At 42.1% G+C, this 144,179-nt stretch overlaps 2 protein-coding genes across 5 annotated transcripts in view; both read left to right on the forward strand.

Moving 5' to 3' along the window:
• Positions 1-29,189, forward strand: part of pacrg (parkin coregulated) — a 134,213-nt gene extending 105,024 nt beyond the window's left edge. The window contains exon 5 of the mRNA XM_022751027.1: positions 28,740-29,189. Coding sequence (XP_022606748.1) covers positions 28,740-28,900 — 161 coding nt within the window. The 3' untranslated portion in view covers positions 28,901-29,189. The remainder of the gene's footprint in view (positions 1-28,739) is intronic.
• A 10,230-nt stretch (positions 29,190-39,419) lies between these two features.
• Positions 39,420-112,231, forward strand: LOC111226201 (protein quaking-A). 4 transcript variants are annotated; one of them, XM_022751315.1, is made up of 8 exons: positions 39,420-39,820; positions 64,958-65,100; positions 78,178-78,294; positions 85,925-86,068; positions 106,340-106,427; positions 107,895-108,335; positions 110,388-110,462; positions 111,746-112,231. In XM_022751315.1, exons 1-8 carry the CDS (start codon positions 39,676-39,678, stop codon positions 111,760-111,762), a joined length of 1,170 nt encoding a protein of 389 aa, XP_022607036.1. In that variant the 5' UTR covers positions 39,420-39,675; the 3' UTR covers positions 111,763-112,231. The 4 variants fall into 4 exon arrangements, with proteins under 4 accessions (XP_022607036.1, XP_022607038.1, XP_022607035.1 ...); XM_022751317.1 differs by lacking the exon at positions 110,388-110,462; XM_022751314.1 differs by lacking the exon at positions 111,746-112,231 and having other exon boundaries at positions 110,388-111,160.
• The last annotated feature ends 31,948 nt before the right edge of the window (positions 112,232-144,179 follow it).

Genomic DNA, 144,179 nt, shown 5'->3' on the forward strand with positions numbered 1-144,179 from the left:
GCTTTCTGCGTATCGCTGCAACTTTCCCAGAACTAATTGCGGAGATATTTAATGGAGATAGGTGCTGTCTGGCTGCCTCACCGCGTCCACTGCAGCACACTGTGATGTTTTTTCCACTTTTAATAAGCCAGAGACTCCTCCCTTTCCACACCATGACCGGGGTTACTTTAAAGTTACTTTATTTTTCTTCACATGCTTGTGGTCACTGTGTGCATATGTGTTTAAGCACACATGTACACGCATGCTTGTTTACTGGCCTCTGTCTGACATCCCTCTCTCCAGATAACTTATCCCCCTCCAGCTACTTGTTCATTTAGCACAATGACAGCCTTACATATTACTGCTGTTGCCTTTTTTGTTGTTGTTGCCACTCACATTAATAATTCGCTTTTTTGTTAACTGACTGATGTAAAGTGGGCTAATCCCTTTATGAGAGGAGAGGGTGAGGCTGAATTTGTCAGCGAGTGTTTGTTAATGAATCGAGCTTGTATCATCGGTATGCACAATGTGTCATTGTGTAATGTGTGTGCGGGTGTGTGTGTGTGTTTTGTCTGGGAGGGAGCGGGGCTAATTTCCACCCTGCTAGGGTCCTAGAGGACTAAGCTGCTTTTGACCTGATAAGCTCATTAGAATTCCACACTAATTACAACAGGCCCTGTTTGGCTGTCACCAGATGAGAACAACAGGTCCCGACCACATCAGCCTACCTAGGGAGAGTAAAGTAAGGGAATAGAGGAAAGGATGGGTAGGTGCTTATGAGAAGGAGAAAGTGAGAACGGGGGAGTAAGAAGAAAAGGTGGGATGGAATGAGTTATTCAGATGCACAGGTGATCTGAAAATTATTATTCTTGGTTCAATGAAAAGTAGGAACTACAGACAATCCGAAAACTTTGATTCAGTGAAAGGAAGACAATGACAATAGAAATAGAGAAAGACAGATGCAGGCGGGAACGAGAGGGAGAGATTGTAAATTAGCCGGGCCGCTGCAGAGTGTTTTCTCTGACTTGTCGAGGCTAAACTGGGGGCAGCAGGGAGTGGGGCCCGATATGTCAGAATCTCCCTGGCAACCAATCCTTCAGCCGCCCACACACACACACTCACACACACATACACTCACGCACACACTTCACATGCAGCACCCTGTTGAGGCTGGGCCGGCGTGTTGTTTGCATCCCGGCCCTGATTAAATGTAAGGCAGGCCTGGAAAATTTATAACAGGGTCTCTGCCTTTTTCACATGTTGAAAACCAGACCAGCTCTCTCTTCACATTCTTACTCTCTCATTCTTTTTTTTCTCGCTCTTTCATCCTCTATTTCCCTCCATCCCCCTCCTCTCTTTCTGTCTCTCTCACTCTGCCTTTCATATGTACTCGTCTCGCTTCTCTCTGTGTTTTTTTTCCCCGTAACTCAGACTGCAGTGCCCGCACAGTCAAAAGGATCACTTGTTTCCATTCAGTGCATGTGTGTTGTGTCTGTCTGTGTGTATGTGTGCACGTTCGTGTGTACAAATGTGTGCATTAACGTGTTTGTGTGTGTGAGCGTGGGCTATGGTGTCTGGGGGGTAAAAGCACTCACAAGGGACCCATCTGCCTCGACCTCTATTATTCCCTTCCATTTGCTATTTCCTCTCACTCTGCCGCAGAATGTGAAAGGGAATTATTAGAGTATGTCGATTTGTTCTCTGTGTCAATATGAAGCATCCGTCTAATCCCGCTGTAGTGCAATAGTCAGTCATACAGTCACTCTTCTCGGCTGTAGTCCAAAGCCACTAGAGCCAGAGGCCTCACTCATTATCCAGGCTTTTCTAAGAGACAGTGAACCACCCCCTAAGGCCACATCGTGTGTGTGGAACATGGGTTGGACTGTTTATGTGTGTGTTTTTGTGTGCCTATGTGCTTCTTTTGCATGGAGACATGACAAGTGTGTTTGTATTTCATGTGTAGCTCACTCCAGGGCAGTGTGTGTGTTGCCCCTGGGCAGCAGCTGGTGGGTGGGCAGAGCAGAACAGAGCAGAGATGAGTGGGTTAGCTCCTGGCACACATCTGCACCTTGGGACCACTAGCTGTTGGCGCCAGCCATCTTTGGCTGCAATTCATCCCCGGGTCCTCCAAAGGCTGAGCCCCTCAGGAGATGTGCACGATTGCAGATGTGTGTGCTCAAATGTCCATTTGTGTGGCAAGTCTGTTAAGATGTTACTCGTGTGTTTTTGTGCTCTAATGAAATTGTTTAACCATGTATGTGGTAGTGCCTGTATTGAATGTGTGATGAGTTTTGTGTGTGTTTTGCGCCACGTGAGCAGTATGTCCTTGGAAGCTGAGGCCATGTAGTCCTGGCAGAAGAGGATGGGGACGGTTCCCTCCACTGGGATGACACTTAATTGGACTCCTGTCAGCGTTTGGCTGTCTTTCACCCTACTCACTACCCTCACTTTCTGCTGCAGTATCTCCATCTTTCTCTCTCTCTTTCTCTCTCTCTTTTTCTCTTCCTCTCTCTCCTCTCTGTCCGTCCCTCACACTCAACCCTCCCTCTTAATTTGAGAAACAGCAGAGAGATTGATTGGTGGTCGCAGCCTCTCATCTCCCCGCCCTCCTCGAATTTATTATTCTCTTGAACACTCACACACTGATGGTCCCCTGGAGGACTGGGCTGTGCAGCCACTAACACACACACACACACACACACACACACACACACACACACACACACACACACACACACACATATATGACACAGATGTCAGATGTTGATGCATTATCACCCCACAGTAGAAGAACACACAAGCCAGGGTGCACATACACACAATAACATGCATAGTGTCAACTCATACATTATGGATATGCACAGACCGGAGCAAGATGTATTCACACATGCTCATTAATTTAAGCAAACACAGACACTCTCTGACACAGGAATCAGAATGAGCTGGGGGACTCTGGTCTGACTCAGCATTTCACATGTACTGGTAACATTTCAGCTTCATCTAGATCAGCAGTGATAATAAAGTAAGCATACTGACAGTTGCTGTCAGAGGAAGAAATGTTGGAGCTCACAAGAAGGACACCTTTCAGGAATTTGTTCCTCCTGGTCATTGAATTAAGTGCCGTGACTGAATACAGAGTAACTGTAAAGATTCAAGTTGTTGAGGCTTCCACTTCAATCCTGAATGTCAGGAAGAAAATTTGAGTGCGCAAGAAATTTGTTTGTTTTTGAAATGGGAAATAATAACCTGAACTGTAGCACGAGGTTACACCACACACACAATGTCGTAAATGTTGTTTGCTAGCTTGCACTATTGTCTGCAGTGTCTGTACTTCACCTGTTTGTTGCAAACACACACAGACAACAAAAATACTTCAACCCTGAAATTCCCAAAATTGTAGGAGAAGAATAATTTTGCATTCAGGCTGAATCCACGTTAAGACCTCTGAAGCCATGACCTTTGAACCTATTGTTTTTGGTTGCATATTGTTAGTTATTTGGGAACTGAAGGTTGTTGTACCGTTGGACTTACTGCTATTCACCCTGGGTAAATAAGCAGAATGCTAGAATTCAAAAACAATAAATATTATTTTCAAGGGTTATTTTATATATTCAACACATAAATGACCCCAGCAAATGATTTGGAATGAAAAAATACAAAAGGCAGAATTTAAAATCATGAGGTTTTCGTTAACAACAGTAATAAGCACCATGTTGAGTCCTTCACAATAGTGCTGCAACCACACCCATATCCATATCTTCAACTATCTGTCCATCTGCCTCAGTCCTCCTTGTTGACTCCTCCCTTGGTTATTTTACACTGTGACGAGATAGTTATAAAGAATATGTATGTCATCTATATGAGGCTGCTGGCCTCTATGAGCCCCCCCACCCCCCAAAAAAAAAAAATCTGGCAGAGAGCTGTCCTCCCTCCTATTTATGACTCTGCTTTCACTCAAACCGCAACTTTCAATTTACACACTACCACAAATCTCCCACACTAACTTTGGGAAGCTGAGTTGTCTACATTGTAAGAAGGTTTGATGGTGCGAGCTTGGCTAATAGGCTGGAAGTAAAAGATGCAGTGAGAGTGCAGGTATAGGTTTGCTTGATACATAGTGCTGAGGAACTTGTTTTCAAAGGATTGGATGATGATACCACAAGCTAAAGCCAGACGGGTAGAGGATGCAGTTATATCACTTTAATCTCCCTGATGGATTTTAGTATTCAGCCAGAGAAGACACTATTCTTTGTCATATTATACCATAGTGTCCTCTCAGTATTTGTGTCCATCTGTACTGGAAGGCAAAGCCAAATAATATTGAGGAGTCTAGGGCCATCCTCCCCCTGAAAGAAAAATTAAGTCTGAAAATCGCTGCTTTACAACAGACTCAAAATGTTTCATTTGTTGTTTAAATTGCTCAAGCCAAGTAATTTCCCTTAAATTTAACACTGACCACCTTGACTATACTTAAAGTCTAGATCCCGATAGCTACCTTTCATCAACTTAAGTTTCCCTCAGATGTTGGCTTTTCAGATGTTCAGTCTGATTGAGGTACTGAGGTGAATTTAAGATGATAGAGAAATGTGCTGCAACTTGATACATGCAAGATTTAACATTCTGGAGTATCTCACCTGCCTGATAATCTAAGGAGGCAAGCTTGAGTGAGACCTGGCCATGTGTGTACAGAGCAAAGAGGCCAGATTAGTAATGCGAATGTATCAAAGCTGATGTTTTTTAAACCTTTAGGCCACAGAATTACCTCCAACTGTTATGCCTACACTGTGGTTTGTAGTTTTTTAAAATAATCATAAACATTACAATCTCGTTTTTGCACAAACATCTTATCATAAAACCACAGCAAACATAAAACATCATTAAAGCACTGAACATAAAAGCAACATAAAAGAAGTCAAATAAAACAATGATTAGGAGACTTTTTTAAACTCAAGCATAAACAGGCATGTAAAAAGGGATTTATTTAAAGGGAAAGATTATGCTTATTTTGCCAAATTGCACAAATTCATGTGCATGGCTGCACATGACAATGACCCATCCACTGTTAATTTTCTAGACTCTTGGCTGGGTCTTGGTTGTGGAAAGCGAATCTGCATCTCCCTAACAAAGAGAAGCCGACTTGATTTCTTATCTCCATCTTTAATTTTTCAGATGTTGGCTCTCTAAAAGTGAGGACATGCCTTTGTTTATTCAAAGCTGCCTTTGAAAGGTAGCATGAGAAGAAGATGAGAAGAAGAGATTTGTTTGATAGCAGCGCACACATGCACCCTCATGCGCACACGTACGCACACCCCTGCACAACACAAGCCCATACCACGCAGCGGCCAAGGATGGCAGGCTTTCACTTTTAAAAGACTGTTATGGAAAGCCCCATTACAGTGCAGAAGGTTTCAACCTCAATTATATGGAGAATATATAGTAGTCAGGCCGCTAATGAAAATGGAGGAGAGTGTCTACTCTAGCAAACAGCTTTCTGTGAAAGATGGGGAAGTAATCTATTCTCTTTACGAGGAGCAGTACTTTTTTCCCCTCTGATTGCCACAACTTTAATGAAGAGCTTACATACCTGAGGGGAATGATTCAGGAGCAAAGCATTGGGCAACATATTGGATGTGGCTCGAAAATGGAAGTCAGGAAAGCAGGTCTTTACATTATATATATATGTGTGTGTGTGTGTGTCTTCTTTCCTGACCACTGATGGCCAAACATACCTACACACACACACTAGATATGCAAGCAAATCCAAAGACGTGATGGAACACAGGAAGGTGAAAACATACAGAACATTCCGCATGAATGCCTTTGTGTCTTGACACCTTGTGTGTGTGTGTGTGTGTGTGTGTGTGTGTGCGCGCGTGTGTGTGTGCGCGCGCGCACACATGTGTGCTTGTTCATGTGCGTGCGTGTAGCCAGCCAAGTGAAACCAAAGACACACAACATGAACACACACTTGTCAACATGTTGACGTCCTCTATGTCATCCTGCAACTCTCAGGCCAAACTCTTCTTGTCTTCAGGCTTATAGAAGATAAAAGATCACCATTCTTTAACAGAACAAACAAGCTGGTCTTTACATTCACACTTGTACACAGTGAAAACTCTGCACTACATGTGTACGTATAAGTCTGGGGAGGATTTGCTTTTAAAAAGTGGGTGAAACCAATAAAATGGTTAAACAGTTTTTTTAATGTCTGTACCAATCCAACCCTTCATGAAGGTGATGCCTGTTTAAAATTGTATGTTTCTTTAGAATTTAAACAGGAAGTTGTAACAGAAATGAGGCCAACAGTCTGTGGGCACTTCAATCATTTATGACTAGATGTATATTATGTGGTGACAAGCAGTAATCTGTCACCGCTGATTACTGCCACACTGTTTGGGAACCTTTTCGATATGATAACAGAGTGCTGAGTTGAAAACTTGGAGCACTTAAAATGAGTAACTACAGTCAATTGATTACGTACAATAAAATGAATGTAAAATTGGCAAGGTAACTTGTTTATATGAAAAATTCATAACCCTCTTTGTCAGTAAAAAATATTCTTGGCAGCAGATGTGTTTATTTATTTGATTTTCTGATTTTTATTGTTTACCAGCACTTGGAGGGGGATACAGACCCTAATCTTGGACACTAAGTAAGAGTTCCTGTAGACAATCTGCAATCAGTGTTGTTTACACTACAGCTATCCTGCAATCGAATCCAATCAAGGGAACTATACCTGCTTGTCTGTGTTACCTGTGGTCAAAAGAACAGCTTGTTTTGTTAATCATTTATCATAAATATTGGTCTTGGTAATATCGACTGAGGCACAAAATTCTGTCTAGACTAATGTCTGCTATTACAAAAAACTCAAGCAACGCTCAGAATAAAGAGCGAGAACTCCAGTAAGTCAGGTCTGAGCTGCAAAAGATCACGCCCGGGTTAATACACCAAGCCAGAGGGAGATAAAGACAAAGAGAGAGACAGGAAGAGGGAGAGGAAGAAATAAGATTTCATTTAAGAGTGCGTGCTGCTGCCTCAGAGACCGTGCAGTGATGTGAGGCTGACCTCTGGAAGGAAAGCAGCAGCAGGGGTCACTGAGGTTGATCCAATTCTGGGCAGTCAGTGCCAACACTCTGATTAAGAGGTGATGAAGAGGGCAGGCTGACCATCATCTCTGCAGGCAGATTCACTCTCGGCTGCATGTGGGGTGGGAGCGACGAGGGACGAAGAAAGTTCAAGCAAAATAGCTTGACAGATCATGAGTAAAGGCACTAAGATTACAGTTCTTGCATACTTTTTGTCTGTTTCGATACTTTGTCATCACAGTAAATTAGTGAGATCAGTGTGATTTTCTTTTGTGGTGACTGATCATTAATTCTGCTTGTCCAATTAATTAAAGTAAGTTTAGAAAGAAGAAAGAATTTATGAACAGAAAAAAAAGCTTAATCCGGTTACACTAATAGCTGATTTTAGCTAATGGTAGCTACCAATTAGCAAACTTTACATGAAACTTTACATACATGCTTCTCTGTTGTTGCTGCTGGTGCACTGCATCTTTAGAATATCACAGATGAAACTTTCATTGTTTTATCCCAACAATAACACAAGAAGTAAACAACACCATAGCTCACCAGCAGACTCTCAGTCACGTCATTTCATTATGGATGTCTTTGAAGCAATTACCTCAAGAGAATCTTGGGAAATGGAGAGAAATTCAGTGCGCCATCATACTGTGAATACCACTTGCGGCCACAGCTGGTGCTGTTCAGCAAAGTCTTGCTTAATTGCCATAGTTACTGTGAGACATGCAGTACAGACGCATGCCCATGAGGAAGTAATGTATTCTGTTCATAGTAGTTTAAAGTGAAACGTTTAAGCAGCACAGTTCGCCCTAGTGTTAAAATGAGTGTCCTGAGGATATATCTATAACCTTATTAGGTGTGACTATAAATACATAATTAGGGGCGTGATGGCGTAGTGGTTAAGATGGCATTTAATTGGAACGTCCTTGATTTGATTCAAGGAGGAGACCACTGTTGCCTGTCATCACCATCTTACTACCCATGTTGTCTGTGTGTCTGTAATATCGCAAAAAAAAAATAATTTAATTGAAATGGACTGAAATGGACTGTAACAATGTAGACAAAAAGAAACAAGAGATAGCAGGTAATGATAAGCAAGAAAAACACAGATGGCAGTTTGCTCCTACACAGAGACAAGGAAAACACTGAGGTCAGCTGAAGTGAGTTAAGTGTCTTCTCCCAGCTAGTGAGCCAGCTAGTGAGCCAGTGTATCACCAAGTATTTATCAGTGTGTGAGTGTGCGCGTGTGTAGTGGTGGGGAGTAATGCACACACAGTGGTGGTGTGGAGTTCCCCTGCTGGGCCAAAAGCTGGGCGACTGCTCAACTCTAATTAGGCCTGTCTCAGCAGCCTTTCCCCGCCCTGGGTTCCCACACCTCTTTCTACCTGTCTGCCAGCCTGCCCATGCTGGGCCAGACCTCAACACACACACACACACACACACACACACACAAATACATCCAGCCCCCAACACACGCACGCACGCACACACAGAGTGACAGCTGTAACACACAAAGATAGAGGGGAGGCCTGCAGAGAGATGTGAGAGAGTGCGTCAATCCACACACCGTAGCATTTCCTCTGTGGATCTGTGTGCGTTTGAACTTTTCAAGGGGAGGATGGCAAGAAGCGATCGGCCACTCTGTAAATGTCAGTGGATCTGAACAGCCCGAGCCCAGACAGCCTTGCACCGTCGCCTGCCACTCACACTCTTCCCGTCTTTATCCAACCTTCTCTTTTTTTTTTTCTTTTTTTTTTTTTTGTCTCTGTCTGGGTGCTGTTTATTTTCTCCTCTCCTCCCCATCCTCCATCTCCTGCCCTCGCCCATACTTTTATTATTTTCTTTTACCTCTGCCTTGCCATTGCCTGCAGGAAAATAGCACATCCTGTAATATACAAGGCTGTTTTTTGTTTCTGTGTTTTTCTCTCCTTCCTCCCCCTTTCTCCATTGCACCTTTCCTCAGTAGCAACCTCTCTGTCTCACATTACTCAGTTTCATAGACCATATAGGATTCTGGCTACTCGACTTTATTTCTTCCTAATTTATTGGCCTACCTTTATTATGCTCTGCTGGTAATTAGATTTTTTTTTTCTCTTGTAGAGGGAGTTGTTGTTTTATTTCATTCTTCAAAACCATCTTCAATTTCCTAGAGAATTACCAAGGGAGAGTTCCTTCATTTAATTTGTACGGAAATTAATTTGTCAATGTGAGAAATAGGATACTTGCTAATCTGGTTAGGCCAGCGTTTGCCCCCCCTCCAGCCCCCACCAACCCACATTAAGCCTACTCTAACTCTCGTTCCAGTGTTGAGGACTACGTGAGTAAAAAGACAGAAGACGTGCAGCGGGAGAATTCAAAGACAAATGAAAAGAATATATAGAGCTTCTTGTGACAAAAGAAACACAGAGAGGGGAAATGAGAAAGACAGAGGGAAAGAGGTAGAGAGAGGGAGAGTATTAAAATCAAAATGCCGAGAGGCGGGGTCATAAAATGGCTGCCTTTATTGAGCAGGGCACAGTGGGGCAGTTGCTGCCTACAGGCCTTTTCTAGTCTATCTACTTGTACTGCACTCTCTCTGTCTTGCTCTCACTTCAGTTCAACACAGTGAACCTTTATTGTCATGCCATTTTGATTGCAAAAGAAATTTGCGTGACAGGATTAGGTAAGTGAATTCAATGTACTTGTTGCCCAACATCAGAGCCTGACCTCACTAATACTCTTGCGGTCGATTGGGAGCAAAACTCGGCGGCCAGGATCTAAGAAGAGTGCAGCAAATTAAGCAGTTCTTATACAGATTGGGAAATAAACTTATTCACTTCCTTGGTGACTCTCATGTCTGTGCGATACATAAGGCTATAATAAGGGCAGTTAGCTTTAGCATGACATAAAGGAAAACAGCTAGCCTGACTCTGTGTAAAGGTAACAAAAACTGCCTACCAGCGCCTCTAAAGCTCCATAACTGACACATTATATCTTGTTTGTTCACACACAATGTAATTTCTGCTTTACACGGGGCTTATGTGTTGGTTTTTGTACAGATTAAACAAACAAGATACACTATGAGGTGCAGATTTTTTCTTATCCTGGGACAGAACCAGACTAGCTGCTCTCCTTAAGTCATTTAGCTAACCATCTCGACAGTGTGTCTGTCAAATTGTCAAATTTACATACTTCCACATGCATCTGTAGGACATAGAGTGAAACAAGTAGTTAAAATGTATGAAGTCTGAATGAAGTCGGTGGTACTCATTGATTAAAGAAATATGGAAGTTTATGTGCATTGCAATATCTATCAAAACCTATGAATAAGCGAAAGAAGGAAAGGAAGAAAAGGAGCTAAATAAAAAATATGTGTGTATATGTGTGTATGTGTGTGTGACAGTGTGTCCCTCTTCTCAGTCTCATCCCTCCTGGCCATCTCTTTTCTAGACTCAGGCAGACTCTTTGGCTGTTGTGTGTTTGTCTGAGATATGGACTTGGATGCGCACTGAGCGACCGCCCACTCCACACATTCCTCTGTAGTCCGCCTGCTTCTCTTGGACGTTGAACAAATTGATTTGGGCGTTGATTATTCAAGGGGCATATTTCATAACTTTTGACTGGCTTCTCTCCACCTCCTACTCTTACTTTTCTCTGTGCATCTGCCTCTCTCTCTAATTCACACTCATATCCAGCTGCTGCTCTGCAGGATACAGCTGAAGGAGGCCCGTGGGCCATGTAGTTCAAGGCTCTGTCTCAAGTCTGATTGCACTGTAGCAGATCAGCGGTGTAACCTTTCTCCTTAGGGAGCCACGCAAAGTGCCCGGGCACAGCTGAGAGTCAGAGATAGGGAGACAGAGAGGATCCATAAGAAACTAAATCACTATCTTTGTTTGGAACAGAGACAAACCTTCATATCAGGCTGTTAATTTCTCAGATTGCAGTGGATGTAGTTCAAAGAAAGTTTGTGTATGCAAGTTTTGTCTGTTGCTGTTTTTCAGCACAGTGTGTTCTGACACACAAGAGCCAAATTCTTGCAGCAACATTTTACACATGTGTGTAACCTCACATAAATATGTCAACTTTTCAGGCCATTTAATTATTTTGTACCACTCCCATATAGATTAAAGGGAATTGCAATATGGAATGAAACCCATGACTGCATAAAACCTATCTACTGATAATGAATATTCAAGAAAGATTGGACACCAACCAATAAAGCATTCATCATAGGGACATGAGCTAAGGCACGGCTGCAAGCACGCTCCCGCTTGTTATTAATATAAATGATCTTCACCACAAATGACTAATCGACTCTACTCCATCCCTCTCTCTTGGGCAAGGAAGTCAAATTCTTTTTCCCTGAAGATTAGTCCTTTAAAAATAAAGTGATAATCTTAACAAAGGACAAAATCCTGAGATCATAACTTAAAAAGCATCGATTTACAATGCACTGTGACTTATATTTGTACATCCGGTCAAGGTAAAGATTCAAGAAGAACGGGAACAGTTGGAAATGGGGCTACAGCTGTGGATTATTTTCATTATTGATTAATCTGCATATTATTTTCCTGAATAATTTATTCATTTTTTAATCTGTAAAATGTCTGCCAACATTTCCCAGAGCCAAGTTGACATCTTCAAATTACTTGTTTTGTCCAAAACCCAAACATGTTTAATTTTTAATGACATAAACAGGGAAAAGCAGAAAGTGTTCACATTTGAGAGGATGGCATCAGAGAGTGTTTGAAATTTTTGCTTGACAAAAAGAGTCAAACAATTTGTCAATTATTTTCTGTCAATCGACTAATGAATTAAAAGACAAATTGCTGTCGACACAGAAAGAAAAACTTCTAGGTGCAGCTCAAACTTTCAAATCAATCGTTGAACCACAGAGTGCCGGTGGAAGATCACAAACAAAACCTGATTCTTCAAGATAACAGAATATCTGCTCTCTCAAATTGACAAACCATCCAGCTGAGACGCATTTTGCAGACTCAGATCCACAACTTGAGGCATAAAGTTCAGTTCATTCAGGGCTGAATGGGCATGACAGGCACTTGTAAGAGTTAACAGAAAGTAAGCCATCAGCTATTAGAAAACCAGCAACAATCCCCGCTACTGTCATCAAACTCCATATAGCCAGATAGATTAGCAATGAGAAAAGACAGCGAGGGAAGAGTGACGCACAAAAATGAGCCACAGAGTAAATGAGGGTGTTATAGAGAGAAAATGAGACACTAGTGATTAATTAACTACTCTCTCCTCCTCGTCCTCATAAGGCCAGGATAATTTTGTGACTTTATACGAGTGCTGCAGTGCTGTGTGCTCCAACTTGGTCTCCTACATCCCAGTCAAGGCATGAAACATAGATCAAGAGGAAAGTTTGAGCAAGGAGAGAGTACGTATTATATGAGCCTATGGTTGATTGCTCTGAAACCAGAGGAGAGTGAGGGGGAGGAATACCTCTGGTGAACTCACTAGTACGTCTGATGTATTTCTTCCTCTTGAAACACACCTTATATAATACAAAAGTACTTGTAGATATAAAGAGTCCACCCCGATGTCCCAATCCATCCTGAAAAGCAAGTTGCAGCCGCTGCTTCCCATTGGACCGTCAGCTCCTCAATGTGTGTAGATTTTGTGTTTCTGTTCATGCCAATTCATATGCATACGTATTTTTTATTGTCCCCCAGCACTGTGCTGTAATCAGGTAAGCGCAGCGGCAGGGTAATCTCATTCAGATACTATGAACCACTACCTGACTCCTCCACTGCTCCCCTCACGTGTTTCATCTCTCTTCTTACTTTTCTTCCTCCCTCTCCTCCTCAGCAGCCTCCAGGCGCTCTAATCTGCCTTTCCCCCACTGGCCCACCTTCCTCTCCTCCCTCATCTAGTCCCCCCCCCCTCGGGCGCTCTCTATCGCCACATCACCAGCACTTAGCTTGGGTTTGTTTCTCTCTTTCGTCCGGATTTCCTGGGAAGACAGATCTGTGTCGTCTCATATTGTGTGTACGTAAGTTCATGTGTGCGTCGGGTGGTTGGGTGGAGTGGCATGTTCCTTGGGTTTGGATGCAGCATTAATTCACCCTATGGTTTGTGTGGTGATTTGAGTGTGGGATGAAAGTGATCATGTGCACAATGGACACACATGTACCAACAGAGCAGGAGCTTGGACACAACTGGGGGATTTACACATCATCAATCAATGATGTTAGATATTAAAAAAGATTGCACCACACAAACAAGTAATAACTAAATATATTGCTACTAAATATTTACACCCAGTAACCGCAAGGTGTATCTGCTTCATTGCTAACCAAGCTAACTGTGAAAAATTGGTGAAATTAAATATGGTTGACATCTGACCTGAGAATTAATCAAAATCATAAAACTGGATGTGTAAAAAAAAATATTCCACAAAGAAACACAAATTATAAAACTGAAATTCTTTACAAGCTAAAACATTTCTTTTACTGGTGAAACCTTATTTTATTAGTTTGAAACTGGCTAGCAGTTGCTGAGAACTCAACAAGCACTTTACACACAAACGTTTGAGTAGATGGTGCAACGCAATCCAGGTCTGCACATATAGCTGTCTTCAATTTATTAAAAAACACAAGCAAGTGCGTTGGTGGTCATATACACTGACAAAACAGGAATGCCTCTTTTCCAATTCTTCCCCAAATACACACAACACACATCTGTGTTCACACCCTCCGACCTGTGTGTGTTTGGATTGGAAATGAAAGCTCCCAGTAAGAGTGTTTGCCAAGGCGTCTGTTTCGCGGATAGATGATTTAGTGGGTGATTCTATGAGGAGATTCCTCTGTGGTCTCAGCTGGGATGGAGCAAAAGAGATAGTGAAGAGACACGAGTGGAGGACACTGCCCTAGTCGTTTGATGGAGAGGTGGAGTGGGATAGGAGCCTGGGTAATAAGGCTTTGCTTGTGTTCATATGCACACACGCACTCACATGCACACACACGCACACACATGCACACAAACCTGAACATACACACAGAATTATCCAGATTAAATGCACTGCAGGTTGTATGAGACCAGAGAGTAAAAAGAGAGACAGGGAGAGGGTGTTGAGTCAGTGTGTAAGCCGCAGGGCAGCAAAGTCTTCCTCTACCACTAAGTCAGCTACTGATCTCATTTCTCCACAGATGGACTCCTAACACACTCTCATCAGGGGACAAATATATATTCCCTCTATTTCTTTTCCTTACACATTCCTGCACCAATGACCTCTCTTTATTCGTCTCCCACTCTCTCTTTCTTTTTCTTTCTCCTGGTTCCTTACTCTTTGCGTTTCCTCTCCCCTGTCTCTTCTTCACTCTGTCTTTATTATCCTCCTCCACCTCAATATCCCTCTCATTCTCTCATGCACTCTATTTTTCTCTATGTCTCTGGTTTTAACCCTCTCCTCTATCCCATCACTTCATCCCGTGTCAGACTACACACCATTACCCTCTCCTCTATTCCTTTGATCAATCACAGCCAACAGGTGCTGTAAATTGTGCCTACTGGCGAACCGGCTGCCGCAGTGTCTCCCGTTTGCGTTCATTCCCTGCCCTGCCTCCACCCCTGCTCCTTCTCTTCGTTCCCCTTGCCACATCCCTCCAGCTCTTGCCCCAGTTTGTCAGCGAAGCAAAACTGGCCGTGTCTTGGAGCCCATCATTCATCTCCCCCCATCCTGTCATGTTGGCGGCTTGGCTGGTCTCAGACAAATAGCTTCACAGCAGATAATACAGCCACAGCCAGAAAAGAGCCAAATAAATGGCCCCGGCTCTGCCGACCTAATGGTCTTGCTCTCCACTTGGCCAGGGGACAGCGCTCAGCCCAGGGACTACATGGACATAAACATCCTCATCTAATGACGAAAACCTATAAGCTTGCACTAGCCATGACATACACGCATCACCTATACACACCATATGAATAAAACCTGTCGACCGTCAACACAACCAGTCTTGCAGTGACAAACGTTTTATTTGCCTGGGGATATGGTTATTGTGTAGAAATCGCATGGTGATGTACAGCTGTGATGTGAAGGCTTCTGTTGCGGGAGTACACAACACTGAATTAATTCACATCTCAAAGCCCTAATCAAATGACACGATATCCTGTACATACACACACACACATACATACATACCAATGAAGCCCTCTACAATCTGTAGGGGTATTTTTCATATGTCAGGAAATTACAAAATCTGTGTTTTTGTTCAAATGTTCAGCAAATTTTAAGCCATTTTCCAAAAAGGTGGCAAAGGGAAATGCTAATCACTGTGTGTTTCTGTCATTTAGTGCTGCAGCATGTGAATATTCTCAGCAGAGTGTAATAAGATTGCATAATTAAATGAATGCGAGTAACTTGTCTGTAAATTCGGCACATCGTGGTGTTTCATTTTTGCTTCCTACCTGAGATGGTGTTTGTTATGGCGTATGTTAAAATTTGTCTCTCTGTCAGCACACCAGGTGGTGATTTCTTTTTTAGCAATCATGAATATTTGGGTTCCCTGGTAGAGTAGAGGCTGTTGCAGAAAGAAATACCAATATGCAATCTTCTTGTCTGTAGAAAAAGAAGTGGAAGCAGTTTCGATTGTTCAATCGTTGCTACAATTACATTTTTTTTAGGATACCAATTTTTCAACGTTAGCCAAGATTACACAAATTTAAAATGTTTGTTAAAAACAGGTAGATTGTAAAGTATTCATTAAGCATATATATTTCTGTTTTTAAGAATAAGTAAAATAATTCAACTGAATGAATTTCCAGAATTTTTTGACACTAGACTTTTATGGTCTGACAACAGCATCATAAGCTAATTATCTAAACCAGCACAGTGAAGGTTTTCATTTAGGTGTGTCAATTCAGGCCTTCAAACAAGCCGGTCTGAAAGGTTTTTATCTTCCCACATCCTAACAAGGGAATTTAGTGAATTTCACTTCAACACTTGTTTAACACACAACTACAAAACATATAAGGTTTATTTTTTTTCTAACCCTGTTGGAAAGAACATGAAGAACCCTAAGTAAACAACATCTTTAAATTTAATGAGAAAATTTGTTATTTATAATTACCCCTAAGCGCTTTCTGATCTGAGCCAAGGTTAAGGTTTCTGTAAGGTTTAGGTGTAAAAACAACTTGGTTAAGGTTAGGGAAAGATTATGGTCTATTAACTGTATATTGTCATTGGCTATTAACTGGAAAGGGACGTGGACGGTGGTCTTCTGTGTCAAAAGTTCGACATTTGCTCGACTTGTCCATCCACCCTGACCTCTTTCTTTGCCCCTGACAGGAAAGAGTCATCATCCCTATGGCCGTAGTGAACTTTGTCACTTCAACATTAGTATATTCTCTGTTTAAACTGCATTAATTTCATCATTAATCACTTATGAAGAAAAAAAGGAACAGAGAGCTTTAAATGAAAATATTCAGTCTGCTGTGGGTGTATTTATAAGCATCTGAAAGTTTTTGTGCCATTATCAGTGTAGGACTGAGAGAAGTGCCACCACCATAATTGCTGACTGCATCGTCTCTGTCTGCCTCTCACTGATGCGCCTCTGCTATTCCCCTTGATCATGGCTACTGTTGTCATCTCCTCTCCTCCAGTGTAATGAGTCAGTGTGTGATGTTGGATGGCTGCTGACAGTGTGTCCTATGACTCACATTGGGGTGGTACTGCTGTCCCTGCACATCTCAATACAGCCCCCCCACCCCCTCCTCTGTCCTCCCATCCCTGCTCTTCTCTCTCTCCCTCAGCTTCTGTTTGGACTGTACCTCCCCCAGTGGGTAGCGACATCTGCTAATAATAAGCAAACATACTGTAAATGTGACACACACAAACATGAACCCCCCCCAACACACACACACTTACATACGTGCGTGGTCCAGTTGGGCAGTTGTGCAGCTAAGCCATGGTGTTTAGTGTGTTTTCATCAGTCACATACCTTTTTCTCTGTGGAGTAAGAGAAGCAAAAAAATAGATAAATAAACTGGGGAAAAAGGGAAAGAGCTGGCAGAAGGCACAAAGTGTTGGCCAGTGGAAAGTCCAATGATGATAGGGGCCAAATTGACTTTGGAACTGAGTGGGACTGTGTGGGTTTAATTGCATGTGCACGTGCTATGAAGGTTTGTGGCACAGTTTATACTTTGAGGGCTATTAGCTTTTGAGATGTAATACACGTACCACTGCTAAGGTGTAAAACATAACATAACATACTTTATACTTGCCCTTGTCTTTATGACATTATTTCAATCTTCATACCACAACAGTATTTTTTCCAAGTAGGATTTCTTTATTATTTAGATCCACAAACACAGAAAGATATTATTATTACTGGTCGTGTCAGTGTCATTTTGTCAATGTGTGGCAAACATAACACAATTCTGTACTGGTGTGAGGTCTGCTTAAGAAAGACAGCTTTGCCTGCTTTATGTAAATACCACACTTAAACACCCTAGCTTTAAAAGGCCTGTGCACACGTAAACCTTGACGGGGGGCCTCAGGCCGTGCCGCTGCCTGTAAAACACTAACTGTTTATGGGCGCCTGTACCTGCATCCTTCCTCCCATAAACACTTTGCTTTGTCCTCCTGAGATGAATGGGTGAGGAGGAGAGAAAGAGGAAGAGATTATGTTTTGTGTTAGGCCATGTCTGTACTAATTTCAAAACTACAGACAATCTGGTGATGGGATCACACCAGCTGCGGCGCCCTCGTCATTACTACATCACCAGTACTCAGTACTCCTACATCAGAGAACTTAGTCTTAACTTGGTCTTTGTTTTGATCTCAATTACACACCTGTAAAGTTTTGTCACTGTGTTGTGACGCTAACACTAAAATCTATGCAGAGACATATTAACACCTGCAAAATTACTCAACACCTCTGTTGTAGTTGCTGCTAAAATAGATAACTCCAGGACCACATTTTGCCATGACAACAGACTCACACATACACAGACTGACAAAGTGAAAACAAAAGCAGCCTTGCTGTTACGGCTGGTAACAATCTTATACTGCAGTTTCTTGGCCAAAAGTTTTCTGTCCGTTTTTTTTAGGTAGTTTGTAGACCACATTAAAACACCAAAACAATGCAAAGGCACGTATATCTCTTCAAGTGAAAGGACATTTATTTTTTATTTTTCAAGCATTTCTGGCTGTTTTCAAAACATTGTTTGTAACCTGAGCAAGCGTGAAGAACTGAGTGTGCCAGCAGGTCACAGCTCTCAAATCGCTTTCACTTCACAGTTAACACTTGTCACGTGACAGTCATATGTTAGCATATATCAGTATTCTTAGAAGTTCTCTTTCACTTCTTGTTTATCCACTTAGGTGAGAGTCCCTTTTCTGTGGTTGAAAAGCTTGATTTTGTTTGCATGGAAGGACTTACTAGAGAAAAACAATGCATTTTCAAATTTATTTGGATTTGTATGGACGTGTTTTTATTCTCCCTTGTCCATGACCCTTGGAAACTGCTGCCCTCAGACTTCCCGTTGCCTCTCCCATGTTCGTTCCTGCTCTGAATGCAGACAGACTTTGTACTGTCCGCTTGGTGCCATTGTCATTGTTGAACCAAAGTTCTTTTTATCACACTGCTGCCCCCAACCCACTGTGATTTACTAGCTCTCTTCATCCATAGGCATCCACTCCAGCCAATCGCATTAAAGAGATAAATAACCAGACCAATAAAAGTGTTGTGAGGGGGCCGAATGGGCCCTGGAATGCTCATCGTCCATTTGGTGCAGTAAGCAATGGGGGGTGAGCCGGGGGAGGGTGGGGCTTTTAGTGGAAGGTTTTTTAGGGGTGATATCGTGATTGGTGGTGGAGGTGATGTCATGTCATCCATCTTAGGGAGCCACTTCATTAGGCTAATGGAAGGGCTGGACCGCTCACCGTTCATTACTGTACGTGAATGTGTGTGTGTGTGTGTGTGTGTGTGTGTGTGTGTGAGTGGTTGTCCTTCCATTGATGGCAGCTTCCAAGGCTAAAGTGGTTATGAAGACTAAAGTGATTTTATTAGCCAGGCACATAGCCCATCCCTGCGTATGGACATAACTGTGTGTGTGTGCGCACATAATCGTGTGTAGGCAAGTGTGTGTGTGTGTGTGTGTGTGTGTGTGTGTGTGTGTGTGCGTGTGTGTGTGTGTGTGTGTGCCAGTATTTCCACCCAGTGCAGTAATGACACTGTTTTTGGTGAGAGGAGATAATACAGTGCGCCTGAGGAGCTAAAGCACACCTTATTCCTTTGATGTTTAAACTACAATCACGTTCATTCAGTGACTTGCAAAAATGTGAAGTGCAGAGAGGATACTCACCACGCTTTAGGGTAATATCAGTGATAGACTTTGATTTGTCACTGACTTAAATTAGTATGTCACTTCAAATGTTCATTTTGTGACGAGTAAAGAGGACAAATGGAATCGCTCTTTGAATTTACTACACTGCTCGACCTCCCTTCTCTCTCTGTCACTCTTCCTCTCTCTTTCCGTCTCTCCCTCTTTGTCAATTTTTCCACCTGAAGCCCACATGATTTTCTGTCTGGACATGTGCTGTCTTTACGAGAATGATTGCTCTGATTCCATTCCTCCTTTTGTTGTCCAAGTCACTCCACCTTCAGCAGCGTGTTTTATCCATTTCTTTATATTTTGTAGATGTCATATGGGGCTTGACTCTGACGCGTTTTGTAACACCTTGTTGTGATCAGTGTTCTGTCCTTTACTATCCCTGTCTCTCAATTGTCCAGCAGTAAACCCTTTGTCATGTTCTCTGTTTATTGATCAAACTATAATGAAATGGGTTGACGTTTGAGCTCTCATGGTGCTGATAACAGGCTCGCATTTATCTCTCATTCAAGTCTCTGTTTATTCTAACTGTCATGTAAATACCTTAACAACGATAGTGGAATTAAGGTCGACATCAGACAAAGCATAATTTAAATCGCAAACCTGGATTATTGGATTTCAAATTAAATTACTTCTACACCTTCATTTGAATTAAACCCTTTATCTTGATTTTGTACACGAGAGATCAGGAAGTGAACCAGATGCAAAGTGTTCTTTCTATTCACAAACATCAAATTAAATTCATCACAGGCAACATCAGGAGAACCCCTCCATTGGCAAACTCTTTCAGTTTCCCTTCTCTTATTTTATGTCACCTATAAGATGTCTCCACAGGACATTAACCTGATATTCCTTTAATCTTTTTATTCACCTTATTTAGACTATACTTTCAGCGTAAGTGTACTATTTGTGCATCCAGACTTGCACTGCGGAGGTGTTAATGAAACAGAATAGCCACACTGTGCCCAAGCTGTGCTTTAATGTTTTATTCAAAAGCCTCCATTTCTCGTGGAAAGTAAATCTCAAAAAACAACAACAATGAAAAAGAAACGGAGTAGTTTCCTTGTAGCAACTTAAACATATGCTCTGTGTTGCCATTAAGATGTGTAAATGAGAGGAAGGGGTGGCCGGTAGCCTTAGCAAAGCCACCGGTATCCCCCATTCATGGAGACATCTGTTACCAAAGCAAAGGTACACCAGATAAGCTGTTTCCTATGAATATTAATTCCTTCACTTTTAGCTTTTGTTACTGAAGGTTGCAAACCACTCCGAGTAGAAATAAAAATATTCCTTGCTTTTCACTTATTATTTGCGGCAGCCATCAATTTGACGTGACGAGATCTGAGGAATGAACTGTGTTGTGACATTGTCAGGCGAACATATGTAGCCGTGGACGTTTTCTTTGTACTCTGAGATAAACTTTGATGGTCTGATGGATTGAAGAACGCAAAAATCTGTCAATGCTTATTGGATTCCTGTCTAACATTTTAGACATGCGAAGACAGTCTTTCTGCTGACAGCTCTGAGTAAATATTCGTTAGCTTTTTATATAACAAGGGACAACATTATCCGAGGACTTGGGGATGTTGTTGTCGTAACCTGACGTAACCTGTAGCCCGCAGGTTACGTAAGGCTAGGCGTAGAACAGATATGTATGAAGTGATATATTTGTACAGGTTTTTACCCAAGGTATTTCACCACCTGTTTTCAAGTGATAGCACTGAAGAAGATAAAGAGTCTTCCATTATCTGTATGAAGCAAAAACAGATAAGACAAAGCCTTTTGACCACTGACTAGATATGGTTCCTGGTGGCATGTTTGCTGAATTCTTCTTGCGTTGGTAAGTGCAATGTGTTAATATGTTAATCTGCAGTCATTTCGCATGGCGTCTGACTCTATAGTGTGCTTTCATAGCTTTGTGTACATATGTTACGTGCCTATGCCTGTATTAGTTGGCTTTTGCATTCCAGTTTGGCTCGTGTGCGCATTTACACACCACGGTGGCCTTTAACGCCTGTCCCTGGTGCAGATCGATTTTGTGCCTAGCCAGCAGCCCGCTGCTAACCTTGAGGTAAGCTGGCGTAATGAGATCGCATCTGACGACATTGACTCACACCTGACAGCACTGACACTCTCCTCCCAGCCAGGGAGAGACACAGGCAGGCAGCGGGAAAAGCTACATCCTCAGTGGTAGACTGTACTGCTAAATGCTTTGATTGTTTTTTCTCTTAATATCACTTTATTATATGTTTCTGCTTTTTTCCTTTTGAATGCATAAATGGGTGACAAAATGACAGAAAAATATTATTACAATAAAATTTCTTGTCACAGCAGATTTTAATCACATTCTCCTTAATATGTTTAACTTGCAAGTGACAGAGCCAGTGTGTGTTGCACCACTGCAGACTTCTTTTGATAGCCCATAATCCCTAACTTATCCAAAACATCTCTCGGGAGAGAAAGTGGTATGTTTGGCATGTTTGCTCTGTGAGAACACCAAGATTTCAGCGTGAACCTCGCTGTTGTTCTTGAGACCTCAGCAGCTGCAGCTTCTTTGCGTGCAGCACAGTCGAATTCAGTCGTGTAGATTTGCTGTTGCATTGTGTGCGATCTGTAGGCACTGCTGGGTAATGCATGGCCCTCTGTCTGGCCAAAGCTGCGATAAGAAGTTCTCTGTCTGTATTTTCTGACCCAGATGAAAACCTTGCTACAGCAGACCACAGAGATCATTCGTCACCAGCCAACACACACGCATTTGTGCACCCTGAACAATGTGGAATCTAATTTGAAAATAATTCAAAAGTTGCTGCCTGTCTGAGCCATCAGTGTAATATACTTGTGACCATAACATGCGATGACTCTTTCCTTTAGACCTGTGACAAGCATACTGAAACTGACTCACACATGCATGTATCAGGCTACAATTGGATGAGATGGGACTGGCATAACCATTATCTGAGTGGTGGTAATTGAAACAATAATAGACATGGTAACAGCTTGGAAAATAGCATTGATCCATCATCTCAGATGAGCCCTCTTTGTGCATTAATGCCATGACTAAATGGTGCAAACCGATATTGCTCTCGGTCATGGCTAGGTCTAGTTTGCTAATTGAAAAAGAAATGAGCAAGAGGAGGGGTTTGTGAGGTGTGGCAGAGTGATTCTCCCACCTTGCCTCAGCAGGGTTTTGAATCCCTCCCACAGCTGTTTTCTAAGGAAAAGATTAGTCAAAGCCGTGGCACGATTTTGGCGGAAGTGTGGAATTGGAATTCAATTCCTGTATACCTACGCACAGATGTAAATGAGTAAGCCAGTGGGAACCAGATCGATAGGAATCTAACAACTCAGGAGCATGTTCAGTAGGTTACATCTTCTTCTCAACCTCGTCTACACGTTCCTCCTGTCTTGCTTTCTGCTGTGCAATCTGACCTTGACACATTTTCCTCTTCCTGGCCTACTGCTTTGCTGATGTCCAACTTTCTCCGGGTTGAAATGGCACTGAACTGCAGCTAGCCTATAGACTGAGCACTGCTGGGCTGGATGAACACATGGAAAATGAGATCACTGACCTACAGCAAAGGTTAGACTTCAGTAAGCATGAGCAGTCAGATGATGGCTGGTATAGGGGTTGGGGGTTTAATAAACTACTGCTGGCCATAAGCCTATTGTTTTACTTCTCTGCTTGCAACCTCATGTGGATATGTGTGTGTTGTGTTGTGTGTATTGTGATGTGACTAAAGTTGCAGCTCTCATTGTGGCTAGCTGTATTAAGCTGAAATGCTGTTATTGATTACGCACAAAGGTTGAGATGGAAAAGCAACAGAGTGGGAATGGGCCCAGCTCCAGGTGCGTGTGTGTTTGTGTGTGTGTGTGTGTTAGTGTGATTGTGTATGTGAGCCACAGCTGTGCCATCCGTCAGCCTCTGGCTTATCCATTAGGGGAAAAGGGGGCTGGGGAGTTTGGCAGAGGGAAAAACCAGTGTGAGGGAAAGAATAGTGTTTGAGGCAGAACTGTAAAGTAACAAAGGAATTGTACTTTACTCATGTCCTTTTCTGAAGTACTGATACTTTTCTTGAGTATCTCTATCTGGTTAATATTTCTACTCTATAACTATAATTAGCTAAATCTATTTCTTATGCAGATTTGCATGTAAAATATATGATCAGCTTAAAATTAAGAGCACTGCTGCAGTTTAAACTACCACCTGGACCAAATGCAACACCATAACAGTTTCTGCATCAGTCATTTAACAGGGACCATTCTTATGAATCAGTGCATTTTGCTGTTAAATCTTTTGTTTATTTTCTTTGTAGTTTTGTTTTAGGCCGTTACTATTTTAACTAAATGAAGGATCAAAATACTTTTTCCTCTGCACTAAGTCCTCGTGCGTCTCTCCCTCTCTCTCTTGTTCCACTCACTCTCTAACCCTCTCTGTCCTTGTCACATGTAATTACTCACAAGCACACACATTCTCTCTCCACATGTGTGCAAATCTCCACATCTATGTGTTTGTGTGTTTACACATATGCAGTATACACACAAAAATACATGGAGTAATTAAGTCTACACACACACACACACACACACACACACACACACACACACACACACACACACACACACACAAACCCCAACACACACACTGTTCGGCTGTTAGGATACTTTCTGTCTTCCTTTCTTCCCTTTACAGACACCTGTGGTTAGGTACGCACATGTACAAACACGCGCACACAGACACACGCGCGCGCACACACACACACACACACACACACACACCCACACACACACACACACACACACACCTGGAGATAGCCACCTCTGTGCCAGAGTGTGAGTCTCTTTATGAGAGGCCTGTCTGCACCCAACTGTGAGGCCCTTTTAATTAGAGCCCTGCTGTTAAGCACAGGCCTCCTCCAGTGGTCTCATCCACTCCCCACCACCTCCTCACACCTACACTACCTCTATGACACACACACACACATGCGCACATGCGCACACACGCACACGCACACACACACACAGACACACCACCACTATGCTTCTCTTCCTCTCCCTGTCCATATGCCCTGGTTCACACATAGTATCCACATACATAGAGATTGTATATACTGTAGCTCAAATTGGAATTCATACCACACCTTCAGAATTCATGTCAAGAATCAGTTTATTATCAGATTTTAGTCTCCATCTTCAGTTTGGTTTTATTTTTTAAAAACTTCAACCAGTTATAAAGAAAAAAAATGCATATTTGAGTTTGGCCATATATTTATAAAAGACCTTTGCAGTGGTTGCTTGAATTCTGTGTGAAATTCACAAAAAGTCTAAGCAAGACATTGTAGTTTTGGTATATTTATCTACCAAATGTCATCGGGATATTAGAGAGTATAATATTTTGTTAAAGCCTTTTTTAAAATGGAATCATATGAATTAAGTAAATTTAAGCTTGAGGGAAACATTTGTAAACCATGGTTCTCTTTACAGACGCAGAAGAAAAGGGAACTAGTTAGACTTTTATGATTAAGATTAATAGTATTAACAATTCAATATATAACCTAATTTATTCCCAATGGAAAATAGAGAGTTTTTGCATCAGGAAAAGTTAGTGTACACCTGTATGTAAAAAGAGTATATTGATGTAAAAGACAATGTGTATTCCTTAGTCTTGAAGTCTTGAACAAATGGGTTGGGAATGAAGGATCTCTCAGTGTGTGAATCGGTAATAGGACACAATGACAACACATGCACTCATATAACACCCTCAGCTGTGCAGCCACGGTCAACTTCACCACAAAGTATTCCTGGAACTCAAGCTGTTCCATCGCACTCATAACCTACATTCCTCCATTTCCCTTTTCGAGCAAGGCCAAACCTCTATGAAAAAAAAGAAAGAAAGAAAAACATGTCTCCCTCATTCATTGATTCTCTTCTGCATGTGGTTGCTATGATCAAAGAGCTGTTGTGTTTGGGAGGGGGACCTCCCTCTCTAAGCCGCTTTCATAAGGAACCTCCACAATCAGGGGTAAGTTGATTAGAAACAATGGCAGGTGGGTTGATATTATGTTAATCAGCTCTGGAATTTTCAGCTAAACTTCCTTAAGCTGCTGCAGTGTGTGTGTCACCCGGTTCCTGGCAGGAGGAGAGATTATAACCATACAACATACACATAATGCGTGCTAACCTCGGTCAGAAGTCTTACGATGGGGTAACAGCACAGCTTTGTTTGAGGTTTAGAGAAAAAAAAAACAGTAAGGAGATCTGATAAATAAAATTAGTTTGGAGGAAACGCCGAGCACTTCCTGCATCTGTGACTGCTTGTCTTCAGCTTGATGTGGGAAGACAGGTTGTTTAGGACCGTGGGGAATGAGGGATGGAGAAAGAGCAGGGTGGAGGAGGAGGAGGAGGAGGAGGAGGAGGAAGGCTGCAGCTGTTGTTGTGTGTAGTTTGTGGTTTGCCAGAAAACACAGCAGAGCCCAAGAGAGGCACAGCCCAGGTTGCCTTAATGAAAGAATAAGATAGATAGATAGATAGATAGATAGATAGATAGATAGATAGATAGATAGATAGATAGATAGATAGATAGATAGATTGATCTACCTCTTTTCTCCTCGCCTCCCCTGTCTATGAGCTAAACACCCCTCCAATCCCAGGGATTTAGCATGAAAGGCAGAAACAAAGCACCTTTTCGGTGCCACCTTCCTTTTCTTCCTCCACCTTCTGTGTAGTAAATGTCGCTGTGCTGAGAATCCTCCCCTGTCTCTATCTGTATCGACCCTTCCTCTTCCTCAGAGGAACAGACAGCTAGCTCCTGCTAGGGCCCTTTTCCTTCTGTTCACAGGGCGGACGTTTTTATTATGATTGTTTTTAAAGATTTTTTTTTTTTTACTCTCTCTCTCTGTCTCTCTCTCTCTCTGCCCAGGGTTGCAGATATTGCCGAAAGCAGAGAGAGAAAAAAAAAGACAGGGAGGGGAGAGAGGAAGAGCGAGAAAGAAAGTTATTTTGCTGAAGGACATTTGCAGAGGCAGCTTTTAACACCCCCCCCTTCCTTTTCCCTCCATCCCTCCTTAAACACACTTCTCCCTTTTCTGCTTTTGAAATATTGAGAATCATTGCAAATTCCTCTGCCCTCTTCCTTTTCGATGCTACTGTCCTCCCCACAGCTCAGCGATGGAAATGCACTTGGAAAGGGCTGAGCAGCAACAATTCCCCCCCTTGCAGGACCTCCTCGCTCCCCCCTCCAGGCCCCAGTAAACGGGTCTGAGCTTTGTTGGTTCCCAAGCCGCACCTCTTCTCCGGCTCCCCGTGCTCTTTGCCTGAAGGCCAAGCTCTCCCTCTGGGCTGGCTTTGGCTGCTCATTTCTACTAACAAGGGGTGGCTCTCCGAGGGCTTGCCTTTTTAACCTACACCAACATGCATGCACACAAACACACACACGCGCACACACTCAGCTGAAACAGATTGTAAGAGTGACCCGGCTGACTCCTGTCACTTTATTCCTTACTTTTCACCACTCTCCCAGCGTACACACATCACAGCAGACTGTTGTCCTCATTTCTCCCTGATTGCTTTGCCGTTTTTCTTTTAGTGCACAGATGGATGCATTTTAGATGCTATTTAGGTTTTCGCTAACTAGTAGGGTGCAGATGCCTGTGTTGTGGGTAGCTCAAGAATAAGCAGCCTGAGCTTAGATATGAACAAGAGCTTTTCTTTTCTTAAAGGCTGCATTCTTTAAAGCTATTGCTGTTGGTTCTCCAAAAGGAAAACAGTAAATAGCTGCTAAATAAAGCCAACGCTGTTAAAGTTGCACTGCGCAGAGGCTAACCAACGGTCAAACCACGGCTGGAGAATTCTCCCCCGTCGCTTTCATGTAAAACAGGAGAGCGGATCTTGACGATGGAGCGAGTGCAGCAGACTGAGATCATAGACGTGTTACTGCTTAACAGCCCGCTTTATGGGACTGGCTCTCTTTGTGTTTTAATGAGGAGGCCATGGATGGGTGGAAAGGCGAGGAGAGAGAGAAAGAGAGAGAAGGGGGAAGCTTGAGTCTGTCAGGGAAGATGAGAGATTAGAAAAGATTGAGAAAGTATAAAGGATTGAGTGTTAGAAGAAGTGAGAGATAAGTTTTATGTCCCTTTCTCTTTTCTGGTGTAATCAGGAGTGAGAGATGAGGCTGAGGGGTCCTCCTTAAAGTGCTGCTGTTAATTTTTCACATCACAGGTACACTTGACAATACTCTTCTCTTCTCTTCTCTTCTCTTCTCTTCTCTTCTCTTCTTGTCAAATGATTCATTTTGTGGTTTGTTTCTCTCCAGGATTTTCGAGTTGAACGGGACTTTTTTTTGCAAATAAATGTAGACACCTGTGTGCGCGTGCTCAATTCCTCTCTATATTTACCTCCCTCTGAAAAGTGTTTTGAGCCCCAAGTGCATTGGCATGAGATTGGCAGTTTGCTGTGTGCTGATAAAATCACGATCCGTGTGTGTGTGCGTGTGTGTCTGTGTGTGTGTGTGTTTAAGTGTGCCTGCTGGTTAAAGGGAGGAAGAAGGGGGGAGTGAAGGCTGGACACCTCAGGAATCTTTTTTCGATAACAAGTTCCCCCAGCACGCTCGAGCTCTGTTGTACAATTTTGTGTGTTTTACTGCACTGTCTGTGTGTGTTTGTATGTGTCCTCTGGGGAGGGGTGGTTCTGCAGGATTGTTGCTGTATTGTTATTGGCCACAAGTGAATTATTTTTCATTTGCCATTGGTCACACACAAACACAAACACCTGGAAAATGCAAAAACATACTCACAGCAAATCAAAATTGACATTTTGATAGTGGTATGGTTTTTGTCCCATATTTTTTATACTAGTAGAAAATTCACACACTCAAACAAACAAACAAGCACACACACATTCCCTCCTGTGGAGCGTGACTCCAGGTCACTGCTCATGCCTCGTGTGCACCAATGCAGGGTTTTGCAACAGCAGAGCCGTCACTGACTCATCTGTCCTTTACTCTGCTCTCCACTCTGCAGGCTGCCTCATTAAACTTTCAGCTGAACAGTTAAAAACTCTTCTGCTGTTCGGTCCCAACTGGCCCCAGCATAAGAGGGGTAAATTAAATTCAGTCTGTCCATTGGGTTTGAACTCAGATGGAAGGATGGCATTTGCCAAGTCAGTCTGCAGCAAAGCAATGCAGCGTGGCCACAGGTGGTGCTTTGTGAGCCCTGACATCAACCTCACAGTCTGTGATGACCCAGACTGGGCTGTAATATAACTTATCTTTGTTTTGTTTTTTTTTCTTTTTTCTTTTTTCTTTTCTTATTATTCTATCTTTCTCTCTCTCTGATTCCGTGTCCCTAGTCAACTCTGGAGATGGAATCGACTACAGCCAGCAGAAGAGAGAGAACATCGGTGACCTGATCCAGGAGACTCTGGAGGTGTTTGAGCGCTACGGAGGAGAGGACGCCTTCATAAATATCAAATACATGGTGCCCACCTACGAGTCCTGCATGATCAGCTGAGGAGGGCTGTCACCTTTGACGTTACACAGACTCTTGACTTTACTTCTTTTCCACTCTTTTTTATCTGCCCCCCCCGACCATCACCTCTACATGAAACCCTTATCTTATCCCTTTTTTATCCTTGCTTTCCCCTAATCTCAACCCGACTCCACTTGTTCTCTCTTTCTTTCTGAACCCAGCACTACGTCCTCTGCTCGGTTTTGCTCCACTCCATGAGCTCCAACCCACTGCTCCTACCTGTCTACCTCCCCCCGGCTCTTTAGCATCCTTTTTAAATTCTTATTAAATTCACAAGTCTTGAAGTATTTTCTGTCTGACTATATTTATTACTATAACTTAATACCAATATAAGTTTGACAGAACAAATTTTCCTCATTAAAATATGCCAGTATGTTATGATATATTATCCTTTTATTGTTATTTTTTTATTACTTTTATTTAGCTAGCCGATAAGGAATCCATGATGCATAGTGATGTATATTTCAAACAGAGTTATGCATCACACACTCTTTCAAAATGTATGAAAACATATTGATTTTAGAGTAAAACTTCACCCAGAATTTATCTTTTGACTATCAAACGCTCATCCCCTGAAGACTTGAATGTTGACTGTAAAAAGTTTGCTACTTGCTCCTTCTCAGAGAATAGCAGCTGCGGCCAGCTTAAATTTATGTCAGCATCAGTAGATTCCTCTGCATGGTGACAAGATTTCAAGGCAGAAAAAGTGTCAACAGGTCCATAGAAACTTCTCCAACCACTCCTGCAGCATTTTTTGTTTTGTTTTTTTACAGCCACCCTTTACAGTAAGTATGCAGGGTATGAGTACTACTATAAAGACAGGGTCACTTAGATAGATATGATATTTTGGAATATAAATATTAAGTACTTCATTTTCCTGTGCTGAAACAGTAAACAAATGAAAACTGTTATCTCTACACTGCAGAGCTTTGAATTAAAAAGGCGCTAATGCAGTTCTGAGAGGTAGAAAAAAAGAGTGATTTTAGTTATGCAGGTCTGTCTTTCCCGTGTCAGATCATAACGTCCTGTTGCACTGTGTTTTGTCCTGCTCTACAACTGCCTCTATTCACAACTGCAGTGATGTTTTGTATTGTATTGTAACACTGTACCCATTCTGTCACAAACCCAGCTGGAGACAGAGCCTGTCTAAACACGCAATGCAAGACGCATAGGAATGACGGCCGACAGCATTCCTCTAGACAAACACACACTGGTATGCGCACACGTTTGGGTACCATCCTTTGAACTCACAAACCCCACAGTGATCTTAGCAAACACTTGGTGTGTATGCAGGCTTATTGGTTGAGTGTTTGTGTATGACATCATATGTGCGCTCTTTGTTTATCAAGACCAGCCAGTAACTCAGTCGGCATCTTTAACCAAGTTTGTGTTCTCACGCTGTGCAACTGAAGGTGCTCTCTCCCTTTATCCTGTCATCCTCTACTGCATTAAAGGCACAGTGGAAACTTCTTCCCAGACACAATGGAAGTTTAGCGACAGTACACAACCCCCCCCCCCCCACACACACACACACACACACACACAAACACACATACACGTACATGTACACACACACACACACATACACACTCACACAAGGACACACACTTGCGCATATACATATACAATCCTGCGACCCACAGGGGAAACATGGTGTAATTGATTTCTGACACTCACAAGGACACTTGCACCGTCTCTTATTGTAAGTCATGTCTCCAGCAAAAGCAACTTTACAGGCCTGCGGAGGAATCTATTCTCAAGCAGAAGACAGGTTCATAATGCTCATATTTCAACCTCAGAACATCTTGAAAAGAATGTTACTGAATAGGTGTTCCACACTACTGAACCCGGCCAAGCGGCTCTCTGCCTGCTGCTTGATCTGTGCAGTGAAAGACGAAAAGGAGTGCAGAGTGGTCCCCTTTCAACACAAAAAACACTTTTCACCTTAATAACTGAGGCTGCATAACAAAACAAATATAGCAACAGTGGAGGCGCATGAACTGCTTTTAAAGGGGGTACAATTTCACCTCTGTTCTCACTTGATGAACGGATCGAACTCTGAATAGCCTGTGGTTCTGTCGAACTGTATCAGTGACGCCCCGCTGTCCCGCTTCACCTGTCCAATTTTACTGAGCCACAGGCTAGCAGCTAGCCAGTCACGGAAGGAGAGCTTAGAGATACAGAGGACAACTACAAAACAGGATCAAGTGAAACATGGCAAACATTTTTGCCAAGCTTTTTTTTTCTTTTTTTTCTTTTTCATAGAGCGCTTCCAATATTTTTCTTCAGAACAAGACTCGACAGACATTTTACTCGCACCTCCCATCTGTTCATCGCAGCCCTTCGCTTCAAGCTAGCATACAGTGTCACACAGCCCATAATATACAGAAATTTCCTAGAGTTCACATCTTCACACTTAGAGGGCTGGGGCAATCTGATTGCTTTGGCTCAATTAGGTCACATCACAGGAGCTAATGAGCATTAAATGTTAAATGGCATCCGTTTCGACCTCTTCAGGAACCCACTGAAGCTCATTAAGAAAGGTGACGGAAAGGAACATCAGAGTATATGGTCTCGAATCTAGAGCTGCACACACATACACACGCACAGAGCTAACCACACGTGACGTACGCATACACAGTAATGGCAAACAATACCAAATAACAACACCAAGCTGTAATTGCTCATGCAAGTAATAGAGTCAACTGTGAAATGAACAGGAATGGAGGCAGCCAATGAGGTTATTTGGTCTATCAAAGGCATCAATGCGTGACTGGTCCAGACCTACAGGCCCGGAAGGACCATGCATGACATTATTTGAATTTCTCCCATATCTCGTCCTGTTGACATGAAAAAAACAGAAAAAATAAATGAATTTAGCATAGAGCAGAAATTGTCCTGATAATCATATTCTGACCCTTTCCCCTTAGTCATAATGAGCAATTGATCATTTTGTGACTATGGGTACCCTAGCATACACAAGGAAATAAATAGCTCCCCGTTCAGTATATTTCCTCCAGTCATAGAACACAGGTTATAACATCATGCTCTACTTCCCTACAACAGATACTATCTATCGCAGATAAAGTCACATTATTATTTTCAGTTGAGAGCATTTCTGAATTGTTTTTTTTTTTTTTGTTTTTTTTTTTATTCCTTGTCTATTGTGAAAGATCTGGCTGATGGCATCTGGGTGATGTTATTGACCTTACATGTTACTCAGCCATTTTGCAACATCTCTAGGCTCTTTGTTAAAGATGTATGCTGAAGAGATTAAGGCAATTCTGTCTTTGAAAAAAAAAAAACCCCAGCAGCTTCAAATTCAAGGTAAAAAAAAAAAACACTTGCTGATACTGTTCCAATGTTTCACTGCTCCTGTGTGTCTATTCAAATTTCTTTGTAGTCTAGGGGAAAATCACATGGTTATCACATGGTTCACGTGCATGTTTTCCACAGGTTCCAAGGTGGTGCGTTCAGTGTGCTATGACCTCGCTGTTAACCACTGAGCGTGTAGCATTCTTGCACACCTGCCTTTGTCCTTACAAGGGTGAAATGGCGTTCTCTAATCCACAACCTGGCCTAATCCTCGCTCTCCATTGCAACTGGACTCCGGGGGTCAACCCTAGACGATGAGGGGCCCGTGGGCACTCGCTCAGCTCCGGGGTTATTATTAGCCTAGCTAGCTCAGCCCTTCACAACAGCTGCCACTGCCCTGCAGCAAGCAATAACTCCCACCGAGGAACACATGCAAGCCATTTCACTGATGGAAACCCTAAGCATTACACCGACATGGGACGATTTATACACAGAATTCATACAGCCACAGAGATCAACACATTCGACCGCGCAGACAAGTGTTTACATGTGTGTCTGGCTCGCACCCCGTAAGCTACTCCAGCCTTCAGGTTGAGCCGTTATCTCAGAGTTAACAGTGAGCTGGCTCCACGGAGCTCAAGTTTGTCCTTGTGCATCTCCGTCTCACCACATCACAGTGGTGGCAGGCCAACAAAGGCTTTTGTATTGCAGTGAGCTGCGCAACAAAAGCTACACAAACACGCAGATAGCGTTCTGTTGACGGAGGGGAAAAAAGAGATTGAGAAAAGTAGAGAAACGGCTGAGACTGAGGAAGGAAGAAAAAGACAATTATGGAAGAGGAACGTCAGCTTGAAATATGTGTATGAGTGTGTGTGTGTGTACACGCTTGCGAGAGAAACCGCGTTGAATAAAGAGGAAGACAGGGAGATATGTTGTGCCTGAGCTTGGAGTCGGACCGGCAGTCCAAGATGAATCCAGCGTGGAGAGAAATGATGGGAAGGATAGACTGTGTGGGCCGTGTGGAGATGGATGGATGGAAGGAAGTGGGATGTTGTGTCACCTGGTAGAGAGAGCTGTCTAGATCCGGCCAGACCCGAGATTTAGGAGCAGTCAGCTGCAGAGAGAGGAATAAGAGACCAGGGAGGAGGTGGAGAGGGTGGAGGTTTTTCCATCAAAAGTGAAAAACAGAAGAAGACTGAGGGGACAGCTGGCACTCAACGATGTCACCATGCTCACTTATCCAGACAAACTAGCTGAATGCGAATGCCCTGCTTTGCGTTGAAATTATAATAATTGATCCATAAGGGTCATATTTATGATCAAAGTTGGATTATGTGTTGCATGTTGGAGAATTTGTTAAGCATTCAAGAAGTCTTCATTTGTCTTCTCCTTTATCACAAACTTCCTTTTTTCCTCTGTTCCCTTCTTCTGCCGTGCTGTCTCTCTTATTCCAATGTTATAGTCTCAAAAGGCAGATTGTTAGGACCAGCAATGAGGGGATTGTGCTGTGCAACAGAAATAAATGCCCCCCTGGGAATGATTCGTCTTGTTCGTGTCTGCCTGGCGGACTCCGGGGACCGACTGAGCATGTGCGAGACAGGACAGCACAATGGAGATTTATCTATCTGCCTCTCCATATGCCAGGTGTCTGATTCACAGGCTTAATTCAAGAGTGGTGGAATAATGTAAACATTTTGAAAGAGGAGCTCATATTCTTTTTTGCTTGTGCAGTCCTCTGTAAAGCTCCCCTTAAATATTAATAATGTCTGCTAAAATCTCACATCCTGGTTTACTGGTTTAGGTTTGTATCTGTGCTTATGTGTGTGGCTGCCAGCGTGTTTAGATCCCAGAGCAGGCCACACCACAGGATCAATCGTTCTCTGAACAGATGTGATCAATCGGGATTCTCTTCGTCAATCTCCTTCTCCCACTTTCTCTGTTCTTCTTCCTCCTCTTCCTCTCCTACAGGTCTTATCACTCACAAACACTCATTTCTTTCCCTGCCATGGGCTGGCAGGCGCATACAAACAGGCGAACGAGCAAGTAAACAAATACAGTGGGAGCAGGAATGGACCCACACTGTTAACAAGTGGCGGGGACAGACGCAGCATCGGCTGGACTTCTTTAAGCTGTATTGACACCAGTGTGTTCTCCGCAAGAGACGGAATGAGGAAGGAGGAGTGGGTGAAACTTGTTTATCCTCAGCCTGTGTGAGTGTTTCTCACTGCAAAATAGTAACTTGTGCTTTTGTGTGTCATTTCCTCCTGTTGATTGATGATCAGCAGGTTCGAGGTGGGAATTTGGAGGTGATGTTTTCCCATCACAGCCTTCTATCACAAATGGCTCCAGCTGCGCCGACCCCCCCTCCCCTACCAATCACCCCTCTCCCCGCCCGTCTGTGCGACAACAGGCAGGCCAACAGGCATTTCCATCACCAGATTGCCAAACCACTGGAGCATCTAGAATACAACACCCAAGGTGACCTTTAACAAAATAGAGAATGGTGAATGGCTGTGGCAATGAAGAAGAGCTGGAATGTTTGAGCTTCAGCATGAATTGTGATATATTTTTCCTCATGCCACTCCACAGCGTAACACTCCAGCTGATACTTCTTCCCTATAGTATAACCTGTAGTTTTTCAATAGTACTCACACTTTAATCATGCGTAGTGTAATTTGTGAATGATAAAAACAAGCCTATTACAATTACATTCTTGTCCCTCTTCTTGAAAGTACTGGCTGTACGACATGCGTACATCTTTTCTTCATCCACTTTTAATATCCACTTTCCATGTTTCCACAACCACAAATAGGCCAAAGACCTGTGGAAAAATACTGGTTTAAACATACTAGTGTAGCTCAAGTGAGGTCCAAGTTAAATTTGAAAATGGATCTTTTTGTATCCCTTCTTTAATCCTGTAATCCAGTCAACAGGTAGGTGTCAAATAAAACATGAACAATACGATTATTGCGTAATGATATCATTCAGTTTTACAGAAACAACACAATTATGCATAACGACCAACATTTGGCAAGGAGTGCTCTCCATGGTCACCTATTAAGTGTGTTAGTAGAGCCGAGCTCACAGTTTTGTTGTTCTAATTTAGGTATTTTTTTATTTTGTGTTGTTAGACACCTGAGTGAGCATGAAACTGTGATTTGATCTCGACTCATAAACTTGTTAACCGTGTGAGCTGCCTGTGTGCTGCTGCACCGGGATGTTGATCAATTGTTGAATTTCATAATTGCGAGGTCTGACAAAGTAAACATTTAAGAGACACAGCCAAATGGCAACACAGTTGAATGTCAGTGTAGCAATATAGCTATAGTGACATTTAAACTGAGTGCTCTCAAAGACGTGTAGAGGTCCTTAAATTTACTGATTTTTAAAGATTTGATATTCATCACCAAAAAGATAAAACTAGGGGCATTATCCCACCATGATCCACTATCACTCACTTACACATCCTTTGATTGTCTACAAATCTTACTTCAGGTGGTTTTTAGACAAATACATAATGTTCAGTGACTGACATTAACAAATGCATACATACTATTCAATACAAGCGCACACAAGCAAGTACGAATGCAACAGTGCATGAACACGTTCACGGGAGCACTAGCAGGGCATTTGTCATGTCATGCTTATGATACGAGTTAAAATGAATAATAGGGACATTATGTATTTCTCTGTATATGCTCTCTATATGCTGTGGTTGCTAGAAGGACATTTATTTCCGTTCCCACCTTCCTCAAAATGTAAATGACCCAGATTCTGCCAGCACTTTTTTTCCCCACAGTCCCCAAACTAGTAATTCTAAAGAAAAAAGGAAAGATGTTGTTCTTGTTTGTATGTATGTGTGTTATCAGAGCCTGTGGGCCTCTGTTTGCCTCCTCCAGAGCCACAGCCGTTATCGCAGACAGCCTTGCCTCGACAGAGTCACCAGCTCCCACTCAATTTCCTGCGGCTCTGGCCCCTGAGGCGGGCTGCAACCAGCTACAGGGCCCCTACCGAGGGCCGCATTGTTTCCATTAGCATACTTTCAGTTGTAAACCCAGGGCGCTCTCCAAGCTCATTGTGAGTGAGCTAACAGCCTCTCTTCAAAAGGGGCTAAATGCATGTTCATTAATTATCTGGATCCTTGTTAATTGGATTAATTGTTGAATGGAAACCGTGTTATTAAAAATGACGAAAACACAAGGGCAGGGGGAGCAAAAGGGGGGATTAATATCGTTTTCTGTTTACTCTTGGGCTGTGAGAAGCCACAAGCATGCACACACACACACACACACACACACATTTAGGTTTGCTCTTCCTGTCTATTACTATGTCTCTAACTCTGTGTTGCTATTTCGCACACATATCAACACACACACCGAAGCCGTATGTGACCCAACCCAGAAGAATGAGCGCTAGGCAAGGTGCAAATTACCATGCGCACCGTTGGAGATAAGAACTAAACCCATTTTCAAAGCTCAGAATAAATGCCAGATCCTTTTTGATGCAAGAAGACTGTGACTTTTTCCATCGCTTATATTCAAAGAATAAGGGAGGAGGAAAAAAAGAGAAACATAAAATCAACACCATGAACAATTTAGCTATCTCCAAGTCACATGAAAAATGGGGTTCTCATTCCCTCTGCCTATCTCCTTACGCTTATCCACCAAAATCACTTATCAGTGTTTGACTTCAAGGGATGTGTTATCATTCTGGCTTCAAGATACTACAGATACTGCAAACCATGTGGACAACAGGACTAATATGACATGTCCTGTGTAATTGGTGGCGGTGCAAATGACAAGCCATTATGCAAAAACTGTCCTATCTGTGTTTTCCTGTGGTCACAGGTTAGAATTATGGCCATCAAATGGTGAATACCAGACACTCCAGAAGACAACAGATAATCTAACAGGGCATTTGAGATATTAGGCTGTTAAATCCAACCAAACAAAATCATTTTCATCTTGAAATGCAGTGCACGGTTACAATCACAAGCGCAAATTGACATAAAAGTTTAAAAAAAAATTATTTCTGCTCAATCTTTACTGAATTACCACTTCTTAAATTTTTGAAATCAGTTCAATTCAATTTTATTTGTATAGCGCCAAATTACAACAAATATTATCTTAAGGCACTTTACAATTTTTGAAAGAAGTGACTTGATTCCAACATAGATGAGGACAATAATTTATAAACTATATTTTTTTCCAGATACCAGTGTTACTGCAGCCTTTCCCAGTAATCTAGCTCCATTGATAATATAATAAGGCCCATCAGAACTGAAGAAGCCTATGTAAAATCTTTCAAGATTAATGATTTCATTTTTTTGAAGATTTTGTCTCATCTGAACCAGACTTTGTTTTGTCTAAGACTCAACTGAACCTCAACAAGATATATAGTAATAATATACTGTAGCTATATGTAGACGCAAGCTGAAGGGCAAAGAGGAATCATCCAGTAAATGCATTGCATTGGTTGTTAAGGCAACTGTATCTGTCTTCTTCCTTTGATGTGGAAGCTCCTGTCACCTGCTGCACTCCCAAATGCTATTATCTGGGGCTGGAGGACTGATTGCACATGTTTTTGTGGGAATACATGAGATTTTTTGTGTGTGTGTGTATTAGCAGCTTTAAAGTTTGTTTGGGTTTTGTAAGTGCATGGCATGTGTCTCATATGTTAATGATACTGCAGCACTATTTCAGTCTAATTAAACTTGTCCAAAGGCATCACCAGATGTCGTTGATCAATTTATTGGACATGTTGCACAAATTTTTTAAGAGCTTGGACTTAATTTTCTATCCTCCATACCAACACAGTGGCAACAAACTGAAGCCAGAAGGTCATGGTGCAGCTGTTTGAGCATTCATGTACCCAGTGTGGGGACTACTTTTACAAAGACATGAGTGGGTGAGCAGTAAGCGGACAAACTGAACGAGGGCCAAGGTCAGGACTCAGATTTTGCTGGGCCCCTCTTAGCCAACAGCTGTTAAAATCAAAACGGACCAGTTGCGGTTTATTTTCACACTAAGCAGGAAACCGGAGGTAGCTGGTTTGTGTGTGTTCCATTGATCAGGGATGTTAATCTTCTGAGGATATGTAGAAAGGTCCTCCCAAGGACAGGACAATGAAAAGGCTCTATTGATTACTGGAGCGTTGATCAATCGGTCCCAAGACAGATAACAAGATGTACAAGTCTTGAGTAACAATAGGCATTTTGTAGGATAAGGACTGCACCAGTTGATCTTTTTTTTCATATTTCAGCACGTTAAAGTGAAGCCTACATATGAAAGCCACGATTAGTCTGACTTGTAGGTTGGTCTTGGCAAGTATGCAACCTCTGTCACACACGAACCTTGTGCATGAAGTGGGAGAGTGAGCCCATATTCAGGCCACATGACTATGCAAACCAGATTAGTAGACCCATACACGTCATTGTGACACCAGACCTCGTAAAATGTAAGTGACAAATAAATGGCAGTGCTGTGCTTTCAGGTAGCCACTGTAAGTTAATGCAAGTTGATGCATGGCTGGGTAACTATAAGATTTTTAATCCTTCTACAGCATTTTTAGTATGCTAACTCTGTTTCAACCCAGATCCGTGGAAAAACCAACTGAATCTGACAAAAGTTATTTGCTGGGTTTGTTTTCTTTGCTGTCTAAAACAAAGAAAATTAGAAACCAAAGCCTCAGGTGGGTCCACTCCACTTTTGCACCAGGCTGCCCTTTGGTTTTCACTCTTTCAAATCAAAGCTGAGTAATATTAGACCTACAACCAAGATTTAAGGTGGATCCACTGACACACAGTTAAAGTTATGAGACCTCTGACGACAGTGCCATACTCTTAAGGAACAAAAAGACTGTTTAAGAGTCAAATTTTTAGATGATATGATGTTGCCGTTAGTGAGGAAAGAGAGAAAGAAGTAAACGTGTGCTGGTCGGTGTTGACAACACTTCAGGGGCATTATGTGCATTCCTGCGCACTGCGCACCATTGGCCCGAATTCCTGTCCTTCATTCCACCAACCGCTCCGCCCCACCCTTGTTGCTCGGATCTGAGCGCTCATTGGCTCTCCCATTAGACCCCGAAAGCCCCACTGGCCAATAGGTGTTAGGGAGGATGGACCCTTTCCGGTGGAACAGTCTCTCGCGCCTACAGTGGTGGAATCGAACGTCCCCGAGCGCACACGGCGTAGAGGAGAGTACGGCGCACGAGTCTCTGGAAGGGAGATAACGGTTTGTGTTTTTGCCCCCTCTCCACTCAAACAACAAGAACAAACCAAACCTGAATTTTTAGGGGGGTTTACAGAGTCTTCTACTCACTAGGAGGAGGGACGCGAGGGATTGGAGCCGCAGGTTTTTTTTCTTTTTTCGTTTTTTTCTCTCTTTTTCCTAAAAGAGGATTCTGTGTTTCGCGGTGGTTTGTTCTTCGCTCTCGCCGCAAAGATGATGGTCGGAGAGGTCGAAGTGAAGGAGCGACCGAGGCCGAGTCCCGACTATTTGATGCAATTATTAAACGAGAAGAAGCTCATGACCAGTTTGCCAAATCTCTGCGGCATCTTCACACACCTGGAGAGGCTTCTCGATGAAGGTAAGCGGACAGTCTGGGGCGAAGGGGGAGACACTGGGGAAGGGGAAGCGTGACCACGGCGCAGTCCGGTGTCGGCTCGGCTTCGCTGGGCGTCCCTGCTGTGTAACGTTAGCGAGACCCAGACGCACACACTATTATCCGGTTCCCCGATATTGCTGACTGTGGCAGGCATAGTAACGCTCACAACTTACACTGAGCAATACCTCACACCCAAAACAAGACATCCAGTAGTATCCTGGGTGAGTTTGTTTTACCCAAGAGCTCAGCGAGATGTGGATTTGAGAGTTGTGCTGCTAGCGTTAGGCTTCCCCGGAGTTTGTTACTGCACTCTTGACTTTGAGGCTACAAGACGAAAACTTTCTCACACTCACTCAGAAAAAGGAGAACTACATATCACTGTCAAAGTATTAACGAAAAGTGTTCACAGAGAAGTTTTGAAGCCCACTTTTGGTTAATCAAATGTCTGTATCAATCTATTTAGATGGGGCCCTGATTCCACATGTTCCACAGCAATTTAGCTCGGGTTAGCCACATTTTAAGCTAGCGAGACTGGGTGTCTGCGCTCCGTTGAACTCTTCTGGAACCAAAACGGTCTCGTTAATGGAGCTACGTCTTAAAATAAAGACTTTACCAGTCTATGCTGCGTCTCAGACATAAGCAAAGAAGTGTTACAAGGGTTCACTTTCGCTTCCCTTGTTTTTCTGCTTCGAGGGTTGTATTAGTTGTTGCCCAGCGGCCGAGCTTAAAAGCACGGAGGAATGTGTCTGCTTGTTGCCTAAACAATAGCCAGTGAGTTGCTGTTGGGAGGGGGAGTGCACGAAGATTATTTCAACCGTCTAACTTTTTCATTAAAAGGGACACCGTTTTATTTGTATCCCTCCTCTTAGCTGCTACAATATTTGTCTTAAAACGAGGGTATGCTTCTCTCGATTAAATTTCCTTCCCTTGCTGCAGCAGCCGTCGTGTTTTTTTTTTTAAAACCAGTCAAGCTTGCCCTACCAAAACTGCGTCGCCTTTTGTCGGCGGCGCCATCCCGACGGGATTTGTCTGTCTACGTTTATTTTCTACCCGTTGTCACTGATTTTGGCACAAGCAGCGGCACAGATAAACGCAGCTTATTTGCTGTTTATGTTGATGGTATCAATAACATAAGCTGGTCTAAGCGGAGGTTGGACCTATGGTTTATGTAACTGATCTGGGGACACTAGAGAGCGCCACAGCCCCCTAGCAGACTGTCCCCATGCTGTGTGTAGTATCGTGTTGGACACCGTGACACTGATGAATAAAAATAATAGGCATTCAGTCTACTTTACGGGATAAATGTCTTCATAGACAGCATAGTAGGTCAAGGCCGTGCATACTTAATAGTTTCGGCTGCATGTCTCGATGAGTAGGTTCTTTAGTATGTAGTTGCTAAACCGGTCTGCAAAGATTTTCTTGTTTTCTTGATGGGTGATAAACAAGACAGTTCAGGCGTAAAGTGGACTGTTTCCTCCCTATCCCGCTAGGAAACCACAATAATGCAAAACGCACAACACTGAATAAAATACCTTTACTCAAATTAAGTTTTAACCTGAGTGTAATGTCGGGGCACTAGATGGTAAGGTCCCTCTAGTCTGCTCATTAAAGGCCACAGACACAGTTTTATTAACTAGAATAATGTTATAGTGCTATACATCTGGAGAAATGGACACTTGAGTTTCAGGTTGAGGCTTGCAGAAATTTTAAGCAGTTAAGCAACAAAACACTGCTTGTTTAGTTTGTTTAGAAAGGAGAATGACGGTGTTTAAGGGGTGTGATGAAAGCATTGTCCCCACATTAGAAGCATCAAGTTTTACTCTCCACACCCCATAAATGCCTTACAAAAGAAGCACTATTAAGTTTTTTTTTTTTTTTTTTTTTTTTTTTTTTTTTTTTAGAAAAGCCAATTGCTTTATTGTACTCAATTGGGACTGATGGGTGTGTTGATATTTTCATTGAGGGGAGAGTCAGGAAGCAGACTTGTTTTCTTTTTCATTCCCGTTCCCTTTTGCTGTTACCCAGCCCCCATGGTCGTAGACCCTTACAGCCTTCTGAACAGTAAAGAAGAGGGACCATGCACACAGTCTGTGTACCGCTCATTTACTCTAACAACTCAGCTGTGCTGCTGTTGGCACACTATATGGGCTTACCCACTAGAAGCAATAAACTTTGTTTTAGATTCTGTGTGGTCAACAGATTTTTTTAACTTAAATTCATTATTTAACACATTCAACATGCAATTACTTTCTCAGTGACTTCCTAAATCCTCTGTTGATCATGGGGTGCAGAAAATTTCTAGTATTTTTATTCAATACTATTCAAGTATTAAGCTATTTAATTTTTTTTTTTGGTTAAATTGCCTTACATTTTGAATATACAGTCACAGCTCTTTGCATTTTGTCCGTGTTACCTGCTCATATATACCATCAAAGCTAAGCAATTACAGCCAGACTAAAGTAGGAGAGGAAATACCCTGCACTCAGCAGAGATGTGGTTTTAATGTGGCATAAGCAGTAAGTGCTTATAAGTAAACTCGACACATCTGAATTCAGATTTTAACTTTTTTTTTTGAATCTTTACTTTGTAAACCCTGTCTTTGGATATTGTAAATGCTGTTTTGAAATCTACTTTTGACCTATAAATTTAAGCTTTGCGTTATTTGCAAAGTTTAAGTAAAAGGCTGATGTGAGAAATAAAATGAAGGAAATGATTTGCATATAATTTTTTCTTAAAAAGAAAAGCTTTTCCAACATATAGTTTGATGTCTTGCACCATATGGTTTTGTAGCTTAAGGGAAACTGGGCTGTTAGAAGTTCAGAAATTGATCCTGTAATGCTGAACTGGGCCGAAGCTTCTGTGCAGTGCTTGGCAGATAGAAAACGGATAAAACGTTGGTCTGGTGTTTAAGAAATCATGGCTGAAACACTTGCTACTCCCCAGCCTAAGGTTTACAAGGGTTTCCACAGCACCAGCCCAAACTTTACCACGCCGCCAAAAATTGCGTGTGTGTGTGATGAAAGCCACCCCAGTGCAGAAGAGGCCCGTCTGACTGTCTGGTTCCTGTTAGGGGCTGTTAGGTTTGCTTTCTGATTTTGGATAGGGCTGAAGCTCTGATGTGATATTTGGGGCCAACCTCCTCCCACTCCCTGTTTGTACTGGTGTAAGCTGACCCCACCCAGGACTAACCAAATGCACAATCCAGTGTGTGCAGTTTTTGAAAAAGAGAAAAATAACAGTGTTATTTTAAACACAGTAACAGTGTTTAAAATAACCTTTCCCTTTGGCCTAGTCCTCTTACAATTTTGTCAAGTGTGTGTGTGTGTTATTTTTGATGTGCTGTGTTAGGTGCCCTGTGCTGTCAGATTGCTTTATTCCAGTTCTGAAAAGTAATTTTAAATTGTTAAATGTTTTTTTATTTGTAATTTGTGGTTGATAGTTGTGTGATGATGGATCTAGCACATTTTGTGACTATGGTCTTTGCCAACGGTAAAGATAAACACTACACTCGACTTCTAGACTGCGACTTTCAGTCGGACAGGAAAAACTCCAGAAGAGAATCTTTAAATTGTGGTGATAATTACATTTGATCTAACAAGTTATTTTGTTTCCTATGTGTAGTTTTCTCCTCAGAGCATTTTGTAAAATTTTTGAGTCGGTTCTGTTTCATTGAAAGGAGGTGGCTTTTCAAGGTGACAAGAAGAAAGCAGATTTGACTTGAAAACCTATTGATGTTCAAGCAGAGTTAACAATCTCTCAGCAACACGTCAGTCGTCTTGTCTGCTGAGGGACAAAGGTTTTTGTATCGTCGATTTAAAACACCATTTCTTTTCTGAGTCAGTACTATTTCGTAGGCTTAAATGTGATTGAACAGCTTAAATACCTTCCTTTGTCAGATGTAATTGCGCCTAATATGAGAAACACGGTAACCAGTTACAGTTAAACACTTTAAACTGTTTTCCGAATCGTCCGTCTCTCAAAGAGTATAGTCTTCCGACAGCTGCACATCTCTCCCTCACCCACCCAACATTTTGTGCATGTCTACACAGCTGTTTCCACGGCGGAAGAAAGCTGACACCACCCTTGTGTGTGATGACTGCTCCAAACTTTAGTGGTATGTGTGCATAGACGTTCATGTAATGTTGCCAATATGTATCTAGTCCCTCAAGGTCACTCTGGCCGATTGACAGGCCCCTTTTGAAATCCCCTTGCGTTGCAGTTGTTCATCTCCCAGAGGTGACACCTGCTATGGAGGGTTTTTTTATGTCTCTTTACGATCTGCCAGCCAACAAGCTGCTTCAAATTGCTATATTTTCTCTTGGCAGGAGGAGACAGCCCGTATAACATCTAGAGATGTAGCCTACTAGTGAAGTGCTGGCGTTGTTGTAAGGTAGCGGAGCATAGGAGAAAGGGAGGATTTTTATTTTTTTGTTGTCATGAAGCGTAGTGTATGTTTCTATGGGGAACAGAATAGTCATATTGACTGAAAAAATATATTCCAAGCTCCCCTTACCTTTCCTTACAGACTCATTTTGAGTTTTATTTGTATAATAGATTAAATGGCCATTGTTCCATTACACGCTGTGTGGTGGAGCTACACGGTGCATCGTACCATATTCGTTCATGCCACAGCATCACCCTTTGCAAATACAGTTTTGTGTCTGCTTGTTTATCTCTGTGTGCTGTGATTTAACAGGACATTCCCGGGAGAGCTGTCAGCATTTGGAGGACAAACTGTCTGCTGTCCACTGTGGTGCGTTTGAAGGGAACTGGTCCTTTGGGAACAGCTGTTTAGAGAACAGATTTTGATAAATGGGAGAACGCTAGAAGTCTGGGGTTGGTTTTCTACCTGATGTCTCATATTTCTATCAGTCCGTCTCTGCGGTTCTGCCACTTATATATTTCTCTGTCTGCATCTGTGTTGCAGTCTGTACTTTCCCGCTGTAGCTTGACCCTTGGCATTCCTCAACTCAGGGCTAGACCTGCACTCACCTCTGACATACAATCAATTTATCAGCTAACAAGATTGAGCACGGCTCGCAAAGTAAGATACAGCTTAGAGCCGCGAGAGAGCACAGATAGAGACTGACAGGAAGAGAGAATTAGGGGTGTTAGGCCAGGACTGTTGTTGCAAGCAGAAACCTGTTATAACCCCCCACCCCAGCCCTTTCTTTTCTCCCCACATTCTATCCCAAAGCGCCACTTATAAGCTGGAATTTAATTAACTGAGAGCCATTCTGTGAGCTAGTTTACTGAGCCGTCGCCACCAGTGAGAAAGCAGAGTTGGAGGCTTTGTGCTGTCTTTCTCTGGCTGCCTCTCTCTTGCCCTCATGCGATCCCTCTTTCCCAGTCTCTCCTCCCTGGTTATAAATTAGGTGGTGGCATTAGTCTGACAGGGTGAGGTGTAGGGGTTGTGGCAGGACCCAGCGTTGCCTAGCCTGTCTTCCTTCTGACTTGCCTCTGCATCCTATCCAGTAGCCCCACCACAGTGTACCCCCCACCTGTGTGAGCTTCAATCCCTGTTTTAACTCAAACACCGGACCTAACTTGCTCCCCTGGCCCTGCTCCAGCACCAGCAATGCCACCCCCCACCCCCACCCCCAGCGGGTGCTGTATGATAAAGTCATCCAACGGCAGCTCGGGCTCTTATCTCAGGCCTCAATCCCGTGAGTGCTGGGGCCTCCTTATCACTGCTGCCTCTGCCTGGCCCCCTGTCTCCGTGCCCTACCCTGACTGCCTGGCTGACTATCTAGCTCACTGTCGCCAAAACCAAGTGTCTTTCCCTCTATTACTGCCGGCTGTTAGACAACACATTGCTAGAGGCAGTTTATCTCCTTCTTTTTTTCTTTTTTTTTATTCCTCAAGCCTTAAAACAGAGCAATCCTGTTAAAATTAACAGTGAATAAGGTAACTAGATGCACAGTGAATTTCCCTGAAAGAATTTTAATGTGTGGTTTCTGTCAAAGCGAGAATCATGGCTCTGTGTTTGAGTGGCAACCAAATGAAGAAAAGTGGTGTTAAAGAGGAAGATGTAGCAGGGATGTTGTAATCAGTATGTTACAATAGCTCGCTGACACTGACTTGTACATTAAATTGTGTTGCTTATTCCTTTTTTCTTAAACCATGGTTCCTCCCATTGCACTTGACCCAACTTAAGTCAGCTTTTACTGTTTTTTTTTTTTTTTTTTTTTTTTTAATTTTTTTTTGTGTCTCATCTAACAACATTTACGGGAAGTAACGCCCGTTTCAGACTGGAAAGGACGATGGAGAAGGCGAGTCAGTGGTTTGTTTTTCCTTCAGACAGACAGGGAGAATGAGGGGGAGCTGTTTTCTTGCTGTGGTGACAAGAGAACCCTGCTCCTCTTTTGCTCTCTCCCACAGAGGTGGGTCTATCTCTCAGCTTTCTTTTGACTAATTTAGATTACATCATGAATCATTTCTCATCTCGTCCCTCCTCCACACATTTGTGCGGATATGCAACACAGGAGAAGTATGGGCCCCACCCTGTTACATTCTTTGAGTGCTTCAAATAGCACTCCCACCCCCCCTCACTCATAGTAGTCCCCCTTATTCAGTCGCCCTTTATCCGTCTGTCTTCGTTTTTTAAGATTCTTAACTGTCACTGTCAACAGTTAGGTTTCTCAGGGATCATACCAGCAACATTTGTCACCGATTTCCTGTTTCCTTCCCCATTTTTATCATAGAAAGGAGGTGAAAAAATGAGCTGAATGCTCACTCTGTTCCTCTCACTCGCCCACCCCTCTGCATTCATTTTCTCTCTCCTTTCAGAGGAGGAATGGTAAGCGAGCGTTGGCAGCCAGCTCAGGAATTTTACCGGGAGCACAGTCAGAGCACTTAACCTCCAGCCTGGTGTTTGTTTTCCCCACACACTCTCTCATACTGTGTTTTAGCTCAGATGAATGTGAATGCCATCCATAGTGAGGCATAAGAACTTTTACTTTGCTTTAAAAATCTAGAAATGTTGAGTGCATAATTTGGCTGTAATTTGATAGTTTTGTGTCACAACTGGCAATACCACGCTCCAAATATCAAAGTCCAGTGCTGTTTTCCTAAACCGTTTAATTTTGTGACACACTCACTCCTATTTCACTTAATGTTTATCTTTGCAACAGTTCCCTCATTCTCGTCTAGTCTGAGAAGTTCACAAGCACCACCCTCCTTCACAACACCCCAATGGATCAGTGTGCTTGTGCTTTGCAGCCTTTGCCTTGGTGTCTCACTAGTTGCAGGCTGGCCGATAAATCAAAGAGGAATAATGTACCTGTCCCTCAGGAAACCGTGTTGTTTCTGTGAGGCTTGGCAAGAGCAGGCGGTGCTGCCATAACCTTCCCTAAGGGCCACAGAAAGTGAGGTGGCAAGGTGGTGAGATTCCTCCGTAGTGTTTTTCCACCAAATACCAAGCACTAGGAACTCCTACCATACCTCGGCTGCTTCCTTGAATCTATTCTCTGCAGCTTCTACACATTTTCAGTCCTTACATGTCAAAATCCATGTTATATTCACAGCACTCCCTGTTCTCTTCTGCTTTGTTGGTGCTACACTGTATTGATTCTACAGTTTCTACAGTTTTATTATTAATCAAAAGCACAACATATTTTTGTCAAATGTTTTTTGCCTAAATTTTATAATGTTCATTTCTGCACCATCCAAATTTTTACTGTGGCATTTCCCCCCCAATATGTTTGGCTGTAGTTTTTATTCACTGTTACATTAACCTCTGATGCAGCTGTCTACTCACACAAATTCTCCAACTGCAGCTGTATCATTGTCTTTGATACATCTGTAGACAAGCTTTCCAGCAGCCAGTCTTCACTAGAGAAAATGTGATATTTAGACTTGTTTTTGGTACTCTCACAGTAATGCTGCAGTTTGCCAATCACATTTTGTATTTTTACCTAGAGCAGTCATTGTTCAACTGGCTTTGTATTTTGAATGCAGAGGGTGTCTTGTAAAGATGTTTGCTGCACTGTTTTCTTTTGTTTTTTTAGATGATGGCGTCCCTTTAGATTTCTCTGGTCTTTTCTTTGAATGAAATTGACATTGTGTGAAAATCTTTCTAGCATGTGTTGGACTGCCACCTTGGGATAGCTTTTCAGCGCTGACAAGAACAAACCGGTACCAAAATAAGTGTTGTCAATGTTGTTTCAAACAACTGTAAATATTGTTCAGATGTTGTTTGAGCTTAAGGTACTAGCAATAGTGATAATAACCATTTTATTTTTTTGTCTTTTATGGCTCCTGCTTAATGTGTTTTTGAGAAAAAAATCCCTATACGAATTTATTTTGATACATTGAGAAACATTTGATTGTAGACAAGGACGTTTGGGCACCACTCCATATCCGTATGTCAAATGAATGTTGTATTTTTATGAGAATTGACTTTGTGCAGGCAGTTTTACAAATTGTATTTTGAAGACAGTGAAACAAGTTTGATCACACCTCCTTCCTCCTACGGCCTAGAGTAGCCTCTAAGCATTCATGCTGCAAGGCTTTCTGTAAGCACAATGTACTCTGTTTTATTGTGCAACTTTGAGGGCCCATTCCAAACTGCAGTTATTCAAGTTTGTGTTTCTACCACCTTATCCTCAGTCACCCATGTCGCTCTGTACGTGCTTGCAATTGGATGCCATTGTTTAAGTTATCAGATTAGGGGGGGGGTGCAAGTTAGCAGCATATTGCTCAACTTGTTTTTTGCTCCCTGCTTGTAGTGATGGAATTTATGCTGGTGTCGAGGAGGAAGTTTGCACAGATTTCTTGAGGCAATGTCACACAGCATTCACTTTTTTTAAACCACTGCCCCCTTAACCTATTCAGCATTGTTTCAATTGCTTGAACAGGGTCTTTTCTCTCTCACTGACACAGTCACACGTAGTGACTTTCTAGCCTAACCAGAATTACATGTGTTGCACAGTTGTCTTTTACAGTGGTTGTCTGCCCTGAAGTCTTGTAATGTAAAACATGATTTGCTTAGCATAATTTATGTCCATGTGCAATGCGTCCAACCAAAAGTGACGGTAGCAGCGCATGAATGAAGTCGCAGTTGTACAAGCACAAGTGAAACAGTTTTGTGTCTGTTCTGTTTGTTTAGCGTTTGTCGTCACTTGTCTGTTTGTGGTGAGGCTTAAGTCTGCCTGTCCTTATCAGTGCAGTGGTTGGGAGGAGATTACCGAGCAGGAACAATGGGTGGTTTTGTATGATTAGTTTTTAATTGGTGAAACAAAGAGCCTCTTTAGCACTGTTTGTAACATAGGAAAGACTGGCATAAAAAAACTCACGATAACTGGTAGGAAAGAATGTGCTGTCTGTATGAAAGGGTTAGTGAGCGTGCACCTCGTCCCTGCTCAGTAGATTGATTGTGTTCGCTGAAAGGAAAAAGACGAGCAAGGCTGCCTAGAGCGAGGGGAGGATGGTGAGTGTGATAAAGAATAGTGGGGGGAGACAGAGGATTCCTATGTGCTGTGAATGAGGTCATCTGGTTGGTTATGAGGAAGGTCGCTGACCCCTCCCTCAGCTCCACACGCCACCCCTGTGTCTCTCCCTTCCTCCCCCACAGCTAATGATACACAATGGCTTTTTGTGCTTTAATGGGCCAGACACACACACTGGGTCATGCCTACCAGTTCACATAGAAGTATGCACACAAGTGCTGTCTGTCAAACAAGGCCACTACATTGCAATTTTTATGCATAAGCATTTAGCACTTGGTTTATTAGCTGCACATACCCTCCCATCTTCAGTGTCGCTCTAACAGTTGAACAGTGATAGCTGAGACAATCTGGAGTATGTTGAAGGAAGGATCTGAATCTTTTTCTTATATTTTTGCTAGCTTGAAAAGCAATTTCCAGTGTATACCTTCTTGACAGAAACATTGCTTTGTATCACAAAATGAACAGCTGAATGTTAACATGATTACACACGATAGTGTGTGGATTTTTAATCACATCCTTTTGTATTTTGTGATCCAGCAAAGCCAATTCCAGGCAGCCGTTTTCTTGCAGTTGTTGAGTATAGTGAATGAAACAATGTAAATATAAAAATATTGAATATATGATCAATGCTAATTCCTAACCCATAAAATAACTTCTTTGCTAGAGGCGTCTAGGATGGGATCGGAAAAACACTTCTGCGACAAATACAGTTTTACCGGACTTTGAATTTTTATTGTTGGCAAGGAGTGTTTATTAAGTGCAGCATAAATTGATAGTGCTCATGGACACTACAGGAATGTATTGTACTTTTTGATAACAGGCGTACAAAATGAATGATTGTGCTTGCAGATCAAAACAGCCATCACCTGATTCCATTCAATAACATCCCTAACCTCACATTACTTGGACACTTTTCCCCCTTGACCCCAAACATGATCCTAATTACTGGGGCTTGATTTCTAGATGCACCTCTGACCCAAGACCTAATAGTCTTATCAATGACTAATACACTGTATACTAGCTTACCCTTGGTTACGTTGCTCACACGTAGTTAACAGACCACGGATGTAACAGTATTTGATAGGTCACTTAAATCCTAATTGAGCTTAAAAAAGTTACCATAGAGTTTGATGTTTTAAAAAGGCAAAGCCAGCTGGCACAATTTAACAGTTTCTTTCTACCATCTACATGCTGCTCCAGTACACTGTGGCCTTAACTTCTACCATCTCGGCTCAGTGTAATTACACAGGAATGTTGCCCATAAAAGACTTACAAGGTGTTTCTTTATTGTTGTCTTGGATAAGATTGCAGCTGCCCCTGTCTGTCTACTGTATATATTTTCTTGCAGAAGGTGCCAAGATGAACCCACTGACATGGAGCGCAGTGATTTCAGAGTGATTTGTCTCAAATTGCTGTAAAAGTTTAAATTTTAAATCGGATATATGTTTGTGGTCATGTGCATTGTGTGGGTAAATTATGTATTTTATTGTTAACGTTATTGGTCCTCTAGGGAAGGTTAAAGGCAGCTGGGGATGGACGGTGTGTAGACACAGCAGGTGAGACAGGTGTGGCCATGAGCAAGGTGCCAAGGTGCCAGCTGTTGTTGACACCTTAAGGTGAAGAATAGTCTGCCAGGAGATGGACTTGTCTCTCTCTGTCCCATCTAATCCTTCTCTCCCCTCCCTTCGTCCACCTTTCCTCTCCTCTCCCCTACTCTGCTTTCCTGGAGAGTATTTGTCTGACGTGAGTTTAGGCTGTTTGTGATGGGAGCTCTTCCTGCAACCTTATTTTTATTGAACGTCTGACACTTTCGATGAACCAGACCTCTGTTGTGTCTCCACTCCTCCCTCATCACCATGTATAACATCCTACTCTCTGTCAGCATCCCAGACACACATATACAGTTTGCTTTGCTTTCTCCCTCTTATCTTTTCCTTTTTAGTCTTAAACATGTACATGCATCACTCTCATCTGTTTATGTTATATTGCCTTTTATTTTGTAGAATAAATGATAGATATTGTGGTGCTTGGCATGAGGAGTGTTCCATCGTTTTTTATACATTCTCCAAAGAAAAAATCAGTATCTGTTCTCCCAAGGGAGTGACTCATTTTTCCTGGCTATGTCTTTTTACCTATTTATTTTAGCAGAGTGACTGTAGTTCTCGTCACCCTCTTTTCCACTCTGTCTTTCTGTTCTCTTCTCTCATCTCCTGTTTCTCCAGATTTTTCTTCAGCCGCTCTCTTCTTCCATTTGTTTCCTCCTTTGTAGCTTCCCTCTCTACTTGAATGTGAGCATGTGTGGCAAAAATCCAGCCTTGGGGCTACATTGCCTCTTTCATGTGAGGACCAGTGGTGACATTAAAGGCCCGCAAGGTGGTCCGTCTGTTTGCATCAGCCCAGCTCTCACTGTCTGCACTCAAGACCTTAGTATGCGCTCGGCTCTCCACTCACTCACTCCCAGGCTCAAACATCGGGTGGTAGAGAACAACATGCCTGCGCCCGCTGGCTGTAATTGTGCACATGTATATGCATTTGCAGATTTGTTAAGCCCTCACACCCAAGCGCTTTGAGACAGATCGATGTTTAAAGGCTTAAGCCTAGTGGAAGCTTGGTTAATGACAGATGAATCAGCTAGAAGGCTTCCCTCTCCTTTTCTCTTTATCTCTCTCCCTTTATGACATTGTGGCCCAGTTGTTACGTCCCCTTCAACATCTTTGTTTTTTAAATGCTCTAAATGGTACATTCAACAAGACTTGGCAGACAAAACAGATCAACCAGATGATCTCCAGGACCAGACAACCAGACCAAACAAATGTACAGCTAAAGAGCAGCTCTTCTTATGATCTGCAGACAGCCGGGAATGAGGGAGAGCCATTTCCTCTTCTTTTCCATATCTGTCCTTGAAGACAAGCAATCTTAATATCTGGAAGTGCATCAGGCAGAGTTTTTCAGCATCTCTTAACAATGCCAAGCCCGTTTGTTCTTCATAGAGATTCAGTACCAGTTTGACTTACGACTACCAACACTTGTACACAATCCATCCCTGAATACTTGGCTCGTAACAGTTGAAGTTCTGGCAGAGGACCATGCATATCTATCCTGATATTTCTTACAGTGTGGCTAATTTGTAATGTACAAAAGAAGGCGTTTGAAGTGGCAAGATTCAGATCCTGGAAAAATGGTATGTCAGGCGGTGAAGACAATAAAGAGCTAGCACAAAGACACAACAACAGCTGTGATGTGAGTCTGTGTGTTGTCACACCCAGGGACAGCGACTAAGTGGCTGTTGGACTGGAACTTAAGATGGTAGCTACAAGCCCCAGCAGGCCCTGTTCCTGGGGATGAAACAACAGCTGACGCGCACACATACATACACTTTGTGATGTAACCTGTTTGTCTTCCTGTGTTCATAACTCGTGTCTTTCCAGGGTTCCAGAATCAAAACCTAAATTGCTCAAATTCTGCGTCACATTAACTACATCGCTGTCACCTATAATTGCAGCTGCTAAATCACTTCAGGGTGGGTGAGAAGCTAACATTACAGGATGAAACATTAGCTAATTAGCAGCAGCAAGTAAAATTTTTGCAATTTACTAAGAAAAAACAGAATACAGGACAAGTACTGGTGTCATCAGTATCAGCTGTTAACTGGTGACTTGAATCACCTGAATGTGTCATTTGTATTATACAAGTATTTAAATATGTTGTCCGGGGAGAACATAAACCCTGCAAAGCAACCATGGAGTTGAAAGAGTCTTTGGCACACTCTTATCAACAGCTGAATATGATAAGATTCATAAAGGTAGGAGTTATTACAGGGTTGTTGGATTTAATTGCATCAGATTGAAACAGTATTTATTGATAACAGAGGCCATTTATTTAAATTGAGTCATATTTCAATAGTAAATCAGTGACAGTGTTTAATATTATTGAATGATAGCCATGCACATCTGCATTTTTACATTCATTGTCCCTTTGAATAAATCAAGTTTCAGTATGTGCTGTGCTGTTTGAGGTACTACTTTTTTCCCCTTTCATCCAAGAAAAACCCACCTTCTCTTGCTATACAGAGAATTAAAGCTGAACGTCCCTTGGTATACCAAGAGAAGTTCAGCTTTAATTTTGCCCTGTCTGTCACAGAAAACAGGATTGAAAATAAATTGCTACTGAAACACACTTGAAGGCAGTTGTCCCTCTTTTGGCTTCCGTCTCTGTTTCATGGCATCAGATCTTTCCTGATGTAATCAAGTGACCTTGTTCACTGATAATGAGAGAGCGAAAAGAATGTGGTTGTTCCTCATTCTGGCAATCCCCACCTACCAAACATGAATTAAATAAAGAGATTTTTTTTTTTCAATCTGTTTGTTGACATTCTCAATACTGCACTTCTGGCAGGCTCCTGCTGCTCCCATCTGTTCCTCACCAAAAATCACTTGAGTCACAGTTGATGTAAGGATTTGTCTAAGATCTACAGTTAAAATGCAACCCCTGCCTTATCCTCCCCCTGTGTTGCCATTTGGCAGTGTTTAACTGTGATGAAAATGACCAACCGAATGACCTCAGCCTTAACCTGAATTCCTAGTTTGTTCCCCACGCATTAACCTTTACAACTACACCAAAAACATTGTAACTCAGTATGTCCACATTATTTTGGAAGCATGGGTAAAATATCCCTTTGAACAAAACCAGAGATTATGTCACAAAGAGACACAAAGTCAAAAATGTTTTTTGAACTGATGGTGGAGAGTATTAGAAATTATCTTTTCTCCCTCCCATCTTCCCCATTGGTTGTGAGCCCTGTGGTCTCCTTAGTTACAGGGGTGGGGACAGGAAGCACAGTGCATGTTATCGTCTCCAGTCACATTGACAGTCAGAGCCTTTCCTTCCTTCCTCTCTTGTTTCCTCTTCTGACAGCGGGACCTTTCCTGGCATTGTTGCATGACGGAAGGGGCAGCTGTGTGTACGGATAGACACAGTTGAAATGTGTTTAGTAGATGAATTGTGGTCAGTTCTTTGGTCACCCCTTTGAGGCATATTGTTTGTTTATATCTTAACAAGAGTGGGTGTCTACTGACAGGAAATGTCCATTTTCTTGAGCTCCTCCGGGCAGTGGACAAAGGAAAGGGATACCCCTTTTTTCACAGGCCAGAGTATATGGTTCCAGGGCAACAGTGAGCACAAATCGGGGCCAAGGACTGCTCTTCCAGTCCACAACGCAGGGTAACACACATCCCATCAGCATGCATCCTGACTCTTCATCCTGTTATTCTTCCCATACCTTATCTCATAGTCTCACATCTTGTTGAACTCGCAGCATGTATCCTGTGCTTCACTTTTACATTGTGTGTGTGTGTGTGTGTGTGTGTGTGTGTGTGTGTGTGTGTGTGTGTGTGTGTGTGTGTGTGCGCAAGTGTCTGTAAAAAGTATGCCTGAGGCCCCAGTGGATAAAATTGTTGTGCTACTGGAAGCATATGTAGTGTGTACACATTGACCGAAACACTGAAAGTGGCATTAAATGGGTTAAAACAAAGAGAGAGAGTGATTCTTGAATAGCACCGTGCAGCACAGCACAGGTCTCACTTTTGTTTGTTTGCCTGATTTCTCTGGCAGGTAAAGTCTGAAATGAGTTCCCATGAGATGCAGAAAAATCAACAATCTGTTTGGCAGTACACGCATGCTTTGTTCATGCTTTGAATGTGCATTTGTGTTCATACTAATTAATCCACCAGTTTTGACTGCTGCATATATCCTTTTTAGTATGCAGAGAACCACAAAGGTTCAAGATATATCTATGGAAGCAGAAGGGTGGACTTCCTCCTGATATTATAGCTTAGTTAAGTCAGGCTGTTTCCTTTTTTTCACCAAGTGTATCCTTTCAAATTTGTGAAACCATTTTCAGTTCATGAGGCTTCTCTCTTAAAGCCAGCCTGTTAACTGACTATTGCTGTGTGGCTTCCAATTTAACGCTACATATTGCTCCCCCTTAAGATGGCAAAAGCAGCAGTAAAATAGCCCATCTTTGCTTGGTATTTCAGAAGGATCCTGAGTCTGCATTTGTGTGCATTAGGTTGTCTGTTTCAGCTGAGCTAGGGTATTGGGCTACTTTATAAGGTGAACCGAGGAGAGAGGAAGTATAAGCACTGCTTCTACTGTGCTGCAATTGCTGAATAATTAGCAATATTACAAAACTACTCTGGGAAAGAGCTTATCCCATTCTGTTACCTACCACACTAACATTCCCCAGTGCTTCCTGAAAGAGAACTCTATCTGTGTGAGTGTATAAAGGAAAGAAAACCGTTTCAGTAGCTCAGCACCTTGTGCATGTGTGCGCACACACACACAAGTTTCACCTCAGGATCCTGTCGAAAGTCCCCCACGCAGAGAGTAATGAACGTTGGCCCCTTGCGGCAGCCATTAAGAGTAAGCCATTATGGTTCAGTATTGAGCCAGCCCTCCCTGCCCGTTTCACCTCATTCTATGGTAGACCCCACTGAGTGCACAAAACTGGCACTCCTATGGCTCATTGAGCTGCCAGCATGCCCCCCACCAGCACACAGCCCCATAAAGCAGTTCCACATCATCAAATGTGATGATCCCTTGTTCTAATTTTAGTCTGAGGTCTTAATAGCTCTGCAGATACTGTCTGAAACACTAATTTCACTGTTAAGCTGGGGCTGGGATAGCATGGTGATGTGAGTGAGAAGAATAAAATGGGTTTTCGCTACAACTTTGAGGAATCCTGGATCCTGGAAAGATTTACCTAATTTAACCAAATGTGAAATCTTTCTATCAAAACATATTTTTTGCAAAATAGAAAGTGATGCTACTTTTAGTTTAGTCTTTTTTCCCATTTGATTGTCAATTGTGATTCAATTCAGACAAAAATGCAAAAAATGGGCCTGCTAATCTTTTACTTCCAGTTTGCCATCCCCCAGTGAAGCGCCAGTGGATGAATTGTTTTGGCAACTTGAAACTTCACTAGTATTTGCCATTTTGTCATTTAATTTCTAACACTTGGAATTTGCCAGTTTTGGGGCCACAACAAGATTTTCTTTGACTTTTAGCATTTTAAAGACTGTCTTTGTGGTCAGGCCATTTCAGGATATTCTGTAACACTGTATTTCTTGGCCACTTGACAGTTATTTAATGACTTTGCCTCACTGTTTATCATGAGCTCAAATTTGACATAACGCCTTCTTAAGCCTCAGTTAACTTGGCGCACTTGTTTCCAGGACAATCACTGCACCTGTTCATCTGTCACTGCTGGAGCTGGAGTTGTTAAGTGACAGTAGTTGCTCTAGTCAAATGGTAACTTATATTTGTTGTTGAGTGGTGGTAAACACATATTGTCAAATGCAAGACATCCCAGGTTTTTCAAATATAATTTCCAATTCAGGCTGATGTAATATTTTTTTCTACTATGCATTTCACTTCCTAGCATATTCAGTCCCTTTTGTCCCACTCCATCGCTATTTCTGCTTCTGTCTTATCTCCCCCTCTGTTCCGTCTTAGCTTTGGTCCCTCTCTCCTTGTCTACTCTGTCGTTTGCTTTGTTTAATCGCCAAACTAACGTGCTATGACACGTTCTTATAGCACACCGTCACCACTGCTGCCAGGAGCCACAGAAAGCCACATTCAGCTTGGCACTTCTTCCCCTTCCTGCATGCAGCCACAGTGACGGCCCCAGAAAACATTGCATTTGTCACCGGTTATGATTAATGGCTTTGCTGATTGCTGTTCGTGGCCATCACCACACCTACACATTCTGCTTTTAGCATACATATTCTCAGGGGTTCAGCCAGAGTAGAGGAAGATATAAATTGTGCCTTCAATTTGTTAATGTTTCTGACATAATTAAGGTGTTTAACTCATGGTTTGATTTGATGGACTATGGACATAATTTTTTGTAAATATTTTGAGTAAAAGAAAATGACAGAAACCAAATTTAGACCAAACATGACTTTAACGGGTTGCAAAAACAAGTCATGCTCTTTATGTTTTACCTGTGCAATACATGTAATTCCATTTTCCAATAAAATATATGTCTGTAGTTGTAATAATCCTGATGAGTTTGCTCTATTCTGCTATTAAAGGTAGAAGAAGCAATATTGTAAAATAATGTAAGCGTTCAGGGAGAGTATGGGGTTGATGCATGACAAATAACAGCTGTGTGTCTCGGTAATCTGTGTTTTTACTCTTTGTCACTAGACTAAATATGAAGCAATGGCTATTAAGGCAAGATGGAGGAGAGGTGCAGCGCTATTTCCTTCTTGTTTCCTGCTGTATTTGTTTAGCAGATTTTCCTCTAAGGCAATTTCCCTCCTCCTTCTGTGAGGAGTGTTATTTTTGTGGGTTCACTCTCTCAGGGGAGCCTTGCCTACAAACACACAAAAGCTTATTAGCTCATGCGTGTGTGGGTGTTTTTAATGTTTAGCTGGGTGTTTGTTTTTATATAAATGATATGTACTTGAGTTTATGTGAGGGCACACATATTCCTGTCCATTGTTGGACCATAACTAAATGTTGTGTGAATTGTTACCTATGTGTGTGTTTTCAGGCGGCTTCAGCTCATTATTGAGATCAGAGAGCGGAACGTGCTGCTTTCAGAGAGGTAGTTGGCTCAGATGTAAACGTGAACGTGAACTCTCACACACCCCAGATATATATACTTTCTGCAATGTTTGTACCATAGTGTATACCTCAGACGGATATTGTGTTGCTGAGAGTGTGTGGAAGCACTTTTCCGTTTTACAATGCATCAACTGTCCATTCCCAATTTGGAATGGATAGTCTTGGCTTTGCGCTTACCCATGAAATAGCTGAGAAAGTGTGTATGTGTATGTGACCATTTTTCTATATTTTATTATGTTTTTTTACCTGGCCCAGAGAAGAGAAGATCCAGAAACCTTGTTATGCCAGTCGTTTATTTAGTGGCCTATCTACTTAAAGACCTGACGCTGGAGCTTTTTACCCAGCCTGCCTTAGGAGAATCCCTGACACACAACATAAATCTCTTCTGGCTCCCAGCAAACCGCACCGTCATTTCTGTCTAGAGCCATTTAGACCCCTCAGCCTGTGGGGGCCAGCACTTATATCCACATCATGTCAGGGTTCAGGAACTATGTGGATGACTCACTGCAAAGTAAAACTGAAATGTGTTTCTCAGTACCATTTTGAATTTGACAGTTAAGATGCATTGTGAAACCATTAACAAAGACCTGGTGGTAAATTCAAAATGCGACATACATGTTAATACTGTACTTTCCAAGTCTGATTCACAATACTCTCAAGCCATATTTACATTAAAAAAAGTTGTTGGTTGCTGTAATGATGTACTTCTCTGAAGTGATCTCTTGCAGAGAGATGGATGACAAATTTCTTTGTTACTATTCTGTTCCAAAATGCCAAAATCCCATCCTGTGCCAAAAGGTCAGCCAAAGCTAATATGATGCTTCAGCAAGCAGAGTTAGTCAAATCTAATGTGTATCTTGCAAAGTTTTTTTCAGTCAAAATTTGTGCGACTGTTCCTCCGCTATAGCTCAGCAAGGAAACACAAGTGCAAGTGGCAAGGTGAAACTGGAGGAACATTATCAGGGGTGGGACGGGACTACTAACGACAAAGTGTAGTCACATATCCACAGCAATGCACTCCTGCGCTATTCGTTATTACCCTTTCTCTCTCTGAATCTGTGGAAAGAGGATGATTGGATGCCATGGGGAGAACGACTTGCACCCCAGTGTGTTTTAGACTACTGCAAGTAATAGACACAGTTGGGTAATGCTGTCGCAAATGAGTTGGTGCGTTTGATGTAGCCATTTCCACAGACATAACATTACCTTAATTGGGTTGAACAATGGTGATCCACAGTTGTCGTCTGATCGACTCCTGCATGTCCAGTGTTGCTATTATTTACTGGGAAACGATAATGGCCCATGCCCCATCATTTCTTGGTTCATGAGGCTACAAAACCAAAATAAGATGATACATGTACTGTCACACTCCTACTATCCATTATATTTATTGTACAGTCTTGCAAATTGTAAACAATGACAAATGAAATAGAAACCCTCTGGCTACAGGATGTTAACATTAATGTTCACTGAGGCACATGTTCCCCAATGCAAACTCTTAGAACAAGATATATCAAACCTAAACCTGGTATGTTCCTAGTAGGAACTGAAATGCATGTGCTGTTTTTAGCTATGATAGTACAGCATACTCATTAACAGCACAAGAATAGTTTGTGCGTGAACATCAAAGGATTGTGCACTACAGGCCTACTGTTAAATCAAAGATTAGGAAGTAAAAATAAGACAGAAGCATGAGGAAACTTCTTTTTTCCTTCACAAAGAAGGAGGGCGAGAGAGAGAGGCAGCTGTGAGTTGATGATAAGACCCAGAAATGCATACGTTTTCATGGCTCGGTCACCCCCACCAATGCACACTATACTTCGGCTCTCTGCTTTAAAAGAAACCTCCGTCTTTCATATGCTTGGCCTGCCAAACCCCTAAACTGTTGAAGTGGAGTGTCGTCTTGGATAAAGTTGTCTGTGCTGTGAATAAAGGGCAGGAATGCATTAAACGCCCAAATCCTTTCGCTTGCAACGGGTACCCAGGCTTTGTGATTGCTAAAGTGCACAGCTTTAAAGTGAAAAGGCTTGTTCCTCGTCTGAGTCTTGTTTCACTCAGCACCAGCACATTTAGGTCTATCTGTGATTGCTGTAGTTTTTTAGACACAACCTCCACATTTCTTGTGCCTATATTTACCTCAGCTTCCAAGCCATTTCTTCACCTGTTTAAATCATTAATTGAGCTTGCATCCATGTGCAAGCAGGAAAAGATGAAATGTAGGAATCATTCCATCTTTCCCTACTCTATAGGTTTTTGATCTTAAATCAACCTAAACAGGAAAGACCCATTCAGTCTCTCTGCAGAGTTGAACATTTGATCATTTTGGCTTTAAGATTAATTGGTGTTAGACTCAATCTGTCTCAGGTGCCAGATATTATCAGCCTAATACCAGGCATCACAAGGCATCTAAAGCTGCTTTCCTCAGGCAAAGCTGATCATACACTGATTACTCACCCATTACATTATTTTCTTTTGCTCTCTTCTCTCTCTCTCTTCTCGTCTCTCTCTCTCTCTCTCTCTCTCTCTCTCTCTCTCTCTCTCTCCCTCTCTCTCTCTCTCTCTCTCTCTCTCTCTTTCTCTTTCTCTTTCTCTTGCTCTTTCTTTTGCGCTCACAGAATGTGTATGAACAGATTTGCTCTGCATGGTCAGAGGACGTTTTGCTGTGAGCTACAGGGTGAGGACAAAGCAGTTATGGAGCAGGTCTATTTTTGGGCCCTTAATGGACTTGTTCCCATTCTCTAGTGAAGCAGGTCTAGCTGAATGATCTTCACCAGTCTTAAACCTGATTACAGTATCTCCTTCTGGACTTCTCCATTGTTTTTTAATTTGACTCTGCTCTCTTTCTTTCTCTCTCCCTCTGGCTTGTCTCTTTGCTCCGTCTTTGATCTTTCCTTTTCACTCCATTCCCCCAAATTTGTCCTCATGCTGTGTTTACATTCATTAGATCACGTTAGATCAGAGGAGCTGCAACATTAGAAAATATTCCTACCTCATTTGGTTATTTTTCCGTCTTCTACTCTTTCTCTCCTCATCTCAACCACTCCTGAACCGTTCCTCTTGATTCTGCCAGTGCTGCCACTATGTGGTCAGTGTTTTTTGGCATCAGGCTGGGTGAATAGATTAAAAGCTTCTCTATCCCATGGTGCTGAGCTCCTGGTGGCTGACTCTGTCAAATATCACTCATTCAGATGAGTGGATAGACTTAATGGAATTTCTTTTCTCTGTTCCATCTATCTTTTCCTTCCTTGTGCATGTGAATCTCTGGCCTAGGCATAGTTCAACTGTGCTCTGTCAAGGGGTAATGGTTTGGCAATGGTTGGTGTGGCAGCAATAGTAAGCCTACTGAAGAACCAATTATGGCAGTGGTAGCAAAAGTGCAAAGTGTGCAGATTCTCTCTTGAGCATACTGCTTTTAAGCTTGAAAAATGTATATTATACTTGTACATTTCATGTTGCTTACCAGTAAATCAATTTTTTTAAACGTAAGATTAAGTTAAATGTTGTGCTTGGAAACTTAAATTATTAATCATGGCTATCTTTTACCTTTGAAGTGATTTTTTTTTTTTTTTTTTTTTATAAACTTTTCCCAAGGTCAAGAATGAACATTCACATCCAACATCCTCCCAACAGGCCTCACTTTGATTCTCTTAACTCAGTCCACTGCCACTCAAACCCCTCTACCTGACATTCACCCCTCCAGCCTCCTGTCCCTTATGTGTTTATCTCTCTGCACTTCCAAGATCACTGAGAACATGAGGAGAAATCTTCTTTTCAATTGAACTCACAAAGGGCAGATGCATATGCAGCTACAGCCTGTGCCATTTTATTGTTTCACTGCAGATTTAAGAAGAAAGGACATAAATTGAGAGAAACAAAAAAAAAGAGAGAGAAGGATAAAATGAAACATGTTTTAACTTACACTGAGGCAGAAAAGAGTAGCATGAGTCAAGAGGAATACAACTGCACTCTGCTTGCTCAGCACTGTGGTTATAATTCTTCCTCATTCCCCTGGCTTTGTCTCATTGTCATTGTCTTCCACTTTGCCCTCCAACTACTCTCAAGGTCGATTTTTGTTTCTTCCTGACACATGTCTCGGTAAAACTAGAGATATTATTATCTCTTCCATTGTGTGTGTGTGTGTGTGTGTGTGTGTGTGTGTGTGTGTGTGTGTGTGTGTGTGTGTGTGTGTGTGTGTGTGTGTGTGTGTGTGAAGCCACTCCCCCACCCCCCACAGGTACACAGACAGATCCGACAGGAAAGTGCTGTGTGAGTGTGTGTGTGGTTTGCTAAGTCAGATTGTGGATGACACACTGGCACGGAGCTGAGAGAAGGCTGAAGGGGAGTAAGAGGGGATCTGTTACTACTCCTCATATAGCTGTTAAACACATCCGTAATCCAGATTTTTGCCATCTAATGCCAGAGTTGAAGAAAAGTTCTCATTTGATAGCCTACCCTTCTCTTACAGTTGATTTTTTTTTTTTCCTCTTTTGTCTTTTCTTTCCAAGATAGTGATCCTCAGTCTCCCTCCCTTGTGTGTCTCTTACAAAATCAGCCTTTTCTGCTGGGGTGGACAGCTAGACAAATGATTTTGTCGGTCGTGCAAGGCAGGGGGTAATTTTTAGGTGAGCACAGCGCTTCAGAAAAGACTTGCCGCGCTTAAATTAGAGGTTGTCAAATGCTGCACGTCTCCACTGATGGCCCAGCACGGCCCCCTTATGTTAATGTGGCATTTCAGCAAGAGGAAATAGAATTAGAAGGAGGAGGGCTGCTACTGGTGGTTGCTGGGTTGCATTGTCACATGTGCACACTTCTTTTTATTTTCTCTTGTCATCTGAAGGACTAATGCTCTAAGATACATTAGACTTTGCATATATATTTATATATAACCTACAGAATGCTGGCTCCTCTTTACTCGTCATTGATGGCTCCTACACACATGCTTAGCCCACCAGTGGTGTGCTAAATCACTCTTCTCTGTTATAAATGTTGGCTTTAAGAAATAGACGAAGCAAAGAAGATACTGAGATTTACAGCTAGTAGCTGCCATTTTTTGCAGTATACCTTTTAAGAGAGAAGAGCAACAAGAGAAGCTAGCAACAAATAACCAGGCTGCATATCAACAGTTTTGGACATTAAAACTATAACATGGTAAAAATACTGTCTTTAACCAGCAGGCCATCGTGTTTAAGTTTTATGGACTTGAGGGTTCTTTTGGATAGACAGCACACATTCATTTGCTATTAACTTTTGTGTTTTCCAGTTAGTCCCTGTGTTAGACTGTCCTGATCTCCTCCCTGTTTGATGTGTCACTGCCAAGCCCCTCTGTTCCTACACACGGCCTGAATGTGGCCTAAAGCTGCTGGTGTCGGTTAGGACTGATGTAATCTATCCACCGGGCTAGATACCATGATGATGAATTCATGTTTAGGGAGGACTGGGAGTATCTATGTGGACTTCAGAGTGGTGAAGTCATGTGGTTTGGGAAGGAGGCGCTCTGGGCCAAGTCTCTCCTGGCTTGTTCCCCTGGTGTTGTCCACACAGCTGCAGGCCAGATGTGTATGCTTGTCAGTGTCCGTGAGCCTATCAAACACACCTCAGGCTGTCATCGATGGTATCCAGTGAAAATACATTTTCACCTAAACAGGAAATCCCTGCAAAGTAATTTCATTGCTAAGATCCACAAGTGTCTTATCATTTGTCATTTGTAAAAATGTTTAAATATTCTACCTTAAAACAAAGACAAAAACTTCACTGAAATCGTATTATGTCAGTTTGACCCCCCTTTAATATTGGCATGAATGTAAGGATAAGACTTGGAGGTCAAGCATGCTTTGCTAAGGGCATCTATAGTTGAGTGTCAAGTTCCCCTGCTTGAGTTTAATATAGATCTCCCAACTGCCTGAAAGTGTCAGAGAGAGAGATGGAAATAGTGCCTAACAGCTGTCCCAACCCCACCCCAGACAAATCATTCCTTGAAATGAAATGGTAGGCCTCACCAGGCCTACCATTTTGTTTCAACTTTGTCACCCTCAAACTTAAAAACTCGTCTTTGTAGATGCCTCCTTTGATTGGGTTTTCTCCTACCCTGTACTGCTGATTAGCTTTTTGGTTTAGCAATGGCATGACTGTTTCATATGATGATGGAAAACGTGGGAAGTTAGAAAGTGTGACCAGTGTGTGTCCTTTATTAACGGGTGTTACAACCACAGCTGTCAATCCTCATACAACTGTGACACACTCAACATGAACATTACACAGACACACAGGATGAATGAAGACATTTTCTCAACTGGCAGAGCACAGCTTTCCTTTTGGTGTGTGAATTTGTGTGTGTTACAGAACAAGTCAAAGTGGGGTGCATGTGAATGGGGGGGGGGGGGGGGGGGGGGGGGGGGGGGGAGAGGGAGAGAGGGAGAGAGGGAGAGGTCCATTAGTTTTATCTGACAGGGGGATCAGATCTGAAGGCATATACCTGAGCCTGAGCAATTCTCTGTGCCTCATCTCCCCACCTTCGCAGCTGTTCGCATAGGCTGCTCTATTAAAGAACAGCCGCTGGGGAGTAGCAGGCAGAAAGGAAAGACGGTGGCCTTAACCCTTCAATAATGCAATGCTTAACTTCTGTTTCTGTCATATAGAATAACTTGCATACATTCAAACAGTTTTTATTCAGAGGAGTTCATTTTTGAAAAAATGGCTATTTCCTGCAGGTATGAGGAGGCATCCCTGTTCAACTGTCATATATTTTTACACTTACAGCTGAGTGTAAATGACAATAAAGGTTTTGTGACATACTCTCCAAAAACAAAGTTAAACAGCTGCTTTTCCTATGAAATACATAAAGTATTCAAGGCAATTGACAAATTTCTGTTGTTTTTCTTTACTCTTTTTACAGCAAAGATTTATATGCTACATTAAGCCTTTGCCCAGAAGTCAAAATCAATATGACGGTGATATATTAAATACAAAATTAAAAAAAAGTGCAATTGTAATTTAGTTATTCAGTTGCTTACTGCAATGTACATATTTTTGTGTGTTTCAGAGATCAACAGAGTGCGTAAAGACATGTACAGTGACACAGTGAATGGCCTTGTGGACAGACACCCGCTGGAGCTGCCTGAGCCTATGGGGCCCATCGTCCACCTGCAGGAAAAACTGTTTGTGCCTGTCAAAGAGTACCCTGATGTAAGTAGCTGGTTTACACATCTCACACTGTGTCGGCTGCCCCACTGTACCAATAATATCAGTGCATTTGCCTTAATTGTTTCAGGACTAATATTTACACTGCAACCGACAGACTAATAATTTGTCTTAAGAAAAATACAATAGAGAAAATAATTGTGGGGTACATAAAATTGATCATATGGTATGTCTATAGGAATGTTTGTTGTCTTAGCAGCAGCTAAATGAGCCACTCTAATAGATCCACAGTTCTTATATTTGTGGACACGCACTCCCACACACACACACCCACACACACATACAACACACATTCATTTACAGACAGCTGCCAATAGCAATCTGCCAGCGCTGCGGATATAACCATTGCTTCTCTTTTTCATTTTTTCTGTTTCATAGTTTTACTCTCGGTAGTGCTTTCCTCATGCACTCCACTCTTACCTCTGTCTTCTTTACTCTCTCTTTTCCCTCCTATTTTTCATTTATGGTTGGTAAAGACACAATTGTTGACCAGCTTGACTGTTTTAGTTTGTTAAGCAAAAGTTGGTGAACTCATTGCACGTGTGCCAAGTTGCTAATGAACTACCTTTAAAGCTATATCAGATGGCAGTGTAAGTCGGTCCTGGTCTCAGGAAAAGCCAACATGCTGAGGTGTTTATGAGCTACCTCAGCGGTAGATTAGTGCTGAGAAGGAGAGAAGGAGGGGAATGAGAGGAGGAGCATCATGAAAGGTAAATCACAATCACATTCCATAAATATTCAATTGAAAGAGACTCATATTGGTTTGAGTGTTTTTTTTTTTGTTGTTTTTTTTACATGCACACACTCAGCTGGGTAAAGAATAGTACATGGTGGAGCTGTCATACTGGTTGTAGAGACAAGGAGGATGGTGGCAAAACTGAAGAGGCCAGTCAGTAAAAGCCTTGTCTGAGGAATGACAGATGTGTTTGCTTGTATGTGTGTACTATGTGTGGAGCCATGTAGTGTCTGTTTAAGGTTTTGACCACGGTCAGTCAGCCACCGTCCTGACCCCGCGGTAGTCTCTGGCACACACATGAATGGTTGCATCATGTCTTGTGGAGCAACGTTTCTCTTCGTAATCCCAACAGCTTGCAGTGAGGAAATGAATGGAGGGAGGTGACAAAGGATAAGAGACACCGTAGAGCAGGGCAAGGCCCAGCCAGGCGTGGATTGCATTTTCCCCCTGACAGAATTGATAAAGGGCACCAGGGACTGGATGGGATAAGCTGAGTTCCAGCTGACCCTCAGACCAAACCCAGCCTCTGAGCTCACAAGCTAAATCAGCCAACCAAATCCCAGTCTTTCACCTTTCGTCTGTAGTGACAGGACTTCAGGTCCTTGAACGGTTCCCTAATTAGCTGTGAGAATCATATTTGCACTTGGTGCTTCTTTAGTGTGCTAATTGCTTTATTTTTGTTATAATTATTATACTAATTATAATTATTAAAATTATTATTATCCTTGGTGTTTGTACAGAAAATCATGATTGGTGTAATATATCATATAAAACAAGTTTAAGTTCAGTTAAGTTTAAGCTATGCCACTATACCTTTGTGACATTATGAATACATTCATTATGTTTCCTTACATAGTGTAGATCATGAGAAAACAAGAATAATACACATAACCATCTACTTTGAAAGGAAAGTGTAAATGTGGTTGGACTGACCCTGTATGGGTGATGAATCAGTTAAGTGATTTGCAGTTGTCTGTTCAGAATTTCATTGGTCCACAACATTACTGTTTTGATGTTTTAGCCTTACTTTATTACTTTATTTTGAAGGGCATGTCTGATACTGTGGTCTGTATCTTAAATCATCCCTCTCTGTAGAACATGCTTCTTAACGATTCACTGTTCAGTCACAACCACATTAAAAGCTGTAACTGGTTTAAATGTTGTGGCTGATCGGTGAATGTGATTTATAGAAGAGTGAAGGAGGGCTGTGAAAATGTGTGAAACAGTGGGTGCCACCTGTGGCTGAAAAGAATATTAATGGAATGATTCTCTCTCTCGCTCTCTCTCTCTCTCTCTCGCACGTACGCACGCACGCACGCATGCACGCACACACGCACTATTAAAAGTGTGGCATCCTAGGATGACCCCTGTGTTCCCTTTGCTGGATGTGCTATGCTGCTCCGAATAGAGCGCGACGGTAACTCAGTTTTGTGTTTACGAGCTGCCGGGAAAGCTACTAAATTAATTAGGCTTCCCCCTGGTGGCTGAGATGACTCACTGATGACCTTAGTAGACACAAATTTATACACACACTAACATGAACACAAGGATGTACAAGTACAAGCAAATAAACATCCACGGTGACGCAAAAATGGCACATATTTCACTTGGACATTTTTTCCCTCTATTTTGGTACGCACACGCACACCCCTTCCAAGTGTAGTCATTAAGTCTGCAGGAAAAAAGGAAAATGCCAGATGATTGGAACAAAGGGAATTCAGCAGCAGGTCTAAATGGAATTTTTTTCTGCTCATACCTCTCCTGTTTCCAGAAATTATATCTGTTAAAACAATGTGTGCAAAAACTGTTAAACTGGTTACTATTTGAATTCCACCTGTATAACATTCCCTTTTACATACTCCCCTTTTTTCCGTCTGCTCCTACTTCTCTTTGCAAGTGTAAGCTAGTGGGGTGGGTAGAGAGGGAATGAGATGTAGAGATTCATTATTTAAACAGCAGACAAAATGTTACTATGTGTTCAAGTGACTTCCACCCAGAACTGAGCTCATCTTTTTTGAGCTCTGTAGTTTGATAATTGTTGTTTAAACACAGAGTGAGCTACAGTATGTCTAGATCCAGTTTATGTTTTCACGGAGGATAAAGAGTGGAATCCTTTAGTAGTGGGGTAAGAGGGGAGATGATGTGGGATCAGTGTGAAAAGGGGGAGAGGAAAGAAACGATGAAGTAACGGAAGAAAAATGTCACTCCCTATCCCCGATCTACCCATAGCTAAAAGGAGAGGAAACTGTAATGATGATTATTAGACTGGGGAATATTTCTCCCCCACTCACATTTCCGTCTGATTTCCCAGATTCCCCACACCGAAAAGACATATGCATATGTGTGCATGCACGCGTGTGTGTGTTACTGACGCAATTTTAGGTTCTCCCAAGAAAACACAGGGAGATGGTCCAAGTCTCTGTTTTGTGTTCTTGGCATCAACTCACCTGCCATGGAAGATTTGTCATCGTTCATACTATTTCCCTGTCTCTTCCCTCTTTCCACACTCATCTTGTCATTTTGGGATACCTGCCATCCACTTGCCTTCTTCTCAGTTTTTGCTTTCATTTAAAACCAAGACTCCCACCATATCCTAAGGCAGAGGTCACACTCGCTCGATGGGGCTTTCTCTGTCTCACCTACGACTCCTCTGCTCTGGTTTCACCAGTAGATAATCAGATTGTCATGGTGCCTGGATGCAGTGCAGCATGTCAACTCTACCAAAATAACTTGCCTTGCCAGCATGCTTCTACTCTAATTCCCTTAAGTGTGTCCCTTTTGTGGCCTGTGTGTACTTGCCTGTGTGCTCCACATCTGTCTGTAAATGTGTTTGTGTAAAGGCCTGTGTCTCTATCACCCTGTCTGCCTGTGTGTCTGTCTACCCACTCCCTCACCGTTCTTCAAAGTCAGCCATTTCCTGATGTCGTCAGTGGTGCAGAGCACTGTGAAGCGTCACCGTGGTGACTGCATCTTGACTGACAGCTGAGTCGCAGGCTATCTGATAACTTCAACCTTCAATTAAATGCTATCTGTGGCTCCACTTTTTTCCCGAGCACACGCTCACACACACATTGATAGGCGGCTGACAGACAGCTCAGCATGTCATTTCCGTTGACCTTCAGGCATCTGATACGATGTGTGACATGTCTTTTAAGTGTGTCTCCGTCTCCACTTTATTCCCTGCATATTTGCATTTGCCAACTGTTAAATGCCCAGGTGTGCATGCACACACAGACGCCACCCTTGCTTTGCTGACTCTGTGAAATACGACCCTCAGTTAGTTGCAAACCGTTGTGCAACTGGTAAACAGGACTGTCTACACTCTTCTTGCTAGCTTGAAGGGGGTGAAGAGAAAGGCTGTAATTTATGGGATACAGCCCTCCTATTGGTGTTTCTGTGGCATTAGTGTTTGCCTCTTGTTTAGTGGGTTGTTGTGGTACTTTAGGTTGTTTACCTAAGTGATGGACTCCTCAGAGGAACAGATGTTTGATCCCCCTGCAAGTCTTCATTTTTTGGTTATTATTCGGTATTTTGAAGGTAAATGAATCCAGTTGAAGACTGCAAATGACTTGTCGGCTGAAAACACCAAGAAATGGTTGATCAATATTGGTTCTGTGCTCTCCATTGTCAGAGACAGGAGATTGGTTTCTTTTGTTGTTGTCATCAGTGTATTGTTGTTACAAGAATAAATGTTGCTATGGTCTCATAAATTTTAAACTCGAATCGGTGCCCTTGAAGTACAAAAATCTTTACTCAATTAAAAAAAAACAAAAAAACAAGGTAATTAAAACATTGAATAAAAAACTGTGAAAATATATTATAGGGATAAGATAAAAAAAAATATATGGTATTATAAAAACTAATATAAAATAATATTAACTATTTGCTCAAATACACGAATTAATAAACTACTAACACACGCATTAAAACTTCATAATAAAACAAAGAGTATGTTGCTGTTCTCCATGTTTTGTTCTCCTCATCTTAACAATTAGGATTCGATCTACTTTGCCTTTCAGTGAATTCTCCTGTGATGGTGCAAAAATATTTTTTTTGGCACAGTATGCTGTGTTGAAAGTGTGAGCTTGTTATACTGTATTCGTGGGGTCCAAAAACCCAACCAGCAGTCCACTATGCTTGAGGGGCTGGACCAAAATGCTGAACCCTGCAAGTTTAAATGGTTGTTTGAAGGCCAAGACTTGGTTTAAGGGTTAGGAATTGAGTTGAGTTGGTTAAGGTTAGGGCAAAGGTCTAGGGAATGCATAATGTCAATGATGCTCCCTGCAAATATAGTAAAACAAAGATTTGTGTGTGTGTGTACTTGTCAGGTTTTAGTGAGAGGCGGTGGTAAAATTGCTTTATTGCCTCATGATACTTCACTTCCACTGCAAGGTACAAAGATTTGAGAGTACCAAAGAAAAGGCTCTGGTGGTTTGAGCGGACAAGTTGTCCTGGACCTTTCTTTTTCATTGCAGTAAAATTGCCCGGCCATCCTGCCAGTTCCCTGCACAGGGATAGTCATTAAGCTGGTTCCCATGAGGGTGTCATCACTTATCATGCCAGCTCCTGATATCCTTCTGACCCCCTTAAGTCATTACCAGTCCTGGAAATGTAGCGCCCCACACCTCACCTCACCTCACTGACAGAGCAGCAGAGTGGAGGATTTTGATATCTCTAGCTAGCCAGCCATGCATGATGATGATAATTTGATGAACGGATGGTTTTCTAGTTAGCTATTTGATGAGGAGGGTAATTACAATGATAATTTAAACAGAGAGGACTATTTGTTGTAGTCAGTTAACATGACGAAGGGCAACAGTGTAAGCTGTTAAATGTGTATTTATAACTGCACTAATGCCAGTGGTTGCTTGCATATTGGCAAATTGTGCTTGTATACTGTAAGTGGATGGCGTCTTGTGATACTTTGGCCTGTCTGTCCCTGAAGTCATTAAACTGAGAGGCACAGAGAAGTGAAAATGGAGAATGAAGGACAAAGGAAGTAGGTTTACCACACAGGGATCAAAGGCTGCACCAGGGGGACATAGTGTCAGCTTATACAGAATCTGTGTGCATAGACTAGATTCCAGTGATACATGATTTTTTGAGACCACAACCAACATCAGTGTTTTTTTAGTTTTAGAAAGAACCCTGACTGATATACAGTACTGTACCAATGCTAATATTTTCTTTCTTTTAACATAAATTCTGATAAATTTTTTTTGGCAGGGATCCCTCCTATTAAGATGTGACAAAGACATAGAAGTAGGTTATTTTACAGTAGGACAATAAACTTGCAAAATACTATCAAAGATGATGTATAGATTCAATGCACAGGATGGAAATCTATGCCAAAACTAACCTTTTTTCAACAGAAGACACTTGCTCAACGAATTGACCATTTATTGTAAATAGTTAAACAACAAAAACTAATCCCTTGAGCTATGATTTACAGGACTCAGAGATAGTTGCAAACAAACACGAACACTGAATCTTAACATAGTCATAGAAGCTGTCTTCCCCTAAAGACAACACGATATATTCTGTACTGTCCTGTACACCTGTTTGAATATGATTGGACGTTATTAGTCAGCTGGTAGCCAGTCAGCTGATGTTTGAGTGAAAGATGATGAAGCTTGAATGAAATAGCTGATGCCTGATCAGGTGATGCAAGTGCGACTTCAGTGCTCTGCCTGAACTAACACAATGCTCTATTAAAAGGATTGAGTATTGGCCAGATGTGACTAATCTAAATTAGATACTGTTTCCCTCCCTCTCTTTATGATAGGCTTGCGGATAAGGTAGCAGAGCATGGCTAACATTATTCCACAGCTTTGTCAAAGGGCAGTCTTCTATTGACTTATGATGATTAACTAATGCTCAAGTGAACACAGAGGGATAGACTGAATGCTATTTAGCATCTTCCTACTCATTAATTTTTTTCTTTCTACAGTTTGCTTATCTAGAAGTTCACAAACTTTGCCCACTGCTTCCCTCAATCACGTCTTCCAAACTTTCAGCCGACATCAATCTTTACGCTTTCCACCTCTTCGTCTTCACTTCTCTGTATTTCCACCCTGCCTGCAACCCCAAAATAAACCCAAACAGAATTATCAAAGGAGCCATGGATTAGGCGCTAAATGCTGGATGTGCTGAATAGAGAGCTTTGAAGTCTATAGGGCTTTGAGGCGAAGATGTCATCATTGGAATCTAAGTCTAATTTTCACTCCTTCATCATCCCAGCCTCAACACCTCTGTCCCTCCTGTAGATCAAGCATGCAAACTGCTGTAGGTTATTCACCTGTCTGCTCCTCATCCCCAAATTCCCTCCATTTGGTCCTTTCACAGTGTGGAAAAGATACCTGAAGCGTGCGTGCGTGCGTGCGTGCGTGCGTGCGTGCGTGCGTGCGTGCGTGCGTGCGTGCGTGCGTGCGTGCGTGCGTGCGTGGATTGTGGGGATCAGGCCACAAAATGCAGACAGATTAATTGAATGGTGGAATATTTCCACCCAAAGATGAATGAGTGATGAAAGGCAGGCTGGTGGCTAGGTAGGTTGCGTAGTCAGAGAGAAAACATTGATTTGTGCTGTGAGAGACCCATGCACAACTAGAGAATAATGGATATGCAGAAGAGGAAAAGCAAAATCCTTGGTACTAAGAGAAAGAGGAAAAGGAAGCGTGCTCAGTTTCCAGAACCTATGAATGGATACAGAAAGGAGGAGGTGTGGAAGGAGAGGGGAGGTGTTTTTGGCAGCCAAGAGCAGTGTTCAACTTTGTGCCCTCTGTGAAGCCTCCAAATACTCTGACTTGAAATGAAATGAGACAGAGGGTATCTGAGGTATGAAGAAAGGGAGAGCTTTGCTGTTATAAATGGTTAGCCATTACTTTGGTATGAGCTGTTTCACAATCATACATTATGGGAGGGTTAGAATCAAGTGAGATGAGGAGTGACGAGATGGGTAAAGACTGAGAGCTGGAGAGAGATGGCCGTGCCTGGTGTAACCACAGACTCCACCTTGCTTTGATACATTGCACTGAATGAACTGTTCCTCATTTCCATAAGCCCAGCAAGGCCGGCTAATAAGTGATTGGTATTCTCCTCCTGGCCTGGCCCCGCTCTTTGATAAGCCCTGCGCGCACACACAGCCAGAGAGCATGATCTCATTTCCTGTCTCCCCACCACCACAAACAAACGCCGTCAAAGGCACAATTGTTCTGCTTCTCTGAGCATTGTTGGTGGAACTGCTGTTGTTTCTCAGTTGTTCACACAGAAACAAACCACAATGCACACGCACACAAACCCATGCGACAATCAGCTCTGGGTGCCGAGGGTGTCTGCAAGAGTTCACCCCATGTATTGTGGTTTCACACACACTCACGCTCATAAACACACAGTGTCACAGACGTAGATATGCTCACAACAAAACCCGCCTGTGGAGTAGCGATAACTGGGGCTAAACAAAGGCCCTTTAATGTCAGTGTAAGCCCTTGTCCTGAAGGGGGCTTTGTGTGTATGTGTAAGTGTGTGTGTGTGTGTGTCGGTCTGTCTTTCTGTGTTTGCACACAAACTATGTCTGTATGTACTGTACGTGTTTCTCTGTAATCTGTGTTTGTTTGAAAAACTAAAAAAAACTTGAGTGACGAAAAGAGTATGTCCACCAAAGGTCCCAACAATCTTCTAATGCTGTAAATGAGCAGGGGGAATGGGAGAATACAGCAAAGATACAAAGAGAAAGAGACTGCTGAGAGTTTCCAAGTCAGCAAAACACAGTTTATGCATGTAATGTGGGTGCTGACAGTGTTTGATTAAACAGAGCTGTTAAATATGCATACTTTTTTTTGCATTTTTTCAACCCCAGAATGACTTGTTGCTCTCTGTTACTAGGCATGGGCAATCAGGCAGTGATGGAGAAAATAGAACTGTTAATTATAATCATCACAATTTTTACTTTTTTTTTTTTTTATTTTTGTGTTGAATCATTAATTGTTAAAAGCCTGCTAAATTTGAGTTTCCCTGTCAGCATTGATTGCTTCAAGGGCTCCTGGAGGGTGCAAAGCTCGGAAATTCAGCCAAAAAGCCATGGTGGTTCCCAGACGTGACTTTTTTTTAAGACCACAGTCTGGCGAGCAAGTGGAGTTGATGTAACAGCAGGAATATAGAGGATGAAAACTAGCTTTTTATAGTAGGTGCGGAGGAGGCTAGATAGTTTAGCAAGAGGAGGTGAAGAGAGGATAGTGTATTTGGCAATGAGGGCACTGTATCCATCCTACTCCTCTGGCTGTACTGAGTGGAGTTCCTGGCAGGCTCAATGGCCCTGCACCCTTCTGATAACTCACCCGCTTGGCTCCCTATTGTCTCTACATTCCAGTGGCTTAAAATGGAGGGCACCTTTTCTAACAGCATATCAACATCCATGAGAAGAATGCCTAACCCTCAGTATAGAGCAGGAAGCTGGGGAGGAGAGAGCGCTTTATTCTATCACTCTGATGATTTTGGCTTGACTTTTATTTACAGTGGAGTTGCACTTTGAACTGCATGGTTTTAATAGGATGAGGCGTTTCTTGATTGAGACTGAGGTGAAATGCTTGAAGTGCGTTCATTTGATGTGTGTTAGCGATTAAAATTTCCTTGAGTGATGTGTGTGAATAAAACTTGTGGTGACTGCTTGGCCAGACACGGCGCCTGCTCTGTGCCCTCTGCCCACACGTATGTGTGTGCATGCCTCTGTCATTAAAACACATCTGACACTGGTGCACCAGCCTCTACCCAGAAGCTCTTACTCCATGGGGGGGAGGGCTATAAAACCTGAGCCACACGCATGTAACCGCCTGCTCTAACCCTTTATCCCCAAGCAGCTAGAGTGGGAAAACTGTGAGAGTTTAGTGGCAGTGTTGGCCCCTCCTGTTCACATAGACTCACCCAGTACTGGAAAAACAAGATGTTCGTGACTTTTCCCCCCTCTGCTCTTGTGTCATCATCTCTCTAACCCTTTTTCTCTTTATTTCGCTTAGCTTTCCTCCATCAGGCCCTTGCTCGCTGTCAAGTGCAATTGTCATCAGCATATTCATGTCCACAGAGAATACCTTCCACTGTCACAGAGAGAGAAGTATTAGCAACACGGTGAGAGAAGGCCAGAGAGTAAAATATTAAATGTTCTTTCTGTGTCATTTTGGGATTTTTCAACCAGCAACCACCTTAGATCAGTCATACTTTTTGACATTTTGGGCTTGCTCTGTAATACATCTACTGTATGGCTTTTAATATATTCATGGCCTGTAGATCTGATGGGATTTGGACTGATGGAAGATCCTGTTGCCCCTGTAGCCTGTTAGGCTGCTGGGAACTGTCACATGTCCTACCTCCAGAGAAGCCTACATATAAATATAGGAACTTTTTAAACCTTGTAGGTGTAAAAAAAAAATTATATGCCAAATGACAGCAAGTATTTTTTTCAAATGTGGCACTGCAGTTGCTAGCAGGGAAGCTGTGTAACAACACACTGGACATTGTCACTATAGCCTCTGCACAATAGGTTAGAGGCTGTGTGTTTGTTTATGTGTGTTGTATAGGAGTGCCACAGCACCAGCACAATGCCCAGAGCTTGGGGTTCACCCTTGTCTGCAGTGGTGCTGTGATGCAGACAGACAGCCCTCTCCTGTGCTCCTTGAGGCTCTGTCTGTGTGTGTATATTTGTGGTTGTGATTACGTACGACTCAGAAGCAGGCCAGCATGCATCGTTGGTGGCTGACCTCCAAGGACAGGTGCCCCTGCATCCTTCAGTAGGCACACACACCCTCACAAAATAGCCCCTGCACCCGTTTCCTCGATTAGAGATAACCGAACAGACAGTTGCCTTGTGACAAAGAAACGCACGCATCAAGCCTGTGTAGCTGCATGCTGTGATCATCCGCAGGGACTCCATCTTCTCTGCAGCCACAGGGTGTGTCTTTCCTGCCAGAGACAGACAGGCTATGCATGCAGGCAAGCCCAGTGACAGGGACAAGGAAAACAACAGCCTGGAGTTTTTGACTGTCCTCACCAGGGTTAGTTTATATTGTTTAGGGGAATTACACCAACATCACTTTAAATTTGTAATCCCTCTGTAATTAAATGTGACTTCTCTGATGGCCTTTTGAATTTTGCAGAGGCATTGGTGCGGTGGAGTGCGTAAGCAGATGTGGCTATGTTTAAGAATTTAATGCAGGGGTGTCACGGCTCATTGTAACAGCTCAAGAGACGAACAGTTGTGCTTCTCTTTGTCAAGGAAAGCTTTCCACTGTGCCATTTGAATATTTCAGGTTTGGAAATTTAGCTTGAGTGAAAATGTCCCATTTTAACAGTGTCAGAGATCTCTTACCCTTCATGGTCCCCATTAGCCAGTGTGTGCAGTATTTAAACATGGGTGATTTGTTTACCATTTAATGTATCGCTGTGCTCCCTAGCTCTCCTCCTTTCCTTATGTTTTTATTTTGGCTGAAAATTGTGTTGGATTATTTCAACACATTTTCCCTTTATCCTGTTGGAAGCCAGTTTCAAGTGGAGAGGATTACGTCGGTAAATACGTTTCCTTTTGGTACAAAGCTCCCAAGCCACTCACCAGTGAAAGGGGGCCTTGATAAGAAAATTGTGTCAAGCAAACTACCTCACGTCACAACTTGCCTCCCCTTTAACACCCTCTCCACTCCATTTTCTCCTTGTTTCCTCTCCACCATTCCCACCCAGACTAATTCCGGGTAGTTACTTTTCTTTTTTCTGTTCAGGACTATTTTGACATCAAGTGTGGATGATGAAGTAGGGGTAAGCCAACCCCAGTGTGGCCTGTATATGTCTTAATATCACATCAGACAGAAAAAAAACTTTAAAATGTATCCGTTAGAAAGCCTGTATATGATTTGAACACTCTTCTTCCTTGTTAATATTTTATAAACTCAAGTGCTAAGTAATGCCAAAGTGTGGAGAATAAAAAGCAAACCATGTTGCTGATTTTGCTATGTTGCAGGTGATTTGTGAAACTCGCTATATTTGATTCTTGATTCTTCAGTTTCATCGGATACATACCAGTGCAGCGTATAGTGTTTCTTAGAATTTATCCTGAAAACTTGCTCCTAAATTCAACAAGTGAGAGACTGTTATTTCCTTGAATATAAAATTGCATATAGATCACATTATAGGCTGAATTGTAAACACATTTCCCATTTACAAAACCTTGGACCAAGGAGTTGTTTTCCTGAGCTAATGCAAAATGACAAAAACATGACATATGGCTCAATGTTTTTTAGCCCTATCTGTGCATCTAAACCTGCGCCATCACATTTATGAATATTTTAAATAATAAATCCAATCCCATACAGCTACGCTTGGACTGTTGGTAGCAGGTGCTTCCACCAAGTACGGCACATCCACTCTAAAAGGCATAGAGCGGGCACAAACTCAAAGTCTGCTCGCCAATTCATCTGTACCGTTTGTGTTGATAAGGCACCGGCCTGACATCTGCAGACTGCTGCTAGCTAGCATTAGCTACCTGGCAGGAACAGACTGAATAAAATAGAATCCACACAGCTTCAAATCTCATATCCACAGATGATATCTCTTCAACAAACACAGAGCACAGATCACATCAGTCTTTTTTCAGTTTGTCCTTCTCGTAGATGTGATCTCTAGGTTTGCTACAAGATAGCCACAGTCCGCTTACCATTCCGTGTTGCGACAGTCCCATAAACTGCAATGTAGAGCAGCTTAAATAGGGTGTGATTATTCGCATCACAGTTTATGGGACTATCGTGACTCATGGCGGCTCTGTGTTACTTTTTAAAAAACAAAAATCCTTTTGTGCACATTGTAAAAACGAATTTTCCACATACACATCATACAGCTCTAAATGAACCATTAGCTACAAGTACCCACTGCATACACATAACATTTAGCACAGATGTACATGTTTACTGAGAAAAGGTGCAACTGCGTCCAAATAAAATTATGTAATTAATCGAAAAATCTATTTTCTTTTTTTTTCTTTTTTTTTTTTACCCAGCCCTAGTGGGGGTCACCCATCATCTTTGTTCTTGAAAGGCATAAAGTGACATGCTGATGTAGTAGATTGGCATGATGTATGTAGTTGAGGCAGCAGTCTTTGGAAGTTCACAGAAAGTGGAATCTGTATATATATACAGTATACATATATGTGTATATGTGTGTGTGTGTGTGTGTGTGTGTGTGTGTGTGTGTGCGCGTACGCGTGCGTGCGTGCAAAATACTGCCTATGGTCACTGTGGTCTGACTCTGCTTTCAGCCATAGGCTCACCAGTTTATTTCTCTCTCTGTATCTGCAGTATAACTTTGTGGGGAGAATCCTTGGCCCTCGGGGACTCACAGCCAAACAGTTGGAAGCAGAGACAGGATGCAAAATCATGGTGCGAGGCAAGAGCTCCATGAGAGACAAGAAGAAGGTAAGTTCATCAGGATGGCAGTGTGCCCAGTGTTAATGTGTTTTATCTCTTGATAACAATGTTACTCAGTAGATTCCACTCACAAATAAAAAGACCTACATTTATTTTGCCAAACCAGCACACACCAAAGCTCACCTCTTTCACTCTCCACAAGGATCTGTCTAGAAATATTACACAATAATGTGAAACTTGGTGGGACTGCTGTCACGCAATAACAGCCCTGTAGAAACATGAGGCAGACACACGTTGAGTTGATGCCTGGTGGCTGCATTCTGACACTTGATAGGGCTGTTTGCACAAAGCTGTGCAGTGGAAAGTACAGAAAGCAGTAGTAAGGAGACAGCCAAGGCCAGGGAGCTGCCTCTATTTCTGGACCTGCTGAGCCGAGGTTGGAGACATAAAAGGCTAATGCTGTGGGTCAACATATCCCATAACCCAAGGGGTGAACTTAGGTAAAAACCTATTTGCATTATTTTACTAGGAAAATGTGTATTTGCACAAACTTTTGTACAATGTTTTGGCCTGAACCAGCCACAACATTTGAAAGTCCAGACTGACTGTGTTGCACAGTAATGTTGAAGAAAGTCTGTCAGACTGCTTTTGGTCGTCCTGTATCGCAGTACTGTCAGGTCAGCCTCGCAGTAGTAAGTCTTTTAAGCCTACAGAGTTGACTCATGGCATGTTTCAGCCTAAATATTGAATTTTGATACACGATACGATTACGATTAAAGCAGATAATTGAAAAATGAAAACCTGAACTTTGAATACAAAAAACTTGCATGCTTTCCCAAGGCGTTCCAAAGTGTGTCAGATCAGATTTGTTGATGTTCTCTGAAGTTTCTTTGAGGACAAATTGACAGTTTTTATTTCAAGCATCTGTGCATGTTTCGCCCATGAGCTTTAGCCGTGCTATTATGGCTGCCTTTGGCTGATTTTATTTTTATTTTTTCTTCATTGAGTGACACCTTTTGGAGTTGAATTTTTTGAATCTTATTTTTTCCCTTTGTCTGAACCTCCCAGTTGCCCACATTTGCTAGGCAGTGGTGCTATATTACAATGCATTATATTACAAGTCTGAGAAATGTAAGTGTATTTCATCCCTCTTGGTATGGGAATCACCTTCTCCACACACACACACGCACGCACGCACGCACACACGCACGCACACACACACACACACACACACAGTCCACAATTTATTGTAACTGAAACAGGGTTCGTACACACAGATGCACAGAGATTTTCAGCTGAGTCATAATCTTAGAAGCTCCAGTTTGCTGCAGGGCTAACATTTTCTTCCCTCTTTCTTTTTTATGGCTCCTCCATTCGTATTTTAATTTCTATCTCTTCTCATTTCCCTTGGAGTGTGTTCATTATCACAGAACAAGATGAAGACATTCTGCTATGGTTCTTTCTTTGGAATTAGATCCAGAAGTAGTTAAATGGGAGTGAACACGCTCAAGCATGTACAAACCCGCATGCACGCACACACACACTTTAGAACTTCTTAGCTCATTACATGAATCTATGATTACCTTCATAATCTCTTACTATCTTAAAACTTAATGACATGTGCCAGTTTGTTATGCTGTGTGGCGCAGTGACGGGACCTGTGAAAGGCCCTGCACAATTAGTACACCAACAAAGGCCCAATACAGTTAAACATTTATACAAAAATACAGATGAGTGCTTTGTAGAAGGTACGAAGTTAATGTGAACATTTTAAAGCAGCCAAACTGATTTTCTACACACAACCATATAATTAAATTATTATTGTTTATTGTTTATTTATTAATTATTGTCCTCCATTAAAATTATGTTTTCCTTTCTCACCACGTCCCTTACCTTATAGTCCTCTGGTGTGTGGTTTAGATATTTACAGTAACGTTGGGTTATGCTGGGGAAAAGATTATGGGAAAAAAACAGACACTTTTTACATCCTCTGCTGTTTCCACTGTTAATAAATCACAAGAATCACTATCAGGATAGCTCGCTGTACCCCAAAACATTTTGGATGGCCCGGGTGTGTCATAACTGTGGCTCAGTTGCAGACAAAGCCACAGCTGTAGCCTCCAGTCACTGCATCCTCAACCTCAGTATTTTCAGCTTGATGCCCTGTGGCAGCAGAGGAAGCCGCGGCAGCAGCTTAGCCAGTGTGTTTATTCAGGATCCATTAGCGGCAGCGTTTTTATGCTCTCAATAATTCAGCTGGTTGCTCCCTCCTGGGCCGCACTGCCTGACGGGGAGTCAGCTCACTGGAGCTACGCAGTGGTAGAGAGGGAGAGAGAAAGAAGCAGAGTAAAATAAAGAACAATGGCAGGGGAAGAAAAGCAGATCAAGTAGAAAATAAGGAGGAAAGAAGCAGGTGAAGAGAAAAATGTGGTTCTTCACACTTTGATCATACAACACCAAGTATAATTCTTATAATTGGTCACTTTCATTTTAACTCCATCCCTTTCAAATTATTTTAATACCAAGTATTTAATGACTCAGAGATTTTAATTGTTTTTGTAAAAAAAAAAAAAAAAAAATTTTACACAATACAGCTTACATTGTACATCCAGCCCACACTTTCCCTTCATTACAGATTTCCTTTGATTGTATCCTTATAATATTTTGTGTGCAGATTATTTTGGCTTTTGTCATTTAATTCTGCTTGCATGTGCTGTTCAGGCCTGCTGCCACTGATTCTGTTTAAACAAGCCTTTGCTTTGTTAAACTCGGTCATATAAATTATTTTCTCCATAGATGGTTTTTCTTATTCTAGATTTACTGATGATATTAAAATTTGAATGACTATTTACTACTACTGCAGTTGCTTGTAAAATTTTAACACATTGTCGTTTTTAACTAAGATGAAACAACAGTCATTAGTTACCATTAGCATCACATAAGTCTTAGTGACTGTAGTGCTGTCACAGGAACTGTATGTTAAGGCAAACAAACGCTATGCTCAATTGACAAGGTATATGAATTTAAGAGAGTAGATAGAGCTATTTATCTTAGAATATGGAGAGAATCTAGCAGCAATGTATTTTTTTGTTTATTGATATGACATTCATAATCATGAGCATGAAAATGGTAAAATCACTAAACCCACGTGTGTGTATGTGTGTGGGTGGGACTTGATGTTCGACTTAAATCAAAGGAGGCAGGAGAGACTAACGCAGGATAATAACCTGTCCCCAGACTGCACGTCACACTCTGATCAAACAAGACTGAATGTAAGGTGTCTGTGAGAGTGACTGAGTAAGTACAAGTACATTGCTGTGACTTCTCTGATGGAGACTTATGGACATCCTTATTTTTTTGACACATTAGTTGAGATGGGATGGATGTTTATGACACCACTAAACTAAACCCTCTCCCAGTTTCTTGTAGTTGAGTTATTTTTTTTCTTGTTTTGTTGTTAAATCTTGAGCAGTTTTCAGATGCTGCCCAAAGGGACAAAGCTTGCGAATAATGTCCTTTTTGATGATTATTGTCTAAACTGTTGGAAGGAAGAGGAACTCCTTCTGGAGCCTGATTCCACTTAAACTTTCATCTAATGTGGCAGCTTGAGTCTCCCCGGTTTTCACTTTTACAGTCATGCTTAATGCAAAACAACAGCAGGAACAACAGCAATTAAATTACAGACACATTATATCGACCACTGCATAGACAGAATAAGGATTTCCCTCGCTTTTGCAAAAACAATTCCCTAATTCTATTTTGGCCTTCACACAGTGTGAGATTACAGATGTCACCACAGACAGCTGTTTTACTTTGAGCCACACTAAATGTCCTTTCAGACTTGCACTTTGAGAAATGCTCTATATCAAATAAATTTGCTTTGATTAGTTTTTTTGCTGATTGCCCCAACACATAATAGCTAAAATTGTGGTATCAGCATGGTCACTGAGAGAACAGTATAGGCCCCCACCTCCAGCTATATTTAACTTCTGACAGCCAATACACAGTGCCACAGCACATCTCCCACGTTTCATTGCTTAAGAACTAATATGTGACATTGGCAGTCAATATGTTGAACTTGATTGGCCTGTTGGCACTGCAGCAAGCCTGCTTGTTTTGTTTAAAGTTTAAGCTGACTTTTTTTTCTCTCATTTCTTTGTGACAAATTACTTGACACAGCACAACTAAAAGCTTGTTTCTTCTTTATTAAGAATTTAGAGGGTGCTATTACGTTGATGAGAAAAGCAGAGAAATGTCCAGGTATTACTTTTGGTGCCTAGATTTTATTGGCTGCAAATGGCTAGAGAGGGCAATAGGAAAATGCGATGGTTCAGGACATTGAGGATGGCAAATAGCAGGAGGTGTAGCAACAGCAGCAGTAAGGTTTATTGGTGCTACAATTAATTTAATTACTTCTGTTGAGATATACTGTAGTATGGTTCCTTTTTCCACACAGAGCTAAAAATCCTGACATTTAGCTGACCTGTTCAGGATGGCATACTGTTGTAAAAGTAATCTAACCCAATGCAATCATCAGAGTTCACTAAAATCATCAAGCCTTATTAAGTTGTGTGTTATTTCAATTCTTAACAGCCTTTTCCTCAGTGAATGCATTCATGTTTAAGTTATTCTGTCTTACTTGGAAAATCAATTCAGTTTTGATCTGTTTCATATTATTTCACATTTCTTTATCAGCGTTGATCGTTCTTCCTCTTCAGTTGCGCTTGTCCTCTCTTGTCCTTCAATGCCCCTGCAGTTCCCTACTGCACCTGTTTTGTCTGCTGGCATTTAGCCTCAGTTGCGTTGACCCCAGTTGGGAACGTCTGATCGAAGAAGAAGGGACTGTTCAGAGTGGGAGAGTTGAAACAGTGAAAATAGTTTAATTTATGAGTGTTAAAGAGCAACATAGCCAGGACAAAATTGTGGCACCACATAATCCAAAATCCTATTGAAGCAGCAGTGTGGTATATTAAGTAGGGCTGACCTTCAGCCTCAACACCAAGGATTGAAAGCTCTGTGTCTGCAAATGTGCACCCTGTTATGTGCCCTTGCAATAAATCCCTTTCAGCTTCAGGGGTATACCTGACCCTGTAGTGTGACTTCCCTCAGGCGAAACAATGATACTAACAGAATCAATAACATAAAGAAAAGTGAACATGAAAACAGCCAAGTTGCACTGCCACTCTTTTAAGTACAACCTAAAAAAGGGAGGGCAGAGCTAGCAGAAAAAGAGTCCTATATTTTTGTAACCTTTTTGTATGTGGTTTCATCCATGTTGAAAATTGAGGCCTTAAAGTTTATTGGTCTCAATCCGAGGGGTGTGAAAGCCAGCAGGCAAACAGGTGTTCTAACCAACACGCAATCTTATCCCTCTGAACCTATTCTTAGATGTCGTCTCTAGATGCAGTGTCCGTGCTATTTATTCATGCTACATATTTTGCCAAAACCGATTACCCTGGTATGTGGTCATTGCCATGGCATTTGATGTCGGCCAGCGTGGACATTATCTTCAAAGGCTTTCCCAGTATTCCCTTTAGCACTTGCCTCACCTCCTGTCTCTTTTGTCACCCTCCCACCCTGCCTCCCCCCTCCACCCTTCCCCCTGTTTGTCATGCTGTCACTTTCTCTCAGAGGGCACACACTGACCTTGTTCACAGGCAGTCATGCTGGTGTGAGGTGTGTGCGTGTGTGTGTGTATGTGCATGCGTGAGGTGTGTTATTCCTCTTTTCCCAGATCTCTTTGACTACAATCTAACCAAATCAGAATCTGCCAGGGCGAACACAGACACGTGATTGACTAATCTTGTTGGGTTCAACTTCAGCAACAGTCTTGTCAGTATGTACTGTGTCTACCATGTGTTATTATACAGTGACCAGCATGCAGAAGCAGCCCTCGTGGCCTGTCTTTCTGTGTCCTCTCTAGAAAATGCTGAGTCACCTTCCAATCCCCATGTCCCCTAATAGGCCATAAGCAAACAGCCATGGTGAAATAATGGCCTGACAGCTGAAACTAGGCCCTCCCCCTGTGTGGAAAAGGGGAAAACGAGAGTGGAATATTGAACTTTCTTGTGTGCGTGTGTGTGCGTGTGTGCGTGCGTGCGCGCGTGCGCGCGCGTGTGTGTCCGCGCGTGTTTGTCTGTTGTAAAAGAGCAGTGCCATGGCAACAGCTCTCTGTGGAGTAGAAAGCAGGTGGGTGGCACTCAGCTCAAGCTCTAAGCCCTGCGTGTGTGTGCGTGTGCGCGTGTGCATGCACGCTCCCTCTCACTTTGTGGTGCTGGTTGAGTGTACTGAAATCATGTCAGGTAGACCCCCCGTAGAGCGCTGCAATGCATTGTTTGTAATTAGACACCCTCACAGTAGCTCACTACTCAAAAATGAGCAGTGATCTGAAGTTGAGGTGGTTTGTATGGGCGGGGTAAACGACACAGTGCTCATCAACAGTCTGCACAAACCTGCGCCAACAGCAGGAGGGGAGAAACCTGGGACACAGTTGACTTTTCGAAACTCTGACCTCCTTTGGAAAACGAAATCACAAATTTGATGTTTAAACATTTTAGAATTATATTCGTTTTGACGTTCCTGTTTTGTTTTTGTGAAATTTGTCAAATATTTGTCAAACACAATAATCCTGTTTTGATGATTTAATATGGTGTCATACATCAGAGAATCCGAGGTTGTGTCTTTTTCAGACAACCTAGACCTCAACTCCTCACCTCAGGGGGAAGTCAGCTTTAAAACCGCTGGCTGTCATGGTTGCACAGTGACATGTGATACAACCTCAAAAGCCTTTTAGAGCGTTCTCAGTGTGTCTTCGCTGCATTTACCATCAGCGGGGCAACCAGAAGAGGGAGGAAAGGAGCTATGCTAAATGGAGAAAAATATATATGGATAAAAAAAACTTCTACCAATGTGAAGCTACTCCATATTTGTATCTACATATCCCATTTTACCTTTTCACAAGAGTGAGGTGTGACTGGGCTTTTCTTAAAAGCGCCTGAAAAACGTGCGCATTGTGCACCATTTCCAAAACTCAGCATCCCCAGTTCAAATCTTGAAACGGCTTCACATGTAACTGTGTTGAAAGGCTATTGAGCAGTGATGGTTGGTTTTCAATACAGCCCATTTTGCCTTTGATGTAGCGCTAGTGCTACAATTTGGCACTCTGAGTGCTTTGGTGCTGCCTTTTCAGGAGAAAAAAAACAACTCCCTCAGAGAGCTATTGTTACTTAGACAGTATTGTCCACACAAATACAAGTAAGAGACAGAGGCACACACTTGTGTACCTTCACTCACAATCCTGCGGCACTTTGAACTATCACATGCATTCCTACTAGTTAAGTTGGTTTGGTTTAAAAATCCCCATCCATCTCTCTCTGATCTCTCCATCCATCCATCTTTCACTGATATTAATTGCTGCAGGGCTAGCTGTCGTCTTTGTCTTTGTGAAGCGAGGGATCTATTAAAGAAAGGTGTCCTTTCAAAGTTAAAACTAAATAGCTGACTAAAGGGCCACTCCTGTCATTCTGCTTCTCTTTACAGGGCCCTGTCGTCCTCTGTGTATGCCTGGCTCTCGCCTGCTCTTCCTCTGATATGCTATGTTACTGCACTGGAGCTCCAGCACACCCACACTGTTATTTTCACTCACAGTCTCTCTCACTCTCCCTCTTTCTCTGTCCAGGAGGAGCAGAACAGAGGGAAGCCAAACTGGGAACACCTAAATGAAGATCTTCATGTCCTGATCACAGTGGAAGACACACAGGCCAGAGCTGAGATCAAGATGAGAAGAGCAGTGGAGGAGGTCAAGAAGCTCCTCGTACCTGCTGTGAGTATATACCCTGCACTTGGTCATATACAGACTTCATTTATGCAAAAGTAGCACCCCTTTGACCTAATAAGATAAATAGATTACAGGGCAGTTGACATAAAGGACATGGTTTAACTCTGATTTAAGTGCAGTAATGCTGAGAGAAACATCTCAACTGTCTTAGTCCAAACAACAGGATAATGGGGCTACATATGGCACAACACCTCTATCCCACTGTTAGCATCCTGTTTACTTCCATATATAGACCAGGGGAACAGGTTGGCTGTACCCCCAGCAGAGTGGAAAAACATAGCTAGCTGCACACACCTCCTGTGAGTGCCACGTTTCATCTCCGCATCCCCTCTGCCCCAACTTCCTCATACACTGCCACTGGTGATTTCTGCTGGTAGATTTTTGGCATGCAATGTGTATTTTCCCTGTTAACTGTGGAGACCAGGTGGACAGGGCAGCTGAAGGCCCAGATTTGCCATCAGGTGGCAATGCACAGGGCTTGGTGGTCTGCGGAAATGAGACCAGCCGATGCCAGGCATGCAAGGTTAAACAAGGGATGTGGTGTCATTTGAATGGTAATGTTGTTAAGCTGCTTTCCTTCGTGCACTTTATCCTGTAAATGCAGAACTATGCTTACATGTGTGCTTTGCATTTACATTCTTTCACTTTGGGAGAAATAAATGCAGCAAGGAGGATGTTTGCCCTAAATATAGCTCCATCACAGTACAATTCATCAGCCTGTAATTTTTCAGTAGCAGAATTATGATGCTTTTTACAACCACTGGGCCAGTGAACACCCAAAGAAAGACAACCCCCTTTAATTATAAACAAATATACAATGATTAGAGGAGAGCAGGAAGACTGAGCAGTGACATTGTGGAATGATGGCACATGTATATGACACTGTAAGAGTTCAATCTGAATCTGTAAGAAAGCGCCTTAAAGGGATAATCTGTATCTGTTCACATGGAAATGTAGGCTAACTTTACTATGGCTATATCTACAGCCATGAGCTGTAACTTTTTGTTCACCTGACCTGCACATTTAAGATCTTACAAGAGGTGCCATTATGCTGAGGTGCTGCTTTCTGTCTAGTACGAGAGTTCCTCCCCGTCTGCCTCAGCGAGGCCTTAGCCCAGCCTGACAATGCGGAAAGCACTTCAATTCATGTCCTCTTGTTTAAGGATTACTTGTCTCTATTCAGCCTGCCTGTCACTTCCTTAGGCACTTGTTTTGTTTCTGAGTGCAGGAGTGTTTCAGATCTCCACAGCCTGTATGTACACAGAGGATGTTGACACACTTATACATGCACGCATGCACACAAATATGTGCATGCTCACACAAACTTGAAGATGAAGCCGTTTCTGGAAGCGACAATGTTCTAAAGAGTGATGCAGAATGAGTCACTGTTAACACACACGTGTAGACACATACACAACAAAACCCCTTTTGGCATCCATTTAAGTCAATGACAGCTCTCAGCAGCTAACACTCATCTGAATGGAGTGCCACAAAAATAGCTTGCTGGCTCTTCTAGAAATCTCTGTGCATTTCACAGCCTAACAAGTGCATTAAAGATGGTCTGGTGATTCAGGCCTTGAACCATTTAGTGGGTTAAGAAGAAGCTCTCCTTTTTTATTTCTCAAACACAAGAGAGCAGCTTCTAGCTCTTTACAGGCACTAATGAAATCTTGCTCATAAAAAAGTTTCACTCTACCCTTAATTCAAATAAGAGTTTTATAGAACTAATTAATGACCCATTGCAGTCCACCAGAGGCAATTTTTCCTTCAAGCAAGGCGTCTTTGCTCAATTAAATGTAATGAAAAGATCCTTCTAGTAGATACATATTATGTGTTGTGTGTTTTTCAGGGCCCATCAAATGAACCCATAAATTCTTTGATCCTTGAGGAATAAAATGTTCCTGTCTTGTTTTGTAATATAATAACATCAACAACACATTTGTCCCATATGTTTATATATTCCTTATGTTAAAGCCAATCACTCAAAAGTATATTTTTGATCACACTACGCAACATAATTCGTATTGTTAATAGAAATAAACCAAATTGTGAACCTGGCCTTTCATTCTGCTTACATCCAGCTCTTAATGCACATTACCACAGTGGCCTGTCACTTGCCAAGGGTATGACATATCTGAATGTCAATAGAAGTGACGTAATTTCAGGGTGGCAGAATAAGCGTTGAGTTGCCCTGTCCCTGAATGTTAGGTTGGTGCATTATCTACCAGTGAACCCCCCAGGGGACTATATTTTTTCATGTCATTACGTGCATGTGCATGCAGACGTCATGAGTGGGTGGGCAGTAGGACTGGCTGGCAGTAATGCCCTTTATCATGCTAAACTAAATTGGATTAAAGTATGGACGCACTGGGTACAAACTGTTCTAATGAAGGGCATCTTCTCCACATTTGGCAGCATAAAATCGCCTTTATTAAATCGCACAGGAAACAAAATGAGGTCATGCTTTTTATTTCCTTTCAAGGAACAGGCTTTACTTGTCATTGAGGAGGACCCAGCTCCAGAAGTGAAACAAAGAGGAGGGATAACCTAAAGGTTGTTTTGACTGCAGACCTGCTGGTAAATTAAAGTTAAAGGCTTTATAATGATAGTTTTGCTTTGAAATTATCTCATAATTGACTTGCTTGGATTAGAAGCCAGGATGTCTAGCACGGACAAACCTATACTTTAAAACCAATTTAGCTGAACTCACAGTTTATTTGTGTAATAAGAGAATTGTATTGTATAAAGAACATTTTTTAACTGTAATGTTTTCATTTGATCATTGAAAGTTGTACATGACAGATTTGTTCAGAATCATAAAACTAATGAGTTGAATTTTTACCTTAGATAAAAGACTCTGTCAAGACATATGACAGTATTTACCGTATATTGTAAATACACATTGTCTGTGTCTGAATTCATTATCAGCATTTCAGTGGTTGACATGTTAGTAGAGCAAACATTGACTATTGTGTAATGCCCTGTCAGTGGCTGCTCCTGACTCAGACTTTGGTTGACAGTTGAAAGATGGTACTGATGGGAAGTGTTAGGTTCACACTCGTTCCTCTTTGCCCTCGGTAGTGCTCTTTTGCACCCTAGTCCTGTGAACTTTTCAACTATCCATGAACTGGGAGCAGGGGAACATCAGCGAGATGAGAGAGACACAGGGAGGGAGGGAGAGAGAGATGGGTGGGAGAGCTTGATTGAGCTACTCTTTCAAGTGTGGATTTACTCCACTGATCCTGCCCTAGTACCCACACATATTCACACACTAGCTTACACCCACCAGCACACACACACATGGATATGCATGCCCAGAAAAATGCTTCCACATGCATGCACATACACACACATACTGACTAAAATGCTCCATTTATCCCTTGAGTCCTTGGTTAAGGCCCTCAAACGGAGCCGGCAGCAGAGCCCCACTGCACTTTAGGTAACCTCCACTTAGATACTTGCAGAGCTGTATGCATAAACCCTGACTGGCTTTTCCACTGCCCCTTTCTGTCCCCAGAAGCACTGAACAGCAATAATGACTCAACTGTAGGCAGCTATTGTCCTGTGATTGACAGCAGAGCCTGGCCAATTGTGAAAGAGGCTGGAAACCTGACTTGTGTATATGCCATGATTATGTAGAATGATGTAGCTATCACAAATAAGAATCAACTCTCGGCTGACATTTGTAAATAGACACCCGCTGAGGTCCAAATCCATCTGAATTACCTCCATATGTTATTAATGGTCTTCTGGTGCATTGTAGTCCCCATGTCAAACAAAGCTTGGATAGCAAACACAGAAATTATTCTCTTGTGTGAGAAGTCTTGGACTGCTAACTGTATGCATACAAGGTGCCACATATACACACAACTTTGTATCAAGCTAGCCTTCGGCTTCAGTGCACTTTCTATATAATCCTCATTAAAATGCCAAACATATAACATGGAATACAGCAGAAGTACAGATAACAATAATAGGGTAACTCAACCTAGAAATACTTGGGGCAAAAATCCTCTGCTTTGCTCCTGTATATGGGTTGAAACATTCAAGCATGTTGCATCTTTGGACACACACCTATTAGATTATGTCAGAGAAGATATTTTTTTACCTTTGACAAGGGAGATAACATATGCTGTGGCATCATTGTTGGGGATGAGAGCAGAAGTAAAACATTCCTTAATGTTTCACCACATGTCGTGCAGAAGCTCCAAATGATTTAGTGTAGATTTACTGTTTAATTGCCAATAATTATGTTAATTGAGATTAAAGGCATTAAAGGCATTAAAATGGTATTAGGTTACATTAAAATGTACTTTTATACAGAGTGGGAGAGTGGTGGAAAGGGGGAAGCAAGAAAAAGTAGGGCATCATTTACTTTTTTTTTTTTTTTTTTTACTTTTACTGATAAAAACCTGATAAGCTGCCTTCCTGTGGTGCTTCATAGACTTAACCACTGTTAAACTAAACTTTTAAACTGTGCCATGCTTGCCCACAATGCCTGCTATATAAGCAGAGATTAAAGGTCTTCTTGGTCTTTTTGTGTCACATGTAGGTGATGAAAAACAATTTGATCAGTCTAACAGTTTATTTAGATCTATGACTGGTAGTTTTTTAGGCTTTTGCAAATGTGGCATCATTACAAATTTGTGGCACTGTGGTTGTGTCTGTTTGACTCTATTTGGCTGTATATCTGTTTTTGTGTGTCGATGCACATTTGTGTGAGTATGATTGACAGTTGTGTGCACTGGACATTGTTATGGATGTAATTGTCAGTCATCCTCTCAGGTCACAGTTGTGTTTGAAGGGTTTATAGGAGAATTGCAGACAGGTGGACAATTGAACGAGGCCATCTAAGACCAGACACAGGCCTTGTCCTGAGGTAACCCTCAGTGCTTTCGCCTAAATACACCTTTTCCCAATAGATGTAAAGAGTGCTGGAAACGTCTTTGTGTTAACATTTTGCTTTTAGCCACGTGTAGATATGGTATTTCTTTGTCAGATAAATTAAAGACACTTTAGATTTTTATCATGCAGAACTTTGTACGCACTGGAGTGTGTGTAGACAGCCGAATCATATTCTGACACAGGGTTAACACACATCTTCATGCTTCACATGCTTGAAGATTTAAGAGTAAGCCATTTTTTGCTTTTCTCTATTTCTAGCATTTGTCTTTTAAGTGATAATTCTAGATATAATTGTCAGGGGACAATGGCTTTGACCTTTGCATTATTTTTACTTGTAATGTTCCTGATATAGAAAATGAAGTATATAATTCTGTCGCTTTTCACTGCAAGTTGCACTGTAAAAATCCCAAGCAGGGATGAATCCTAAAATGTAAATGTAAACACGTTACCCTGGAAACAAACCACCAGTACAGCACCTCATGCTTTCTGAGTTATCAAATTGTTATGCTCTGTTTGTGATATGTTAGCTACATACAGGGTTTTTACCCTGGTGAAAAGTCTGTTGATTCTGGTATTTTGTGATTTCCCTTGCCAGTTTTTTCAAGTTAATTTGTTTGACCTATAGGGACTGGTAGATAATGGTGTAAAGCAAATGATTTTCATTTCAGAAGAACTTAGGGAGCAGGTCTGTAAGCACAGTCCTATAGAACTAGAAACTAACACCATGTGGTTATGTTTAAGGTATGTGAGATAATTTGATAAAGGAAGCCTGAGACCATGCCAGCCACACTGCCCTACATCTGATCCAGTGCAGTGATGGCTGGCACTTGCCGCAAGGTACATACAGTACATTAAGAGAAGTAGTCTCGCTAGCCTTTAGTCTCACACACACACACACACACACACACACACACACACACACACACACACACACACACTCTCTTTCTGAAAAAGCAGGAAAGGTTAGGTTTGAAAGGAGAACAGCACACAGAGAAAGAAAGAGCTAGTTGGCGCTGAGGCACTTTGGCTCCGGAGAGCCAAGTGCATGTCTCCCTGAATGAAACTGTCATTGCCGAGAACAAAGTGAGCATGCTAGCAGCCCAAGCAGACCAGCGGCCTCGAGCGCAAATCTCCATTTGCAGCACAGTGGGAACCCTGTCCTGCTTCCTGGCTTCAGCTCACCGCTCCCTCTTGTGCTCCAACCCGCTTTCGGTTCCCTCGATCTTTCTATTGTGCCTTTTTAAAGATCTATTTTTGGTATTTTCTCACTTATGTAGTTCTAGTCCACATTATGGAAATTAAGAGATGGTTTCAATGCTCCACTTTTTTTTTCTTTCATTTTTGTAAATGCCTTGGCAGTGGCTAGCATCGTGAGAGCTCTCCATCAGTTGCCACCGGTTTGACTGTAGTCCGTCTAGGCCAAGGCTAAGTTTCTCTTTTGGGAAACCTGTATGCCCCTTTGTTCTTACTCCAGTCTCTTGCTTCCCTGGGCCTGAGTCTCTCTTCATCTCTCTTTCTCTCTCACTCTGCCTTGGACCACCTTTGAGGAAGAACATACAGTAGATGGTGTTTTTGTAAAAGGCAGACAGATGGACCTTAATGGAAGCCAAGTTTGGCGATCTGCGGGGTGTTGTGTCTGTACTCGCCAGTATGCATCCGGCTTTGCAGAGTGTTACAATAGCAGCACCATCAGAGCCACTCAGACAGGAAAGGCACAGAGAGAAGATGATGCAGAACATGCCGAGCTAGATTTAAACAGTGGAAGTCTGTTTGAGGCAGCAGTATACTGACTTTGCAATCAATAAACATCCCTTTTTGTTTTTCTTTCCGTTTTTCTAGCTCTCACTCTCCTCTCTCTCTGTCAGCAGTGTATGACAAATGAGTACAAAACACCATCTGGCTGCATCCATCCATGTGTGCCTCCCCAATTAATGATGTTTATTCTCCGTTAGGCCTACCTATCACTACCATTCTCCACTTATTTACTCTTAATCTACTCCCCTCCCCCTCCCCCGTCACGTCCTCTGTCATGCATGATATCCAGCCATATCCATGTACGGAAGCTTATGTTTCTCAGTGGGCCTGACTGATTGGCTTGGGTGATGCATGCCTGTAACTGTGCTTGCTGCACGTGATTTTAGTGGCTCTGAATGCAATACTCATACAACGTGGGAGTTTATCTGTCTTTGGTTACTGAAGGGAAGCAAGTTGAGGTGTGATGAAACTAGCTTGTCTGTTTCTATCATCCCTGGACATCTTAGATTGCACTCCTACCGTAAAGTGTATCACCTGTAAGCCACGTGCAAGTCCTGCGTTACAGCTGCTGAGTAAAGGTGGTGATAGGCACACACATCACACTATGTGAGAAAGGCTATAAAATCTGTTCATGCCCCATGTACTGTACGATTTTGTGCATGTTAATGTGATGAATAACAAAAGTAGCTATCATCTCGCTACGCCTGCCAGCTCAAGTAGGCTTAGAGGCCTTGCGGGTAGGCAGTAGGTAGATGGTTTTAGTCAACCTGGCAGCCTTTCTTTCCCTGTTGGCTGTTATTACCTTCATCAGGCTAATGAAGGAGCTGGATTGGATCATATTAACCTCCTGATCTCCACCTCCCAGGACACCGTAGCTACAACAGGCTGGACTGCACTGTTCACTGCTCCCAGTGTGTGTGTGTGTGTGTGTGTGTGTGTGTGTGTGTGTGTGTGTGTGTGTGTGTGTGTGAGTGTGTGAGAGAGAGAATGGTGAGCCCGTCCCACCTGCACGTAGACGCTGCATCTCCCACATGAATGTTAATCATCTTTTTAATTGGCTTCCTTGACTTGGTGACCTCTACTTGAGACTGCAAGACTGCATCACTGTGCTCCTCCTTCAGTGCTGTTATGCTGTTTTCTTACTTTGCCTGTAGAGTGTGAGTGTGAGACTGGAGCTGGCCTGGAGGCAGGGTGACCTTAGACTCTCAACAATCCTCTTGTCCTCCACTTTCATCATTATCCATCTTGACATCCTCACACTCTTTGCACTCATTTATCCAGCCTTTTGGTCCTTTTATACCCTGCTAATACATTTGAGACAGGTACTTCACAGACACCTATTGAAACCCTGTAACCAGGAGAGCAGAGGAGAGCAAACACTAAAACTGTGTGATGTATAAATCGCCTCTGATTAATGATCTAGAGGTGATAAGTGGCTAATTGGAATTGACCACTTAGACCGTTTTACCACAGGAAACAGATGTGGCTTTTGCGACACGTATGCCAATAATGATCACTACTGCATGTCATTTGATTGGTCAGTGTGTTAGAAGTGACCATGATTGGCCACGTCAGATAAACATTATTTACTCAAGCATGTACGCTGACATTTCTATATCCACTGCTAACAGCCTTTTCCTTTATTAACTTCTTGGTTACACAAATAACTAGCTAGCTGAGGTCCAGCAGCCCCTCTGCACATCAGACACCAAAACAACAACAAAATGCTTAACTCCTTTGGGTTGAATGTTGACATTAACCTCAAACAAATGAATGCAGGCTCATACATGACCCTGTCTGGTATCCCAATTCACCAGTACAGAATGGTTTGAACATGGCCACAAATACAACCAGTCACATCACATGGAAAAAATCACAAATAAAAACCCACAATTATTGGCAGTGAGTCTGAAAGCTATTTTTACCTGGGCTTTGTGGCTTTCAAAGAGGAAGAGAGAATGAAAGAGAATATTTTTGTATTCATCACCTCAGAAATGCGCAGGAAGGAAAGCCACCATACTCTCCCCTGAAGACCAGGGTCGATGGCGTATTTCACTGTTGGCATACCTTTTATTTCTACTTATCTACCACCAAAAATGTTTTCTCACTTCTCCCTACATAGGAGTTGTCTCTCTGAGTGTACATCATAACACAGAAGAAAAACATATTTACAACACTGCCATTTGTTGTGGTCATAGTTACATCAGGATAAGTTATTTACAACATCAGTGCATAATTTGAAGTAAAAGACATCTCAAATTTTTGTTTGCGTTGTCTTACTCTAGTGCTGCATATAGAATCTGTCCATAGTAAAGGTGTACATTCATTCTCTTGTCCTACTCTCTTCTCTCTTTTCCCCTTCTTTTCTTCCTACCTGTCTTTCCCCACCCTCTGTTCCCTTCAATGTGTCCTTTAGCTTTTCTTTCTTTGTTGTGTATTTGCCCTGTCTCTTGCTGTCTGCTGTTCTCTTTCTCTCTCTGGGTGATTGAAGGGACAAGCCTTTCAGCACTGTACTCACTTCTATTACTATACCAGCAGTGGCCTGAAGCCACCACATCCTGTTAACAGCACACAGGTTACAAACCACAGACCAGGCTGGAGATGTCTGTCTCTACTATATAAGTCGCAAAGTCATGAAGCATGACGGTGTCAGTACATAATAAAAGTATTCAAAGATTTTTTTTTCCCTAGATTGTATGGAAAGGATGTGCCACAAAAAGCATCTGTAGTTACTTAATTGGACCAAATTTTACTGATTCTTCAGTCGCACACAATCCTCCTGTGTAAGATTTTTTATTGCTTTACAACATACGGTAACTATTGAGCTTCTGTCCATGTGTTCCAAGTCCCTCCTGTCAGCCTAAACCCGGCAGGGGGGACTTGGTGGTCTTGGCTAGAGGGTTCCTTCCCTCCACATCTCCATCTGCCCATCCCTCCTCATATCCAACTCCATGGCTCTCCTGGCGGGCAGACAGGTGGTACTGACCCTAAAGAAACAGCACCCCTGTAGGGAACAACCTGCCTAAGCCTGGCAACCTTCCCTGGTCCTGTCCTCCTCCTCTTTAATTTCCTGGCCCTAGCACTGAAACGCAGGCAGACTTCCTCAGTTAGTTTCAGCCTGGAGAGACTTGGCCCACCCTGTCTCCTATATGTAGCTGAAGAAAGCTAGGAAAACAATCTACAGCAGGTGTGAACAGATAATGCTTTTATCATGATGATAAATGCTAATTATCATGAGATAACGGTCAACAATTTAAAGCATCCCTACAAGGGAACAGTTTAATGCAGTGGCCTTGTAATCACGGGAGTATTTGTGTTTAATTTAGATGGAATTTCTTGTGTATGTGCATCTCTCCAGGGGAATACCTATAGTAAGCTCATTAGTTGTTGTGAGGGTTGGTGTTTCAGAAATGCCATAAGAGCAAATAAAGAGACAGTGTGACTTTGAATTCCTCGCTCCCTTCTGTTCACCCCATCATCAGGAGTCTGCTCACGGAGCCAGCCACAGAAAATGGTGAAAACTCCAAGGCGGGGAAAAGATTCAGATTGCAATAACATTTGTGCTGAATGGCATGTTTCATCTCCTTCCCCACCTTCCCTCACTTGTTTTATCCCTCTGTCATTCATCAGCTCGCTGGTGAGGACATTTGGGGAAGAAAGACAGCAGCACAGTAACATGGATAGGCACTGTGAGGTGCATTCTACAGATGCTAAGAGTAGAGTAAATTATATGTAATACAGTGACAAATATATTCTTAAGCCATCTAATTCACAACAGTGATTAATAAACAATTAATCACTAATATAGACTTGTTGAACAAGGCTAAATGTCAGGATGCTGGAGTGTAGAATACTGCCGCTAAGTCACTTATCGTCTGCAATGACTCTGTGTCTTTAGGTTTGGAAACTTGTCATTCCAGGTCCTGAGCCCAACTTCATCACACCACAATTAGCACTTTCTCTCTTATGCTCTCTCTTGAGCTCTTCCTTCCCTTATTTCTCCTTGAAACATCATCCTGTTGCTAATCCATCTCTTTCATTTCTTCCCTCTAAGGGGAATTAATCCTGTTTCTTCTCCTGTCTCATTCATTAGATTTTTAAGTCCGCTAAGATCCCCAGCGAAGGTGCATTCTATGTACACAGGCCCTCTGCACCACTTACAAAATTGCCTTGCCCGCTTGTGCTGTCCTTTTAATTTCAGTTCACACACATACACATGCACTTCAGTCCCTAGCCACACAGGTCCCTCACATTGTAAAATAACCTCCCTCCTAATCCACCTGGTTGTGCTTGGCTCCTCCAGGGTTTTTTTTCAAGTGTCCTAATACAGTATGCTGGAAGGAGGAGGCGGGTAACAAGGCAGGCTGAGAGGCCCGGGCAGTTTTAATCTGCCCTGGTCCTCCAGTGACGAGGGGAGGGACCCTGCAGGCCCCTGGCCAATCTCTCTGCCTCTCTTTGAAGGTCCACTTAATCCCTTTACAGAGAAGCAAGGAAATGCAGAAGTGTGCGTATGTGTGTGGATATTTTCATGTGTGCATGTGTGGGTTGATTGTAGGGAAGCTGCGGTTAGGACCCTGCAACTCCAAAGGCTCAGTGCTGATCAAGACTTATGCACATTGTCTCTCTGCCACTCTGTCTCATTGTCTTTGTCACACACACACACCACTTTATACATTGTCCACCCGCAGTAGCTTCTGAACTTCCCCCAGGGCCTTACCAGGGCCAAGCATCAACATCTGTGTAGTGGGAACAGACGCACACAAACACAGAAACACACACACACACACACACACACACACACACACACACACACATACACACTGTGCTTTCATCTCTGCCTCTCCAGTGACTGTGTGTCCCAGTGTTTAGGCAGGAAAATAGGATTGTGTAGAGCTCAGCGTTTAGAGAGCCCAAAGGCCGCCCGTCAAATTCAGCTCCTACAGTCTGTGATGCCTCGCTTTGCCAGCCATCGCTCAAGTCATTTCAAACTCCATTCTCTCAGTCCCACTAGCCAACTCTGAACTGATGGCTTTCTTTGTCTACTCCATGATGTCTCGAGTGTAGAGGCTTCGCTTTTATTTTTTTCATCGCACTCAAAGTCCCCTTCTTTTCTCTTTCACACTGTTTTTGTTTGTTAGTGGTGATGTTTGCAATACTCCACTTGCCGTCTATTGCACTGACTGGTTTTCCCATGGTGGAACTTGGGTTGTGTTCATTGGGGCACAACAAAACTAAAACCAAAGATTATTTTTTCTGTTCAATAAGCTCTGTTGAAATGCCAATGTTTTTGTCTTGCCAGAGAAGGCACACAACCTCTGTAACAATAACGTAGTGAAAAAAATAGAATATACTTTTCAACAACGCATTGAAGGAGCTTTACACAGAACAGCTAACTGTCTCATAGCTCTTCAAGCTAGTCTGTGCTGAAAATATTCAAAAACTATCACAGTGAAAGTTTTCTCTTTGGTAACATGGGGACAGATTTTTTCAATGTAAGATTCAGTTTCATGTGAATGAACTGGATTCCCAGACCTGACCCATAATCAGCCTAGGTTGTTGACATTGACACTTTGCAGAGAGAAGTTGAATCAAGCCAGACAAGCTGAGGAGGAACGCTTGCCTAAATAGGTTGTTAAAAAATTACGGCCTTTGGCTGACTGCACATATCCAGGTAGATCCATCCAAGTGGTTCCAGGTTTGAATCCCATGTCTTTCAGGAGGTACTTAGATCTCTGTTTTAGGAGAAGACTCCAGTGATCAGCTCTGAGTCAGGATCTCTGAATCTGATGCAAATCCCTTAGCAGCATTTAAAGCTCCCAAATCATCCCTGGCCAAATCCCTTCAAGATATTCCCTGCTCGATTGGATGGCATTAAAGGATCGCAGCGACAGAACAATACACCGTCTGGCAGCCTGGTGGAATGAAGGATAAAGAGAGTGGGGGGGGGGGGGGGGGGGGTAGAAGGAGAAATGGAATAGCAGTGGGTGACTAAAGTAGAAGAGATTGAGGGTGCAAATTGGGAATATGGGCTGGGATGACACATGAAAGCAATTTATCGATAGGTTATTGGTTATTGGTTGTTAGGGAACAGATGATGATGATGAGAGAAAGGGGACAGGAAAAACTGACAGCTGTTTGTTGGGCTATACAACATGGTGGGACTGCATGATCCCTCCCTCCCCTGCTCTTAGCCTGTAACATCATCTGTTTGTCAAAGCTGGTGCAGGCCAACAAGCTTTAATAATATATCTAAATCGTGTTGTTAAATCTGTATATATTTTTCTAGGTTATTTATATGAAGTTTAATCCGCTGTTAATGCTGTTATGTTACATGGAATACCAGCCCAGTTTCTGAGGATAAACAAGATCACTCAGAATTTCCGCACAGCTTTTCCCCTGTACTACTGGAAATGCTTTTGATGGGAGAGAAAAACTGTTATTTTTTTTCTCTCTCTCTTTCAGTTCTAGAGAGTGCATTGAGCTAGTAGAAAAACATATTTTCTTTCCCTCTCTCGTTTTCCTCGCCTTTCTCCCGTCGGTGACACTGAGTCCGTGTATTTGTGTGTCAGTTGATATTGATGGGGTTAGCACAGAGCACCAAGGCTGCCCACTTCACTGTTGTCCGGCACAATAAAAGGTTGTTATAAGTCCCATAGATCGAGAAGCCAGACTGGGTCCGCCACCCATATATACATTGTGTGTTATGGATAACCCCAGAGAAGCTGTGCGAGTAAACTAGGCTCTACCAATTAAATTAATGCTTCTCTGTGACATATTGAATCACCCTGAGCAACCACCATTGCTAAATCAGACAGAACAGAGGCAGCTCTGTTACTCAGAGGCCTTGGCACTTATGAGCTTTGTTATGATTCAGACAGTGGAGCATTAACAGAAGAGTTAGTTCCTGACTTTGTAATGTGCCACTTTAAACTGTACCTCAGTAAGCTGTGTGATTGACAGTAATGGGGCGGAGCAGCTGTGATGTGTTTGTAATAATCTGACTGGAGTCAGGTTCTCTTCTATGCTAATGAGCTAGTGTGTCGGTGGTTTAGCATGACTAATGGCGCACATTGCTAACAGAGCTGTCTGGGAGTGAGGAAGGGAGCAAATGAGTAAAGGAGAAATAAAGAGGCTTTACGGGAGTGTTGTGAAGGTAGAAGACAGTCAGAGAGGAGAGGTTGCAGGAGATTGCGTTGTTAGTCTGTAGGGAAAAGGAAAATACAGTTGAGTCCTGATTCTCTTGGCAGATATGTTCACAAAAGCCGAGGAGCAAGGCAGAGGAAAGAAAATTGCCTTTGAAAGTGCTGCAGTGAATTTGGGAAAGGACATGCAGCACTTACTCCCAGCACGAACTTTAAAGGTGCTCTTTATGAAAGAGAAAAGGTTATAGTTGTTTGTGGAGTGTTTTTATGTAGTTTTTCCTGTAGTTGATTGATACATGGTCTTGTCATTGAAAAGTTGACAAAAAAAAATGTGTGTACGTGTGGCATGTATTTTTTTTATTTTTGCTGGAGTAGTTATTTGATTTATGGTGTTGTCTATGAGAACATGGGAATCAGATTTGCTGCGCATCGCATCTGTGTTCATTTCTTACCCAAATCCAGCTTCCAAGTTTGCTTTAGTTGACTTGAATTGATTAAACTTTCTTGTCATTTATTTATTTAGTGTGGAGATGTTTTGAAGCTTGCTACAAGTACTCATTCCTTCCTCTTCTCTAACCCTACGCTTCTGGAGAGTGTGGAATTGTTGATAAGTCGTCTTGGCAGCGTGGCGAGAGTAATCATTTTCCTCCAGATGTTAGAGTTTGGGAAGGAACCAAAAGGGAGTGGAGAGAGGGAGGGGAACGGGAGAAAAACCAGCTGCCGCCACTACCAGTTCCACCCCTCTACATCAAGTCATCTACTCCTCCCTCCCCAAGGCTCCCAGTACCACCTCCTCCACTCTGGTGAATTTTTTCCCCCCTCCCCTCTCATTCTCAGTTCTACACATTCTGCCTCTCCCTGTATCCCAGGAGGCAGCCAGGGCAGGCTGTGTTTACTGCTGAGGTAATTGGAGTAGTTTGGAGAGAGCCTGACCCTGGCCCTGCTAAGGCCTAAGAGGTGTGTGTGTGTGTGTGTGTGTGTGTGTGTGTGTGTACATGCATGTGTGCATACACCAGTTTGTGATGACTGACAGTGAAGCCAGGGAAGGAAAGCAGGCCTTAGCCAGTGTCAGCCCACTAGGGAACAGACAAATTGGTTTTCACTACGCTGTCTGTCTTTTCTTGTCTCATATTCTCCAGCTATCCCTTTCTTCTTCCTGAATATCTCTCCATCTCTCCACCAACTCAATCATTCACGCTTTCTCTTGTACATGCTCTGCAGCGCGTTTTCTCCTCCTGGTACTCTTTTGTTTCACCTCTCTTTCTTTCTCTCTCTCCCTCTCTCTCTCTCTCTCTCTCTCTCTCTCAACTGTTCATCATTTCATCTCTCCGAGCTGAGCTGTTAGCTGAGCTGCATAGACAGTGACTCTTGCCAGATATGAGCAAAGACGCCCCCTCAGTTGCAGCCATAGACATGAGCAAATTCATCCAACCTAATCCAGGCGCCTGTTGTGTTTATCTGTGGGTGAGATGGATAGGAAAAGGCCCAGAATTGGGGTGTCAGGGGGAGAGTGAGGGTGCAGCTCTGTTAACACTCTCAGACAGCCACTCATCTGTTGCTCATTGTCATCCAGACGCACACACTATATACGTAGCATTGAACATAAGCTCTATTGTCTGTAACAATTGGCATTAGCTGCAGTTTGTATTCATCAACATATGGGCACAAGCTTTGATCAGGCGAGAGGCACAAAAGAGTGAAGCATGACAGTGATTTAGCATGCATCTAGTGACCTCATCGCAGGGTTGTCAGGTAGGCAGTGGGACACGGCTCACCTACTTTAGCTCATCGCACTCTCGTCTCCCTTCTCCTCCCCCCTCCTCCTTTTCCCTCCTTCCCTCATCCCTCTGTCTTGCTCCTCCCTGATAGCTTTTACCGCTCTGCTGATTTCACAAATAGGCCTCATTGATTGAATCTGATTCTTGTGGATAGAGCAGCTTTATTGAGTGGCTTTTTCGCTGATGGACAGGAGTGTGTGGGTGTGTGCGTTTCTTTCACACATGCATGTGTGCATGTTAGGGATGATAAAGAAAAACTTCCTTTTCTCATCCCTCTTTCACTCTGTAATCCAGCAGCTATTCCTCTCCTGGGAATTCCAGCAGCCAGATCATTACAGACACACATATACGCACATGCAGCATGCTCACACACAGTCCTAGTAATGGCTGTGTCTGAGCGAATGTTTTATTATGGGTGGTGCATGCTGACTGAGGAGTCTGTTAATTGTGGCGACACCTTGAGCAAGGCAACATTAAAGTGTTAACTGCTCTCTGTGGTGCTGTTCATCAAACATTCATCTAAGCTGTGCTTCTGTGGTAGGAAGCTGGCCCAGTACACCCAGGGCTACACAGTTCAAACCAAGAATATGTAACTTTTGCTGAGGTGCGGCAACAGCGGCCTCTGCAGACAGTGGTAATTACAGGACACTGGCGCATTAAATTCTGTTGGGCCCTGAGACCGATTGATTAAGGGTACTGCAAGCAGCATACCGCTAGAAGCTAAGACATCATGTACAGAAAACAAAGCCTATCAGCCACTCAGGCAACAAACACAAAATCATCTCAGTGCAAACCAGCAATGACGCTGTCAAGTTAGCACTCAGCTAATACAACTGACCCAAAACATCTGAACCATCGGCAGTTGAGTGCTCACGTTTAGATGCTAGGAGCTAGTCTGTCTGTCACTGCCTAATGTCCATACTGAGAATACTAAGCTAGCTTCTTCTTATAGCTAGATGTATATTGACCCAACTATGGTCTGCAGGTGGTGGTGTATGACCGAAAGCGTTTCGTACTTATTGTGGGAGATCATAGCCACTGAACATAGTGCAAGAAGAGGTGTTTGGGATACAAGTCTGTGTGTCACCATAACGATTTTGAAGCTGTTATTTTAAGGTAAAAAGTCAATCCATGTTCACTCTGGTCACCAGAATTGTCTTTCGGTTTCTCTCGATCTCACAGCCATTTTGGATATGCAATTTTATTTGTTGTGTAGGTCAAACCAGAGTGCTGACATTGCCGGCACTTCTCAAAGCATCCACAGAGCACTACAGAGAACATAAACAGAGAAAAACAGGGAAGTGTTGCAGCAGGGAATTCGTATTTTGATGGGGAAAAATGAGCTTGTTTCAGATGTAAATCAGAAATGATCTGTCGGGGTTTGGGGGCTTTAGCTAACAAACTGTGTTAGTGAGAAGATGGAGCTATATCAGCAGCACTCCACTGGGGATACACACATTTCACACACAGCAGCGCACACCTCATCCTAGCAGCAGCATCTGTGCTCTTCCCCTCTCGCTGCCCTCTATTTTGTGCCTCTCTCCTCTCAACAGGCGGTGTGCCACCTAGGCAGAGTTGGATGGATGGTGGCACCCTCTTCCCCTGTGCCCATTTAACACTCACAACCCTGCAGATCCATCATCATACAACACACACAAACACACACAAAGCCCTAACATTCATATCCCAGCATATATTTGTCCTGAGCCGCAGCCTGCTGCCAAGTCCTTTGTATCTTGTGAGAGACCAGCCAATCTCTAATGACCCAAAAATGTGTTCAAATTTTTCTGAATTTTAAAAGGTTAGTCTTGTCACAAAATATTTTAATTGTAGCTACAAAGACACTATGGATCTGTGGTTCTGCAGTTTGAACCTTGCTCATGAGGGCTGCCTGCTCTTGATTCGGGATGAAAAACTAAGGAGTTTGTAAATGATTGTTGGGAGACGGCAGACCTGTGTGTTAGGGAAAGCTCATGACAGGTAAGGTTTTTGCAGAATAGATAGTCTTTATATAGCTCTCATAAAATAAAAGGCAAAAACAAATGTTTTTGTTGTCACAATAAATGTGTTAAGATGTGAAAGCATCTTAACCCCCCACCCCCCATCTGCCCGACCACCCCCACCCCACCCCCTGATGATTTGCATCTGGTGAAGTTATATTTTCTTTTTGTCTTGCCTTTTTCTCTTTCCTTCCCTCAGTTTTGTCTAGCAAGTCGGCTTGGCCTACTTCCAAAGAACCACTGACACAGTTTTTAGGGAAACACACACAAAGAAGGAAGAAAAAACAGCTGCTTTGAGTCATTAGTACATTTTAGCAGACTTGTGGGGGTTATTTTTGTTTGTTTGTTTTGTTTTGGTTTGTTTCTTACTTTTTTATATTTTACAAGTTTGTAGAGGTCATGGTCTGATTTAATTTGTGGTGTAAGTAACTGAAGAGAAAGAGGGAAGGGAAAAAAAGGAAGAAGCAAAGATAACAATGACAAATTGGATTCAGTGCTGTTTACTTTGCACACTTTTAGGTGTGATAGGCAGCTATTTCAGGTCTTGTTCATGCATGTCTACAAGTGTTTACATAGAGGTTGCAGCATCTAATTAGAAATGTAAAGTAAATTTTGACTCTCCATTGTGGAAGGTTTACTTGCCCATGTTAGCCATTGACCCAGGCCATGTTTAATTAACCTAGTGATGTTATCGTCGTTTATGCTGTATGTCAAGTGGTTCTCTCCTCACCTCTAAGGCTGAGGGTAAGGGGACAGAATACGGCTTGGCAACAATTTAGGGGGTGTGGTGTGGTGTGTGTGTGTGTGTGTGTGTGTGTGTGTGTGTGTGTGTGTGTGTGTGTGTGTGTGTAAAAATGTGTTAAAATTATTGAGGAATGCATTTTTTAATAACCACTTAATGTGTAATTAGGATAATTGTATCACAGGGTTTTGATTTGATATCAAATACTGGGTTCACAGTTGTGCATTACCATGTTTTTTTTGAGCAACAGAATGACTAATGAATTTATAATTTGTAATTTTTTGTAACGTAAAGCCGTTTGTTTAGTATCATATTTTTGATGATAGGCCACAGTAAAATTGTGAATTTCTTCAGCTCTGGGAGCACATCAAATTTTGATAAGAAGAAAAAAATGTGAATCATGTATGTTGCGTCACTAGTTTTTGCACCACTGGTCTTTTGTCTGTCTTTGCAGGGAAAAATGTAGCTTTGAAAAATGTTGGTGTATTTTTGTGCTTTAAGACTTCCCCACTAAAAGAAAAGAGAGACAGAACTGTGGAGGTAGTGAAGGAGAGAGAGAATTTCCTTGCTTCGTTAATTGGCAGCTCTGTGGTACACTAAATATTGCACACACACACTCACACACACTCACTCACTCACGCATGTTCACACACGCACACACACACACACACACACACACACACACACACACTGTGAAACTGAAAACTGTGAAAACTGTGACTGCTCTGAGGCCAGTGCCTTATATTTAGTCAAGGGAGACCAGCCTCTGTCACTTTTTCTCTTGCTTAACCTAGCTCTTTTTCTTCCTCTCTCTGTGCCTGTGTTGAAGAGGAGTCTCAGGGGAGGGCTTAACTCTGAGCCCTCGTTCTTTTTTCTTTTCTTTCTCTCTCACCCCTTCCACGTCTTTCTTTCCTTATCGTCCTCTGAATGGAGCGGCAGACTTGTTGTTGAACTGTGAATTAGTCCAGGAGACAGACTCTGCTCAAAGATAGAATAGAGAAAAGAGGGAGGTTCAGTATCTGCCTTCCTGCTTTATTACTGCCACCACATTACTGTGTGTGCAGGTGATGCGTTTACATGTAGATGCAGAGTGCATGTGCATAAGCCTTTGTGTTCGTGAGTTGAAATAGTGAATGAGCGAGCACCACAGCTTTACCTTTTTATAGTGGCAAAAAGCATGAAATCAATAGTTCACTTAAGGTGAATCTGAGGTCAGTGAGGTTTCGCATGCCTGTCTTTGCACCTTTTAGTTTGGAGAGTAATTCACATAAGGCCCCGCTGAAATTGTGATGTACAACCTGGAAAATCACAGGGGCTTTTGTGTTGTCATGGTTATTGAGTGTTCGGTAGCTTCAGAGGAAATGGAGTTTGGGGGTGTGCAAAAGGGAAGGGGGGAATGGATGGGTGTGAGTGGGAGGAGGGGTGCTATCTTAATTGCTTTCCGTGAATAATTTCAGTCCCCTAATTTGGCGATAATGACAGTGGCTGCTGCTTTTGTATTTATTTATCCAAACATTAATTGACAGGACTGACATTAGCCAGGGCGGTTATTGCGCATTTGATTGCGCACAAGGGAGCAAAGAAAATTACAGTAATTATCATTCTGATATGGATTATGAATATGCATTCCCACACTTAATGTTTCTGTCAGCATTTTAGTAACAACAAGGCACTCTGCCATGACAACAGCACTTTAGCTTATCTCTATCTCCGTTTCCCTAAACCCAATCCAACCGGTGCTCGTGGAGAACAGATGATATGTCTTGTCCAAATGATATAGCTGCTCCACTGTTGCTTTTTAACAACACGGTCATGTAGTTAGGTGAGAAAGTTGTCATGTGGATTGTTTCAGCTGGCCTGTAAAGGGGTGGTATTTATGTGTGGTTTGTTTTTGTGGATAGATGTTATAATTTTCTCTTTTTTTTTTAATACAGGCGGAGGGAGAAGACAATTTGAAGAAGATGCAGCTGATGGAGCTTGCAATTCTGAATGGGACATACAGAGACAACAACATCAAAACACGTAAGTGAGACGCCATGAATACTCACACACATATCCACACTCCACATAGTCCATCTGTTTTGCACCATACACAACTAATCTTTTGACTGCATTGACTATACATACTTTGTTATATCAGAGAAAACATAATCTTTTATTTCTGTGTTTCTCATTAACTAATACTGTTTACCTTCATCAAATTAATGTGTAGTCAGATCTCCTGTGTACATACCATCATATTATCTCTTCTGACCATTAGCAGACCTCTCTCTCCCTCTCAAGCTCTCCAAACAATTCATGTTTACCTACCCCTCCATGAGGAGGACAACTTCCATTCCGTTCTTCTCCGTACTTCTTTCCTCCTCAACCATCCCACCCCACCCCCCACCCCCCCACCCCCATCCCTGCAATCCAGATGCAATCGCTCTGTATCACTTGCTCTTGGCGGACTCTAAACCTCCAGCACATTGCTGTATTCCACTTGCTCAACTCTGCATGTTCGTCACTAGTTCACACATCTACAGCGTTTGCTCCTTAATCACAAAGTGTCATTTCTAAATGCATAATCACATCTGGATATGGACAGAATAAATCCAGATCTTGTGCAGTTGTTCTGAACTCTTGGTTATGTGGTTAATTATTATTAAAAATTTAATTCGAACATAATCAGAAACTCATCAAATTTATAAAATGAAACTCAGTGATTAATTTCACTTTTTAATGTTCCTTATTTAACATGCTCAAATGGTAGCCATGATGAACTAGCCCACCACCTAACCACAGTTACCATAGCATTTGATTTAATTGACCTGCCTTTGGGGAAGCTTGTGTGGCGCAGCACGTAGTACATGCTAATGCAAAACCACTTGAAAAATTATTTTTGTGTGTTCATTTGTACACCATCCAATCTAAATGGACTGCTGACTTTATAGAGGACCAACAGTCCTTAAAATCACCATAAACTTGAATGTAACATGGTCCATCAGCGATCTTCATGTCGAATACAAAAGTCTTACCAGTCTTTTGTGAAATCTGCTCCTTTGTGTCCTCCTCCCTATGTAGTCAACTGCTCCATTTCTGTAAATGTGTGTGTTTATACCTCGCCTATGCCATTTCCACTAGATGAATGTGTAGCTGCCATGGTGATTGGTATGCTTTGAATGCATTGGGATGACAGCAGCATTTTGTGCTTCTCGTGTTTTGGTGTGAGGGGTTATTTTTTATTTTGTTTGCTATGTTGACCTTTTCTTTGCAACAAATTGTGGCTTTTGTGGTTCACCACCATGATCATTGCATGGACTAATTTTCCCTTTTGTCCCCCTTCCTCCCCTCTCTCCTGCCACTTCCTGTTCCCTTTTCTTTTCCTCCTTTTGTATTTTCACCCTTCACTGTTCATATGTGATTATGATCAACCACGCTACACTTTATCTCTTGTTCTCTTTCTTTCTTTCTTTCTACTCCTGTCCTTTGCTCTCTTGCTTATGGCAGCCACCCTTGCGTTCTCTCTTGCAGCGGCGGCAGCAGCCGCACAGGGCCCCCGTCTCATAGCAGCCCCTACGGGTCAGGTGTTGCCTCCCCAGGCACTCCGGCCCCCAACACCAGCTGGGGCCCCCATCATGAACCTCATCCGGCCCACTCAGATGGCTGCCATGCTGCCCAATGGCACCCCCACCCTGGTGCCTCCCACACCGGATGGCGGGCTTATCTACACCACCCCTTACGAGTACCCTTACGCCCTGGCACCCACCTCCCTGTTGGAGTACCCCATCGAGCACAGTGGGGTTCTAGGTAAGAGAGCCTGGGGAAGCATGGGTGCGGCAGGTACAGCGGCCAACTTTAGCCAGCCTGGACAGGAGGGCAGCTTGTTTTACCCCGGAGCTGGGGTGCTGGACGCGGCTTCCATGAGCCACAGTCAGGACTTGTTGAAAGGTAAATATGTCGTGTCCACCTGAGGATCAAAACAAACAGACAAACTCACAGGGTGGATGTGCTGGTGAAGCTCTTGGTAATGGGGATGATCAGCTACAGTATGTGGCTCATATGGACGCTATATTAAAATGGCAAAGGGGGACAAATCTTACCTTGTGAGGGCTAGGCTCTTGGAAAGTTCTCTTCATAATTTAGACTGAGGTTATTTCACTGTTTTTAGTTACGCTCTCGCCAAACAGTTATGCTCTCAGGTTGACATTGCCTCTTTTCTGCAAGGTTCATATAGGAGGACTTGGCTCAGTGTGAAATGAAGCACGCTGACAGAAACACGCTCACATACACGCAGCCTGCTCTCTAACCCTTTCATGCACTGGCCTGGAGGCATATTCAGTCTGGCGGCAGATCCCCTCGGATTTCTGCAGCTTTTGAAATCATTTCTCTGCGCTGTTCTCTGCAGGCAGGCCTTGATGCCTGTAGATAGTCCCCCTCTCACTCCCACTGGGGATGTTCATTAAATTCCTCCAGTCTTCCCTTTTTTCTTCTCCTTCCCCTCTCTCCATTGTCTTAGCTTCACCCCTCTTGAACTTGAGGTCTGTGCTTGTACCTGACGTTCCTCTTAGTGTCTGTGTCAGGAGTACAGTTCAGTATCAGGGTCTATATGTTATATTCATTCTCAGTGGTGCTTTAAGCTCAACACATCTGCTACCAAAGAGACAACTGAACATGTATGGATAGATCAGTCTGATATGAACACCGTATGTTGTATTGATGCTGCAGTTAACAAAAGCAAAGAGCGAAGAAAAGAAGAGCCTTTGTCAGTTGCTTTCCTGCTTTAATTTGACAAAGTACTCCTTTAATGTTCGTGCCATCATCTGGCAGCAGCAGACACAAGTGTGATTTTTAGCTGACCTGTGGATTTGAGGTGCCTCTGGGAGTCATGTGTAGAACAGACAGGGGCAGCTGACTGGCTTTTCTCTCTTTAACTTGCAGGGTTACACCAGCTTAGTGCATTTTATTTACTCACACTATCGATTGGTGCCTTCAGCAACACAGGGCCCTGTGGAACACACTCACTCTCATACTCACACAAATACTCGTGCACTTGGCTCGACTGCCTGCGCTACTGTATCTAGCCGCCATTGGCTTCTCTGAGAATAAGGAAATATCAGGCCATCTGCTGCTTCAAAGTAGTGTAGGTGGCTGCGTATTCATCAGCCAAAACTTGCTCTTAACTTGACAATGCCAGAACAAAATCCTTGTTGAATTTTTTTTACTTATTTCATATAGCTCCTTTTCCGCTGAGATGGCTTGATTTTTTACCCTTAATTCCTCCACGCATTGCATTTTTGTAATACTTGAACATACATGACACACACAACAAAACACTCTGCTTGTGTCATTTACACGAGGCAATGCCAGGCACTGCAGCAGCAAGAGATCAGTAGTGACAAATATAGCAGGTAAATGACAGCCTCTGCCACCATGGAACAGATTGACCTGGAGAGAAATGGTGAAAGAAGGAAAGAGAAAATGAATGAGAGAGGGAGAGGCAGGTGGTATCTGGCACTATTCAATTACCATCAGCGCTGTATTGGATTTCCCCACCTTTCAAAATAAAGAGACAAATTTCTCTCAATCCCCCTCTGGATCCCACAGGAAGCAGAACATTATTTTTCCAGACAGCCCAGGAGCCTGTACCCTTTACCTGCCCCCTTTTCAAAGAGTCCTCTATATAACTCTGAGCACTGTGGAATTTTATTACTTAAGTTATGCATTTTTAAATACCAAGAAAAACTCCAAAAAGGTGTATTATTTTTTTCTACTGCATTTTTCTAAACGTAAAAAAAAAAAAGAAGAAAAAAGAAAAAGATATGTGTGGTGTGTAAATGTACTATAATCTGTATTATGTTGCTATTCTGTGTATTGTTGTATTATCCAAGCATTATTATGATAATGGTTAAAAATGTGAATGTTGTTACTGTAAAAGATGACTGTTTTTTTCCCCTCCTCAAAGTGAATGGTTTCTAACCTTGTGGACCTGTTACAATCTAGGTGCAATGGCTACTAAAGTGAGACGGCATGACACGCGGGTCCATCCTTACCAAAGGATTGTGACCGCTGACAGAGGTCAGTTTAGTCTCTTAGCTACACTCTACTATTGACTGATGCATTTCAATGATTATTATGCCTATTATGCCTCGATGCCTTAGTTGGGAGTTTGTATATTGTCTATATCGTATTTTTATTTTTTGTTTTGTTTTCCTTTCCCCCCCACCACCTTTCCTACCCCATACATCCACACACCAGCTAAATGGTTGATTGTGGTCTGCACATTTTGTTTACATTTAGTACTTAACATATACAATATATGTTGACTGTGTATATGTCAAAGCTCAGGCAAAAGTGATCTTAACAGCTTTTGGTTCATGCAGCTGTGAAGCCAGGACAGGTAGTACTTTGCAGGCAGTGTTGAAGGTGTGTAATGACATTCCTCTGATGTGAGATTAGAGCCTAAAATGGGGCAGGCTTGTTCCCATACATGATTTATCTCCTTAGCTCATAAGGAGCAAAGAAAAAGGAGAAGCATTTCTATACTGTATCTGAGAGACCTAGCAGGCAGAAGACAAGTAGCCATGCTGCTACCAGGCACCATTTCACCTTGAAATTTAAATTTATTTTGGATTTTATTTTTCTATGGAAGACAGACACGCACAGACATAAGCTGAGGTAGCTTGCATTCTCTCCAGTGTATTGCAAATATATTGAAATAAAGCTAAAATACATTTTTAATATTTCAGTTGTACATGAGGTACTGTCATTTTATATTTGAGCATTTTATATCAAATGTATTTATGGTTCTTGTGTATATTTATATTATATAAAAATATACTGCTAAATAAAGAGAAAGAATCGGAAAACATCGATTCATCTATTCATTGCACATTTAACACTAGTCACAGTTATCCCTCACATAACATCAGTTATTGTAAGTCCTCCTTACCACTAATCACACTGTTTGTAACTTGCACTCCAACTTGAAAGACACTAAAACACTAGACTCTTGTTTTTTGTTACTTTGTTTGTCTGTTCGTACCTCTCTTTGCTTCAGTTTTTTTTTTTTTTTTTTTTTTTTGGGGGGGGGGGGCAATGTGCGCTTAAATTAAAACCGCCAAGCAACATGATTCAGGGTGGGGGCTTAGTAGTTGGGATCATGATGTGACAACGTCATGATTATGATGAGATTAGCTGGGTTCATCTCATATTGGCAGGGGAGTTAGGAGCAGGGGCAACATGAGAGATTGCATTCATTTTATTGTTAAAATGATGTCATTCCAGTCTCTTCTTGCTGACACTAATATCCTTTCTATCTTTTTTTTCTGTTTGTTTTGTTTTTGTTTCTAACCACCTAGCCGCCACCGGCAACTAACACATGACCTTCTGACCTCTGAACTCTTCACCCAATGACGAGCCGCCCCAAGCCTGCCTGCTGATCAGTTAACTGGTAATTGCCTTTTGCTAGCCTCTCGGACGCAAGTGAGAGAGAGAGAGGCGCCTGCCCGTACAGTTACCCTAACACGTTCTGACAAAAAATAGAAACCAACGCAGAATCTTCACAGAAACACAACAAAACCCAACAAAGTTGTGTAATATTCATTTTTTTCCCTCTGTTCATTGAGTTCAATTCCCATTCTTTCTCTTTCTTTTTCTTCATGAATCATATACTGGGTGGATGTGTTTGTGGTATTACTCATAAATCTGCACTGAATTATATAGCAATAAAGACCCCACCCCACCCTGCCCACCCACTCTCCTTTAATTGCTGATTTGGTGACCTCACTTGTATGGATCAAACATCAAACTTCTATTTGACGCAAACCATTTGGTTTCAAAGTAATGACATAATTCCCCCCCCCCAAATGTATCCAAACCTCCACCCCCCACCCCCCCCCCACCNAAGCCTGCTCCCTGTCGAACAACAACCACCACCACCCCACCCCCAACTCCAAAAAAAACAAAAAAACAATACTTACCTGCCCCCACCCTGTTACACCACCCATCTATTGGGAGAGAAAAAGAAATAGAAGGAAAGAGAACACACACTCACATTAACTTGTTTAATTTCTGTCATTTTTCACATGTAGTGCAGTTGTTGAGCTCTAAAATGTAATTATGAGCTGACACATTCTGGGTGTGCCCCTTCAAACAGCTTTCTGTCTGTTTTTTTTAAAAGCATGGCTGAAATGATTGCAAAAGGAGCTTTTTATGATTTCTGTGTTTTTCTTCTGTCTTGTTTTTTTTGTTTTGTTTTTGTTTTTTTAATTTTGCTTTACTTTTGAGTCATTTTCTCCACTTGATTTTGGTTTCTCTGTTGTTCATATTTGACTAATTAGCTTTGCTGAAATTGACTAGCCAATCTGAGGCAGGTGGTTATCTCTGGAAAACAAAGCGCAATCTGATGTTTGAAGCAGGCTGCAGAAGCAAAGAAATGATGAAGGGCAAGATGGGAAGGTCAAAATTGGGCTGACGGGTTTGTGTGTGTGTTTTTTTTTTTTTTAATTAATACTACAATGAAAGTAGGGTGTGCTGAGGCTTCGGGGACATTGGAGCAGTGCTTATTAGCTACTGACCATTGCTATGCCCCCATCCACACTACATTCATTTTACAGTGCCTGATGTATTTAGAAAAATATCTCAATGAGTTAGCTGAGCTGTGATCAAAAAGACAAAAAAAAAGTATTAAGTGTGCATATTTAGCCAAAGGGTTTTCCAATGAATTATTATATCTGCAATTATGCATCTGTCTCACAGAGGGCTCTCTTTGTGATTTTAGAGTTTGGGGTGTGAATTTGTGGTGCCTGCCTTCAGCTGGAACTGACAGCTGCTCAGTTAGATGATTTTTGACCCATTAATGCTCTATTTTTTCTGAGGAGGTGAACGCAGGCAATTAACACTAAGTCAACATGCTACCAAGTTACAGTACATTGCTAGGGGGAAGGGCGCTTAGAGGCTTGGTACATAAAAACTTTTGTCATGATACCTGGCTTCTATATTGAGTTGTTTCATCGGCCACATTGCCATTGTTTATTTGCATTATCTTTATTTTATTTTTTTTACATCTCAACATTTGGCCAATTTCTTTGTTGAAGTGTATTTTTATTTTTAACCCCAGTTGAACATTTTCCATTAGGTGGGCATAATTTAAGCCCTCCTGCAATTTAGAAAAATATTTTTGAGTTTTAATTATTTTTGTGATGAAACATTTATTTTCAACACACGCCAAACCATCCAAAAGCGCATCCACAATGTGTCACACCTCCCTGTGATCGTAGTCTAGCTCCTGAGCCCCACAATCTTTTGTTTAACTCTCTCAAGAAAAAATAGGATGTGAAAGCCATGCCTGCCTGTTCAAATTGCTTTATACATACGTCTTATATATATATATAAATATATATAAATATATAAAAATGTAGATATCTGTCATTGCATATACAAATACAGAAGAGAACAAAAAATAGATAATTTTACAGGGTGCTGGAGAAGAGAAAAAAATTGAAAAATTCTATTTTTGGCAATTTTAGCTTTTGATACTTTACTTGCAGTTACAAAATCTGAAAAAAATAAAATAAAAAAAAGTTTAAAACAGTATATGGAGAAAACAGAAAAACTGAGTGGCTGAGGAAAAAGTGCTGTTACTTTGGATATGATTGGAAAGGAAGACGAAGACCAAAACAGTCATAACCCGTGGAAAGCTAGCAAGGATCAGAGCGAGACAAACGCCCAGAGAGTTTTAAAAGGATCAAATCAAAGTGCCTTATCAACAGTGGTTTCTGTTTTCTGAGTATTCCAGTTGTGTTCAATAATATCCAGCACCCACCAAGTGGCGCAGAGAGGAATGGCTAGTGTTACACGCTCTGAATAGTTGAGCAGGGTAGCTCCCACCATATCGTGGTGTTACCGAAGTTATTCTATGCAAAAAGAATAGCAGTCGTTTTGACCAGCTAAAATATGTGCCATGGTTTTGTCTTCCTGAAATAATTTTTTTCTTTTTCCTTTACTTGATGGCCCTTTACTCTGCTGTATGAGCAGGTTTTGTTCTCTTTTTATTTAGATTTTAATGATCATATGAAATATTGTCTTGATTTTTTTTGGTGACTGTGACTACCTTCCTAGAACAAATTGAACTGCCAATAGCAATGCAGTAGTCTGCCAGAACATGTTTTGATCATGAGCTGAGAAAAATACACGACATTCAAGGGAATGGATACGAAAGTGGGGTTTGTCCCTGTTGGCGTTCCGCCTGTTTGTTTCAACAGCTGCAAACTGATAGCACCCTGTCCATGTCAGTGTCTCTCGATGTCATTTTAACAACAAACTATCAATACAATCATGAGATTCATAATGGACAAATGAAATAGTGGTTAATGAAATAATCAAGCCTATTTCACAGCCAAATAGTTTCCAGTTATTGAAACAACTGACAGTTTATCACTGGAAGGTGAAATAAACCCATAATATTAAATTGAGGAATTGTTAGATCCCAATATTACCCTTGGCAGTTTGTTTTTCTATTCATAGCTCTTTCATCATGCTGTTACACCGAAAGGTCAATGAATTTTTCTTTTTCAGTGTTATTATTTTAAATTGAAATGCAATATTAAAGTGGAGCAAGAGATGGCTATTCAGCATTTGACAGTATTAAGAAAACTCCCTCTGCAATGTTACAACTTGCTGTGTCATTGTGAAAGGCTGGATAAGTCCATCAGGTGAAAGATTAACTCTATACCTACCGTATTCTCTCTGGCCTGCCTACTACATGTATGATAATGTAATTAACAGCCATTGTTACAGGTTTATAATGTATTTTTCTAATCTCATTTTATATGTATATTAATCATGTTTCTGAGTGCTTTTTTTTTTTTTTTTTTTTTTTTTTTTTTTAAATGAAACCCACTACTACTTTTTTTTCCCCCTCCTAAACGGCTCTCTTCCTCCCCCCTTCTCTTTTACATCTTGAAAACTGTCTCTTGTGGGGAGTGTTGCCTTTTTCCTGTTATATTTTGTTTTGTTTTCTTTCCAATTCCCAGCTTGTTTAACTCATTAGCTACTTTATTAGTTTTCTTGTCATAAGTATTTTTACATGCTTGCATTTAGTTTTCATGGTGTATGCTGTTATTTTTCTTATTAACCTCTTGGCATTTATTTTAATAAAACATTCTTAGTAAGAATTTTACTAACTTGCTGATATTTTGTCTTGTGTTTTTAACCAGTTTCATGAATGTATTACCTTGGTCTGGTTCACGGACTAACACAATTAAAACTGGTGTCTGGCCACCACTTACACTGACTGATGACATGCACACCACATAAGCACACACACTATTCATCTGTGCACATATTCTTTACAGACAGACACTACGCACGCACGCACACACACATCACATCACATGCACATACACACACACACACAACCTAACTGGAAACTGCACGAGTTGATCCGCTCACGCACTCTCACCTCTGTGCTGGAGAAATCTGCTGACACTCTTCATACTTGCCCTCCCCGCTCAGTTCCAACACCGCTGCTGTGTCTCGTCGTCTCTGTTAGAGACAACTCTCTTGTTAGTTGTCCTGTCCTTCTGTGTCACTGACCTCATGAGACGGCAGGAAGTGTCGCAGTCTTGGGGAGGGGGGGGGGTATAAGCTGCACGTTACTTGAGGTCACTGGTTAACTTCTGGGTCAGCTGCCCCCTCTTGAACAAAGCATCGCTCTGATTAAAAGGGTGATTTGCCTGTACACAATGGTTACTCTCACAGAGTCAACAAAACCTAATCCCTAAAGATAAAACTCCTCTTTCTCTAACCATTCGTTAGTGCAGGACTACATAATCTGTGCAAAAAATACTGCATATTAGTCATCTCAAAAGGCTTAATTTTACTGTGAATATGTGGAGCGGAACATCTCATCACCACACATTATAGATGTAGTGAGTTATTTGCAACAGATACCTGAGGCAAATTTATAGATGACAGTTAAGTGTGATTGTCTAAAGCTTTCCCCAGTTTTTTTTTCCATTGCTTCAATGGCTTGTTATGCCTGGATAGCAGCATTACAGTTATCACCAGCTGTTGTCTGTTTGGTGAACACTTCTGCCCATTCAGCTTATTGATATAACTGCTAATACTGGGCCATTTGGGAGCATCCATAATGCTTAGACACACACCAGTACCACCAAGCCAATATGAAGTACTTTGGGATCAAAACAACCTTACTATTCCTTTCAGTGTGAAATGCTGATATGGCTTTCAGCTAGCTAGTATTTATGATTTTTTGGGGGGGAGTTTTTTTTTTTTGTTGTTGTCTGAAACACTGCCAGTGTGTGTTGTTCATTCTACTACTGTGTCAGTGCACTCATCCCTGGGTTCATTCAGCTCTCCTCTCTCTATTCAGCTTTCTTCCTCCTCCCTCTAATTCAAGGTATTGACACTGACACACGAGCAAAAGATTAACTTCATTAATCCTGATTATTACTTTAACCCACTGAGTGATGCCTCCAGATTTTTTTTTTCCCGTCCTTTTTAAATCTGCACAACAAAAACAACGTGGCCTTAACTGTTGCGATTCTCTTCATGTCTCAGCAAGCAGAGAACAAGGATTAAAAGTGTCTAACATCAAACTTAACATTTCTCTCCACTCTGAAATTAACATTTTGTGTCTTTGATCTGAGAACGGGTGTTTTTCGCCTATAACACCTGCTTTTACACCAGCAAGTAGAGACAGAGATTGGATTACTGGCAACCTGCCCAAATTGTTTTTTTGTTTTTTTTTTTTGTTTTTTCCTCCTTTGTGCATTTGGTGTTAGCAGCCATGCGCTTTAAAAAAACAATATTTTATTAATGTAGGATTGGCCTTTCATGTTTTTGATTGGCTCCTCTGTGCCATAATGAGCAACTTGAGCAAAAATCCGTCCATTAGCGGCCTTGCCTTTTATATGTCAGAGATGTTTTCAGTGGCTCGCCTTGAAAACCAAGCTGATGGGAAAAAAAAAAAAAAGAAAAAAGACATTATGGGCAAGTTATTTTCCAGAGCACAATGTGTTACAAACACTGCCTAAAATTTCGCTTCTGTGAGTTGAAAAGTGCCTTTTTTCCTAAAATTGGAAAATTATATATTTTTGTACTTTATCATTCAAGTGCCAATTTTCTGTCTCCCTTTATCTCACCAAAAGCCTTTTTGTTGAGCACAAAAAAACTAAATGCCCACGCTTTTTTTTTTCTCCCAGCACAATGTACATACACTTTGAAACATAAATTTGGGAAAGGTTGACCAAAGTGGGGAATTTGGTCACAGGTGTTTCCCTCCATTAAACTTTGGCTTAATGGGTCCTGTTTTTGATTTGATCCACTGAGAACTACTTCTTTTTTCCTGTGATTGGACCACAGTATGCAGTAAATGGCTGTGTGCATACTGCTGCCACCTCTGGCCGAGTTCTCAGTGCATTTCCAAATCTGTCGCAGGGCATTCAGTGTATTTATCTACTAACTGCCTTTTCACCTGTCAATCTTTTATTTTTCTTCTGTTCTGTTTAACAAACATTCCTCCAATGAGTTAAACGGCAGGTTAACCAATCAGTATTGGTCTCAGCGATGTAGCACTCAGGTGGTTAAAGGGCAAATGCTACCAAAATACAGAAAGAAAAATTTAGCCCCACTGGATTTTTTTTTTTTTTTTTTTTTTTTTTTTTTTTTGACTGTGATGAATATGCATTAAAAAGTATAATAAATTTTTTCCTAAAATTATACTAGTATGATTATATACTGTAAGTTCCTCATCCATATAGTGGTGCACTAAAATCTGTGAGATATTTTTTTTTTCTTTTTTCGTGGAGTTGTAAGTTTTTATGTGAAGTAGCTTTTATTTTGTTTTGTGTTTCCTTGTTTTTATAGAGGATTAGACTGAGAATTTTGACTAGGGTGTAAAACATGTAATGCCAGTTTTTGTTGCTCACACCAAAAAAAAAAAAAGGAAAACAAATGTCATGTGTGCAATAAAGAACCATATTTACAAGCTTCCCTCTGACTGCTCTACCTGGACTGGTCCTTTGCTTCTCCGCTCTGCTTCTTTATCGGTGACATCATTCCTTTGGATTTGCTGTGACTTTTGGACATTTCGAGGTAGGTGCGCCGCATTTGCAGGAAATAAAATATAACAGCTCAACGCTGGCAAAATAACTCTCGCCTGACCCCTCAAAGGGAGATCGAGCCCTCTCTTGAGTTTTAGTGTGAAGTTGGTAACGTGTTGGAAATGTTGACCTTCAGTGCGGATCACATAGTTAAATACCATCTCCGCAGATGGTATTCAGTTCCGGCTGAAGTCATTTTTATGTTTAAATTTACTTTTACCGTCTGGGCCGAGGAACAACGGGCTCATAAATCCTCAGTGTTTCACTCCAGTCTAGTCCTGGCAGTTGTTGTGCACCTCCAGCAATCATACATGACAGACGACATAAAGTCATGTGGCATCAGGCTAAAGGTTTGACACCTCGACTGCAATCTGAACACACGCTATTTAGAGACATTTATTTTAATAAAGGCTGATGACAGACAGTGATGTGTCAGCGTGTCATTGCTGCACACAGTTAACTCATCACAGAGGTCAACCGCACACTGAATGAGCCGCATGCAGTGTTTACATGCTTAATAAGTGTATAAATAACAATAAAATAATCATGTCTCGAGCAGCGTAATAAGGGAATTGGTGAATCACTGATGTTCTCCATTTAAGCCTCCTGTAGCCTTTGACCCCGTGCCATCAGAACATTGTTTTATTACCTTGATATTTCACGACTTTTCCTCATTTCATGACAATTGCTTAGAAACATGATTTACCCTCTGTTTTGGGTCTCGGAGGCCTCGGTTGTAAAATGTGATTAAATATATTCTCTATATCTGTGATTGGTGTACTCCCTCCCAAATAAATCTGTTTCTGTTATTGGTGTTTTACAACATAAGACTGTGTCTGTGTCTGAGTATATATTTATTCATGCGTGGCCAATGAAATATTTCCTCATTTGGTGGAAAAGCAATGCTTATGTGTTTGTCATAAATCAATAAATGCACAGCTCAGTTTGAGGCAAAGGGAAGGGTTACCACTTTGATATTTCTTTTTTACATGTTTGCTTCTTATTAAGGTCAGGTAGGCATTATAGAAAGTATTTAAAAGATACTGATATTGCAGTTCTTTTCACACATACAGCAATGTGCTGTGTGGGAGACTTACCACTGAGGTGGGTAAAAAAAACCACCCATCTCACATCCGTAGCTGTGGTCAAGGTAGTGTGTTAGTACCCACAGAATATCCTGTCAACTGAAACAGCCTCTGAAAATTAATTCTTCAGCTAATGTGTTTACCTAACAATCTTTACTGTCGCTGTGTTCACCTAAACACCATCTTTGTTATTTTAAGGCTGAAAACAGAAGCATAATCCCATTAACAGACTGATTGAACGTATGTATACTTACACCTCAATCTGGTGTCTGTTCCAAATTTTGATGCCGCACATACGCCAACTGGATGCAAAGTGGTGTTTCTATGCTGCTTTTAGCTCATGGCAAGCACAGGTAGAAAATTAAATTCATCAAAACAAACAGCGTCCCTCTGTTTTTCTTCTCTTATTTTGTGGTGTCAGTATGAGAGATTAGCTGGAGGCAGCTGCACATCCTTCCAGACATTTACCTTGATTATCAAACACACCATGCTCTGGGTTACTGGGAGAGCTGGGTGCATGTGAATGTACCGGCACAGGCAACAGAAAAGGGATTTCTCTGAATCCCATAAAAGTAAGTGCAACCTGCCACTTCAGTGGGCAATTATCACCTCCTTCCTTGTTAAACTGATGAGTCAGTGCTGCAGGTTCCTCTCATTTACACCAGTGTGCCATGTACAACTCCTATGGGCTTCTTGATGACTTATGACCTGTGAGGAGGCGAGATTAGCCAGCTGTTGTCTCGCTGTGAAAGTAGAGCAGCGTGGGTGTACAGTTACATCTTATTCACAATTGGATTCACACTGATGCAGTAATAAAAACAAAGGACTTTGAAGTGGACGTCTCATTACGGCTCAAACTGGCAACTCTGCAGGAAAAAAAAATTCCGAACGATAGGGACGAATCTCCATCTCCCCGCCTCTCTTATTCTCTCATCCTCTTGCTGGAGGACAGAGCTGCTGAATAGGACAGTGGGGAGTAACGGTTCACGAGGGGGCTGCTGGAAGTGACTTTAATGTCATGCAGGAAGCGGGGAGAGGGAAAGAGCGGAGAAGAGAAAGGGAGGAGGAGGAGGAGGGTGCTGATGGTGGCTTTGGCCCCCGGGAAGATGCATCAAAGGAGCATTTGTCGCAGAGACCAGCTGGGAGTCTAATCGGAGAAAGAGAACTGCAGTTAGTGTGTGTGCATGTGCGTGTTTTGAAGGGGGAGTGTGGAAGGGTTGCATCAGTAGTGACAGATGAACCAGCTTCCTGTGGAATGAATATAGGGCATTCATCAGAGTGCAGCTGTTTCTCTGTCTCTCTCTCTCTCTCTCTCTCTCTTGCTGCCTCTGTGTGTGTGTGTGTGTGTGTGTGTGTGTGTGTGAGTGAGTTGTTTTAGAGTGCACAGTTGTTGCAGGTTTCAAGCTCACATTGATGAATGAAACTCTATAGTTCTTTGGGCACCTGTGCCGAGTGACACAGTCTAGCAGCTGGATTCTGTGAGTTGGCGTCTGACTGTGAAAGTGTGTGTGTGTGTGTGTGTTTGAAAGAATGAGAGAGTGAGAGAAATTTAATTTATATTTTAGCAAGAGAGAGTATTTCTCCCTCAGGAATCATAACAGAGTCATTTCTGACTTTTTCAGTAATTCATCACTTTGTATTGTAAAGCACAGGTGATTATGTCTTCTGAAGAGTATCTATCTTTCTAAGAAAAGCTCTTGAGAGCATTTCTTGCTACTGTTTGTCAGCTCCAAATAATATGTCAGAGTATGTGGTAAGTAGGTGTTGTATGGTCTCCTGGTTCAATGGTCTTCATACCAAAGGAAAACTCTTATTTTGATATGTTATATATATTGTGATTTGCCCAAAGCAATGTTTAATCAGACAGGTCAGCTGACATTTCCCTGGTCTGACACACAAATATCCCTGCAGGGAGTGAAGTCGTTGACCCATCAGAACACCTAGACCCAAATGTCTAGGTGTAATAAAGGCAACAAACTCAGCTTCTCTCTAACACAAACTTTATTCACACAGAATATTCCCTTTTGGTAAAGGCAACATTCTCAGTGCCATGTGTTGACACTGAGACAGCACACAGAAGATGATAAAGAGTAACAATGAATCCACTTGTATGAGTTAGTAAACTATGCTGTATTTACAATGACTTTATGCTATCAGTTGATACTGGTCACAGAACAGTAGTTACTGTAATTGTAGATGCTGCTCTATTAACAAAAAAAGTAGTACTACTGCTGTGGTTAAAACAGGTTGGTAGTATTTCATACTCAATTGTTTCTAACCGCATTCCCCCACCAGGCAGTAAAGGTTATTAACAGCAGACATTTTGACAGATGTCAGCTCCAAAACCACAGGTGCAGCTAGCAACACCGGTGATCACTTTGTTGTGAATAAGTGTCTCAGTAATTCAAGCCAGTGTCTGCATGTAGCCTTCAATACCAGTGACCTGCAACTGAACACCTGCACTGAATGCAGCAATTAGTGTCATTAGTTACACCTGTGCTTCTCCTGCCGTGACATGGTACTTTGACATGTCAAAGTGTGTGCACTGAGGACAGCCTGTGGCCAAGGTTACATTGCTTTTTGCCGGCTCCAGAAAATGAGCAAGGTGGCAAGTTTTCATGTTATTAAAAGCCGTTTTATGGTGTGAAATCAGGCTCCAGGCTAATGTAGCACTGTTAGCTTGGTATGAGTAGAAAATATAGCAGTCTAGCTAGCTCTGTGCTCTTCTGTGCTTTTTGTTAAGCTCCACTGTGCTGTACATTATTGCTGCTTTCCCCTATTGTTTTCGCCCGAAACAGAACGGCTTTCTTGATTCGAAAACAGACTTCTGTGATGTGAAGGTGAAGGAAAAGGTGATCACCTCAAAGCACAAACGCATTACGTTCAAACTTTGCTTTCCCTCAGCAGGGCTCTTTGAAGGCAGCTGATCTTCCTCTGACCTGGCTCCCCTGCGGTTTGAACCATGGATAGGGCGGCCTTCTGAACATAATGTCCTCACGCCTATACATAACACAAAAGGAGAATAAAAAGCCTCCCACCCTCTTCTTCTTCTGTGTGATTCAGACTGAGAATCTTTATTTAGTTGCAAGAATAACTCCAAATCCTACTTATCTGGAAAGCATCCATGTGTGTGTACATGCATGCATACTGTATTGTGTGTGGTGTGTGTTCTTATGCATAGCAGTGTTTGCATCAGGGTTCACTTTGAAACAGCACAATTCTGTTTGTATATATGTGTGTGTGTGTGTGTGAGCGCGCTCACCCTGGGAAATGAAAACGCTGACCCAATTTAATACACCTGTGTCTCGCTGCACTCTGGCCCAGTACTCAATCACACACACACACACACACACACACACATGCACACACACACCTACACCTCAACCTGACTCCAGTGGAGTTCAGCTCTCCAGCACCACATTATCCTAAAGCACTGCCTCGGCTGTACAGATATATTCAGCCAATTCAAATACAGAAGGTGTTTTTTTTTTTTTTTTACCACCATTTTTTTCTTTTTTTTTTCAATTCAAATCAGAAAATAATAAAGCTGCAACATGAAGATGTACGTATAACTCAGAAGATTTTTATTAGTTTCACATTTCTTCATGTGCACGATTGCAACCCATTGTGAAACTACTTTGGTGTGCAGTTGTTTCAGAATTAGATTTACAGTTTTAATAATTATAAAACAAAAAGCTGTTTAAAATGAATAATCTCAAGTCATTTAAACAAAACTATTTATCTGCAGGTGTACCTGAGCACAGCTATTATAATCAATAACACACAGAGTATTAATAATATATACAAATATACAGTGGAAACAGCAGGTGATTGTGGAAACAGCAGATTTCTGCTTTCATGTTTGTGTTATATGTCTGCTGTCAAGGATTTGCCTCCATACCGGCTATGCTTCCCCTCAGGCTGAGCTCCCAGCATGCCATTCAAGTCCCGGTGAGCTGCTCGGTGCCGGGTGGCCTCACACTGAGCGGTAAGGCGGTAATGAACTTCCTGCCACACCACTTCCACACGCACACACACGCACACGCACACACACACACACACACACACACGCACACACACACACACACACAGACATAATCTCATCCACATCCTGAAGGCACGAAGGGATGTCACATTAGCATGATGCTATCTTTTCTTGTATGTGTGTGTGTGGGTGTGGGTGCCCGTGAGTTCAGGGAGACAAATGATTACATTGTCCCTGGATGCGTACTTCCTGTGTGTGTGTGTATGTGTGTGTGTGTGTGTCTGTAATTAATCTGGGCACACGGTGGGTGTAAACATTAGGAAGGACAGTTTTTTTGTTCTTTTTATTATTTTTTTTTTCTCAGATTAATCTGTCTGTCAGATCTGCATCCACACTAAATCTCCACACTGTGGCCTGGCAGGGGACTCATGAATGAGCTAACACACACACACATGACAAAAGTGAGACTTTATTGCTTTCCCAATTTTGTATGTTGTCAGTAGTCATGTCATGTTTCTGTTTAAAATCTTTCATGTTTTAAGTGAAGTTCTGCAAAATAAAACTTGAATCAGGCCGTTGTTCCATCAACTACCTTCATGCAAATTTATATGCAAGCGGACATGACAATATTACGCAATTAATCCAACACCAATTACCCTGATTCATTACAGCATTTTGTTGCTGCTCCCCACCTGAGGTGACATTTGTATTTTTTTTTTCAAATTAATTATCTTCAGCAGACGGAGTTTGCCAGTTGTCATTGAACTGTATTCATTTTCAGTCAGGATGGAAACAAATGTGCACTGACTGTTTCTGTCTCTTTCAAAGGATGTCAAAGAAGCTGAACTCTTAGGAAGGTTTTGGTTTTAGTTGCATCCATGTTGCAAGTGGAAGTCACAGCGCTGGTTGAACGGATAGCGATCGTCAGGGTAACGTCTAGCTTTTACCGTCCAGCGTCATAAGTCTTCTTGATGAAGGTCCATCTTTTCTCAGGGGCGAGATTTCTCGGTTTACCCGTTGACGTATCTGTAGCTATCAGGTTTTTCTTATGGGGACAGGGCTGCGACTGGCAATGGCAGAGTTAGACGTGGGTGAAATTGCTATGAAGATGGGTCACAGCTGGGGACAGCAGGAGGGGTTTGTGCTTATGATGATTTACAATGCATCAGAGGAAAGTTGGAGAAAGAAGAATGGACCACCCTTTGTCACCCATCCCTCCCTTTCAGTACTTTCTATGACAGATCAGTGCCATTACATCTTGTAGTTTGAACCCTTTCTCTCATCATCATCCCCACTTTTGCTTTTCTATCTGTAACTTAGCACTTCTCCCAAAACATTTGCTCCTCACTCACCCCCAGCTTCTCCCCTGACCTCCTCACATCAGCCATCACCCTCTCACTTTACTTCCCGCCTCAGTTTCTGCCCCTTAAGCCTTACACACAACACTTCCTCCCTCTTCTGACCCTCTTGCTCCTCTGGCCCTTGCCCAGGCCAGTCCCACTCCTCTCATGCAAGACATTACATCTCTAATTGAAGCTGACAACCACATCTACTTCACAGCTTGCTCTAATGTGGCTGTCACTGTTACACACAGTATTCTACGCAGGTGAAACCACGACCCAGTGAGTAAATGGAAAGCTGTAATATTACCCTGTTAAATCATTAGATTGGCACATCTGGGGTCTTCATCAATATGGCTGTAATTGGCACAGGAGGGAGAAATAATTGTGTGGTAATTAGTGAAATGAGGGAATTTGGAGCTTCATACCTCTCGCTGTTTCGGTACCAGAGGGATGTCTTGGTAACTAATGATGCCTCCGTGTAAGCAACTGCATCACATACCTGTGACATCTGAGAGAGTCCCTCTGACACCAGCTGAAGGAGATAAAGGCACTGAAATGTACACAAACCCTGATGCAGATGTGTTGTGTTTGGAAACCTGCTGGGTGACAGCGGCAGCAGAAGATGTGGGAGATGATGTGCACATGCAGAGGGGAAGAACGAACGCTGATGAAGGTAAGAGAGAGAGAGGAAGAAGGAGACATGGACTGCTTCACTCAACTGCATTGCATTGCATTGCACTGCGGGATGGGTTGCAGAAAGTAGCGTACACACTGTGGACGAGGGCTTTTTCTATTCCATCGCTGGAACTTTCGACGGAAATTAGGTCTAAATAAATTTCACACCCACGCACACATATGGCCGCTCCAATACAATGGCGCACAATAAATAACTGCACCATATGGAAAATAGATTTTGGACACAGCCATGGTTTTGTGATTCAAAACACTGTGTCTCCTAGAGAGGATTGTTTTGGACAAACAAACTCTAAGCAACGGCGCCGCAAGGTCTAAATGACTAATTCACCTTTAAACATTTTTTGTAATGTTATGTCCATACTTTTCTAAAAATGGTCTGTTTTGGGCATCTCCTTACTGTGGAAGCTTTTCACTGTAGCCCGTGGAAAAATAGTTTTTTCCTCATTTATTTATTTCTTATTGTCTTAATTCTTGTTTTTTTTTATTTTTATTTATTGATTAATTCATTCATAATTCATTCATAATTCTTCTTTTTGGTTTTAGTTGTTGGTCTTGTTTCTTTTCTCCGAGGTGTAATTGCTTTCACACTTTTTGTTCATTGCAGGATGTGTCTTTTAAAAATGGATCTGTCATTTGCTCTGATGAAAGCTTCACCATAAGACTGCAACCAACAGCTACTTTCATTATTTATTACTCTGTTCATTAAGCAACTGAACATTTAGTCTGTCTGACAATAGTGGAAAATGCTCATAGAGCCCAAAGCAACATCATCATCAGTCTCATGACCAGTGGTTGGCCTTTTTTCCTGAGTCTGTTTTTGAGGAAATTAAACACGCAGTTGTTTTTTTTTTTTTTTGAAGAGAGAGCACCCAACTGACATTCAGGGCAGTAGAAGCACGCCGGTTTCCTCATGATAGTTGGAGGTAAGTCTGGGTTATGTGTGAGACTGAGGCTACTGAGGGTCTTGTACATGCTTTTATCGCAGTCTGCACCTCCCATTCTCTGTGTGTCTCTGTCTCACATTTTTGCCAATATCTGCCCATCCAGCTCTTTTTATACCTGCTAAGTACAGCCTGTGCAGCATCACTGTCTCCTCTTTCTCCTGTTCCTTGCCTGTTTTTCCACCTTTTCACTGCGAGACTTTGTCTAATAGAAAGAGGAGGGAAAAAAGACAGACATAAAAACCTCTTAAAACGTACGTGTGCTGTCTGTGTTTATTCATTTCAGTGCCAAGGCTGAGATGTTTCTGCTTTGATTAACTGACACAGCTCTGCTTAAAAGAGTGGCAACGAGTGCATGTGTATGTAAACCTGTCTTTAGAGACCAAGGTTGGCTGATTTTATATTATGAAGACCAGGGCGAGGTTGAGGGACAGACACACTTAAATCTTTAACAACAGGCACAATTTGTCTGTTCTCAATATGTTGACCTCCTGACAATATAAAAAGAATTCTCTGGATAAAGCCGGCATTGTGTATACAGTGTGTTTGCTTTGGCAAAACATATACAAGAATAGAGCATGACGAAAGTGTATTTTTGTTGTTCTGCATGATGTTAGCCACGCCATCCTATATGTGGATGAATGAATTATCTGAACCCTGCAGGAATTCCCTCTGTGGCTTTATCTGACATTGCAATAAGGCTGCATTTTGATAATAAAAACCTACAGATGGGGAAAGTTTTAAAAGAGAAGGAAAGAAACCCTACTCAACAATATATGTTTTTAAAAAGGCAAGTTTGCAGAAATATTAGCATTTACTGAGCTGAGCAAGATCAAAAAATGTTACCAAGGTTATTAGAAACTATATGAGATAGAGCCCTGCCAGTGCAGATAAACCAGTAAACATGAAAGAGTTTAATTAAATGTGTTGTGTTATACTCCTGCTTTAAGTGTCTTTGAACGAACTTGAGGAGAAAATGTAAATTAAGGATTGAATACATACATAGATAAGCAGACTTCAGCAACGCTGTGCGTCTGTCTGACACAGTCAAGTCCAAGCACATGTATGAGCAATACAAAAACACACACACACACATACGCACACACGCACACATACAAGTAATCCATGGACTTGTGCTAAAAATAAACTCCAACCTATGGACATGATGACATCGCATGACAACAAAAAAACAAACAACAGAAACAATGACATCCACTCTCACAATAGCTGGGCGTTTTCCATGAGCTATGTTAAGCACAGCTTATCGGCCAATCTGCTTTCTCTCTCCCACACACGCTCACACGCACATGCACACTCATACACAAACACACACACACACACACACACCTACCCACCCAATCATGTAGGCCTGGGGCAACTTTTCATTAACGTTGTGGTATTACTTAAAACCCATTAAAATAGGCCCTTCCTAATCTAAATCCAATAATTTGTGCACTTCTCCCTCCCTTCACTGGCATCATGCTTTCCTCTATCTAACCCAATACTAAAAGAGAAGATTCATTATCTCTTGTTTGGACAGGGATTATGCTGATCGGGGCGGCTTAAGGCAGAAGATATAAAGACTCTTAATAAAATTCTTCAGCCGTTGCAGCAATGTGCAATCTAATTTAAAGCAGTCAGACCCCTTAACACTCACACACACGTTCCTTCCATCACTTCCCTCTTCTTTCATCTTGACGTACCTTCTTCTCATCTCCATTTCCGACCCCCTTAGATCATCCCTCTTTCCTCGTCTTTTGTCACTAAAACCTGCATTGAAATGTTAGTCAGGGCCCGATTTATTGTCATACTGACTTTCTACATGAGATTACCTGCTGTGACTTCCCAATTCTACTCCTAAAATCAATGCATTTTCTTCGTCCCTGCATGTCTGTGTCTCCTGCACGGCCCTGGAGGTTCACAACAAAAACTTAATCATGTCTGATCTCAAAACATGCATGTCCTTTTTTTTTTTTTTCTTTTTTATGCATATAAAAAATTCAGTTCCAATATGCAATATGTAGATGACATTGGATGTTGAAAAGAAAAGAAGATAATCAATAAAAGCATCAGATTGATGTAACTTACAATGTAATATTTCTTTCCCCTCATGTCATGGCAGCTGGAGGGCCTTTTTTTCACTTGTTTCTATTCACCGAGGCAACAGAGGAAATGTGTGTGGGATTCACGTGAAGAGCTCATTTCCAAAAGGAATCCTGTCCTTCAGCAGCTGAAGTTCATCATCAAACACTTAAGTATTCAACACTTGACAATGTAGAGGATTCTGTTTATCACACCTTTTTTTTTTTCACTTTGTCAGCGAGAGACTCAAGCTTAAAAAGTGCTGTTATTTTATCTTGAGGTTACCTGTGACTGTTTTTCATAAGGAGATGTAGAATAAAACAGTGCAATTTTTATTATTTTGAATGTGTTGGAGTCAGAGCCCCGGAGGATAAGTGCGTTGCATTTAGATGTAGCAGATTAAGTCATGAGAGTCAACATAGATTAACCTATGGAGCTGCAGATGTTTGCTCGGCCATCCAATATACATGCAGAAATGAGTCTGGGGAGATGCGATGAACTTGCATGAGGCATGAGAACGGTTCTGGAGGCTCCAGGAGACACATCCATCCATCCATCCATCCATCCATCCATCCATCCATCCATCCTTTACAGGGATCACCTCACCAAATCACACTTGTTAGGATTAGGTCCTGTTGTCCCTGTTTTCCTGTTCCCTTGTTTCTCTGCTGTGTTCCCTTTCCTCTTGTGTTTGTTTGTCCCCAGTCCATGCTCTGTGTATGTGTGTGTGTGTGTGTGTGTGTGTGTGTGTGTGTGTGTGTGTGTGTGTGTGTGTACGTGTCAGTGCAGCTGGGCGTGGCCTCCTGAGCTTCCTGTTCCCGCCAGTGTCTTTCCACACCTGATATTCATCTTGCCATCAACTCCACATGCTGCTGCAGTATAAAGAGACCAGTCAGCTCACTGTTCTTGGCTAGATCGTTCAGGCACCTGCAGCGGTATTGTGCTGCGGCCTTCTCTGTTTTTGGATCTCAATCTTGCCATTTTGGATTTTTTTTGGATAACTGTGATATTTCCTGTGTCCCAGGTGCTGTATCCTGCTTCTACCTGGTTTACCACATCCAGCTCTGTTTTTGATTGCCTGTCCAGTCCTGATCTGGACGGATGGACGGATTCCTATCTGTCGGAATCCAGTAACCTGTGGCTCTCTCCCACCCACCCCCCACCCGTCATCCTGCCCAAACACCCGAGCCTTCTTTACCCCATCCTCATCCCCAGCTCACCTTCCCTCTTTTGGGTTAGCAGTAAAGAACTTATTTCACCTTCAACCCCTGGCTTGTGTTCTTTTTTGCGGGTCCTGAATCAAAGAACCCTTACGACACTCTTTTGCAATTGAAACTCCAGTTCACTTCCTGCTGCTGTTTATGTGGCAGTGAAGGCAGTTTTTATGAAGGTATCCGTCTTCTTGATGTCAGCGCCATTTGACAATTCATTGTCAGCTGAATTGGAAGTTGGAAGAGTGACTGTTAGCCACGGCACTTTTACAGACATAATATCAGAGGATATTTTTCCTCTGGCCTGCACTCCCCTTGACTTTGTTTATTTGTTATTTGCTTGTATGCCATTATAGTAAATAATCAGCTTCATAGTATCTGAGAACAATTGAACTGATGCATCTATTTCCTGCGTGTTTAAATTTTAACTACGGGTGTGAAATGTACAGATGTGAGTAAACAAAATTATTTGCAGAGACGGCTGAGAAGTGCGCTCAACAATAATGGCTGGTGCTGGAGGAAATAAGTAAGCACATACACACACATGCACACACTGTAGGGTCAAATGGGAACCCAGAAAACACCACACAATCATTTGCAGGCAGCTGCCCATACACCTACAAACACACACACATATCCAATTACGATTCATTGAGTGACCAGATTTCTGAGGTGACCAGGCAGTGAGTGTGCGTCTGCTTCAGTCATCATTAATGTTAATTCACAGGCAAGAGTCCTCTCTCCCACACCTGAAGAGCACTGGAGCACAATATCAAAATCTTTAAAGCAAATACATAAAATATGACCTGTTCGGTAAGAGAATCAATATTGCATGTTTGTCTGGAGGAAAGCTGCTGATGCATTTGCTGTGCTGACTTTTCCAATTTCTACATCTGAGATTACCATCGCTTTTGAGTATGCTGCTCATTTTGAAAAACAGAATTTCATTCAGTTACTGCTGTAGCTGTATGCCCCGAGGCTCTGTGAGAGAGGGAAAGTGTATTAATGAAATGAGAGACAGACAGTGTTATTTAAATCACCTCAACAGCATAACCTGAGGCCTAACACTGGCTCTCTGCTGCTTTCCAGACCTGTTTGCATCCCTCAGCCAACCAAACCAAACTTAATCATAACTCAGCCAAAGACAACAAACCTGAAACACACAGCGCCAAACTTAGCAACACTGAGTCAGAAGGTACTGAGTCTTCGAATCAAGTCAAATCAAATCAAAATGACTTAAACCAAATCAACCAAGCATCGCAGATAACTGTGCTACACAGTGCCATACACCAAACCCAATAAACCGAAACGCAGATAACTCAAACCTAAACTTGTTGGCCCATGTTAATGAATGGTTAGATCTTTTGGGAAAAAACGCTCACGATCTACCTTCTCCGTGAAAGTTCGATGAGAGTGTTGACACTGCTCTCACTTTGTATGCTAACTATGTAGCTATGGAGCCAGCAGCTATTTAGCTTAGCGCAGAGGTTACATTGTGGGCACCCACCAAGAAAAATTGGGGGAAAGTATAATGTTGTCATGGCGACAGTGAGTCGACTGTGGGCTGCAAGTTGAGCCACATTTGTTTACATTTTGAAAAACTGGCATCATGGGAGGTTATGTGGGGTTATGTGCCAATCTATTTTGTGGCTGCTGCGGTAATTTTCTGGAGTTTCTGCTGGTTGCCTGGCAACCTCATTGTGACGACAAGAGCCCAAGAAGTTACAGCAAAGGAAAACAAAATGGTTCGCCACATAACCCTGTGTAAAACCACAATGTGTCGTTTTACTCATCGGTTTCTGTACAGGATTTCCCAAAATGTTGAACTATTATTTTAAATCCTGTGGCTTTCAGCAAAGCTTTTTGACACAGAAACCACAACATACCACTCTGTATCACACTTAGCCAGTTCCTATAAAGTTTTTAAATCACAAGTCTCCAAAAGCTTTAATGGTTTCCTAAAAACTGAAACTGCTGTCAACACTGTCACAAAAAAGAAACTCCAGTTTCAGGAACTTACAGAACTGTAGGAGTGGAAAACCACTCGCAGCTTTAAAACATTTCATTATTGCTAAAGGTCAAAACTTGTCTACCTTGTTATCTATTGTTCAAATTATTACACTCAACTGAATGCATTTTATCTAATAAATACATGCAATCACTCACTACATGCATGACTTGTGTCCTCATGTTTTAATCACATTGGCAGTAACAACTGCTATTAGCTTCAAATTAAAATATCAGCTCTGTTAGTGTTAATCCTGTTTGCCCAGGCTACAGCTGAATGAATTTTCAGTGCATTCAGAAAGTGTTAAGACCACTTCACTTTTTTCACGTTGTTATGTTGCAGCCTCATACTAAAATAATTAAAATTTCAGACAGCCTCAGAGCTGACAATGCATATTAGAGGGAAAACCAAGCCATGAGGTGGAAGGAACAATGCAGAGCTCAAACTGAACAAATAATTTCTTTCCAAATCATGTTGAATCAATTGAATGGACCACAGGTGGACTCCAATCAAGGTGTAGAAACACCTCAAACATAATCAAGAAAAATGAAAGGGCACCTAGGCTGAATTTCAAGCATCATAGCAAATGGTCTGAATACATACGTCAATGTGATATTTCAGTTTTTCCTTTTTAATAAATTTGCTTATAAAGTTCTGTTTCCACTTTGTCATGAATGGGGTAGTGAGTGTGGATCAGGGGAAAATGCATTGTTTTATTTCGGCATAAGGCTGCAACATGCAGACTCAACACAAAGACTCAACTGTGGACTGAGCATCCTGTTTGTCTCAAGGAACTCATCTGGTAAAAGCACCCAATGGATGTGTATGTCTGCGTGTGTGTGTGTGTGTGTGTGTGTGCGTGTGCATGTTCCTGTGTTGCCTTCTGCATGCCAAGGCTTTAGAAGCTACCTGTTCTCCCAGAACAATTAAGCCAAGCCTCTTTACAGTATCTCAGCTCCAATTAATTTTAATATTTAAACAGCCATGCAGAGACTTCTGAACCCACTAGCACAAGATTAGAGTAAACTCAATTAAATATTGATGGCCATAAATAAACATTCTAATTTGGCGAGTCGCCATGGTGCGCCGTAAATCAAGAGAAAAAATGATTTCAGTTGAAATGCTATGCTTATTAGCTGAGCAAATGTTGAACTGGGGGGTCAGGAGAAGAGTTTAGAGGAAGGACAGGATTAATGTGGAAGGACATTGTAGGGGGCAAGTGGGAAGAACAATAGAACATACTGTACTATAGGTGCTTCTGTCCTCAGTCAAAGAAAGGTTAATGCGTGGATTAAACTCCTACTGGGTTCAAAGTTTAAATCCAGTACTTTCCATGGTTTTTAGTTACATGTTTAAATAACAGCAAAGATGATGAAGGTGATGTATCTGAAAAGACGATTCACCTTGTTCTTTGTGAGTATATTGCAAAGATGACACCGCTAGATCAGGTAGTATTAGCATATGATATAATAAAGTTGAATTTGCATTCGTCCGTCACAGAGGTGAAAAACACTTTCAGCTTTTGTAACCACAGTTGTATGCGAGTCTCTGAAAGTTGCAGAGTTCAGGTTTAAAGTAGCAAATCAAGGACTTTTTCAAACATATTTCAGCACTCTATTGTGGACTGCTTTATTCCCACATGTGCGTTTCATGAAAGCTTCTTACATTTGCTGCTCTATTAAAACACTCACGGTCTTTCTTGTTAAACAGATGCACAGGGAGGTATTTACATTATAGTACATTACTGAAGGCAGAAAAAGATTTTTTTCCAGAGTTTTTGATGTTTGCTTTACAACTACATTGTGGCTCTTTGTAGCTATAAAATATGACCTGAACTTTCAGAGGATTTAACAGTGGAAGTCTGGCCTCATATTCCAGCTTCATTGACCTGCAGAGCTCCGCTGTGGTAAAGGTTTATCGCAGAAAAGTCTTATGTGACATTATCATATCCTGCCTTCATCCTTTGAGCCCCCAGAATAATTTTGTTTTATCTGAAAAAGTCTGAAAGATGTTACAGAACTTCCAGACAGAAAACAAGTTTTTGAGAGTCTGTCCACGTGCTCAGCTCTGACTGACAGTGAATCATTCATGGAGCACAGGAAACATGATGAGGGCTTGATTAAGGGCAGGGAGAGATGGGCTCCAATGTTAAATCAGTCCAGGCTGAAGGCTGATTAGACTAGACCTTTTACATAAAACACTGGAGGAGCTGAAAAATCTTCTTTCAGACGGGTCTGTGAATTTAACTTACCCCCAAATAACTGACAACTTTTTAAACAGTGAAGGTCACAAAGTCCCCATATTGAAACACCAGGACCACGCACATAATTTAACTAAAGACTGTACAAACTTGTAAAAATTATTTCTCGTAATGGCCCATGTTAATTTTTTGCTGTGTTGTATATATGCAACATGTCATCAAAGCTGTGCTACCTGAATGCAAATGGGGAATCAAAGGCAAGCATATGTACACACAGACAGTGAGACACACACAGACATTTACAGAGATTTTTCTACTTCAAGCTCATGAATTCATAAGACAGTGTGTATGCTGAGTGGAGCAGACTAACATGACAGCCTCCTGACAGCTCCTGTACACAGGCAGCCTGGTCTGTGTTTTAGATATACAGTATATTTTGAAAGTTATTCAAAAGCAAGGGGGGGGGGGGCAGACACATGAATAAATAGAAATCAAACACTCAGCGGCGGCAGTTTTGGCACTTTGAGCGAGAATATGGGGGAAGGTGTCAAGGGGTATGGCAAAAGGGTTTGACAAGGGGGCCACGACGGGCAGCAGCCGCTGTCAGAGCGCCAGGTGGTGATGCGTGAATTGGGGGAAAGGAGACGTGACGTGGTGGATTCCTCTGCTGGTCGCTGGAGAGGACCAGAGGCTGTGATGGGGGCCCTTTAGCACACCGTCCACCTGTCAGAGCGCTGGCCAGCTTCATACATACTCATATGCATGATGGCAGACATGCAAGTGCTGCTTTTTGTGGATGCAAAAGCAGCCTATCATTCGACTGCGGTGAAATGTGGTGAAAGCATAGGGAATCCCTGTGAGCGGGTACTTAGTAAAGGTGTATTCAGACTCTGTAACACAGAACACAAGAATTAAAAGGCCGAACATTTAGAGACACGAACCATCAGCCAGCTCCAGTCTACAGATAGCCTGACTGAGTTTTCAATGAGTCTTTTCAGTCATTCCTTTGAACTTACTTGGAGAAAAACAGATTTCATTCATTATCTTTTATTTAATATGCGTGCTAGATGAAAACATATCTCACCCAATAATAAAAATCTACACATTCAATTTGTAATATCTGAAAATTACTTGTGTTCTGCGCTTGAATGTTTAATATTGACAAGTCTCAGCATAAGGATCAACCTGCTGGAAATTTTCCAAAGCTTTCAGACACACAGTGGACTTTATCAACAGATGGAGTTTGGTCATTCGTCATGGATCAGTTGTTATCGGGTCAAATCAGTTTTTATTTGTATATCACCAAATCACAACAGAAGTTATCCCAAGTTACATTTCAAAGAGATCAGGTCTGTACTGCACTCTTTATAATATTGATTACCGGGACCCAACAATTCCTGCCATGAGCAAGCACTTGGCGAGAGTGGCCAGGAAAAACTTCCTTGTAAGAGGCAGAAACCTTGAGCAGAACCAGACTCAGGGTGGGCGGCTGTCAGCCAATCAGGTAATACAATATAGAATTCCAGTCATGTGATAACAGGTGGTTGCATAAGGGGATTGTAGGAGGATGGTCTTTGGCAGTGGATGTGGATGATCATTTACCCTTCTCCCAGTCAATGTTGTGATCAGTTTGGGTCTATAGCTGTCGCATACAGCTGATGTATCTAGCGTTCATTCAGTCTCTTATCCAGTGTCTCGTGGCCATTTCACAGATGTAAAGTGAAGGTGTTTAAAAGTTTGTGGTGACCGCTGACTTCTTATAACTTGACAATGGTCTCCAAACCTGCATCCACTGACAAAAGCCAAATCTTTGAGCCAAAGATTTGGCTCAAAGATTTCATACATTATTTTTTCAGTAAAAAAAAAAAAAAAAAAAAAGTTAAAGATTGGCCTCATGATCAGAAAATTACAAATTTACTTGTTTTGTCTTTAAGTCAATATAATACTCGACAAATCATGTAATGGCTCTATAATCCTAAATATAAGCTTCAACTTGGTGTTGCCCCCTCCCCCTCCACTCTCTCCATCTGTCTCTTTGCATTTCCTGAGGGAAAAGTCGGACAGTGGGCAGAGTGTTTTCGGAGCAGACATGGGAGGCAAAGGCAAAAGGCAGAGAGAGAGAGAGGGGGAGAGAAAAAAAAAGCTCCCATTCACAGCCCCATAATACTCTATTCATGAAGCCCCATGTGCTTTTATTATTTAAAGCATTCTCCCAGCACAGAGAGCTCCATCCTCTCTCATTGTGAAGCCATCATCTGAGGAGCTATATCCACAGAAGCAAAAAATAGTTCTATTTGTGAAATACTGATTATCTAAAATGGGATCCCAAGGCCTCGATGGAAGGGAATACCGGATTCCACAGGCTTCCACGTCCCACTGGTGGATTAGGATGGAGGATGGTGGATTTTTTTTTTCTAACTCTCCTTTCCGTCATCCTGGCTCTGCTTGATATCATTACACAAGCCTTGGATACCAACTGTCAGAGAATGCAGACTGTAATGCATCACTTGTCAGCGTGAAAATATATAATTATGCTCATTTAACAAGTTTTCAAGGCCAAATGGAAGTAATATCTCTTGTGTGGAACAATAATCTCGCAATGCATCAGTGTAATTGGAAAAAAAATTGCAACATTTGCTTATTTGTCACCTTGCAGCAAATGTGCTGTTTTGACAGCTAAAGAAAAAAAAAAATTTCACAAAGGATGTAATTAGCTTTGTGTAGGTGGACTTGTGTAGATGATGCACATAAGGGTGTGTGTGTGTGTGTGTGTGTGTGTGTGTGTGTGCTTGCTTGTCCTGCTCATTTGGATTACATTGTATTGTCTTACCTGCCTGTATTGTATGTTTGGTGAATGGTCCCATCATCTCTTGTACCTTGACACCCAGGCCTATTGTTGCCACAATCAAATCACATGAAAGCCAGACTAATTGAACATGTATTGATGGAAATGCAGTGCTTTGACTCTCCCCTTTGGCAGCCCTGGAGCTGACAGCTTCATCGTTACACCGGAGTGGAGTATTGCAGGAGGATGAGATGCTTGAAATACATGTTGACAGACACATCCAGAGAAGAGGACTGACAGGGACCTCTGCAGAAAGAGGGGTGAACATGAAGTTAGAGCTCAGACAGAGACAAAGACAGACATGTACTGTAAGAGAAGGAACTGAAAGGATTAACAGCTACCTGTCACATGTAGTGCATATGTGCAATCAGGACAATAGTCCTAAATACTGGCAATCAGGGCAGATTCATCAGAGTCTTATTTTCCTGTCCAGGAAGGCAGCACACTGTAATTATGTAGGCATCAGCCTCTGCGACAGCCACCCGCGCTAGTTGTAATTTTGCCCAATTTACGTTAGAAGGCTTCAAAGGGCCTATAATTTGAATCCCTTCAGCTTTATGGTAATGTGTTAGCATTGACTGTCACACCTTTGTGCTCACATAAAATGAGCACACGTGTTGCAAGATGTGCCGGGGGGAATTTTTGCGAGAAGAGAGCCGCGTTGACTTGAGGGGAGTAGCTGTAATGACAGGGAGATTGAGGGAGTATTCACGTCTGTATTTCAGTTCAATTGGTCCAGAACAAGGATACATTTATGCCTTTTAATTGTGTTCCAGATCATGTTCACACTGGGTTTTAAAACAAAAACAAGTCCTATGGACAGATGATTGGACAGTTTTACCGAATATGCTGCAACATCATAGCTGCATGCACCCTTGTGGAGAAATCAAATTATTTTATTAGTTGGTTTATTAGTTTATTTCTCTTCTCTGGTGTTGCAAAGAGCTCACAAAATGAGCTTTGTGCTGTTCTAAGTGATTGTGAGCATTATTAGTGGAGACTGTAAGTGGACCTAGTGACAAACAGAGATCTTACTGGAGGGTAATTGGTCCTACTGTGAGGTCGCTACAGCATGTTTCATTCCTTTCACTTTGTTATTAGGCAACTGCTGCAATACATGGAGGAAGACAAAAGCTCAACACACCTCCCTCCGATTTAACTACTTTGAACACATTTTGATTCGCGTGGTGACACATATATATATTGCCATGGTTACTAAATGATATTGTAGGCTGCTTGCACAGAGCAAAGGATCCTTTTCTCAACACTTCATAAACAGCGATATAGCTTTTGAATTTATGCTAAAATCACTTATATTCTCTGACACAGTCCTGTGGCTGTTCCACTCACACCGCCAACAAACTGCACCAGCGTCTGCTTGGAAGTAGACAAAGACCCTCCTTTTCAGGTGGTATCAGTTTATTCCACACCAGGTTTCACCAAGATTGACAGGTTTCACACCAGCCCAAATAAACCTAAAAGGGCAACAGGTTAGGTGTGAAAGCTCACACACAGACACACACACACAAATATACACACAAGTGATGACATGAATCCTAGGTAACCTCTGTTCCTCTGCCCTGTGTGCATGACTTTCTGTCCATATGGTCAATTACAAGGTGTTAAAGGCAATGACACCATCAGAGGACTATTGGCTGAGGTGTCCAGAGGTCATAAGGAACTCTAAGAGCTCTTCTTTGAATTTCACACAATGTGTCAGGAAAGAGACAGTCAGTGAAAGGGAGGAAAACAAGCTGTTGAGGTCAAAGGTTGCTGTGCTTCACATTGTGTCTGACCAGGATTAATAACAAGGCTACTATGCCTTCTCTCATACTCTGCTCTTTCTCTCAACACCCCCCCCCCCCCCCCCCCCCCCCCCCCCCCGCTCTGTCTCTGCCTCCTCTCTAAGGGCTTCTTAATGACTAACCTGTCAGGATTAACATCTCTCCGTATTTCACACTGTGGTATCCAGCTTCCTCCTCATCCTCTAATGAACAGCCCCGGCTCCAAGGACAGAGCAGACAGGGGTGAAGAGAGATGAAAAACTCAAAAGAGCCCATCACCGCCAAGCTTCACATTTCAGGACTCCACACCACCCGCGTCTAGCCAAGCCGGCTCTTTTCCTCTTTTCTCACCCCCTTTTAACGTCCTCCGTCATTCCCGCCTTCCGATGGTTAGGACAACTTAATTAATCACTGTACAGCTCTAATGAATTGACCAGCCTGGGTGTATTGATCCCTGGGGTATCAACGGCTCGCCTTTGTGAAGTCTAATACCCTCTTCTGAGCTCAGAGATCAAACATCTTGAGAAAAAGTGGGAAGGAATATCACACTGAAACCTTTTTTTTTTTTTGAAGAGTGAGAGGAGGTCAACGCAAAAGACATTGTCTGCAGCCACTTCAGCAAATATGTGCATTAGGCAGAAAGCAAATCCTCATCTTCATCCCCCCACACGCTCCCCTTCTCTCCTGCTCTTGCCTCAGCTTGTGTTACATGTGTCACATTTATAGAAATAACATTCCTTTCATCAAGGGAATTAGTGTTATATTTCAGGTTGTCTTAAATCAGAAGAGGAGCTTACAGCTTATTAAAGTGTCGTCACGGCACCACCACTAAGGATGCTGGGGGATTTGGCAGCCTTCTTCAAGACTGGATCGCTCAGATCTTTTTCTAGGCCGAGGTTAGATTAGGCATTGATCTGAAAGGCTAATTTGATGCCACATTACAGCTGTGAAATTACAGCACTGTACAACTCCCATTTAGGAATATGAGCCGGACAACTCCCTCTCCACTTCTCAGAAATCAGTTATGTAAATGCACACTGAGTAGAAGTAAAAGCTCGGCCATGTACAATTATAGCACCAAAATTGAGTAACCAAAGAATTCAATTATTAGTTGTCAGTGTTAATCTAAAACATGTTCCACACCTTTATCCATACTGCAGGTCTTATTTTTACCCACACCAGATTTCATGCAGATGTGAGCTTGCAATTTATAACAATATTTTTTTTTCCATGCTCTGAGACCCAAACAATACCGTAATCAGTGTGTTCAGCAGGTTTGGTAGGGTTATAATTTCTGGCTGCTAAAATAGGCTAACAGTCAGGTGTTGCTCTCTTCACCTGTAGATTAATCCTCTTTTACTCTGCCTCTGCCCACTGGTAAATTTGAACCAAACTAACACCTTCTTTGTTTTTGACCCACAAACTTGGTACTTCGCTGATGAGGAATTCATTTGGCTGATTGGCCGTATAAACTCTTCATAAAATACTATATTTAAAAGGATTAGAATGACAGGATTGGTAGAAACGTGAGGTAAGCGGTGTATGGTACACCATAATCAAAGTGGATAAAGTATAAATTTCACTCTGTAATTATCATCAGGATCTTTAGATAGTATTAGGCAGTGGAGCCCACAGGTCATTTAAAAGCAGGCCCTCAAGGCAATAATTCATTGTTTGTCTCCAAGATGGCTGGGAAGACACTGATAGAGTAACCAGCTGGCCATTCCCCATTGGCAGTTGCCATAGCAACCAAGGTCATAGCCCAGACCCTACGCATGTAGTAGAAGATATGATAAGCTAAGCCTCTGGTTGAAGAAGTAAACAGCCATAACAAACAGCCTGTTTCTCAGTGTCTCATGGTAAAGTAGTTACACAAGGCTTCTCTTTCAAGGACAGACATAGACTACAATCGATTAGAGTCTTCACACAGGTATGGATGTGAGGTGCTTCCATGAAGAATAAGATTATTTGGACAGGTAGTGAGTAGAGGCTTATAGGGTTAAATGTGGCCACCAGGTAGAAATCCGTTTGAGCTGGGCTGGCATTACACAGTGTTAACTTGTGCTGCTCATCTCTCATCTCCTTGGTCAATCAAGTTTCAGTAAATGCCTCTGCTTAAGACATCTGGGGCCCTTGAACCTTCTTCCATCAGCTCACAAGATTTCCATCGCACAAACACAAAGTGATTAGTGAAAGTCCTCAAATGTACATCACTATGTCTTTATAATTCTCTTTAATTAATCAGAAAGATTCCCTCCAATGGACAGGTTGGCTGCTTACTCAGGTTAATGAATGATTCATCCGTCATTAATAAAGCCCTAATTTTGTAAACCCTATAATGTGCATATCCTGCAATCTGAGATGCATTTTTACACTGAAGACTATGGAATATGGATTTTATCGCCCATCACTTTCACTGAAATCACCTTATGAATGGATCTTTTTACATGCAGTATGGACAAGAGGAACAATGGACATATATTTGTGTGAGTGAATGTATATGGATCTACATATGTGGTAGCATTTACTTAAGGATGTCAGATCAGGACAGTCTTTCTGTGTTCAGGTGAGTCTGGAAAAAGGAGATGCAGGTCGAGGTCTAGGGTTTAGGCTGTTTATCTGTATCAAAAGCAGGTACACAATGATGGTGTGTGTGAAGTGGGTGTAAAAGGCAAGGGTCCACCACAGATAAGCTGTTTGTGTGTGGTTCTTCTTTGATTAGCAACGGAGAATCTAGCAGAGATAAGCGAACAAGGAGTTGTCAAACACTGAATAAGCATTCAAACTGCCCAACATATCAATGACACTCACTGTAAGTCACTACTCAACAAATGTTCTTCGTACAAAGCTATAAGCAAAAGAAAATAGTGATTGAAAAGCGCAGGAACCAGTAGCTGGCAGAATACAGCAACACATTCAATGACGTGCAACAGTGGTCCACTTATCTGAACCAAGGCCATTGCAATATTTTGTAAGTTTAAAATAGGTCACTATTCCCATTTAATGCCCATGACTGAAAAACAGTGAGGTTGTGTAGGATTGCATGTTCACATGTTGTCCACCGTATCTGTGAGTTATACTTTGTGTCTTTGTCCGGGTGTGAGGCTTTTAAAGCATTATTTACTGTGACTGAGTGAGTGACTGCCTGGCTGGAGATGCCAGCAGATTTACGCAGAGAGGACACTCTCTCCGTCTCTGATCCAGACACCATAGAGCATCTGCACAATGGAGTTAGTCAGTGAAGTCTATCTGCCATAAACTAAATCCCTCTCACTCTCTGCAACTCCCTCCATCCCCTCTCAACTGCCCTGTCCCCCTTCTCTAGCTCTCTCTGTTGCGCACACACACCGCAGATCTGTACAGACACACACACATACACACACACACACACACACAATGAAATGCCCCTCAACTTTACTGAATGCCCAAGCGTAGCAACCAGCCTCCTCTCTCTCCCTCAACCTCCTCCCATCCCTCTTTCATGCTCTCATGCTGATGCATTGGGTGGGATTATGCGCGAGGGCTGTGCGCCGTGCCGTCCCCCTGCCACGCTGGGCCGTGTGCCGCCGGGCCGTGTCTGCATGGCTGACTGTATTAAACATAAGCAGCTTTACTTGATAGGGCTCTATCCAGCTTTAATTACCACAAACTCACAAAGTCTGTGGACAGCACTCCTCGCTCCCGCCACTCTGCAGGACAAACAGGGCAAAAGCCACTCATTTATAATTCTGCAAACAAATGAACATAAGGAGAGAGATGATGGTCAGATGATCAGATGATAGTAGAACATAGACAGTAGTAGATCATTACAATATTCAGTTCTAATATATGATGATGATGATGATGATGATGAAGACGACAATAGGACACAATTCATTATTGCAGTCATAGTAACAATGGTGCTGCCTGAAGGTAAGGGTGACCTGAATTTGCTCATTGCATCTGCAATGTAAATACTGAATCTCTGCCATATTGTGCACACACAGCATGTGAGAGTAGGAGCGGATTCGGTTATATACTGCAGAACTGAGTAACTCTCTGCAGCCAAATTGGATTTGTTTCACCATTCAGGAAGTTGGGATTTTGACCATGTAGGACAAAAAAGAGCGTAAGGATAATTTTACAACATTTTACGGTAAGTTTAGTCCAGTTTTCTCCAAATGACAGCCAAGCGTGGCTCTGCCAACAGGGTGTCATGGGTACATTTTGACTGTATAAATGGTAAAAAAAAAAACAAAGCTTATTTTAAATTCCCTGCACAATCACACAGGTGTATTCAATTATTCTGGTTGATTAGACCTCTGCTCAGGGTGAAGAGCTATGCTGGGAATTGACCCGCCCCCATCAGTAACTGTTTTATACCTTTCAAGCTTTATAATCTGGCACTATACATACAGCATGCAGGCTACAATAATGTTGGCCATTTAGAATTGGTGGTCATTTCTGTTCCTTCATTTCAGACAGAAGCAAACAGAAACATTTCATAAGACAGTGAGACATTTAGAAAAATAAAAGATTTCTTAGACAAGAAATGCAACAACTAGATTTTAATTTATTGTGGTTTCATTGTTTGTATTTTTAAACAGCATGTGTCACTTTTACATGGGAAAAGACAGTTTGGAACATTCTGCACCTGCCCACACAGACCTGAGAGGAGGTCTAATCAAGCAAAGTGACAACACCTGTGTGGGTGCAACATGGGTGTGTCGTCCCTTTAAAGAAAACCTGATTCAGTAGGCTGTGATTGGCCCATTGAATAACTTGGGGCGTGGGCTACCAAGTGTCTGAGGTGTCTTATTGGCTTATTTCACACAGATCAAATGTCAGTGCTCAAGGCCACAGGAAGTTTGTGGTAACACAACAATGAACTGTGGAACATGTCCTCTGAACATGCCAAAAGAAAAACTGAAAAGATGCAAACAGTGTGGCATTAGTACCAACATCCAAGCAACCGGCAGCTTTAGTTATAAAATAAAAAGGAGAGCTAATAGGCTGCAGTTCGTCAGAGGTACAGTGACAGCAGTAGCAGAGCTGGCCAAGAAGCTGGAGTTTCAGGATTTAATAACCCCGAAGTTTGCCAAAACAAAGGAGAAAGAACTTCTAAAAAGGTAAGGGGCAACTATCTATTTAATGTTTGTGTGTTTATGGGACAAATTATTGATGTTTTCTTGGACTGAATACCTCATTTGGAAGACTGAGCTAATAGGGCCATTTTGGATTGGGTTTTTACCTGGACGTGTTTCTCACAGAGCAGCGGTGGCTCGTTGTTATGAGGTTGTTTTTTCTGCACTTTTGTCAGTGTTTCTTTCACCAGGGTCAATGATAGGTCATTTTTACAGGCATATGATAAACGTCTGCTGATGTTTTGGGACATTCAAGCTCCACAAGATGTTCCTTCTAAACTGGTATGACTGTATATGTTTGTTCTGTGATGCTGAAGTGTCAGCAGATGTGTTTTGACATAGTAGGTGGCCCTTTGACCTTAA

The sequence above is a fragment of the Seriola dumerili genome, unplaced genomic scaffold (genome assembly GCF_002260705.1).
Source record: "Seriola dumerili isolate Sdu_G_001 unplaced genomic scaffold, Sdu_1.0 BDQW01000149.1, whole genome shotgun sequence".
In the NCBI taxonomy this organism is placed as follows: Eukaryota; Metazoa; Chordata; class Actinopteri; order Carangiformes; family Carangidae; genus Seriola; species Seriola dumerili.

Coding starts and splice junctions, on each gene's coding strand:
- LOC111226201 (XM_022751314.1), top strand. CDS start 39,676: ATGATGGTCGGAGAGGTCGAAGTGAAGGAGCGACCGAGGCCGAGTCCC. Junction 78,295..85,924: donor CCATGAGAGACAAGAAGAAG/GTAAGTTCATCA, acceptor TTCTCTGTCCAG/GAGGAGCAGAACAGAGGGAA. Junction 108,336..110,387: donor CAGTCAGGACTTGTTGAAAG/GTAAATATGTCG, acceptor GTTACAATCTAG/GTGCAATGGCTACTAAAGTG.